Source organism: Rhinopithecus roxellana, chromosome 14, assembly GCF_007565055.1.
Source record: "Rhinopithecus roxellana isolate Shanxi Qingling chromosome 14, ASM756505v1, whole genome shotgun sequence".
NCBI lineage: Eukaryota > Metazoa > Chordata > Mammalia > Primates > Cercopithecidae > Rhinopithecus > Rhinopithecus roxellana.
The window spans coordinates 43,624,085-43,750,456 of record NC_044562.1 but is presented as its reverse complement, the minus strand read 5'-3'; the positions used below and the strand labels follow the sequence as shown (position 1 = coordinate 43,750,456).

The 126,372-nt window shown below is 40.1% G+C and overlaps 2 protein-coding genes across 7 annotated transcripts; one reads left to right on the top strand and one right to left on the bottom strand.

Annotated features, from left to right (window-relative positions):
- The first annotated feature begins 5,520 nt into the window (after positions 1-5,520).
- Positions 5,521-93,322, top strand: MFSD6 (major facilitator superfamily domain containing 6). 4 transcript variants are annotated; one of them, XM_010379752.2, is made up of 7 exons: positions 5,521-6,081; positions 34,075-35,665; positions 66,823-66,920; positions 79,544-79,705; positions 80,656-80,754; positions 88,378-88,658; positions 91,015-93,322. In XM_010379752.2, the coding sequence occupies exons 2-7, from the start codon at positions 34,128-34,130 to the stop codon at positions 91,216-91,218; spliced, it is 2,382 nt and encodes a 793-aa protein (XP_010378054.2). In that variant the 5' UTR covers positions 5,521-6,081; positions 34,075-34,127; the 3' UTR covers positions 91,219-93,322. The 4 variants fall into 4 exon arrangements, with proteins under 4 accessions (XP_010378054.2, XP_030772432.1, XP_030772431.1 ...); XM_030916572.1 differs by lacking the exon at positions 5,521-6,081 and adding an exon at positions 6,101-6,165; XM_030916571.1 differs by lacking the exon at positions 5,521-6,081 and adding an exon at positions 6,202-6,638.
- Positions 93,323-95,350: 2,028 nt separating this feature from the next.
- Positions 95,351-125,559, bottom strand: NEMP2 (nuclear envelope integral membrane protein 2). 3 transcript variants are annotated; one of them, XM_030916574.1, is made up of 10 exons: positions 125,135-125,268; positions 124,104-124,174; positions 115,848-115,963; positions 109,579-109,810; positions 109,362-109,434; positions 108,147-108,240; positions 106,922-107,036; positions 105,081-105,306; positions 101,348-101,524; positions 97,866-100,282 (listed from the first exon to the last, which is right to left on the bottom strand). In XM_030916574.1, exons 2-10 carry the CDS (start codon positions 124,171-124,173, stop codon positions 100,159-100,161), a joined length of 1,227 nt encoding a protein of 408 aa, XP_030772434.1. In that variant the 5' UTR covers position 124,174; positions 125,135-125,268; the 3' UTR covers positions 97,866-100,158. The 3 variants fall into 3 exon arrangements, with proteins under 3 accessions (XP_030772433.1, XP_030772434.1, XP_010378055.2); XM_030916573.1 differs by lacking the exons at positions 97,866-100,282; positions 124,104-124,174 and adding an exon at positions 95,351-96,330 and having other exon boundaries at positions 125,135-125,559; XM_010379753.2 differs by lacking the exon at positions 124,104-124,174 and having other exon boundaries at positions 125,135-125,559.
- Between the last annotated feature and the right edge of the window lie 813 nt (positions 125,560-126,372).

Here is a 126,372-nt window from a genome sequence, read left to right as displayed (position 1 = left end):
GCCAGCCTCATACTCAGTGGCAAAGCAATAGAGATATTTATAGTAAAGAAAGTAGTAAGAAAGGGAACAATTGTTGATCATCACCAATATTTACTATTATTTTATCAGTGTAGTAAGATTTTAAATATAGATATAAATATTGGAAAGGAGACTAACGTATCATTGTTTATAGTTTAATGTGATCACCCACCTGGAAAACTCAAGAGAATTAAGCAAAAAAGATACCAGAATAAAAGATTTAAATAAATTAGCCTTCTTTCCTTCTATTTACATAACTCATCTTTTTGGTCTAGTGAAAATCCCTCTTCCTTCATAAGCCAATGCTGAGGAGGAAGGGTGGGAGAGGGAGCTAAAAATAACTCACCTTATCACTATTGTCACCATTGGATTTATCCATTTATTATCATCCATCCATTCATTCAATTAATAATTTATAACTCTCCCTCCATGCCCCTTCCATGTCCTCCCCCAAGGTAATTAATGTCAAGAGCAGGGTGTTTATCCTTCCTTGCCTTTCTCTATGCTCTGCAAGCATATTCCAACAGTAAGGCGCTATGATACAGTTACAATGGTATATCAGGGCTGCTGGTTGCACCCAGTGTCTGTTCTCTTCTTTCACAGTCATAGAATTTTTATCTGTGTACACAGCTACTGAGTTAAAGACTATATTTCTCAGTTTTCCTTGCAGATAGATGTGGCCATATGAGCAAGTTCTGCTACAGGAATTTAAACGAGTAATATGTACAATTTCTGGTCATGTTCTTTTTCTTTTTTTCTTTTTTTTTTTTTTGAGAAGGAGTTTCACTCTTGTTGCCAAGGCTGGAGTGCAGTGGTGCGATCTCAGCTCGTTGCAACCTCCGCCTGCTGGGTTCAAGCGATTCTCCTGCCTCAGCCTCCCAAGTAGAGGGGATTACAGGCACCCGCCACCACGCTCAGCTAATTTTTTTTATTTTTAGTAGAGATGGGTTTTCACCATGTTGGCCAGGCTGGTCTTGATCTCCCGACCTCAGGTGATCCACCCGTCTTGGCCTCCCAAAGTGCTGGGATTACAGGCATGAGCCACTGCACCTGGCCCATGTTCTTAAAAGGAAGGAAAATGCCTTTCCCTTCCCCAATGGCTGGAATGTGCACATGACAGTAAGAGTTGGGGCAGCCATGTTGGGTTTTGATGACAGAGCAACAAGATCAAAAGAGCATAAATCTTGAGTCCCAACACCATGGGCTCACTTATTTACCTAAACTTTTTTATTTTATTGTATGATTTTTTAAGTTCCAGGGAACATGTGCAGGATGTGCAGGTATGTTACATATGTTTACCTAAACTTTTATATGAGGGAAAATTATACTTTTTAAAAAAATTTAAACCACTGTATATGAGCTGTTCCAATGGACTACTGTCTATGCTAAATAATACAAATATCGAACAACACAGAGTTTCCCCCTGTCCCCTTTTTTTTTTTTTTTTTTTTTTTTTTGAGTCAGAGTCTCACTCTGTCACCCAGGCTGGAGTGCAGTGGCGCGATCTCAGCTCACTGCAAGCTCCGCCTCCCGGGTTCATGCCATTCTCCTGCCTCAGCCTCCTGAGCAGCTGGGACCACAGGCGCCCGCCACCATGCCCGGCTACTTTTTTGTATTTTTAGTAGAGATGGGGTTTCACCGTGTTAGCTAAGATGTTCTCAATCTCCTGACCTCATGATCTGCCCACTTTGGCCTCCCAAAGTGCTGGGATTACAGGCGTGAGCCACCGCACCCAGCCTCCCCCTGTCTTTAAGGAGCTTACAATCTAGCATAGAAATTAAATAAATGATTACAATAGTATATGGTAGATGCCATGATAGATAAGGCACATGGTAAATGAAGCCACCGAGGGGCAATAAAGCCAGTCTGTGGAGGACATCATGCTTTATCTAGGATATGGACAAGAGAGAGAGTGCAAACCACTTACTCCTGCTTGAAACAACTCTTCTATAGTCTTCGGTGACAACATCCTCCTAAGTTGCCTCCTACTTCTGACTGATCTTTCCTGGTTTCCCCTCCTATACCAACTGGTAAATGTTGGCCCTTCTCTGGACTCTCTGAGTCTATTCTCTTCCTGAGTCATCCCCTTCAGTCTAATGACTGTAAATAGTACCTCAATACTGATGACTGCCAAATCCAGCCCTTTCTTCTGGGCTGTGGACTCAAGTTTAATTGCCTACTTTACAGCTCCACCTGCAAGGCTCACAGGCATCTCAAACTCACTGAGTCAAATGTGAACTCTTTCTTCCTTTTTCCCTTCCAACCTGCTTCTCCCACAGTCTCCTCCCTCTCAGTAAAGGTTTTCACAATCTTCCCCAGTTGCTCAAGCCAGAAACCTGTGAGTCATTCTTAGCACCTCCTTTCCCTTGTCTCCCACATGCAACATATCACCAAGTATGCTCATATACTTCCTCAAACTCTCAAATCCATCTGTTTCTCCCCATCCCTGCCACTACCACTGTGGTCTATGCCGTTGTTAACCTTTCTCCTTGCTACTGGTTACAGTTACTTTTTTTTTTTTCTCTTGAGACAGGGTCTCACTCTGTCACTCAGGTTAGAGTACAGTGGTGTAACCATGGCCCACTGCTAAGGTTGGGAGATTGACCCCTCGGGTTCTGTCAATCTTCCTACCTTAGCTTCCCTAGTAGCTGGGACTATAGGCATGCCACCACACCTGGCTAATTTTTGTACTTTTTGAGAGATGAGGTTTTTGCCACATTGCCCAGGTTAGTCTCAAACTCCTGGGCTCAAGTGATTTGCCCATCTTGGCCTCCTAAAGTGTTGGGATTACAGGCATGAGCCACTACGCCCAGCACCAAAAGAATCTTTACAAACACCTTACCATGTAATTTCTTTGCTGCCTCATAGGATTGTGCAACACCATGAGGCACCCTTCACATTGTATTGCACCTCCTAACTGTGCTACCAGCCAACCTTGCTCCTTTCCTAAAACATAGTGAGACTCCACCTGTACAAAAAAAATTAAAAATTGGGTGGGTGTGGTGGTATGCACCTGTAGTCCCAGCTATCTGGGAGGCTGAAGTGTGAGGATCCCTTGAGCCTAGGAGTTTGAGGTTACAGTAAGCTATGATCACACCACTGTACTCCAGCCTAAGTGACAAAGCAAGATCCTGTCAAAAAGAAAAGGAAAATAAAATATTACTTTGGTGGCAAAGTGGTAAGTTGATTGGATGAGAGAACATTTTGAGGCAGAGAGACCAGAGAAATGGTTGCCATAGGCAAAGGAGAGACAACAGAGATTAGGATAGCACAAGGATGGAGAGAAGAGGAAAGGTGCTAGATATTTGAAAAGGTGGAATCCAGAGTTTGGCATCTGACTGGGTGTCATAGACAGAGTCATGGCCCACTGTAGATGTCCATGTCTCAATCCCAGGAACCTGTGAATATGCTTCCTGGCAAAATGGACTTTGCTTTGGGATTAATATTCTTGAAAGGAGGAGATTATCCTGGATCATGAAGGTGAACCCAATGTAATGAGGGTCAGAATCAGAAAACGTAATGCGAGGATTGTGGCTGAGGTTAGAGTGGTGTGCTTTGAAGATGGAGGAAGGGTCCATGAGCCAAAGAATGTGAGCAGCCCCTAGAAGTGGAAAAAGGTCAAAGACATGGATTCTTCTCTACAGCCTACAGAAAGAATACAGCCCTGTAGTCACCTTGGTTTTAGTTCACTAAAACCCATTTTGGACTCTTGACCTCCAGAATTGTAAGATAATAATAAATGTGTGTTTTAATCCACAAAGTTTATGATAACTGGTTACAGCAGCAATAGGTAACTAATACAACCGGCATGGGTATAAGGGTGAAACGAGCATTGAAAAAAAGGGCCTTGTACAACTGGATGGATGGCTGTTTGGGACCCCAGAGTCTGGGAACCCAGAAGCAAGAGTAAGTGGGAGCCGGGCACAGTGGCTCACACCTGTAATCCCAGCACTTTGGGAGGCTGAAGCAGGTAGACCATTTGAGGTTAGGAGTTTGAGACAGCTTGGCCAACATAGTGCGACCCCATCTCTACTAAAAACACAAAAATTAGCCAGGCATGGTGGCACGTGCCTGTAATCCCAGCTACTCAGGAGGCTGAGGTAGGAGAATCACTTGAACCCGGGAGGCAGAGGTTGCAGTGAGCTGAGATGGTGCCACTGCAATCCAGCCTGGGCGACAGAGTGAGACTCCACCTCAAAAAAAAATAAAATAAAATAAAAAAGGCGAGTAGGAACATTGATGTGGTACTTAGTGAGGTTGGGGTACCTGTGACACATCCCACCGGACAACTGGCCTTACGGATCTGGCCCTCAGGAGAGAAGCTGACCCCAAGAGAGGGTTTTTGGAGCATCCTCAAATATTCTGAGATTGAAGGCAAGGAGTGAGAGCATTCGCAGAAAAAAAAAAAAAACAGAATCAGAAGAAAGGAAAGCCTGGAACAAAACCCACGAAAACTAAAACTCAAGTGGAGCAAAGGGTAGTCAGAGAGGAAGAGGAAAACCCAAGACTTGTGGGTCACAGAGTGCAGAGGATGGGAGAGTTTCAAGGAAGAAAAAATCCAACACTTGTGGGACACCAAAATAAGAGAAGGGAAGAGTTTCAAGGAGGGGACCTGTGTCTCATGTTCCTGACAGGAGAAAGAAATGCCTGGAGAAAGAAATGACTGGCACCATGTCAATCAATATCTATGTGAATATTGAAAGTGGATTTAGCATGAGGCTATTGCAGTTGAAGCTTCAGGGACCCTTCCTAAGCTCAGGGAGGGGCCCTAGAAACTTCCTATTTGTAATTGTTTTACTCTTCCTAAAGAGGGACTCAAAATTCGGAAACTTCAGGGCCTATCAAATTCTTATCAGTATGATTTCATGGTTAAGAGCTTAAAGCCTGGAGATAAAGGAAGCCTATTTTCCCTTTCGCTGTTTAGTAACTTTGGACGGGTCACATTAACTTTCAGCCTCGGCTTTCCTCAGTTGTAAACTGGGAATAACGTTTCCTATACTTATAGGGTTATAAGGCTCAGATAGTACCTACACAGTGCCCCACACATAATCGATGTTTAGAAGCGTTAGCTACCATCGTCATTCTTGTCGTTGCCACAACAAGACCATAAACTCCTTAAGAACACGATGTGGTATCCCCTAAAGCCCATCACAGGCACACAGACATACTTGCCAAGTGAATACTCCACTCTTCCTCCACTCTCTGCGTGTTTAACTAGAAATAAAATTTTAATCATATTCTTAGTGCGACACACACGGTTGGCTTTTCAGCAAGGTGCCAGTAGCACCTTCCTGAAAAAGGGCGCAGTCGTCTCAGTGTTACCCCTTCTTGGTGAGCCCCGAAACTCACAGATCGTTTGTCTTCCGCACCCCGCCGGCTCCTCCTTCCCGGGTCAACCAGGGACAGACGCGGAGATAACGCACTGACCACGTTAGCATTGTGTGTGCCACTTAAAAGGCGCTCAAGGAATAAGGGATGTTAGTACATTTTCCCCCACCTTTCCTGGCCGGTACTCATTGCCTGGGGGCTCAGCAGGAGCCGCGTGGGGGCAGGGGGGGTGGAGAGTGCGGAAGGGATGGAGCCTCGCCCAGTGCTTTCGCCTCCTCAGCGAGCTCCCCCGGCCCGGCTGGGTTCAGGAGTCCCTTGGGGCCGCCGGGGAGGGCTGGAGGCCGGGAGCGGGCGGTCGACGCATCCGCCGCCGCCGCAGGAGGCGGAGCGCTGCACCTGGCGGCGGGTCCTCGGCGCCCGGCCCTGAAACGGGTCCAGCCGGTAGTGAGCAGCGGCAACTGTGAGGCCCGGGCCGGGGAGGAGGAGGAGCCGCAGCGGGAGAGAAGGTCGCGCCGGCGGGAGCGCTGGGCCCTCCGCCTCCGTGGCCCCACCCGGTCGGCATCCCTCGCCGCGCCCCGCCCAGCCCGCCGCAGCCCCCAAGGAGCGCGTGAGCTGCCCGGGATGGTGCGCGCTGCCCCGACAGCCGCCTCCCCGGGGCCCCGAGCCACTGCCCCGCGCTCCGGGGACAGGGTTCCCCGCGCCCCGCGCAGCTGAGCGCTGCCGCCGCCGCAGCAGGTGAGTCGGGCCCGGAGTGCGGAGAAGGGGCTCGCAGACCCGCCCTGGCCTCCCCCGCCCCGGACGGGCCCAGCCGGAGGGCAGGTAGGCACCTCAGCCGCGCACACCTGCTGCCGGGAAAGGGGCTTCGTGGCCGGGGCTCGGAGCCGAGCGTGCGCCGCTGTCTCCGCTCCGGGCCTCGCTCACCCGCCGCTCCCTTCCTCCCTCCCCCGGCTTCCGTGTCGGGTGTCATCTTTGTGGGGTGCTGGGGGAGGCTGTCGCCTGCGCCCCCAGCGTGCCGGGTGCTGGCAGCACTTCCGCAAACGTAATTGGAGTCGGGAAAACAAAGGCGCTGCCCAGGGAGCCCTCGCCGGGCGCCCACAACTGCTGCCGCGGGTGGGGACGGGGGGCGGGGGGGCGCAGATGCCCGGGTCCTCCTCCACCCAGGCCGACCTGCGCCTTCGCGGTAAACATCCCTGGGAGAAAGGAGGAGGTGAGAACCTCCACACAGCCCCAGTGACGAGGACGTGGCCAGTTGTGTGGCAGGAGGAGGAAATTGACAACATCTGCCCTCCCAGGTGAATAAATACAGAAAACAAAACCTCTCCCCTGCCTGCCACCATCCTAGCAGACATCCCCCACTTCGTGCTTTACTTCCACTTGGTCTGACAGGTCTCTGGAGCCCTTTTGAGATACTACTGGGGGTTGCTAGTCTTTCTGAGTCATATTTATTGCCCATAGAGCAATTTTCTTACAAATTTAGGTAAAATGGCAGAAAATTACAAATGCAACTTTCCCCCTCATTAATCCCATCCCCACATGGACAGACAGGTGGGTTAATTACCCTTATGCATTCGCAACCACCGACGTTTCTCTTCATCCAGAAAGATTGAATAAGCACCTCACAGAACTACTGGAACATACAATACCTTGCTTATTAGTGTGCAAAAGACTTAAAGAGTTGAGGTTCTAATCTCAACTGGTATCTGAATAGCTGTGTGTCCTTGGGCATGTCACATCTTCCTGTTTTCTCACATGGAAAAGAAGGTGGTTGGATAGTACAGTGGCCAAAATTTCCCCTAATCCTTCTAGAAGTGCATGATTTTCTAGAAATCTAACCTCTTAAGTATAGATAAATGTGAAGGGTGGGTAGACATACAGTTGACTAAAATATGTAATAAAAGGAGATGTGTACTTGGTAGGTCCTTTCCCCAAGTCGTGGGCACTAGCCAGCTAAAAGTGTATGCATTTGTTTTAGCCTTGTTAAGTAAAAAAGGATAGGATCCTCCTCTTTGGGAAGCTTGGCTTTTGATACGTCAAGCTGCTAGCAGAGGTGGAGGATATTGTCAGTTATTTAGTGGTGGTCAGATGAGTTATATTTATCACAAGGTGTAAGTAAAATTTAGGATTGCTTAGGGGAAGGATGGGACATTGTTAATGAGCCCAGTGCAAGATGCTCTGGGGAAATAGGAGGAGAGAGCATCACTTCAATAATGCATTAAAGCTACTAAGTAGTTGTGTGTCCTTCATGTTTACGGCAGTTTATTTCTAAGGCACTTTCCATGTCTATACAAATATAAAAGCATGAAGGCAAATAAAACACAAAGACAAAAACCAGAGTTCACAGGTATTTTGTGGTGTTGAGAGTATGGGATCACCAATTCCATCATATATGGTGTCTGGATTATTAACAGTATTAAGGCATTTTTTGAGTACTTACTATGTTCAAGACACCATCTTAAACATTTAATATTTAAATCTCTGTAAGATAAGTATTTCCCCTAGTTCTGTGCATGACAAAAGGGAAGCTTAGAAGGGTTAAGCAACTTACACAAACCACATAATCAGTAAGAGGTAGAGTTAGATTTGACCACATGTTTCTGGCTCCAAAGCCCAGGAAATTTCCACATGGTGTCCCTCCCTAATCAGAACCCATTAAGTCTCCACCTATGCAGATGCCTTCCTTAGCTTCTTGCCCTTGAAAATTCACTTCATTTCAATGTACATGTATTACTTATGTTAGCATTTAGCCATGTAGGGTAATTTATATATTTATTATGTATGTATATGAATGTGTGTATGTTTACCGTTTTGTCCTCACCAGTTACAGATTGAAGGCAATATGAGGCTGACAGGTTTTTTTTTTTTTTTGTTTTACTTTCTTTGACAGTAAATCTTAATTTGGCAATCTCATTGTAGGGAAAGGAAGAAATGCAATAAATGTGTGTCTGCTAGCTATTTTGTACATTGGCTGAAAAATCAAGATGCTGTATATTAAATGAAAAAAATGGCCAGGCAACGTGGCTCATGCCTGTAATCCCAGCATTTTGGGAGGCCGAGGCAGGTAGATCACGAAGTCAGGAGTTCAAGACCAGCCTGGCCAAGATGGTGAAACCCCATCTCTACTAAAAATACAAAAATTAGCTGGGTATGGTGGTGGACACCTGGAATCCCAGCTACTCGGGAGGCTGAGGCAGAGAATTGCTTTAACCAGGGAGGCGGAGGTTGCAATGAGCCGAGATCACACCACTGCACTCCAGCCTGGGCGACAGAGTGAGACTCTATCTCAAAAAAAAAAAAAAAAGAAAGAAAGAAAGAAAAAACAAGCTTCAGAATAAATGTACATACATTTGTTTAAACCTGCATACAGGCACACATATACATTTTGCCCCCAAACTTTGACAGTAGCTTTTTTTTTTTTTTCAGACGGAGTCTCGCTCTGTCGCCAGGCTGGAGTGCAGTGGCTTGATCTCGGCCCACTGCAACCTCCTACTCCCGGGTTCAAACTATTCTCCTTCCTCAGCCTCCTGAGTAGCTGGGATTACAGGCGCATGCCACCATGCTCAGCTAATTTTTGTAGTTTTAGTAGAGATGGGGTTTCATCATGTTGACCAGGATGGTCTCCATCTTCTGACCTCGTGATCCTCCCGCCTAGGCTTCCCAAAGTGCTGGGATTACAGGCATGAGCCACTGCAGCCAGCTGACAGTGGCTATCTTAAGGAAGTGAGACAAGATGGAGAAAAGAGGATGTTTTTGCTTTTTACCTTATAAAGTTATGTTTGGGCTTAAAATTTTGTTTTTGGAACAAGCATGTGTTATTATATAAACTAAAAAGGAAGAAGACTAGAATTAATTGACTTTATAACAATTCAAAGTAAGATAAAATTGAATGTGCCTAAACTCTAATGTTAGGAAAGTGAAATGAGACTCCGGAGATGAAAGTGAAAGGTGGCATACTGAGAATTGGGGGGCAAAGGGTATAGAGTCTCAGGTGACTGACTTTTCCTTTTTCCAACAGTAACTGTAGCATATTCTACAACCTCTCAGTTTTTCTGCTCAATAAGAATGCTTTGGAGCATACACAATTTATCTGCTTGATTAGGGGTGATAAGAATTTCTTTCTTCCTGGTCTTGCTAGTGGTGGCTGTCTTTGGACGCATGATTGTTCTGTACGGAACAATCTGGTAGAAGGTAGGAGTTGGAGAAACCAATTTACCTGCTGTGTCATCTCATGAAATTATGGTATTCTGGATGAGTTTAAGTGTAATTATTTTTAGTAACAATTTAGGAGCAGCAAGTTATCAAGTTAATCTAATCTGATGCATATGTACTTGTTAAATACAGTCCCACAGTTCTATCAAATTCTGTATAAAATTAACTAAAACCACTGCTTAGAATCCTTAAAAATTAATAGATTTCCCTGCTCAGACTTAGAAATCCAGAGCCGTAATACATTCAGACTTTTCAGAATCAAGAAAACACATGCTTAAACTTGGTTAATTATCATTGTGGTAGTAGGTAATCTTAAGAAAGAGGGAATTGTAAAAGTATTTTACAGAAGAGATATTCTCACAATTTTAGGTATTATTCAGCATTTCATTTTAGGTTCTAATTATGTTTTAGGCAGAAGGAAATCTCAATCTTTTAATTTAGGAAACTTTGTTTAATAAGTTATCTTTAAAGGCAGAAATCAAGTGCAGAGTCCTACCCTAGTACAAAGCCAGTATGGGTAAAATTTGTTTCTCAAACTCAACTAACATGGCATTTCTCTGGGCACAGCATTTTTGATTCCTGGGAAAAGCAAACAAACATATCTGATGTGAATTCTGTGTGGGGCAATGAAAACACCTTAATGCCTCCACCAAGAACATTCCCTTTGAGTTTATAATTCCTCCATGTTTAATTATCCAACATTAGCTATCTGTTCCCATTTACTCTACTGGCATTTTGGGGGTGAGAGGGGCTTGTGTCAGCCTGATTTGTTTTCCTGAATTCTGAATGATACATTATCCAGTACTTAACTCCACTGCTGGATTCAGTAACATTTGCTTTGTAGCTGTTTTTGATTGCCTACATTTGGATGGTATTTATTTACAGTTTTTGCAAAATGGCATTGTCTCAAGTTGGCTGGGCAACTTTTGGAAACTACCAATCATTTGTTCAGACAAGTGATGTTTGATTTGTTGGTGCAGAGGCCAAAACAGAAAAGCCAAACAAATAATAAATAATTACAAACATGGAACACCTAAACCTTAAGTCTATATATTAATATGTGTCTGCTATAGATACTGGTTGCTACGTTACGGCTTTAAAAAGAGCACACCCTCCCGAACCCCCACCTCTACCTCAGCACCAACAAAAACTACATCCCAATGTTGTATGTGTTCAAAGTAGCCTCTGTCTGCCTTGATCCATTATGATGTAAATCTAGCTGAGCCACGTGTTGATGACTGTATTGAAGAGATGTGAGAGTTCTGTATTACCTTGTGACCTGGTGGTCTTGCTGCATTTTAGAATGGGAGAGGTGGGATAGAATGCGAGAGAATAGGGCAAAAATGGGAAGAAATTTAGCAGGTTTTTAAACCATGTTCAAGAGATGTGGAAAAAATTGAATTAAGGGGGGCAGAGACGGCTTTCTTTGACATTTGTTGTGGGGCATGTTTTAGAATGAGAGACCATTTCAGGAAACATTTGGCAAGTACAAAACAGGAAAGTCCAACTCTGAATGACTCTGAGGAAATGTTTGGAAGCGTTTTGATCTGAGACCAAGAGTGGGATGGGGGAAAGAGAAGGAAAGACAGGGACACTATGAATCAGCAGTGGGCAGAGGGAGCTCTGGTGTGTGGCTGTGAGGAGGATAAAAAGGAGGCACCGGTGCTGCCTGAACAAGCCCGATGTGTGGGTTAACCGTGCCAAAGGAAAGTGAGTGACGAGCCTGGACTGGTAGTTAGCAGTCTGTGTTGGTTATGTAGACAGACCTTCCTCCAGAGGCAGGTGCACTCCACTCTGCACGGGGCCTGCTCTCTCTGAGCTGCAATAAACCAATGTACTGTGAGCCCTGCTGTACTGTGGGGTGAAGAGGAGAGACGTGGCAGGTAGGGGCCAGGATTCCAGGACAAACTGAGCACTGGAGCAGTGGCAGGAGTGGGTCCCTATGAGTCATGCTGGGAATTCTTAACTGTTCAGGGCACTTTTAGGGACAAAGTTAAAGTAGAACATACTTGGCCTCAAGGTACACAAGGTTTCTGTCATGTGGAGCAAAGGAAGAAGCCACCACACCAAACACATAAAGCAGAATCATACAAAGTGACATGCATGCTGCCTGTGACTTTTAAGGAGTACTGTGTTCCTGGGGCCTATCTGGCGGGTGGGGTGGTAGGGGGAGGGAGAGCATCAGGATAAATAACAAATCATGTGGGGCTTAATACTTAGGTGATGGGTTGGTAGGTGCTGCAAACCACCATGGTACACGTTTGCCTATGTAACAAACCTGCATGTCCTGCACATGTATCTTGGAATATAAAATAAAGAAGTGCTATGTTCTTGATGAACATGCTCCAATTCAGCAAAGGCAAGCTTCTTTAGCTATCGTAGAGTGCCTTTCTTAATTCTATTTCAAAATCATGCCTGTGCAATTGTGTTTAACTAATGAACAAATATGCCCCAATTCACATTTATAAGGGAGTTTAAATAAAAGACTTTATTATCGTTCTTTTGAATGAGTAAACATGACACATGTTTCAATTTTATTTTCTGTGTAATGCGACTCCCTGTTAAAGGTGTATATATCTTTTCAGAGTGTCTCAAAATCCTTGTAACAGTCCCTTTCAATTGTGTATACTGAGAAGCACAAGGCATTAGATGAATGATCAGACCTCAATTTAATAACTCTATAATTTTTCAGGAACTCCGGGAACAAGGACATCCCAGTTGTTACTCAAATGTTTTATATTTAAAGTAATTCCTTTTTAAGTGTATATTTTTAAAGTGATAAATAATAATTTTTAAAAAAATCCAGCCAAGTAAAAGAAAAAAATTAAATAGGTCCTAATTTTACTACTTAGAGATAATCCCTGATAACATTTTGGTGTCATTTTCATCGAGTCTTTTTCTAAAATACATTTATTTGAACCACATAATTTACAAATATAAACTGTACTATATCTAGAGGTTTGTGTCCTGCTCTTTCATTTAACATGATGCATTTTCTCAAGTAGTTAAGTTCTATTTTCCCATCATATGGATATGAGATTTTTTTTTCTCTATAGCTTATTTACCTATTTTCACCATAACTTATTTAACTGTCCTTATTATCGATCACTTACTTTGTTTCAGTTGTGATTATTGTGAAAACTGTTGCAATAAAAATCTTTACATTTAAATCTTTGCTTTTCAGAAAGTTTATATTTTTACTCTCAGTAAATGGCAGAGCCTGTCAATTCTCATACTCACCAGCATTGAATATTTCCATTTAAAAAATTATTGATATGGTATGTATGTTCAAGTATCTATCTTTTTTATTTTTATTTTTTTACAGACAGGGTCTCTCTCTCAGTTACCCAGGCCAGAGTGCAGCGGTATGATCCTCGTTCACTGCAGCCTTGAACTCCTGGGCTCAAGTGATTCTCCTGCCTTGGCCTCCTGAGTAGCTAGAACCACAGGTGTGAACCATCATGCCTGACTCATTAAAAAAAAAATTTCTGATATGGGATCTTGCTTTGTTGCCCATGCTGGTCTTGAACTCCTGGCTTCAAGCGGTCCTGCCGCCACTGTCTCCCAAAGTGCTGGGATTACAGATGTGAGCCACTGTGCTCAGCCACTTTTTTCTTTTATGGGCTAAGTAATAAACCTTTTTCTGAAAGTAATTATATCATTAGAATTGATAGCTTATGGTAATTCTCAAGTTATCAGAACCCTAACAGCAAAATAAAACAATTTTAAATTACATATATGGGAATATACTAAGGATATAAATTATTCTTTTAGACTGTAGCACATTTAGGGGATGTAAGTAAAAATAACTGATGATAGTCCAGGGCTACAGGAAAATGTGTTATAAACCTTGAGATCTATATTCTGGTCTCAGTTGTAAACTCATAAAAGTTCTGAGAAAGAAGCACCCACACATTTCTGTTTAAACTGCCTTGTGTATAGATAGTGCTTTCTTTAACCTTCTTAACTTCCTGAGTGTCTAATAGTGTTGGAATAGCCAAGTGATAGCAACAATCTTGAATAAGCATTTATCAAGGATCCATTATAAATATGGTATTAATATAATGCATATACTAGAACTACAACCTAATGTTGTATTACTAATACCCAGAGTTGTGCTTTTGTTTCTCATTATAATTCTTATTTTTCCAGTCTTATTTTTCTGTGTTCCTAGGATTTTTAGATCTTGGACTTATACTCCTATACTAATTGTATTTGCCTGACTAAGTTCTTTTCTGAAAAGATTGTGTATTTGTGTATAAAAGAGGGATTCACATAAGTAGTTATAAAAACAAAACAAACCATTCAAATTGATTGTAATTTTTTCTTTTAAAAAAGTGTACATTCGGTCTAAATTGCTTCTAAAGTATGACAAACTATAATTTATTGAGGAAATCTTTCTGTAAAACCTTAAATAACTGCTTTCAATAACCGAGCTTTTAAAAATCCTTTGTTTTATGCTGTGAAAAGATAAGAAATCTGAGATTTCCCAAATTAGTTTCCTGGCAAAGAAACAAATCTTGTTTATTAAAATAGTAGATAATTTGATATGGAGACAGCTTTCAAATGGTTAAGTGTTAACTTGCTGTGGCCTGTGATGGTGCTGATCAAGTTCGGGACTTTCTCTTTCCTCTCTTCTGCTAATGTTTTACCTGTCCTATCACTTATAAGGAATCTGAAGACACCATTTTAATGTTACAGCGTTCCCAGGCTCCCACATGTCATAGCTGTGCTTTTATAGGGTATCCTATCTGAGAAAATGCATAATGATAGAAAGCTAATAAGAATTGCATTAATATTTATTACAGAAACAAATGTATGATGGTAGCACCAAAGTACATTTGAAAATCAGTTCAATGTATATATTTAAGTGTGACATATAGTTAGGGCTGTCAGAGACCCCTGGCAATAACTCCATGGTTCTCACATGTTGGAACCATTGCCCTGGAGGAAGCTAGTGGCTGGGGATCCCAGGCATGCTGCTGTGGCTCACTGCTCTAGCGGAGTGAGTAGGGTCCTGAAGTTTGGGGTGGGGGTGCCTTGGGGAGATGTGTTGCTGGCATCCCAGACTGAAAAGTAGGAAGAACTTCCCCTTAAAAAGTATGCACTCTGGGAGGTTGCAGTGTGCCAAGATCGTGCCATTGCACTCCAGCCTGGGTGATAAAGCGAGATTCTGTCTCCAAAACAAACAAACAAACAAACAAAAAAACAAAGTATGTACTCTGTGACCCTCAGCTTCTTAGCACTGTTAGTTCAGTTAACTTGGGTACTCTTGCTACTTGTAATATTATTTCAATGGGGAAAGGGTTTTAAGTTTCAGTAATTGAAATACGGTGAATATTGGAAACCTTGCCTTTTCATTAATTTGGTTACCCTGAACAAACAATTTTGTTGCCCCACCTGGCTACTGATACTTGTTTAGAAAGAGATGAATGTACATTACTGTCACAAAGCTTCTGTGACCCCCTTAAATCCCTACATTGTATTCCTTCTTAACAAATAAATGCAGAGTACCAGCAGCAAATTCAATTAATTTCACTTTGTATCTTGAACATCTATGGAATTTTTTTGTTGGAGAAACAAGATATAAATATCTTTTCTAAAAAAAAAAATTTTTTTTCACTCTGTAATGTGAACTGTTACTTGTTCCTCCCGCTGGGCTTGTTCTGAGACAGGAAGCTTATTTGAAAGGTAGAAGGAAATGAAGTTCTGGGGCCTGCTTCAAATTTATATTATAAATTATGCTATATTGGCACAATATTTAATCAGGAGTCTAAAACTAATAAATAGGAATCTGCTTCATGATGACTGATAAGGTCTGAAGAACCTAAATTATACATTTTTAATTGGCATTTAATTATTTTCTTCCACAAAGTGAAAGTGAAAATCTAGTTGGTCTTTATTACTAAAGCCACCTTTATGGTTATAAGCTATTTCCTCCGACCCTTAAGAGATCAAAATAATTTGTTCCTTTCTCACCCTGTTAGCAGGTTGAAAGTAAATGTTAGAGAGGATTTCAGGTCCTTTCTTTCAGATTTATGATATTACAAATATAAGTAAAATGTTTCTACAGAAGATTTTATTTTAAATGAATAGTTATTTCTTTCCTGGAGATAATGAATTATCATTCCAGTCCATAATACAATAGTGCATTCTCCAGTGAACCAGTGCCTCATAGCCCCCCGTCAGGCTGTAGACATGAAAACAGACATGAACATAAATTCATGAGCATAGATGGATAAAATGCTGGCCCAGTTCAAGAGTGGTGTCAAACAATTCTGGGAAAAGTGCTTTTGGCATAATTGCAAAGTAAGACCCAGAGTTTTAATGAAATAGCTGGAATAAGACTACAACTACCACCAACACCAAATGTTCATATGTTGCTTTTACGTTAACAGAATTGCTTTCTCATACTTTATTTCATTTAAGCTCTAGAACCCTTCTGGGAGTTAATTGACTTAAGTTTGTATGGAAAAGGAGGCTTAAAGAGGCACTGATTTATCAAAGCCGGGGGACGAAACTGGGACTTCTTTTGACTCTACTTCCTAAAATTAATTTTTGATCACGTTAAACTTTAATAAACATTTATATGTATATTGTCATCAGGTGCTTGTCATAAATAAACAGTATTGAGAGCTTACAGGGGTAAAGGGCAATACATTATGTACTAGATTCCTCCCTTGAGGGGTATACAGTCTTGTTGGGCAGATGAGATATCTGTAAAAAGATAGCAATAAAATTACCTATAAATCCTACAGTAGATGTGAGAACAATCTCTAGAAGTAGAGGAAGGAGTCAGGAAAATGTTTCAAGTGTATTCTATTTCCAGATGTTATGAAAGATCCCTTAGATATAGTGAATTCATAAAGTACTGTTTGTTCTGAAATGATGCCATCACAGGACTTCAGCACTGGATCATAAACGATAAGGTCAGTACACCAAAATGAAAGTTCAGATGTTGGGAAATCCTTAGCAAGGTTGCAGTAGCAAAACCCTGCCATCTATTCATCCGTTAGGATTGGCTCGAGGCTCCACCCCAGAGACCCTCTGTGTACCTCACCTGTGCTTGCTCCTGTTTGAACATTTAGCACAGGATGTTGTAATTGTGTGTGCCCCCATCTTCTCGCTTCTGGGTGTCATGACAGGGACTGTGAGCCTCCAGCATGTGTCCTACCTACTAGTGGGTGCTCGATCTATAGCTGTAGGGTTTTTTTGGTTGTTCAAATGCATGTCTTTTTTTCAGTATAATTCCATTGTATTTTGTGTTCTGTCATCCCTCAGCCTGGTATTCAAGGCCCTGTGCCGTCTGTTGCTGTCTGGGTGGCCTCATATGCCCTTTAGTCCTGAGATAAATCTTTTATGGATCCTCTGCTGCCTTTTCTTTCCTCTACCCTGGAATAGTTTTCCCACTCATCTTTGCCTAAGTGAATCCTGCCCATCTTTCAGGGTTCAGTTTAAGCCCCTCGTTTTCCTGACAACCCCTGTCTGAATTATGGCCACCCTACTTGAAACTCCAGAAGCATGCCTATTGTCCCTAATATCTTTTAGTTAATAAATTATATAGGACTATGTGGCTTTTCTTCCATTATTCTGACTTTTCATTTAACCCTTTAGTGGTGTGTGTGTGTGTGTGTGTGCGTGTGAGAGAGAGAGAGAGAGAGAGAGAGAGAGAGATGTGTTTTAGGTTTATCTTGTCAATGACAAACCAAGTCTTTGAGGCCTAAGACCTAATTTTTGGCATCCCTGTCTCATAGTTACACAGTGCATTGAGAGTCAGACCTGCTACGAGCAGCACTGCTACTCATTCCCTATGTGACTTTGGGCTGGTTATTTGCCTTCTCTCTGCCATAGTTTCCTCATCTGTAAAACTGGGAAAGTAGGCCGGGCGCGGTGGCTCAAGCCTGTAATCCCAGCACTTTGGGAGGCCGAGACGGGCGGATCACGAGCTCAGGAGATCGAGACCATCCTGGGTAACACAGTGAAACCCCGTCTCTACTAAAAATACAAAAACTAGCCGGGCGAGGTGGCGGGCGCCTGTAGTCCCAGCTACTCGGGAGGCTGAGGCGGGAGAATGGCGCAAACCCGGGAGGCGGAGCTTGCAGTGAGCTGAGATCGGGCCACTGCACTCCAGTCCGGGCGACAGAGCGAGACTCCGCCTCAAAAAAAAAAAAAAAAAAAAAACTGGGAAAGTAATTATTTCCACCCCAGAGAACTGTTATGAGGATGAAATGACGTAATACATGCCAGGGTCATCCAAGTGTTACTTAAGTGTTGTTGTAGTTGGTAATAATATGATAGTATAGCCCACTGAATCCCTTTTAAAGTGCAAATATGTTGTCAAGATGGGGCAACCAAGGTTGTGGATCAGCTTTCCTGTGATCTAGCACTCAGGTTTTACTAGGAGCCTGAGAAGGTCCACCAAGAATGACAAGAGTGGTTGGGCGCAGTGGCCCACACCTGTAATTCCAGCACTTTGGGAGGCTGAGGCAAATGGATCACTTGAGCCCAGGAGTTCAAGACCAGCCGGGGCGGTATAGTGAGACCCTGTCTCCACAAACAACTAAAAAGAATAGCCAAGTGTGGTGGTGTGTGCCAATAGTCGCAGCTACTTGGGAGGCTAAGGTGGGAGGATCACTTGAGTCCAGGAGGTTGAGGCTGTGGTGAGCTGTGATTGTGCCACTGCACTCCGGCCTGGGGGACAGAAGGAGACCCTGCCTAAAAACAACAACAACAAAAAAGAATGACAAGGGTGCCAGGCTTTAGTTTCTGGGAGGAGTTTCAATCCCAATGGAATGCTGCTAGTAGCAGCTCTGGGGAGCTCGTGGGCAGTGCTGAGTGCCTGGAGGGCTGAAGCTGGAAACCGGGCTGACAGGACTCAGACTAATTTTGTTTCTTTCATCATTTGGCTTTGCCATAAAGGAACCACGTCAAAATACTCTGAAAGGAAAAGGAAGATTCCAAAATAGTCATTCATCTTTGCACAGATCAGTGCCCTTGTAGCCTGTGTGACTGTTATAAAATTAACCTTATATATATTTTTCATGACATTGGCTAAATGTCTAGCAGATGCTAAAGCAATCCTGATGGAAAAATAAAGATCTATGGGAATTGACCTTGTACACTGTATCTCTGGAAGAAGCTCTATCCCGGAAGAAGCTGGGGGTTGAACTGAATGTTCAAGTGTGGTGTGTGAATATCTAGATTCTAACACTCTTTTACAGTGGTTTCCCTATGTCTATACTGGTCATAATTGCAGCAGTAGTTAGAGTCCAGCTCTGGGACTCACGTTTCCCAAAGGCATTGAGAATGTTGGCCAATAACAGTTGACAAGACAGAGCTAGCTGCAAGGGTTTGAGAAGTCAATTTCCCTGCTTTGCAGCTTCAGTCCTCATCACTAGGCAACACTGAGTTATGATGGCCATGGCACAAGGAAGAGTGTCCCTTCTGTGGTATCCAGGGATTGCTTGCTCTCCATCACTGATAATTATGTCACTGCTATGTTATAGCACACATTCTCATCTTGTTTGTAAACCTAACATTTGGCAATTATTCCAAATACTGTATTCGATCTCAGGGTTTCTTTCTTCAAAAGTTGAATCCGTTTTCATACTCAGATATTTGTGGATAACTTGATATATGTTTGAGTAGTTTTGATTTAAATACATAATGAAGAAAGCTATCAGTTTTAAAAAGAATGATTTCATTGCCTCTCATCAATAATTCAGAAGTACCTGCTATTTGAATGACTCAGTGTAGGTACTGGTACGATAGCTTTCCAGGTTTTAGAAGTCTGTGTTATATTTTCACAATAGTGGTATTGATTACTATCATTAGACTGTTCTAAGTGAGAAGACTTCTGCTTTCCTAAAAAGTAAACAAAGCCTTCCTTATCCGATTAGGATTAACTGCAAACCTGCAATAGAGAATATTTCCCAGAGAAGATCATAAAGTTAATTGTGTATATAATTAGAAATGTCTTCTTAACTCTGTGTTTTCAAGTTTTTTTTTTAAATGTTAAGACTCAGACATTAAAAACAAAATATTAACTGAATTGATTCATGTTCGTTGCTCACTGTCTTAGTTTGCTCAGGCTGCTATAACAAAATACCATATATAGACAGGGTTGCTTGAACCACAGTTTATTTCTCACAGTTCTGGAGACTGAGAAGTCCAACATCAAGGTGCAAGTAGACTCTGTTCCTGTTGAGGGCCCTCTTCCTGGCTACCAGATAGCGGCCGCCTTGCTATGTGGGTAGAGAGAGAGTTGCCTCCTCTTATAAGGGCATTAATCCCATCAGAAAGGTCCTATCTCATGACCTCTTCTCAACCTAATTACCTCCAAACGGGGCTACCTCCAAATACCATCATACTGGGGTTTAGGGCTTCAACTTATTAATTTTGGAGGGGCTGCAGACATTCAGCCCATATCAGCCTCTCAATAAACAAAATCTCCTTTCACTTTATAAACAGATTTTCTCATCCAGCATATAAATATTTTTACTACTCTTTGTACTTTTTCTGTCATTCCTTATGACAAATTAAATATAATCCACTTCAACCAAAGATGCCCTACATTGGGATATACTTGTTTTTGGTTTCTTTTTGTCCCTGATCCTGTGGTTACACTTTATTTATTATGCTTTATTTCATAACTGTGTTTATAATGTGATTTCTCCATGATTTGGTTCCTTTTCACCAAAATCTAAATATGACCTGAACATACTGAGTAAAAATAATAATGTCCTGAATTTAAACAGTTTTTGTTTGTCTTTTGAGATTTGAAATTCATATAAAAGTTACTGAGTATGACATTTATATATGAGATACTGAATGGCATTACAGAAACATTTCCATAACGACTTTGAATTTGTTGATACTGTGAGAACTACTTAACATCTGGACTTATGTAACCAGAGAAACCTTGTGTAACCTTATGATACTCAAAAATCATTTGCATAAGTTGGAGAGGAAAGAATATTTTGGGAGAGAGTCACTCATCAAGGTTTACATCAATATCTTAACGTAAGATATTTCCATTTTTGAATCAGCACATGGGCATCAGTTCTTCATCATCACTTGGACAATTCAGGAAATTATGCCTGTTAAAGAGGACTTTGTGTCCTTCTCTGATCTACCTGGTGAAGATTCAGCAGATGATTTATGTAGAATAATTAATTAAAGTCCACTCTAAGGCCCCTAATTAGAATTGATAGTCAGACATTCTGTACAACTCTGAAAAATACTTAGTCAGTGATAGAAGGGTGTTAGTAGTTGGCTTTAATGTCGTTTGTAAAGACAAAACTCACATGACTGCATATTTCTTTCTTAGTTTTCATTTTTGAAATGAGAGTTATAGGTGTATGAAGTTAAAAAAATGAACGTGTTTGCAAGGTTTGTTACAAACCAAAACAAAAAACAGACTTCTGTGCTCTTTTTATTTCTCCTCCCAGAAGCAACTACTTTTTCTGCAATTATTTTGATATTCACCTGTCTATTTATTTGAGACAGGTCTCGCCCTGTCACCCAGGCTGAGTGCAGTGGTATGATCATAGCTTACTGTGTCCTGGGCACCTCAGCCTCCCGGGTAGCTAGGACTGTAAGCATGCACCACCATACCCAACTAACTTAAAAAAAAATTTTTTTTTTAGAGATGGGATCTCGCTGTGTTGCCCAGACTGATTTTGAATTCCTGACCTCAATTGATCCTCTTGCCTTGGCCTCCCAAAGTAGTAGGATTATCACCTGTATGTCTTTAAATAAAATTCTTGTATCTGTATTTCTTGACTTTAATTTTATTTAAAGACACTAGATAATGTCTAGTGTCTTCCCACTCTGCAAGAAACCAAGTTAACTCTCTCTTCTGCTCCTGACTCTCTAATGAGAAAGTCCAACTTTCTCATTTCTCTGACTTCCCAATGTAGCTATAAGGCAATTTTGGTTAGTTCAGTATTCATGTTTGCATTTGTATGACTGTGTAATCATAACAGAGACATGCAGTAAACTGCATTTTTTTTCTTTTTCTGTGCAACTTTGTTTTCTTGTAGTGTTCTATTTAACTTTCTCTGTATTTATCAGTTATTCATCCCTGAATGTTTCACCAGCCATCTAAATTTCCTCTTAGGACTTTCAGGTGTATTGGTATTCTACCAGTGTCATTTTCCTGACGGTCTCTCCTGAAACCTTCAGTCCTGTTCCCACTAGACTGGTTGCCCTTGTGTCTGGTGCAAACCTGTCATCCTGGGATCTCCAGTTCTGTCATCCCTGTATTCCCGTTGCTTCTCTCCCATGTTATATCTCTTATTTCCTATATCCCATGTCTGTCTTTTGCTTGATTTATCCTTTTGTTCTGGTGGAACACAACCTGAGAAAGGGTTCGTAAGAGATAAATTTTGTGAGAAATTGAATATGTAAAATGTCTTTATTTCACCCATAAACTCAAGTAATAATTTGGCTACATATAGATTGTGATGTTGTTGAGATATCTGAAGCCATTCTCATTCCTGATCCTTATTATGTGAAATATTTTATTCTTTGAAAGTTTGTAAGGTAATTCGTTTGTCCCAGTGTTCTGAAATGTTGATGATGTGCTTTGTCTTGTGTCTATTTTTATCCATTGTGTTAGGTACTAGGTGGGTCATTTCACTCAGACAACTCTTATCTTTCAGTTTTGAGGCATTTTCTTGAAATTTTAAAGTTTTCTTCCCTTAATTTTTTTCTGTTCTTCCTTCTTGGAGTTATTATTTTCTAGATGTTTGACTTCCTGGGAGATGCTGTATCTGTCTTATTTTTTCTGTCCTATTTTCATCTTTTTTTTCTTCATATTAAGTTCTTTTGTTGTAGAATACTATATAGTTCATTGTGTTTTTACAAAGTGAACACAGTCATGAAATAAAGCCCTAGATAAGAAAATATGTTATCAGCACCCCAAAATTCCTTCTAGTCACTATCTCCCTTAAGGGTAACCCCTATCCTAACTTCTTTTAATTAAACTTTATTTTGAGATCGTTGTGGAGTCACATATAGTTGTTAGAAATTAACAGAGCAATGTCCTATGTATCCTGTACCCCCTGACTTTTCCCCAGTGATAACATCTTGCAAAACTATAGCACAATAGCACGGTTGACATTGAGGCAGTCAAGATACAGAACATTTCTCTCTGTCACCACCAAAGTCCCTCATGTTGCCTTTGTATAGCTACCTCTACTTCCCTGCTGTCCCCACTCTCTAGTGAATTCCTAGCAATCACCTGTCTGTCTCTATTTCAATGATTTTGTCATTTCAAGAATATTATATGACTAGAATCATACAGTATGTAATGTTTTGAGATAGGATTTTTTCATTCTTTATAATTATCTGGAAATTTATCCAGATTATTGCATGTATCAATCATTTGCTCCTTTTTATTGCTGCGTAATATCCCATAGTCAAGCTGTAGTACAAATTGTTTAATTAGTCCTTCCGTCCTTTGAAGGGCTTTTGGGTGTCTCCACTTTTTGGCTATTATGAAGAAAGCTGCTGTAAACATTTACGCATGGGATTCTGTGTGAAAATAAGTTTTCATTTATCTGGAATAGATTCCCAGAAGTGTAATTACTGGATTGTATTGTAATCATGTATTTAGTTTTATAAGAAACTGCTAAACTGCTTTCTAGAGGGGTGTACGATTTTACATCCCCACCCACAGTATATGAGTAATTTGGTAGTTGTGCCTCCATATCAGAATTCAGTGTTATCCCTATTTTTATTTTAACAGTTCTTATAGACGTGTGGTGATATAGCATAATGGTTTTAATTTACATTTGCCTAATCATTAATGATGTTGAACATCTTTTCATTTGTATCTATGCATCTATATATCCTGTCTGTCCTCTTCAGTGAAATGTCTCTTTATGTCTTTCGTCCATTTTCTAATTGGATTGTTTGTTGAGTTTGGAGAATTCTTTATATATTCTAGAAACTAATCCTTCACTGGATTTGTGGTTTCCAAGTATTTTCTCACAGTCTGTAGCTTGTGTTTTCATCCTCTTCGCAGGGGCTTTTGTAGAGCAAAAGTTTTAAATTTTAATGAAGTCTAACATTAGTTTTTCCTTTTATGGATCATGTTACTGGTGTTAAGTCTAGAAACTCTGCCTAGCACTAGAGGCTAAAGATTTTCTTATTCTTTTTTTTTCTAAACGTTTTATAGTTTCAAATTGTATAGTTAATGATCCATTTTGAGTTAATATTTGTATAAGGTATAAGACTTAGGTTGAGGTTCATTATTATTATTTTTTTTTTTTTTCAGACAGAGTTTCACTCTTATTGCCCAGGCTGTAGTACAATGGCTCTATCTCGGCTCACTGCAACCTCTGCCTCCGAAGTTCAAGTGATTCTCCTGCCTCAGCCTCCCAAGTAGCTGGGATTACAGGTGCCTGCCACCATGCCCAACTAATTTTGTATTTTTAGTAGAGACAGGGTTTCTCCATGTTGGTCAGGCTGGTCTTGAACTCCTGACCTCAGGTGATCCACCTGCCTTGGCCACCGAAGTGCTGGGATTACAGGCGTGAGCTGCCACGCCTGGCCGAGGTTCAATTTTTTGCCCATGGATGTCTCGTACCTCAGCACCATTTGTTGAAAGGTTACCTTTCCACCATTGAATTGTTTTTGCATCTTTGTTTAAAAATAGTTGGCATATTTGTGTGGATTTGTTCTGGGTTCTCTATTCTGTTACACTGATCTGTGTGTGTGTCCTTCTAATACCACACGGTCTTAATTAATGCATAGCTATATAATCTTTTTCAAAACTGCTTTAGCTATTCATTTCTTTCCTTTTCTATATAAATTTTAAAATCTTGTCTATATCTACAAAAATATATTGCTGAGATTTTGATAGGAGTTGTGTTAAACCTGTATATCAATTTGAGGAGAACTGAAATTCATAAACATGGATCCATTTATTTAGCTCTTTGATTTCTTTCATCAGCATTTTATGGTTTTCAGCATAAGGCCTTTTACACATTTTTAAAATTTATACCCAAGTGTTTCTTTTTTAAGCAGTTGTAAATGGTGTTATAATTTTAGTGTCCTTGTGTTCATTGCTAGCATATAGAAATACAATTAATTATTGTATGTTTATCTTGTATCCTGTGAACTTGCTGAACTCACTTATTAGTTCTAGAAGTTTATTTATAGGTTTCTTGGGATTTTCTACCTAGTCATGTTAACTGCAAATAGGGACAGTTTCTTTGTTTTTGATCTGTACGTCTTTTGTTTTCTTTTATTTCCTATTGCACTGGTGAGAACTTCCAGCATTGTATTGCATAAGAATGATGAGAACAGATAGTCTTTCCTTGTTCCCTATCTTAGAGAAAAAGCATTCAGTCTTTCACCATGGAGTGCAGTGTTACCCATGGGTTTCCGTAGGTGATCTTTATCAAACTGAGAACATTCCCCTCTGTTCTTATTTTTCTGAGATTTTTTATCTCAGAACCTATTTTCTGAGACTTTTTCTGTGGTATATGGCTGCAGTCGAAGTTATTATCTAAATGAGTATTTAATTTTATCAAATGTTTTTCTGCATTGATTGGTAAGCTCAAGTAATTTTTCTTCTTTAGCTTATTAACATGGTAGATTGAATTGACTGACTTTCAAATATTGTATCAGCCTTGTATTTCCGGAATCAACCACACTTGGTCATGATGTATAATTCTTTTTATATGTTGCTAAATTCTCTTTTCTAATATTTTCTTAAGGGTTCTTGTATTTAGATTTACCAGGGATATTAGTAGTTTTCCGTTTTTTGGACAGTCTTTTTTCTGGACATAGTATTTTGCATTAACAATTCTTTTAGCACTTAAAAAAAATTGTGCTACTTCCGGTATCTGTGGTTTCTCAGAAATCTGCTATCATTTCAATTGTTTTTCTCCCATCAGTACATTGTGTCTCTCTGCTTTCAATATTTTTTTCCTTGCCTTTAGTTTTCTGAAGTTTGACTATAATATATTTTGGTGTGGGTATTTTGTTTTAGGTTTATCCTGTTGGGATTGCTAAGTTTCTGGAATCTGTAGGTTTATGTCTTTTGCCAATTTGAGAAGTTTTCAGCCTTTACTTCTTTGACAACTTTTTCACCCCCTTTTTTCTCCTCACCTTCCAGAACTGTGATGACATGAACATTAGATCTTTAGTTACAGTCTCATAGGTCCTTAAGCCTCTTTCAGTTTATTTTCTCTCCGTTCAGATTGTGTAATGCTTATTGTTCTGTATCCCAATTCACTCCTTAATTCCTCTGTCACCTCCATTCTGCTATTAAGTGCATCCATTAAGATTTATTTTGGTTATTGTATTTTCCAGTGCTAAGTTTTCCATTTTTCCTTACATTTCTTTGCTGAGACTTTCTATTTTTTGATTTTGTTTCAAGCATGTTTATAATTGCCTATTTAAGCATTTTTAGGATGGCTTTTTAAAAATATTTCAAATTCAGGGGGTACAATGCATGTTTGTTACATGGGTATATTGTGTAGTGGTGGAGATTGGGCTTCTAGTGTACGCATCACCCAAATATTGAACATTGTACACAACAGGCATTTTTTCAGCCTTCATCCCCTTTCCATTCTCCCCATTTTTGGAGTCCCCAGTGTCTATTATTTCCAAATGATGGTTGTTTTTAAAATGGATATCGTTCCTGTCATCTCAGTGTTGGCATCCGTTGATTGTCTTTCTCCATTCAATTTTAAGATTTTCCTGGTTCTTGGTGTGATGTTTGATTTTTGATTGAAAGCAAGACATTTTGGGTATTATTTTATGAGACTGTGGATCTTATTTAGACCTTCTGCTTTAGCTGACTTTTTCTGAAACTGCTCTGGCAAGAGAGGGGAGGATGCTGCTTTATTACTGCCAGCTGGAGGTAGAAGTCCAAGTTCCTCACTTATCCTCTCTGGATACCTGAAGGTGAAAGACTTTTTATTACTGTGAAGTGGAGATGGACATTTCAGCTCCCCAGTAGGCCTCCTCACATGGCCTTCACTGACACCCATTGAGAGTGAGTGGTGGACCTCCTTATTGCTGGCCAGTAGTAAAAGTCCCATTTCTCTAACTCCTGACATTACCCCAGTGGAGAAAGGTAAGGGTGCCTTGTTATCAACAGGTGAGTTGGCAGTCCAGGCTCCCCACATAATCTCCGCTGATACTGTGGCCTCATTACTGCCTAGCAGGGATGAAAGTCCTTGCTCCTTTATCTTCTCTGATCCCACCTCAGTTGAGGGATTGGGGGTTTCCCATTAGAGCCTGGTGAGGGCAGAATTCTAGGCTCCCCGCTCAGCCTTTGATGGCATGGGCAGGAGTGGGAATAGGGTTATGGTTATTTTTTCTGTGGTATTTGGCTGCAGTAGAAGTTATTACCTAAAGTTTTCTGACTTTCTAGACTGCCCCTTTCCTGGTTCATTAGATAGAGAGAGCAGACACTTGTTGGGGCTTTTTGTTTGCACCCATCTGCACCCATCAGTATTTCTTGGTTCTTCGGCTCTACTCATACCTGTGTTTTTCCTTGGGTACCAAGGTCCATAGCTGGTCTGCCTTTTTTGTCTATCTTTCAGAGTCTTCTATGTTTACTTTAAATATTATTATCTATAGGTTTTAGTTGTACTTAGCAGAAGTGATAGAGAAAATTGTGTCTACTCCATCTTCTTGGAAGAGAAGTCTACGACTTTTTTTTTTTTTTTTTTTTTTTTGAGACAGAGTTTCGCTCTTGTCACCCAGGCTGGAGTGCAATGGTGCAATCTTAGCTCACTGCAACCTCCACCTCCTGGGTTCAAGCGATTCTCCTGTCTCAGCCTCCTGAGTAGCTGGGATTACAGGTGCTCGCTACCATGCCCAGCTAATTTTTGTATTTTTAGTAGAGATGGGGTTTCACCATGTTGATCAGACTGGTCTCGAACTCCTGACCTCAGATGATCCACCCACCTCAGCCTCCCAAAGTACTGGGATTACAGGTGTGAACCATGTCTACCACTTTTAATACCATAACTTAATTTTGCCTGCTTATTGTTTTTCCATAAGCAGAATCATGTGCTCAGTGATCTTTTGTTGCACAGTATCTTTGCATGGAAAATCTACAATTTATGTATCTGCTTATGTAACTGCTCCCAGTTTTGAGCCATTAAAATTATTCTGCAGTGAACATGTTTATAGATGTCTTTCGGTGAATATACATGTCTTTTGGTTGTCATAGGGTGTTACACTCAAGATTAGTAGCTATTCCCAGTTTTTAAAGTAGTGTATCAATTTACAGTCCCACCAGCAATCCACGAGAGTTCTAATTGCTCCACATCCTCATCAACTTTTGATATAACAGGTTGAGCATCCTTTATTTAAAATGCTTGGGACCAGGAGTATTTTGGATTTAGGATTTTTTCTAATTTTAGAATATTTGTTTCATACTTAAGTTCAGCCTTCTAAATCCAAAAATCCAAAATGCTACAATGTGCATTTCCTTTGAGTGTCGTGTTGGCACTCAGACATTTAGAGATGCTTATTTGTTTATTTATTTGTTGAGACAGAGTCACGCTCTTTCGCCCATGCTGGAGGGCAGTGGTACTATCTCAGCTCACTGCAACCTCTGCTTCCTGGGTTCAAGTGATTCTCCTGCCTCAGCCCCCCGAGTAGCTGGGATTACAGGCATCTGCCACCATGCCCAGCTAATTTTTTTGTATTTTTAATAGAGATGGGGTTTTGCCACGTTGGCCAGGCTGGTCTCGAACTCCTGGCCTCAAGTGATCTGCCTCCCTCGGCCTCTCAAAGTGCTGGGATTTCAGGTGTGAGCCACCATGCCCGGGCTCAATCTTTTTTATTTTAGCCATTTTTAGAGTATGTTACATTATTGTATTCTGGTTTTAATGCTTTCACTGGTGATTAATCAAGTTGATCATCTTTTTACATATTTATTGGCTATTTGTATAGGCTCCTTTTGTGAGGTAGGTGCCTGTTCAAGCTTTTCCCTTATTTTTCCTATTGGGTTGCCTGATATTTTCCTACTGATTTTTTTTTCTATTGATTTTAAATAATAAATTTTTGTGTATCTGGATACATTATTTTGTTATATATATATATCACCAAAATATCTTCTCCCACTCTTTGACTTGCCATTTCAATCTTTAATGGTGCTTATGAACAGAAATTCTTTTTTTTTTCTTTTTGTTTTTTGAGATGGAGTGTTGCTCTATTGCCCAAGCTGGCCCAGGCTGGTCCAGGCTAGAGTAGAGTGGCATAATCTCAGCTCACTGCAACCTCCGCCTCTGGGGTTCAAGTGATTCTCCTGCCTCAGCCTCCCAAGAAGCTGGGATTATAGGCACCTGCCACCATGCCCGGCTAATTTTTGTACTTTTTAGTAAAGACGGGGTTTCATCACGTTGGCCAGGCAGGTTTTGAACTCCTGATCTCAGGTAATCCTCCTAAAGTGCTGGGATTATAGGCATGAGCTACTGCGCCCAGCCAGAAATTCTTAATTTTAATGTAGTTCAATTATTTTTTCTTCCTTAATGTTTAATATACTCTGTGTCTTATTTAGTAAATATTTTCCTATTTATAAGTCTTTAAGATATTTTTCTATGTTTTCTTCTAAAAGCTATGTTATTTAATCTTTTACTTTTAAATCTACAATCTATCTGGAATTGATTTTTGCATATGATGTGAGATACATATATCTGTTTATTGTTGCTCTTGTTCTTCATTTTCCTAAGAAATTGCCTCAAATTTTTCTTTCATATCATCTCTTAATTTTGCATTTATGCTATAATACTTATAAATTCCAGAGCTTTTTATTCAAGCATTCCTTTTATCTGCCCATCCTTCTTCTTCTTTAAAAATATATATTGTTCTGGTATTGTTTCATAGTTGCATGATTTTCTCTTATTTCTGAAGATATTAAGAATATATTAAAAAGTATTTTCCTTTTTACTTGGCTTCTGATTTCTCTGGACTGATAGCATTTCTTGTTTTGGTTCTGTTTTTCATGTAACAGACTTTCCTCAAATGTCTTATAATCCTTGGTAATTACTCATATTTAGTGGAAGGTCTTGATAACTCTGAGCTCCTGTGTAGGGTCATTGGGTTGTGTTGTTTAGTTGGAGAAGCTTCAATATAAGCATCTAGAGGTCATTCCTCTTAGGCTAACTAGATTCTCTAGAGAAGAGCCTTCAACTTTCCTGCCTAGAGGATGGAAGTCTTGCCAGCCTCTGGGAACCTCCTGAGGAAAGTAGGATGGGGAAAGGGGCCAAGACTCAGAATCCAGGATGTGTATGTTCACTTGATGCCCTGCTTTCAGCATGGCACCGCTTACAACTCTGCTTGGTGCTCTGTAGCCAGAAAACCTCTGTGTTTCTTGTTTGTTTGTTTTTGTTTTTTGAGACAGAGTCTCGCTCTGTTACCCAGGCTGGAGAATGCAGTGGCATGATCCACGGCTCACTGCAACCTCCGGCTCCTGGGTTCAAGTGATTCTCTTGCCTCAGCCTCTCAAGTAGCTGGAATTACAGACGCCTGCCACCAGGCCTGGCTAATTTTTGTATTTTTAGTAGAGACAGGATTTTGCCAAGTTGACCAGGCTGGTCTCGAACTCCTGACCTCAAATGATCCACCCACCTTAACCTCCCAAAGTGCTCGAATTACAGGAGTGAGCCACTGCAACCGGCCAAAACCTCTGTGTTTTACTTTCCAGAGGAAAATAACCTGCATTTGTTTGGGGTTTAGACTTTCAGTCTGCTCTATTTGAGCACCTCCCAACCCCCGCCACCGCTCCCCACTCTCTCTCTCACTCACTCACTCACTCACTCACTCACTCACTCACTCACTCACTCACTTATTCACACATACACTCTTTCTCTTACTTGCAGGTAAATATAGCTAACTTATGAGTCTTTGAGGGATTCTGAGTAGTAAATTTCATTAGTTCTTGGCTTTCCCTATAATCAACCAAGGTTTTAGTTTTCTCACATCTACCAAGTCTTTTACCAATTGTTTACTTTCTGCTTTCCAGAATTTTATTTTATTGCTATTATGTGCCCTTTAATCTTTCTAGCTTGAATTATGACTTTTACAGTGTGTGTGTATGTTTGTGTGTGTGTGTGTGTGTTTATTGTCATTTTAGTGGGTTCAGGGAAGGATTCAAACTACATGTGTTTAATCTGTTCTCTTTACCCGGAAGTATCATATAATTTTATACATTTGAAACACAAGAAATGTTTCTTTCAATTTTGAGCTCATGAATTAAATTAATTTAGAAAATAGATTTGAGGGCAAATTATTTGTTCTTTTCAGATGATAAAATAGAATTGGAGCCACTGAGTTGGACAGATGAAGGCACTAATGATGAAGGAAAAATAGGTATAGAACATTAAAGAAAGTCATTTATAGCTAAGCAGCAAAAGATTGGATTTTGCTTTTCCTTCATGTTTTCTAGGAGGAAAAAAAAATGTTTTCCTTTCACTATTAAGAAAAACTTGATTTGGAAACTAGATAGAGGTGGTGGCCATATACATTGTGAATATAGTAAATGCCACTGAATTGTTCACTTTAAAAATGGTTAATTTTGTGTTATGTGAATTTCACTTCAGTTAAATTTTTTTTTTTTTTTTTTGAGTCGCCCAGGCTGGAGTGGAGTGGCACGATCTCGTTTCACTGCAAGCTCCACCTCCTGGGTTCACACCATTGTCCTGCCTCAGCCTCCCGAGTAGCTGGGACTACAGGTGGCCGCCACCACGCCTGGCTAATTTTTTGTATTTTTAGTTGAGACGGGGTTTCACCGTGTTAGCCTGGATGGTCTCGATCTCCTGAACTCATGGTCTGCCCATCTCGACCTCCCAAAGTGCTGGGATTACAGGCATGAGCCACCGCACCCGGCCTTCAGTTAAAAATTTTTTTAATCTAAAAAACCCACATGAACATTTTCAAAGCTTACAGCTACATTGACATCTGGCTTTTGGGGATAACAGATAAATTGACTCCTTACATAGGTCTCCTTAAGTTGTGTTTCCATTGCTTGTAGACATTGCTTGTAGAGATTAAAAAATGCTTACAAGCATAATTTTAGAAGATTTTTCAGAATGTTATTCATTTTGGGAAAAGAAAGAGCAAGATCTATTCCAAGGGGTGGCAAGTGAAATTGATATTTTTCTCTAGTAAAGAAAGTAAAAGGAGGCTGGCTGCAGTGGCTTACTCCTGTAATCCCAGCACTTTGGGAGGCTGAGCCAGGAGGATCACTTGAGCCCAGAAGTTGGAGAACAGCCTGGTCAACATGGCAAAAACCCCATCTCTACAAAAATTAGCCAGGCATGGTGGCATGCGTCTATAGTCCTAGCTACTAAGGAGGCTAAGGTGGGAGGATTGCTTGAGACCAGGAGGTTGAGGCTGCAGTGCCATAATTACACCACTGCACTCCAGCCTGGGTGACAGAGTAAGACCCTGTTTCTCAAAAAAAGAAAAAAGAAAGAAAAGAAGGTGAAAGGAATTAACACATATTTAATGTATATACCTCCTACCATCAGAATATGTTCCAACATAATTCTTGATGCACACAAGATCTTTTGACTCTTTAATCATTCAATCTTTAATAGAAGAAAGGGAAAATCTGATGGGATGGTGGCACACTTCCTATAAATTTATATAAATATATATTGCTAATGTCTTATATGAAAAACGTTTCTTTTTTTTTGAGACCGAGTCTCGCTCTGTCGCCAGGCTGGAGTGTAGTGGCCCAGTCTCTCCTCACTGCATCCTCTGCCTCCCGGGTTCAAGTGATTCTCCTGCCTCAGCCTCCCAAGTAGTTAGGACTACAGGCACGCCACCAGGCCCAGCTAATTTTTGTACCTTTTGTAGAAACGGGGTTTCACCATGTTGACCAGGATGGTCTCAATCTCCTGAACCCATGATCCACCCCCTTCAGCCTCCCAAAGTGCTGGGATTAGAGATGTAAGCCACTGTGCCCGGCCGAAGCACTGTTTCTCAAAAAGGTTTACTGGTGTCTTATCTAAAATATGTTATTTTTTCAGTTTAGTGTGTCTTAGAGCAGGGTTCCCCAACCCCCAGGCTATGGACTGCTAGCACTCCGTGGCCTGTTAGGAATTAGGCCGCACAGCAAGAGCGGGTCAGCACGCATTGTCACATGAGCTCTGCCTCCTGTCAGATCAACAGAGGCATTAGATTTGCACAGGAGCGTGAACGCTATTGTCAGCTGTGCATGTGAGGGATGTAGTTTGTGTGCTCCTTATCAGAACCTAAGAATCACCCTGATGATCTGAGGTGGAGCAGTTCATCCCAAAACCAACCCCCTCTCCCCATCTAAGGAAAAATTGTCTTCCATGAAACCAGTCCCTGGTGCCAAAATGGTTGGGGACTACCATCGTAGAGAGCATATGTCCTGAAGCCATAATATCAGGGTTCAGATCCTGGCACTGCCTCTTAATAGTTAAACCTGCCATGCCTCATTCTTCTCATCTGTAAAATGGACAAGATAATAGGGCTATTATGATTAATATGAATGTATACATTTAAAGATCTTCTAATGTTATCTGGTACAGAGTGCTCAATAAGTATTATCTGGTCTTTTTTCTTGCCATTTGTTTAAACTGCTGTCTATAAAGCACATCTGGAGAACTGTACATAATATATGCAATGTGAAGACTACTTTATTACCAGGATGTCTTTGTCATGGCTCCAGTGAGCCCTATAGTTGCAACAGTGCCATTGGCTTCCTCTTTCTCATTACATTTGTGGTTGTGGTTAAGTGCAACCTATTTTTCCTTAGAAACAGAATGTTTTTGCTACCTTTATTTTCTAAAGAATCCTAGACTTCATAATGCAGTGGATTTGTTTGAACAGTAAAATCAAGAAACTATAAACAGTGTTTATTTTCAACTCTCTGTATTTGGTTTAGACATAATCCCTATTATTTGTACATTTTCCCTTGGAATCAATGAAAAGACTGGGAATGAATCTGAACTGTAAACTTGCCATTGGAAGATGTAATTAGTCAGTCAGTGGCCACAAAGAGTATTCGACTTTTTTAAAAGCTATTTTTCCTTACCAGTAAGTATTGTGTGGCTGCAAGTGATAAATGATGCGAGTTCTCTCTTGGAATTACTATTTTAGTTTGTAACTGCTTAATTTCCTGCAAGATGAAGTTCTGTGTTTACATGTTATGATTTTCTTTTCTTTTTTTTTTTTTCGAGACAGAATCTCGATCTGTCACCCAGGCTGGAGTGCTGTGGTGCCATCTCTGCTCACTGCAAGCTCCACCTCCTGGGTTCATGCCATTCTCTTCCTCAGCCTCCTGAGTAGCTAGGACTACAGGCGCCCACCACCAGGCCCAGCTAATTTTTTGTATTTTTAGTAGAGATGGGGTTTCACTGTGTTAGCCAGGATAGTCTCAGTCTCTTGACCTTGTGATCTGCCCTCCTTGGCCTCCCAAAGTGCTGGGATTACAGACGGGAGCCACCGCGCCCGGTCTACATGTTATGATTTTCATTACTAAGCCATCTTTTAAATTTTACTTTACAGATCAACAGTACAAATTCAGAAGGTTGTAAACTTGCTGATGGTGGTGGTAAGCCATGGCAGATGATAAAGTTGCTATTTTAACGGATGATGAAGAGGAACAGAAGAGAAAGTATGTGCTTGCAGATCCCTTTAATGGTATTTCCAGGGAACCAGAACCACCTTCGAATGAAACACCTTCCTCCACAGAAACATCTGCTATTCCTGAGGAGGAAATAGACTGGATAGAGAAACATTGTGTTAAGATAAACAATGATCTTCTAATTTCCAAGGTCTTTTATTTTTTCTTTTACTCGGCCTATGGCTCTCTCTATCCCCTTTTGCCTGTGTATTACAAACAGTTGGGAATGTCTCCAAGCCAGAGTGGACTACTAGTAGGTATTCGCTACTTCATTGAATTCTGCAGTGCCCCCTTTTGGGGTGTAGTTGCAGATCGCTTTAAAAAAGGCAAAATTGTCCTCCTCTTTTCTCTTTTGTGTTGGGTTTTATTCAACTTGGGCATTGGATTTGTCAAACCTGCTACCTTGAGATGTGTACCAAAGATTCCCCCAACAGCTCATCCCACCAACGCAAGTCACCAGTTAACTATCCTGCCAACAAATTCTTCCTTTACCTCTTTCCTCACCATATCACCAAAAATGCGTGAGAAAAGAAACCTGCTTTTGAAAACAGGGCTCAATGTCTCAGACACTGTTACTTTGCCAACAACTCTAAACATGAACAGTGAACCCACTCTGCAGCCCCAGACAGATGAAATTACTAACCGTATGATGGACTTGACTTTGAACTCAAGCACAGCAACCCCTGTTGTCCCCACAGGAAGTGTAACCAAGGAGACAACCACTGTTATTGTTACCACCACCAAATCTTTACCTTCTGACCAAGTCATGCTTGTTTATGATCAGCAAGAAGTTGAAGCTATATTCTTGGTGATCTTGGTAGTTGTCATAATAGGAGAATTTTTCAGTGCCTCTTCTGTCACAATCGTAGACACAGTGACACTCCAGTATCTGGGAAAACACAGAGATCGCTATGGGTTGCAGCGCATGTGGGGCTCCCTGGGCTGGGGCCTGGCGATGCTGTCCGTGGGCATCGGGATCGACTACACCCACATCGAAGTGCTCATCGATGGAAAGGGGTGTAAGCCCCCCGAGTACAGGAATTACCAGATCGTCTTCATCGTCTTCGGCGTTCTCATGACCATGGCCTTGATCGTTGCCACTCAGTTCCGGTTCCGGTACAACCATTTCAAAAACAATGATTCTAAAGGGAAAGAGGTAGAGATTCCACAGGTGGAAAGGAACAACTCCACAGAGTCCTCTGAGGAGACACCAACCACCACAAGCCACTCGCAGGCCTTCAACTTTTGGGACTTAATCAAGCTGCTCTGCAGCGTGCAGTATGGCTCAGTGCTGTTTGTGGCTTGGTTCATGGGTTTTGGATACGGCTTCGTGTTCACCTTTCTCTACTGGCATTTGGAAGACCTGAATGGAACTACAACCCTCTTTGGGGTCTGTTCAGTCCTGAGTCATGTGTCTGAGCTGACAGCATATTTTTTTAGTCACAAGCTTATTGAATTGATCGGCCACATCAGGTAAGAATATGCTTACAATTGCTGCCCCTCAGCAATTGAACTTTATCTTTTTATAGTTTATAGTTCCTTCTACTACATCTTAAGGTATTATAATTTGTGTTGAGGATAGGGTTGGAGTGGAAATGGGGATTTCTGTTTCTCTTCCTCCTTAAAATAGAAACAAAGGAAAAGAAGTCATAAATCTGGTTGAATTATCACAAATAAACAAAGAATGGCTTCCTCTGCTCTCCCACCCCACAGAAAAGACCTATAGGCTAGCTAGCTATGTGCTAAGAGACTCTCACAGTACATGTTTTCAGGTATAGGAACACCAGCTTAGTGAACATATTATTCCACAGAGGGTCCACCCATCCTAGGCATTTATGAAGCAGAGCTTAAGTAGATAAAGTGGACTTTTTTAAAGCCTTTATTCTCAGGCTGATATAGATAGAGCCTGAATATATGGCATCTAAAGATGTCCATTATATCTAATAAGACTGTGATGTAACCCACCATAATCCCTAATTCCATGATACTACATGGATGAGGTTCTTAAGTATTTTTTTGGATTATTACATGACTCCCTGCATTTTTGTCTACCATGAAGATAGGATATTTGAAAATCTTTCTTCCACCTAAAATTTCTCATGTAATTCTTTTAGTTATATAAAAAAAAAATCTGTAGGCTGGGCACAGTGGCTCACACCTGTTAATCCCAGCACTTTGGAAGGCCGAGGCGGGTGGATCACTTGAAGTCAGGAGTTTGAGACCAGCCTGGCCAACATGGTGAAACCCCATCTCTACTAAAAATACAAAAGTTAGCCGGGCATGGTGGCACACACCCGTAGTCCCAGCTACTTGGGAGGCTGAGGCACAAGAATCACTTGAACCCAGGAGGCAGAGGTTGCAGTGAGTTGAGATCGCACTACTGCACACCAACCTGGGAAACAGAGTGAGACTCCATCTAAAAAAAGAAAATGCCCTATAAGTGCCTAGTGTTTCTTGTTGTGTATTATTTCTTCCCACCATTAATGTATATCTTGCTCTTTAGAGATTTTTCTGCTCTGTTGGCTCTAAATGTGGAGCTAGCTCCACTTAAGCGTTCTTGCCTTACAGAAAAGTACGACATGTCTGTTCCTAAGATGTGAAGTTGCTATAACTAAAAGAAAGCAACCAGATGTGTTTGTGTGTATTTAAATCTGCTATTTCTGTGGCTCAAGCCTGTAATCCCAGCACTTTGGGAGGCCGAGACGGGCGGATCACGAGGTCAGGAGATCGAGACCATCCTGGCTAACACGGTGAAACCCCGTCTCTACTAAAAAATACAAAAAAAAAACTAGCCGGGCGAGGTGGCGGGCACCTGTAGTCCCAGCTACTCGGGAGGCTGAGGCAGGAGAATGGCGTGAACCCGGGAGGCGGAGCTTGCCGTGAGCTGAGATCCGGCCACTGCACTCCAGCCTGGGCGACAGAGCGAGACTCCGTCTCAAAAAAAAAAAAAAAAAAAGAAAAGAAAAAGAAATTAAAGAGGAGAAATAGACAATGACAAGATTTGACAATCCTTTATTTCCCTTCTATTAACTGAAGAAAATACTTTATAATTTAAAGTTTCAACCTAGAATCAATCATTTCTTTAAGCAGTTGTGAGTATTTTTTCTTGTTGGTTTAGTTTTGCTTCGGGAGGTGGTGTTCTGTTCCTTCCCTTTCTTAGATCTTAGATCCCTTTGTTGTCACTAAACAAAGTCAGGCACTGTGTGGATGTTTCCTGGACCCACAGAACCCCCGAGGCACATTTTGTAAGACCATTCCGAGAAAGAGAGCCCACATAATATTAAGGACTCAGAATGTCCTTTAATTTTGTCCACACCATGTTTAGATGATCTGAGCTGTTTGAATTGACCGAGATGAATCAGATGCCTCCCTTCAACTTGGGCTTATGAGCAAATCTCACTGCAATTAATAATGTCTTTAAAATCACTGTTATTCATTCCCAGAAAGGTACCCAGTTAGGTCTTACCAACGAGTGGAGTTCTTAGACGTCATCATTTAATAAGTCAATAGCATGAGTTGAACACTGACTCAGTACAGAGTATATGTTCAGGTTCTATTTTCAAAGGAATCGTTAGGTTCTTTCCACATGCTAAGAAAAAGATGGTTCTCGTCTACCTTTGCCTTTTGTGTGAGACATATGCAGCATTTTCATGATAAAATCCTAGTGGGTTTACTACTCCTTTTGGTAAGCTTAGACTTGTGTATTTCTTGGGTAGTATTAGTTACTCATTATTTCAAAACCTACAGTTCACTTAACCTTAATTTTCTGGTTTTACGAACAAAAAGCATCTTCCTTTTCTTGTTTAATAATGTGATGGAAGAAGATGACTGTTGTGGTCATATTGCTCCCAAGAGTCTGCGGGAATTCCATCAGTATGTGGTCATTTACCTCTTTTGAATTTTAATCCTGTCCATTAAAATGTATTAATTATTTTAAGTGCTTTTAGAAGAGTCTAATAGCTAAAATGAGACTATGTCCACATACTCGGGTAGAATGGGTCTGTTCCTTTTGTGAGAATTTTGGGAGCTCAGTCAGGTGGTATTGGTTGTGATTTGGGGATTTACACTTTCCCCTGGAAGAATACCTTTCATTAAGTAGTTGGTGAAGAGAAATGATCTCTGAATTATGAGCCTTGATGTGTTGCTTGTAGGATCACAGAAGTAGATCTGCCCATGGCATTTTTGCATGCATGTATATTATTTCAGTACTTTGTGGTTGTCCTATTGGAAGTTTGTTTTTAGGAGTTGGCACTACCATATATTTGTGGATATTCACAAATTCTTCGTCTAGAGTAATAATAAGAAAGATTCATACCAGAAAATAGTTTTTTAAAAAATAGCATGTCCAGTTTTGAACTCAGTATTTTAACAATTTCATAGTGTACAACCAGTTTTTCAGGGACTGGCCTGTCAGTCTAAACACACACACATAGAGTATCGGATTTCTGATTTTGACCTTGGATTTTGTCCTTCTCTGGAAAGTGACTTTCTCAGGCAAATAGGATAATAATGCTAAATATTTCCACTTTTAAAGATAAATAAATTTCTTTTGATTCGAAATCATAAGACTTTGGAATTTACAGCAAGTATATTTTTAGGCTATAAATGATTAACAAGATGTAAGTGTATCTTAAGGTATCTTCATATTGCTTAACATTTTAGCAGCCATGGGTAGGATTGTAATCAAAATACATTGCAGTAAAACATTTGTAAATTTGTAAATCGTTACTTTCCAGTGTTAGGCCATCCCCCATGTTATTTGATTTAAATTTATTTACATTTTAAGGGACACCGAAAAATCTATTCAATCGATCTGTGACTTTGCCCTGGAATTTTTATACTCAAGGTCAGTTTTACTGTGCAAATATTGTCCAGAGGGGCGTTACATTACCTATTATTAGCCATCAATTACTACTCAATGTTAGCTAAATATACAAATGAACTAGCCAGTCAGTTTGGGAAAGAAGAAAATACCTGATGCAGCTAGTAGGAGGAGGAACACCAGGCTTTCCTGATGGGACATTGCAGGATGAACAGATAGCAAGATGCTGGGCTTCAGCACAGCCAAGGACACATGGGAGGTAGCACATGATAGTCTTGTCATTGGAGGAATAGCAGTAAGTATTATAAGAGGGAAGAAACTCTGCAGCTGGGTGTTCAGTGTGAGCTGGCCACTGAAGGGTTTAAGGAAGATCATGCCTACTTTTTTTTTTCTTTTTCCTCATCATCTTCCTTATTTCTACCCGCCTCTTTGTGCCATCTTTGCTGATCTTAGACCCACAGGCTCTCAGGTCCTCTCCTTGCCCCGTATGAACGGGTGCTGATTTCTGTCGGCTGTGTTTCCCAGGGTCTGTTCTCATGTCTTCTACCTGGGTTCGGCTAATGTATTGGTTCTCAACTCGCCAAGAGAGCTTTTAAAGCTCCTAATGCCCAGGCTGCACCCAGACCAATTACGTCAGTCTTCTAGAGGTGTACCCAGGCATTCAACGTTTTTATAGCTTCCTACTTGATTCTAGTGTGTGCAGCCAAGGTTGAGAACCACCAGGCTAATGAGAGGCATAGGTAAGGGGAGGATTACAGGAAAGGAGGCGGGGGAAAAAGCAGGGCGTTTTATTTCTCTTTCCAGCTCATGCAGCATGTTTGTGTAAGATTTGGAGATGATTCCCTCTAGTCCTCTCTCTGGCATCTTGTAGTTTACTTATGTGCATGTGCTGGTCAGTACTTAGCTGAAGACTCGAGGGGAAGCTACAGATCTCTACAGCTCTCTCTCTCTGTAGCTTTCTCCACTTGGGTACTCTGTCCTGCTTCCCAGACTCTCAGCCTTGTCTCCTCTGCTCTGGAGACCTCTGTGAGCTGCTGCATCTCACCTATGCTCCACCCACTGTGGGTGACCCTGAGCTCCAACAACATTCTCTCCTCTCTTTATTCTTCTGCCTGAGGCCATGGAGAGGCTGCCTGTGGTTCTCATCACAGTGGTCTGGCTTCCCAGCTCTTCTGTCACCTACCTAACCAAGTCCCTGAATTAAGTCAGATTGCTGCCTGCCTCTGATGAGATGCTGACTCATACACCACTCTTCACTGCTTACAAAGACTCTCGATGGCAATTGGTACTGTGAAGAAACAGAATAGAAATAGAATAACTCAATTATTGATTAAAAAGCAAAAAGATGGTGGACCTTAAATAACTTTTTCCCCGTTCTGATTCCTTAAGGGAGGATTAATTCTTCTTTAAAAATGGTTTTTACCACAATAACAATGTTTTAAAAGATGACTTAATTCTCATAGTAATTTTGGAATTATGAATTCTACATGCTCTAGAGGACCAAGTATTACTCTGTATTACTTAAAAATCAAAATCCTAGACATTTGTTCAATTTAGTTGAACAGTTATTTAGGCCCGAAGAACCCCAGATTAGTAAGATGTAGGGGCTGAATACTAAAGGGAAAGGTGTTGGAAAAAACAGGAGAGATTGAGGCCAGATGGATGCTGGGATCAGGAACCTGAGTTTCATCTGGAGGCAGTAGGGAGCCATAGCAAGGTTCAAAGCAGGGAGGACCATAGATTTTCATATGTCCCTCCCTGCTTTGAACCTTGCTATGGAGGGTAACTTTGAAGCTAGATGCCCACGGAAAAGGTTCTTAAAATAGTCCAAGGAAGAGATGGTACAGGCCTGAACTACAGCAGTAGCAAAAGAAATTGAGGGAAGGGATAGTATCTGGGAGGTAAAAATGGACAGATTTGGATGTGGAAGTGAGGTAGAGACCCCCACATTTCCATCTTGGTATGGTGATTCCAAAAATCTAATAGGAAATTCAGAAAGGAGATGTAGAATGGAGTGGGAGTATGATTGTTTGGTTTGAAGTTGAAACATCTAGATGGGGATGTATCATAAGCCTGAAGCTTACGGGATAAGGTAAGGACAGGGGATGCAGATTTGCAGCAGTGAAAATCATGAATGTGGATAAGATCAACAAGGAAATCTTGTGGTCTAAGAAGAGAAATTGGCTGAGGAAAATCAATTATAATTGTCTCTAAGATAGTATTTCAAGTTTCTGATTTATTGAAATGTTGGTCTGTGCTTTATTGCTTAAAGTAAGTATTCTTATGCTTGAGAATATTTTGTGTTATATGGACCAACATGGTGAGACCTTGTCTCTACAAAAAATAACATTAGCTGGGCATGGTGGCACATGCCTTTAGTCCCAGCTACTTGGGAGGCTGAGGTGGGAGGATCTTTTGAGCCCAAAAGGAAGTGAAGGCTGCAGTGAGCTGTGATCACACCACTGCACTCCAGCCTGGGTGACAGAGAAGGACCCTGTTTCAAAAAAGAAAAGGAGAAAAAAGGACTAGTCTAATTAAGTTAATCAGTACTAGAAAATGAAGTACTTTTATCCTTTCAATTGTGTAGGGTATGTGTAAAAAAAAAAATGTTGATTTGATGTCATCTGGCTAGTTAATGAAATAAAAGGTAATAACTTTTCTTAGCACTGGTGAAATGAGACCTGTTTGGCCTGTGTTTTCTCTGCCAGAGCAGTACACATAATTGACTGTGGCTTTGAGCCCAGTGTATGAGTATTCTTGGTCATGGCCAAGTTTTTCACAGAGGTAGGAAGATTCCATGTGGAAGCCTGCCAGCCGACTTACAGGCATTGTAGAATATAGTTTAGCCACAACATCAGTTCTACTGTAATATCAGTGTCAGATTTTAAAATGTGAAATAAATGAGTGCTCTGTAGCAGTGGAATGGGAGTTTACTCACAAGGTCTGAGGAAGGTAGATTGCAGATGTAAAGTGGCTGTGTGTTCTTTTTAGTGTAGGGGAGATTTTATGGTTCTATTGAAGTCATCATTCTCCACAACTCAATTTTGTGTTTTTTGTTTGTGTTTTTCATTTAGTATATAAAAACCATGGTAAAGCACAAAGGAAAACAAACATAAGGCCACACTGTAACTCCTGATATTGGATAATCATCCCAACATATCTACAGGGGTTAGAATTTACATCATCTTGTGTAACTTTATGGTTACAATTTTGAAAGTGAGTATTAGGGTGCTGAAACCATCCTCCATTCATTCAGAAGCAAGTGTTTCATAAAGATAATGTTTTGTGTCCTATTTTAAATTCTAATTATTTTATACAAAATCATAGTAAAAAGAAGTGATGTTAATCTTTTTCCTTGTTTTTGCACTATGTATCTTGGTAAATTAACTCTAGCATACTGGGTAACAGATTTAGAAATAGTATAGTCCAGTCCCCTTATTTTACAGCTCGCCTGAGGATACAAGCCTGAAGTCTTGCACCCTTCAGAGTAGGCCTTGGTGTTAAGTGAGGCCCTTTGAGTTGAACTGGTCTGGCTTCCATCCTGCTTGTGCTCCTTATTTAACTGGATGATCTTGGGCCTGCTGTGTGAGCTGAGTCTCAGTTTTATTCATCTGTAAATCTGGAGATACTTATCTCGTATTAGAGAGAATTACAGGAGAACTGATGCAAAGCACTTAGAATGGAGTCAGGCAGATAGCAAAGATGCAGGAAGCAGTCAGAGATGCTGTCATTGTTAACTATCAGTGGTAGGGGTATTTGGTGGCATTTGAGTGTTCCATTTAACTCATCAGAGTATTTAAGAAAATGTAGAATCTAGCTCCTTCACATGCTACAAGTAGGTCTTAAATATGTTCTGTCTCCTTTTCCAGAGTACCTCTCTTTTTAAAAAGCCCCAAATCACAAAAACAAAACAAAACACTATACCCTGTTTAAAGAGTACAATTTTTTTTTTCTGACTCTGCCAGCCTTTCTCAGCGAGCGCTCCTCAGAAACACAAAACATACAGAATGACTTGAGTGACCATTTCTTCAATTCTTCCAAGGATGGCATATAACTACTACCATTCGGATGCGTAAAAGAGAGAATAATTTATTTCATATGATGGGGGTTTTAGAACACAAGGTCTTATTCCTCTCCTGATACGTTGGTTTAAAATTTCATTTGCAGACTCAGTTGGATTTTTTAAAAAAAGTTAAATGCTTCTCTTTTCATTAGAATACTTACTTTGAAATCAGATTCATAATGTGGTAATATGGAAAGAGTAATGCTTCCTGTAATTGACTAATGGACAAAGACAAGGTCATTTTTTTCCCTTTATCTTTGAGCTCTAAGGATTACAGAGCTGAGATTTAAAAACAGTTTTGTTTTTTATCAGGATAGGTGATTTGCCAAAGGACATATAGACTGTATTAAACTCTGGTACGAGGGAAAAAAATACATTATCCTGCCGCCTCCTTGATCAATCAAATGGCATGAATTTTAATGTTTAAAACATGTCTTTGTGAATTAAGTTTAAAAAATCCTACCCAAACAACAGCACTCTCCAAAAGTGAATGATTTTTCCACCATCAAATGATCTTCAGGATCCTCCCCTGTCTTGTGATGAGGTTTAGTTTCCTAAGACCAAAATGAGATTAAGCCTTGTTGAACTCTATCTGAGTTTTAATAATCACAGAATTATTACAAACTCTGAAAGAGTTTGAGATTATACGAGTATACTATTTTAGCAACATAAAAGCCAGGTGGATGGATGCAAGGTGTATCCAAGGCTGCACAGTTTGGGAAGTTCCCCCAGATCTCTTGACTGCCTGCCAGAGTGTTCTGGCTGACGGAAAGGCATAAGCACTTTACTCTGCTAAATCCTATAGTTCCAACTGCTACAGCTCCCTAGCTTTTTGAAAAATAAACCCAACTGAAAAGTAGTTTAAACTGGGAGAGCTATGTATTGGCATTAAAATCTGCCTAATAACGCACTGGGATCTGAGTTGGAAAAAAATTATCTGGCAATGTCGTGAAGTTTTTAAAATTTGGGGGATCAGGGAGAGGGAGGAACTAGGAAGGCATATTCCATTTATAAAGAAGCTAATGAAACATGGACTATGAACTAGAAATTCCCTATCCAAGAGATAGGGAATCTACAGTAGCTAGACATTTATGGATATTCATTCTGGGTCTGCTCAACCCACAACTACATGCTGGTAGGAATACAAGAGATGAATACTCGGTTCTGGTCTCCTTGGCATTTATACCCTGGCTTTAAAGCTGAGCTTAAATGTCAACCACCTTCAGAGCCATCTAAGACTGTACTGATTCTATTTTAGAACAGACCCGATTTTAGGAGTGAGGGACATAGGGATTCTGAGGATCTCTCCCAGTGCACTGTTCTGAAAATATGGTAGGCCTGGGCCAGCTGCTGGGACAGGTCACAAGCCAGCACCACAGACATTTATCCAGAGAGTTCATGTTTAGCACAGTCCTAAATGTTTCAGAGGAAGCTAAACATATGCAGTCTCTGATTCATAGGCACAATAAAAAAATAACTTGAAAGGATGTCTTGACGCACAAAATATAAAAATATTAGCTCACTCAGGGTGTCTGAGATGGAATTATTTTAACACAGTATTAGAGAATGGATCTAATTAGAGCTTTTCTAGTCAGAGAACACAAAGTTAGTGATTTCAATTTTGTTTTGTTTTCTTTTGCTTTTAGCCAAAAGGACAGTTGGCAATGTTCTGTTAGACATGAGTGATTGGGCGAGACTGTGCGGATAGGTCCGTGCGAGTTCATCACCATTGGATTTCATTTTTCATTTTGTGCAAACTAGAGAGCTTTGGATTTGTTAAAATATGAGCATTTACGGATTATTCCTGTACTGCTAAGTCCTCTACTAATATATGGAGGACACATAGGCCCTATCTTATACATATAGTCTGTGTCATAGCACATATGATAAAATGACCTACCTAGTGATATAAAGAAGCCACATTAAAAAATAAATTGCTTATATACTTCTTGGTGCCATGTTTTAGGCATTATAAGCTACTATCTTTATAATAGCTGGCATATGAAAATTATAATTGCAGCTATTATTTATATGTGGGTAGATTTCTATTTTCCTATTCCTTTCACATTTTACCTCCAAAGACATTGATATGAGTTGAAAAAGCCCCTTAGAGTTATTTCAAATATAGGTTCTCATAATTACATTGTAAGCTATGAAGTCTCAAAAATTGAAGAATTTATGATCAGGAATTGAAAGGGAATCATTTGTTTTTTATCGTCCCTTGAACATCTTTGCGAAGAAATATCTTACAGCATTACTTATAATTGAGCTATTCATAGTTAAGAAGAAAAGGCCATTGTTGCAAGGTAGTATAAATGGATCCAGGGCTTTTAGTTACTGGCATCACATGGTTTTCTTTCTCTTCCACCTTCAGTGGCTGGGTTGATTGAGGCACTTGCTGAGTTAAAGAGAGCAGGACAAACATCATATGTAGCAGACTTTTTTGTGATTGCAGACCACCCTTAGACTGCCACCATCTAACAGGCTGAGGTGATGGTCAAGGTGTGTGGCAGACAAGAGTAAAGATGGTTCCTGCAAATTCCATTACCTACACAACCACTGTGGAGACCAATTTAGCAGTCTATGCTCAGCCTCAAGCTAGATATTCCCTGTGGCCTAAAAATTACATTTTTTAGGTAAATACCTCCCTAGAGAAACTCATATATATGCAGAAAGATGTGTACAAGGATGCTTACTAGCTTACTGTGGTTTTCTTACAGTGAAAAAAAGTCTAGCCATCAATTGAGGAATGGATACATTCAATATGGTATAGTCGTAAGGTGAAATGTTAATGCAGGGGTTAACAGAAATAGACTAGATCAATATGCCACCATGGAAAGCTCTCAAAACTACAATGTTGACTGGGGAAAAAAGCAGATTTCAAAATAATACACAGTTCGGCACAATTATACAAATGTTAACAATACATTTTAAAAGTTTAGCATATTTTCATGGATTATATATATATGTATATATATATATACACACATGTAAATTTGGAGAGGACTAATACCCTCTAAATTCACAGTAGCCCTAGCTTTCTGGACAGGACAAAAAGAGAAAGGGACTTGGATGGGGAACAAAGGGGACCTCTACATTATCTGTAATATTTTTTTCTTTAAGGAAATATGGCAAAATATTCATAATTTTCCATTCTTGGTGCTAGACAGTCTCTACTTTTTTTTTTGGTATTTTCTACTGGAAAATAGTTTGAAGTCCATGTCTCCTTACAGTGAATCAATATAATCATCCTCCTGTAGAAGAGCCAAATGTGTGTATGTGTATATACATACGCATGTGTGTGCATAGTTATAGCTGTATATGTTTTAAAGAAACATTTATCCAAATATGTCAGGTAAAGATTGAGATTTTCTGTCCCTAATATGCATATTGTCTGTCTATATTTTGCCCTAAATGGCATAAATGATTACAGGTCTACTTTGTATAATAACCATGGCTTCAAGTCTTATTTTCTTCTCTTTAAAATGAGATCAGGTGCAAATGCATAGTATGTTGTTAAGAATTAGCCAGGAGCAGTGGCTCATGCCTGTAATCCCAGCACTTTGGCAGGGTGAGGCAGGTGGATCACCTGAGGTCAGGAGTTTAAGACCTAGCCTGGTCAACATGGTGAAACCCCGTCTCTACTAAAAATACAAAAATTAGCTGGGCAGGGTGGTGGGTGCTTGGAGTCCCAGCTACTCGGGAGGCTGAGGCAGGAGAATCACTTCAACCCGGGAGATGGAGTTTGCAGTGAGGCAAGATGGCGGCACTGTACACCCGCCTGGGTGACAGAGCAAGACTTCGTCTCAAAAAGAAAAAAAAAAAAAAAGAGTATAAACTGTGCCCAATAACTCTGATTTGAATAGTCATTATAACATTTCTTTATAGAAAAAGAAATCAAGATACCGAAAAGCCAAGTGATGTCCCAAAGGTCATAAAGTTTATTACTGGCAGTAAGTGCATCTATGAGTGTTTGTACCAGCTGTTTAATTATCTTGAGTAATAGCGTGTCAGTTTACTGCCTTTTTATTGTGCAAGTCAAAAGTCTTAACTAATTTGGCTAATTATGTTTCTGCATACACATGGAAATATTTAGTAGACTGCAATTATATAATTTTGAAGGATACTTTGGAAGAGTGGATAAGAAAATACATTTTCTCAGAAGCTTAGTTCATAGCATACCTCTCCAAAGCCTTTCCAACTTGAAGAAGTAACAATTCCATTCTTATTTCTGAAATACTGAGCAATTCTTCCTTACCTTTTTTCTGCTGAAAACATCTTTAAATAGTAGTCTATAGACAAACAATAACTTGCTTTTTCTTTTTCTCTTTCTCCTTTTTTTTTTTTTTTTTTTTTTGAGACAGGAGTCTCAGTCTGTTTCCCAGACTGGAGTGCAGTGACGCAATCTCAGTTCACTGCAGCTTTGATCACTTGGGCTCAGATGATCCCCCCACCCCAGCCTCCCAAGTAGCTTGGACTACAGGCATGTGCCACCATGCCCAGCTAAGTTTTATATTTTTTGTAGAGATAAGGTTTTGCTGTGTTGGCCAGGCTGGTCTTAAACTCCTAAGCTCAAGTGATCTGCCTCAGTCTCGCAAAGTGCTGGGTTTATAGGCAATGAGCCATTGTGCCCAGCCACTGATTTTTTCTTTCCTTTAAAAAGTTAACATATAGATTGAAGCTCTGACATTATCGAAAAAAAGAATAAACTTTCAGTTACATTTGTCCAGGTGTACTATATCTTTGGACCATCTCCTGTCCATTGTGGTTGCTGAGTACAGTGAGGAATCCTCAGTGATGCCGTGTTGGCCAATGGTCCTTGGTTATAACCATTGACTAGGCATTTCATTCCATTAAGGAGAATGAGAAGAGAGCAAGTTGGTCTAGGCTTGACTGCAGTCATCGTCCTAAGCCCTGGTAGGATCGTTGAGTAGTGTAGTAGTTATCCTGTTTTCTTTTTTCCTTCTTTTTGCCAGTTTGTCTATAAAAAGTGTATGTGTGTGTATATGTACATGTGTGCATTTGAACTAGATTCAAATTCCACACTTAGTCCATGTCTAACTTTGGATAAGTCAGTAATTTTAGCTTTGTTAAGCCTCAAGTTCCACATTTGTAAAACGGAATAATAATTATACCTGACTTCATAGCATTGTCACTAAGATTAAATGAGATAATGCTAGCAAGCACATAGTAGGTCCTCAACTATGAACAGTAGGTAGTATTGTTACTAATTCACTCCTCCAACAAGTATTTATTAAGTACACACTGGGTGACAGGCACTGTGCTAGAATCGGGGGATATATGGAATCTATAATAAAGACAAAGGTCAGTCCTCGTGGGACTAACATTCTGCTGTGGTAGACAATGAACAGTAAGTAGATGATTTCACTTCTGATAATGATGGGTGTAAAACAGAGTGAAGGGTCCCAGAGTGACTGAGGAGAAGCAATTGTTTCAGCTTGGTTAGGCTGGGAGACTTTCCCTGAGGAGGTGGCATTTGAGCAGAGTCCTGAATGGAAGCCCCCAGTGAAGATCTTGGGGGCAGAGGAAACCACATATGTGAATGGTCAGGGAGAGGGTAATAAAAGGGCGCCAGTGTGCTGGACAAGGATCCTGGGAGGCTTGAGCATCACACTAAGAATTGGTATGTTTTTCTAAGGGAAGCTGAGTTTTAGCAGGAGGTGATATAACTGATTTCTGCTTTTATGTTTTTTGAAGACAACTGCTTGGGCAGGGGATTTCTTATTATTTATCTCACCCTACTTTACAAAGGTCCATTTTTCTTCATTCTCTGAGTGTTAGACAAATTATGAGCTGTGCTGTTTTCTTGAGTCATCAGCTGATGATTCGTGTACTCTCTTTGTTGATTTAGTGATTTCTACCAATCCAGATGAAAGTTTTTTGTTTTTTTATTAGCAACTTCAAAATATCAGAATAGCTAAATAATCTAGAAGGTAAGTAAAAACAAAAATAAATTAAAAAATCTCCAATTGCTTGAACTTGGGAGGCAGAGGTTGCAGTGAGCTGAGATTACACCACTGCACTCCAGCCTGGGCGATAGGTAAGACTCCATCTCAGAAACAACAACAGCAACAACAACAACAACAACAACAAACTCTAATCTTAAAAATTATAATTATGGGATAATATTATAAAAAATAGTAGTTATACTACCATTTAATTGCTTATTACATATAAAATACTTACAAAAGCATGGTGCTAAATGCTTTTCCTATAAACCTTTATTTAATCTTTTTAACAGTTTTATGAGTTAGGCATTGTTATGTCCATTTTAGAGATGAGAATTGTAGAGGGATTAAGTTTCCCATGACAACACAGCCAGTGAGTAATGAACATAGGATTTAAATCCCAAAGTCATATTCTCAGCTGCTACCTTATAGCTTCATAGGCACGGGGTTAGATTAGCAACTATTTTGTTCCTTTATGCAACCCAGTCTCACCTCTTAGTCTTCCTCATTTCTGCTTTGAATGACCAATGTCTGGTACCACTTTTTCAATGGTTTCAACCACCCTCCTGTGTCTCTTCCTGGTGAGATCGCCATCCCTTTAAAGTGCCCCCACTTCCCCAAATTATTCCTTTTACCCCCAGTGAAACTCTTATTTCTTCTGGGTTAGCTCCTCTTAGCAGTGTTAGGATGACAGTAATGTGATTAAACTAACTTGTACTGAATATAAGTGTCAAAAACTAATGTTTCTAATGATGACCATGTATCATTTAGGAAGAATTAATTTACAATTAAATATTGTGTTCATTCAATATTTCTTTAAAGAAGACCTTATTAAATGATTAGTGACTGTTCTAGGGATGCAGTGTTGAATATGATAGACATATCCCTCTCTCATGGAGCTCATGTTCTGTTGGAGGTGGAAGACGGTAAAACAGAAAAGAAAATGTCAGATGCTGCAGAAATGTTAGGTTAGGTGCCTATGGCATTGGGAGTGGAGATAAAATGGATAAAAGCAAGAGTTCTTCTGAGCAGGACCTTGCATAGCTGGAATGAGGGAGAGGAGTTATATTATGGATTAGGTACCAGATGAGTACTGGTGCCATTTACCAAGGAAAAGAACCCAGGAAGAGAGGTGTGGTTTCTCGGTAGGGGAAGAGGATCCTGGAGTTTGGAACTTGTGGAATTCCTATGAGATGGGGAAGATGCCCATTGGAAAGTTGCATTGGTAAGCCCAGATCTTAGAGAAAGGATGAAGTTGGAGATGTCTTTCAGGAAACATTGGCATGTAGAGTACAGCTCCATCCCATGATTTGATGTTTTCTGTAACTACCTTCTTCCTCCTCTCTATTCCCCTTTCGTATTTTCACCTGGTCAATCCATTTTGGGAACTCTTCTTCAAAGAAGGAACATGTCATTATCAGTGTTACTTCTGGAAGCAGTGCCATATAGCAGGGCTGTTGGGAAGAGACAAATTCAGTAATTCTAACGTGGGCATGAAAATTACATCCCAACGTCAGAACCTGAAGTGTTGGATGAAGATATCATTGATCTTCTTTTAATGTTACTCACTGAAAACTCAAGGACTTTTATCCTAGACCCTCCATTTTCCCTTTGGGCATTTCCGTGGGACTGGAGAAGCACAGAACGGAAGGGAATATGTTGCCCCAAATAGCCTAATGACTTAGGTGTCACTGTCTGTGCCTTGGGCTTATCTGGTAAGTGCAATGTAAACTGAGAAAGAAAACAAACCAAGACTTGACCAGCAAACAAATCAATTATTATCATACATGTCAGAGAGTGGCATTGTTTTATATTGCCTTACCTCAGAAATGCTACGGTACCTAGAATATATTTCACAGAGAAGATTCTTGTATCTTTTATAGGGAAAATGTTTGTGTTCAATTTCCTAATTAGACTAAATCAGTCCTTGTTTTAATTTCCAGATCACCAGTAAAATTATTGTAGGCCTCTCAATTTATAGTTTTAACTAACATTTTTATTGTTACGATAATCTTAGAAAACAGTTGTTTTATTACATCCATTTTACAGTGGCTTAATGAGAGCCTGATACCCTCCATTGATGGAAAGATCAAATTAACTCCTTGTGGTCCTGGGATAGAGTACCTGAGAGCCTGCAGCCACGGTTCATGGAGCCCCTGGGGCGGTTTCCAATTGTGTTAGAGAGTGCAGGTATTAAAGATAGAGATGAGAAGCATGTTTCTGTGGAATGAATGGTGTCCCGCACCTCCTTTGTATATTCAAGTCCTGACCCCCAATGTGATGCTGTTTAGAGATGGGGTCTTTGGGAGGTAATTAAGTTTAGAGGTCATGAGAATAGGGCCCTTATAATGGAGTTAGTGCCCTTATAAGAATACATACTAGAGAGTTTGCTTGTGTACGACTCTTTTTCTCTTTCTTTACCCTTCCCTCTTCCACTCTGCCACCCTCCCTCTGCCATATGAGGACACTGTGAGAAGGTGGTCATCTACAAGCCAGGAAGAGACCCCTCACCAGAACCAAGACATACTGGTATCCTATTCTCAGATTCCCAGCTCCAGAACTATAAGAAATAAATGTCTATTGCTTAACCAACCAGTTTATGGCATATTGTCATGGCAGCCCGAGCAAATTAATACATATGTCTAAATAGAGCAAGGAGAGCCTGAGGCAGGTATAGAGGGATGGGATCCCCAAAGATTCTAAGAGTCAGAAGATGCTAGAATAGGGACCTATGGCCTAACATAGTGGGATGATGGTAGGAGTGAGTCCAGCAATGGCAAACTTGTATTTTTCTGTATGTATATGCGTTCCTGGTAGCATGTGTGTTGGTTAAGCAGATCCACCATGCAAGCCTGGAAAGGAACAGATTTGCTGTTTGCCCAAAGTCCCTTCTGAGTGGTGGAGCTGGAGACTTTAGCCTAGGTTGTCTAGTTTATAACCTCATGCTCTTTTGTATATATTAGACACTAATATTGGTATCATCAAAATAGAGACTTGTATCATTGCTATTTTATTACTATTAAGTTATTATTAATTACTATGACTTTCATTACTATTATTACTATTAAGTTATTCATAACTCTATTAATTAAATTTTATTAGAAATCTAATATATTTCAAACACAGGTATAATATTACAACATCTTCGTGAAACAAGATTTTAAGGTTAAATGATCACTACATTTTGTGTGTATGAAAGAAAGCACCTTCTAAATTTCCCTGCAAGGTTTCTGATCCGGCTGAGGGAGGCTCTGCTGGCCATGGGAGGGGCATAGGATTTGACAGCAGAAGACCTGGTTGAGTCTTGCTTCTGCAGTTTGTTGATCTGCACGACCCTGGCAACTTGGTGAACCTTTCAGGGCCTTGGTTTCATCAGCTGTAAAAGAGGATTAATAACAATCCTTATCCTTCCTATTTCAGAAGGTTATTGGCAGAAATACATGAGATACAAAGTGGAAAAAATGCTTAAAAAATTGGAGAACATTATAGAATTGTTAGTGTGGAGGGTGGGCACAGTGCAGGGCATCGTGCAGAGGTCTGAGATTGCTGGAGCTGATGCCCTTTCTTCCTTAATGTCACAAAGGACAGGAGTGGTTGGAAAAAACTAGTATCAGTTACAGTTCCTCATTTAAAAACACAATAGAGCTCACTTTGGGAGGCCGAGGCGGGCAGATCACAAGGTCAGGAGATCAAGACCACGGTGAAACCCCGTCTCTACTAAAAATACAAAAAATTAGCCGGGCACAGTGGCGGGCGCCTGTAGTCCCAGCTACTCAGGAGGCTGAGGCAGGAGAATGGCATGAACCCGGGAGGCGGAGCTTGCAGTGAGCCGAGATTGCGCCACTGCACTCCAGCCTGGGCGACAGAGCGAGACTCTGTCTCAAAAAAAAAAACAGAATAGAGCAAAATTTCTAGCCATGAAAGTTCAAGTTGACAGGTTTGAGGTAGGAAGGGGTTTATTGTAATTGTATTTACTCTGCATTTTTTTTTTTTTTTTTGAGACTGAGTCTCACTCTGTCACCCAGGCTGGAGTGCAGTGGCACAATCTTGGCTCACTGCAACCTCCGCCTCCCGGATTCAAGCAGTTCTCCTGTGTCAGCCTCCCTTGTAGCTGGGATTACAGGCATACACCACCATGCCCAGCTAATTTTTATATTTTTAGTAGAGATGGGGTTTCACCATGTTGATCAGGCTAGTCTCGAACTCCTGACCTCAAGTGATCTACCCGCCTCAGCCTCCCGAAGTGCTAGGATAATAGGCGTGAGCCACCGTGCCCGGCCTACTCTACTTTTTTCCTTACTTGAAAAATCCATGACTTAAATTTCACTTCAGACAGAGAAGGTGTTTAGCATTGTGAGTGGGAACTACTTTGACTTCAGTCTGAGTGCTAGTGAATGTTCAGGAACGACAGAGAGGGAGATGACCCTAAAGCCAGTGATGCCTCTGGCCTGGCTCAGACTCTTCATAGTGGGATCTGTGGAGCTGCATCAGGAATTGAGGAATGGAAATGATCGGGGATCCTTTCAACCCACTGGTGGGATGAGCCCCGCTCCAGGAACTCCCTGGCTGCTCTAGGAACCTGCAGGGCTGATAGCACGGCCTAAGCCCAAGAGGGAGACTCTGGACAGCCCTGTCCCTGCCATTCTCTCTGTCCTGTTCACACCCCTCTCCTTTTGTAATCCTGTGTATGGTGCCCCACCCCCTCAAGGCAAGCATCCACTTCTGGTTATTTGGTTTCAAAGGCTGCCTGCTTGATGCAGCTCATGTCCAGCTGCAGGTAAGAGGTGGAAACCCTGGTTCACCCCTCGTCCTGCCTCAGCATCGATACCTGCAGTTTCTGTGGCTACCTCAGTGGAAATGATCTTTCAGCGCATTTCTTCTCACAACACAGAATTTTGCTTCTGGGTAAGCTTTTCTCCTGTGATCCAGGATATTGGACAGCTGTTGAGTGGCATTTGCTTTTCTACTTTCATCTTACCCCAGTCTTCCCAATGACTTGTCAAAGTTTAAAATGTCAGCTGTCTTCTGATGCCAACATAAACATTCATCCAGCTTCCTTAATCCAAGCGCACAACTGAATTCAGAAGTCTATCTACACTAACAGTGCCAGTCTGTTTCTTATGGTCCAATCCAGAGGAATTTCCTTAAGCCCTTGTCTAGGTTTGATTTCACGTAGGGAGCTTGGAGTATGGAAAATAGCACATTGCTATTACCTACTGAAAGAGCATGGTCTGGCAGGGGGATGGGGACCTTGACCTTCCACTGGCCAACTGACTTTGTGGCCCCAGTCCACCCCTCTGGCCCTCTCCTTCCTTGTCTCTGTGAAAAGAGCGAACTGGATGCTATGGGTCCTTTCAGTTCTGACTCTAATGATCTAACTTTCTTTGGCTGGTTTTAGTATGTGAAAAAAACCACCTAGCAGACCCCACTTCTTCCTGTTGGCCTCCTATCCCCAGGACTCAGACTTTGAGTGGTTTTTGCTGACAAGTCAAAAATGTGCACGAAGCCATTCAAATAGACCATCTAGCCAGTGATAGGGGATGTGATTTATGATAGCAGTTGCTGGGATCTACATAGAGAATTTTATTTCCTTAAAGCCAGCTGACCTGAGTGGAAGTTGGGACCGCAAATCTCAGACACTTCCGCATGTACTGGCTCAGGCAGAATTGGTAAAAGATGTGGCTGTTCTCGCTGAAATATTTGCATTTAATTTAATGGTAGCTTGCATATTTGCACAGTGTTTTGCAGGGTTTTTTTTTTTACATGCTTGTTTAATCTTTTCAAAACTCCATAGTATAACCAAAGCAGTTATGACCACTCCTGAGAAAGTCCACCTCAACTATGCATGTGCCCTGGATGCCACCACCTCGGCTAGCGTGCAGCATATACCCCACCATGCTGCCCATTTAAAAACCAGATTAATTAGCACTGTTTGTGAAAGCTTTTCATTTGACCTCAACCACTGGAAAAGCAAATAGTGATTCATGAAATAAAGTAAATGAGTAAATATGGTCAGATTAGGCTGTACAAAATGCAAAGAGTCCTCCTCTAAGGAGACAGCCTCACTGTGACTCTCCAGGCCCAGGGAAGCTGCCAGTGGTGTCACACACTCTATTACTGATCTAGGGAGGAAGTGGCTCTGTAAAAAAATACTAGCATACTAGCATCCTTTACTCAAGTTTGCTTGATGTTGGAGTTGTAAGTGACCTCAAAGGGCATTTTAATGGGCTGAATTGTGGCCCCTGAAGATCCATAACCCACACTACCTCAGAGTGCGACCATATTTAAAGTTAGGGTCTTTAAGGAGGTGTGAAATTAAAATCAGTCATTAGGGTCAGCCCTCATCCATTATGAGCAGTGTCCTTGTGAGAAGAGGAGATTGGGGCCACAAATAGGCATAAGCAAAGATAGGAGATGACATAGGGAGAGGATGACTTGTCTGCAAGCCAACGAGAGGGGCCCTGGAGAAACCAACACTGCCAACACCTTGATTTTGGACTTTTGGCTCCCAGAACTGTGAGAAAATAAATTTCTGTTGTTGAAGCCACCCAGTCTGTGGTATTTGTTACAGCAGCCTTAGCAAACTAATACAGTCCTGTAGGCCTAGCTTCACCCTAGTTTTAGATTCCCTTCCCCCAAGTGCTCGACAGATGGTTATTAGCCTTTGCTTGGCCGCTTCTAGAGATACAGAACTTGCTATCTCCAAAGGCAGTGGAGGTCACTTGAGACTCTTTCAGTGGAAGTGGCAAAAAACCTTACCCAGAGTAACTTAAGTAAAATGGGGACTGTATTGTCCAATTGAGAAGTCCAGCAAATGACTAGAGGTGTAGCTTTAACTGGGTCTCATATGACGCGATCAGAATGCATCTCTCCCTCTATTAGCTCCGTCTCCTTTTGGGCAGGCTTACTCATCATGCCTGTGCTGGAGGTCCCAGGCAGCTCTAGGATCAAGCCCAGCTGAGAACAGAGAATCAGGCTCTCCCCTAGTTTCTGCTTAGCAGAAGGTAAAACAACAACATCTATTGTACTGGCTACTTCTGCTTAGCAGAAGGTAAAACAACAACATCTGTTGTGCTGACTGCTCCCAAGTCTGACATAGAGAGTGGGTCCACTCCCTCTTCAGTAGAAAAGCCCTTCCCATCCTTGAGTCTCACCTGCGGTTTTGCTTCTCCAGCTCCCTAGGGGTTTCTCCCAGAACATCCTATCCAAGACTCTCCTTTTTCCTCCCTCCCTATTCTGGCTCCTTTCTCTTTTGTTTTCGTCTGTGATCTCTTAGGATGTAATGCCCTTAACTGTACCCATTCCTGCCATGTCTGGCCACAGTCAGGAACAGCAGGATTAGTATCTGCTTTTGATTTGGTCGTGACATTCCTTCAACCTGAGTTTTGATGAACTTGTTCAGCTTCCTCAAATTTAACTTAGGGTCAAATAACTTAAGTAAAATTCTTGAGGCCTTTTAAAAATTAACTGCTATGCACAATGTCAGTGATTCTTCTCAGGAAATTATAGTGTTTGTGTCATATGTATACCTAAGCCATATCCTAGGAAATTTTTAAACAAAATTGTGGGGGGGGAGGGGTGTACGTTCAGTCATTTAACTAAATAGAAAATATAACAACAAAACAGCATATTGTGTCTTCCAAGTTATTGGGTTCCATTAATCAAGGTTCTATTTTGCTTTAAACATCTCTACTTTTCTACCTGGGGGATACACACAACTTAAGAAACAAAAGAGATAAGCTAAAATAACAATGGAGAGATGTAAACGTGGTCACAACCCAGTGACCAGCACAGTGATCCTGCTGATGGTGACCACAGTTACATTCTTAGCTTATCAGTCATTTTAGAGAGTAAGAATCTGAACACAATAAAATGATTTCCGGCTAGTAGAGACTCAGACCCAAACTACTTTTACCTTTTCTTTTTCTAGCAGAAACAATAGAAGGAAGTATTAGTAGCTGCAGAAAACATAAACAGCTAAATATTATTTCTAATTCACTCTCTGACATACAGTGTGATTCTTATGCTCTGTTCTACAAGGTTGGGTCAGTGGCCAGCCATACCTGCTGGCTGATAAAAGCTTGGTGGCTCCCAGGATCTCCTTGGTGATCCCTTCAGCTATGCTGTGGGACTACCACTGACTCTGAGCTTTGTGGCTTGTATCCTAGCTCTTACTCTTCTGGTGAGATAGGCTTGTGGTGAGCAGAACCCTGTTATCTGCTCAGCACATGTGCTGAAGTTCCATTGCACAGTGCTTCAGGATGCTCCAAATAAACAAACTGTAATCAGCTACTCATGGAGCTATTTATTGCTTGTCCACATAAATGGAAATATGTATTTTCAACCATAGCCTATTAATGTTAGTCAAAAATGTTGCAGAATATAGACATCTATTTTTAAATATATTTATAGACCTCTTTTTAAAGTCCATTCATTCTTTCACATACCCATCACTTATTCCTATACCATAATCAGATATCTTAAACGTACACACACTCACGTATGCACACATGTATATGTGCATAGTGTATATCCCTAGCGCTTAGCACAGAGTATGTTCAATAAGTATTTGTTAATTGATACTCTATTTGAAGTATTCATATTTTCTCTCCAGTTTGAGACTATTTACCAAGTGCCTGGTATGTGTCAAACACTGGGAATAAAACTGAGCCAGCATAATGTGAAAGTCCTCACCCTGCATGGAGAATGCGGTCAGGTTGTAGGTGCACTGTTACAACCAAGATAAGTGTTGTGAGGAGAGGCACGTGATGCTGCAATCATGTATTAAAGGGGATGGACCAGGCATGAGATGGAGCTGGGTGAGAGCTGAAGAATGTCAAGACACAGAGACAGGTGGGGATGGTGGCCCAGTGAGTCCATTTGTCATCCCTGTGAGTGGGAGGACTGAGAGCCAGGCAGTGTTGTGCCAGACAAGGTGACAAGGAAAGATATTTTATAATAGAATCTTCTTTATGTCAGCAATTTTGATGCAGACGTTCCTACTGTGTTACATAGACTTTCTGATGATCCATGCAGCCCTTGAAACAAACAAACACTCTTGTTAAGCCTGACACAGAACACCATTTTCTTTGTCCAGAAAGAAAATGATTACGGCAACACTATTTCCTGTGCCTTTCTTAACTGTTTAGACAACTGTATGGTTTACTCACACCCAATCTCCCAAGAGTTTCAAAAGAAAGGAATAATTTAAATATGAACTTAGCTAGAATGTTGTATGGTTTTGAAGCCAAAGTAGAAACCCAGACAGTTATCCCTTCAGGTTGAGAACCGGGGGTCAAACATCACACATCATTTAATGTGTCTGTTTATACTGCATGAAACACAGTGACTTGATGTCTGTTCATTCTTTGAGAAAGTAGACATGCACTTGGAAAAACATTCAGTATTTAGTAAAATCTCTCCCCTATCCCTTGGGCAGTCCCCCAATTCCTCTCCTTAGAGACCATCCGTTATATGAGGTTCTAGTGTTGTATCCTTTTAGAGATACTCTGTTCATGTGTAAGTATGTAGCTGTATGTGTCACTTCCTTTTTCTGACATAAATATTACAATACTATACTTACTATTTTGCAGTGTTTTTTACCTTGCTTTAAGTGACAAACAGTTCTGGAGGCTGGGAAGTGCAAGATCAAAGTGTTGGCAGGTTCAGTGACTGGTAAAGGCCTTGTTCTCTGCCTCCCAGATAGCGCCTTGAAAGCTGTGTTCTCTCATGGCAGAAGGCAGAAGGGCAAAAGGGGGAAACAGCTCCCTTACCCCTCTTTTACCCACTCATGAGGGCTCCACTCTCATGACTCAATCACCTCCTTCATACTATCATCACATTGGTGAATAAGTTTCAACCTATGAATTTTGGAGGGGATACAGACATTTAAACTGTAGCATCTACAATCTGTGATTTCTACCAGTTTTAATTTTTTTTTTTAAGTGTGAAACATGAACCTTAAGATACTTTCAAAACAATCTGAGAGCAGAAGTCTTTTAATTTAAAAATTTAAAGGTTGCTTTTCCCATGCCTAATTTGACAGTAGTTTTTTTCCCCACCGTTTAAATCTTTATTATTATGTGATTATTAAAAAGTACATAACTAACTATACAAACTCAAAATCTACAGAAATATACTCCTTAGGCAATGAAGGGCCCTGTCACCACAGATTTCCAAGTTATCATTGTTCAGGATTTGCTGTCTGTCTCCTTCTTGGTTTGTTTTTGTATTAATATAATGTGAATATGGATATTAATTGATTCCATATTGAATACACATGCAGACATTTTATGGAGAAATGGGAACAGAATAACCATTGTTTTAAGAGATTTACCTCATGGTTCTCAACAGGGGCCATTTAAAAATGTGCGTAGGAGCTATTTTAGTGTTTCAGACACTGGCATTTAGCACCCAAGGGTCAGGGATTTTAAACATCCCACAGTGAATGGTAGATCCCACACAATAAAGAATTGCACCATCCAAAATGATAGTAGCTTGCTGAGAAATACTGTTTTCATAAGAATAATGCTTCCTTTTGCCCTCATATTTTATCAGTTTATATAAGATTATATTAAATGATGTTACAGATTCATGGAGTACCTGAGCAAGGCAGGCTCTTTTTGAGTACAAAGAGGAAGAAGACATAGCCGTTGCCTCCCAGGGACTCAGTCTTCAGTGTGCAACAGACTGTGATGAGTCTTCTAATGGAAACAAAGAGTGTAGCGGAGGAACAGGGGGGGATAGGAGGACTAATTATACCTGGAGACATCTTGGGAGGCTTCTTGGAAGGGATGATCCCTTTCAACAGTGGGACTCTCAAAATCAGGGGTACCAGTGCCCCGAGTCGTATCTTGGAAAAAGGGTTAGAGATGCTGTCAGCCCTGCTACTTCTAGGTAGGCGCTTGGTCTAAACATGAGCTGTGGCAGCTCCTGCCTATTGCTCAGGTCACTGATTCTGTGGCCATGTCTCCTCTCCTCTCCTCTCTGGCCACTCTTGCCACCATTCTAGCATTAGAGGAGTGTACCATGATGTAACTCAGGCCACCTTCTTGGGATGGGAATCCCAAGGAATGCCAGCTATGATTCTTTCAAACCAGCCAGTCCTGGAGTGGGACACAGGATACAGGAGATGCCATGGAGAGAACAAAAAATGGGGAGAGAGGATGACAAGAGATTCCAGACAGTTACAGCAAAGCCCCATTCTGCTAGTCAGGGACAGAGAAATCCTGGCAGGATATCCATAGTAACATTATATCATGGAAGATAGCTGGGAGGAGGGGGACAGTTATGAGAAAACACATTTTCTAGACTAAGATGTAATTCTTTCAAGGCCTAAACCTTATATTTTAATTATTTTCTAAAGAGTTTGGGTATATATTTTCTTACTCTCTTAAACTGACAATAGAGACCATCATCTTACTTAGGGCAACAGTGTGAATCAGTGATTATGTAGAAATAAGCTTCACTCCTGGGGAGGAGGGCACATCAAGTGCTTGTGCTGAGCACCGGAGTCTCCACTCTTAATCAGCAGCTGATGTCTGCCCACTCTGCCTACTCTAGGAAGACATCTATAACAATTCTGAAAAAAAAAATTTTTTTAGGGACAAGTTTATATAGGCCATAAAAGGATAATCTGGGACCAGGTGAATGGCTTATGCCTGTAATCCCAGCAACTTTGGGTGGCTGAGATAAGAGGACTGCTTGAGCCCAGGAGTTCATGACCAGCCTGGGCAACATAATGAGACTTTATGTCTACTAAAAATCAAGTTAGCTTGACGTGATGGTGCACAATTGTAGTCCCAGCTACTTAGGGGGCTGAGGTGGGATCACTTAGGCTCTGGTGGTCAAGGCTGTATTGAGCTGTGATGATGCTACTGTGCTCCAGCCTGGGCAACAGAGCAAGACCCTGTCTCAAATAAATAAATAAATAAAAATTAAAAATCTGAGAATGATGGAGCCCAACCTAAAGGTGCACCATATACTGTCTACCATACAGAAAACTTAATCCAGTTCATATATGAGGCAGTTCATATATATAGACTGTGCTCCAGGGATCTGGTGTCAACAACCAGCTCTTTTCATTAGGAAATCTAGTAAAAACTCCAGCCAGGTATAGCTGAGGAAATTGCCCAAGTGGTCTGTGACCTCTTTGAAACATTGCTTTTTGAATCTTGATTTGTTGCTGGTCTGTCTTCATCTCCCACCCTGGCCTCGAGCAACCTTGTATGCATTGGTGTGCATGCATCTTTGTGTGAGGGCTTGCAACACAAATTGTAGACAATTGTAAGTCTAACTGCAAATATCCAACTTCCAAGTGATAAAAAACAATCCTCATCCAGGGGCTTTCATTTGTATCCAGTGTATTATTATAATTATTTTGGGAAGTTGTGTTTCTCTGCCAGAGGTTTTGCAAAATGCTTGTTGCCATCAGTCATTAGATGAGTATAGGTTCTCTGGTGGTGCTGCTCTTTTGCCTCTCAGATCTGGGCATTGTAGGATAACTCCACTTAGGTCTTTCTTTGCTGCTCACACCCTGGGTTGTTTCTGGAATAATACCCAGACTGTATCTGGACTGGAAAAGTTCCCTTCTTTCTTCAGAAATCCTTAGACTACAATCCTTCTTGTGTCTTTCAGTCACCCTGTCTGGCCACAGATGCTTGATATTCTATGGTGAACCCTTGTTCGCTTTGTTTCCTCTGCCTGTGATGCTCTTTCTGCCCTCGTTGGCCAACCACTTCTAATTCAGGTGGCCTCAACCCCCAGGGTCAGCTAAGGGTCTCTCCTGTGTGGTCCCATTGCACTCTTTGAATATATCTTAGTGTATTATATTTAACTTATTTGTTTATGTGTTTGTCTCCCCCACTAGGCTGCAAGTCCCTTGAAGACAAGGTAGATTTCCTCTTCATTTTTATTCCCCTCACAGTATATGGTACATAGTGGCATCTTAATAAATGTTTATTGAGCAAAATTTATGTTCATTGTGGTTTTTAGTGGCTCTTGGTGGGAGTGGGGGAGGGTGAATTTAGCCATATTATAGTTGGTTAAATTTAGAAAAGTAGGGTCTCACAACTAACTACACTGTTAGGAATTACAGAATGACTCATCATTCATTGTATCTATATCTTAACATTCTTGAAAAAACTACCAGTTTTATTATAACCACAAATCAGCTTAAACTGCTAATACTGTGAATTGTGCTTATATAAGAAATTAGAATCTGTAAGAATTTTTTTCTCCTACTCTTGTATTTTGCTCGAATACAGGATAAAAATGACTGGCAGGTGATTTGGGTTTTCCACAGTGTAGTGTTTTCTGCTGCATCATTTGCTTCTTATCAATTGTGTTCCTCTTTATAGATAATTTCACTTTACCAACCACCTGTTCTAAAATTGCCTTTGTTTCTTGTCTATTTTTATTACTACTGACTTCCTATTCTGAAATAGGACAGTCATGTTGTTTTTGAGTTTTATCATTATAGGTGTTCAGTAGGTATCTGTATCTCGTCGAGAGACTTTTTTTTTTTTTTTTCAGTGTCTTGTATTTCCAGACATCAGTGCCCAGGAAAATTCTAGGACCCTGAACATGTGCTCATATTCAGCATAAAAAGGAATTTGATTGTCTAGAAAATGATCCAGTAAAATACACTTTAAATTCCTTTATATTAGCAAATCCCTAACTTTATGAGAGTGAATGTGTTCATTTGTTTGGGTTACCGTAACAAAGTACCACAGTCTGAGTGGCTTAAAAAACAGAAGTGGTGGCTCACGCCTGTAGTCCCAGTACTTTGGGAGGCCGAGGCAGGTGGATCACTTTAGGTCTGGAGTTCAAGACCAGCCTGGCCAACATAGTGAAAGCCTATCTCTACTAAAAATACAAAAATTGGCCGGACGTGGTAGCATGCACCTGTAATCCCAGCTGGTTGGGAGGCTAAGGCAAGAGAATCACTTGAATCTGGGAGGCGGAGGTTGTAGTGAGCCAAGATCATGCCATTGCAAAGCAAAACAAAACAAAACAAAACAAATAGAAGTTTATTTCTTCACAGTTCTGGAGGCAAAAAGTCCAAGACTGTCAGCAGGGTTGGTTACTTCTGAGGGCCTCTCTCTTTGGCTTAGGAGTTTTTACTTCTTCCCTTGTGCCTGTTTGTGTCCTAATCTCTTCTTGTAAAAACAACAGTTATATTGGATTAGGACCTATCCATATGACATCATTACCTCTTCTAAGGCCCTGTTTCCAAATACAGTCACATTTTGAGATACTGAGGGTTAGAACTTAGGACTTCAACGCATGAACTGGGGGAACACGTGGTTCAGTCATAACAGTGCGTACTATGGCAGTTTAAATACCCCATTCTGATACCAAAGTACTTTTCAGTAACTATTCAGAAAATATATGTGTACTTCTTTGCCTTTTCATAGATCCAAATGCTGTCTTTCTTTCTGCTCACAGTTTTATCCTTGCTGATTTCTTGAAGCCACTGGCTTCCCAAAATGGTTGATGAGTGAGGAATGTGAATGCTCCTGTCTTTTGGAATACTAGGATAAAAGTTTTGTCAGAAACCAAAGAGTATTTACTTGGATACTTTAAGATGATGATGATGATGATGATGATGAATCAATTTTTGAGTGCTTATATTGGGCGAATCATTGTGTCATCGTTTTCACAACAAACCTACAGAATACATGTTTTTATCCCCACTTGATATATGAGGAAACTGAGGCTCAAAGAGATGAAGTAACCTTGACCTGGATACTTCTTATTTTGTGTTTTATTTTTTAGGGTACCTGTTTGCTCCTAAAGGACTATCAATTGTGAAAGTAGAAATGTGGGAAAGAAGTGAAGGCTATAGGAAATTCATAGCCACTCAGCTTGTTGGTGGCAATCTGAGACCTAAGGGTCCCAGAAGTTGTGAAGCAGTCACTCTAGTAACTGAATTCCATCTGGGGAGAGGTTTGAAGGCAAAGCACAATCTATCTCCTAAACTGGATCAATTGACACTGGGTTATTTTAAGCCAGGAGTTTTGGACTATGGCCTGGATTGAATTACGGTTGTCATGGCAACCCTGATTCAGAGGTGGGCTCAAAAGATAGCTTCAGGATAGGCAATTTGTGAACACTAGGAAAGTGGATTACCAAAATTGTTGTATGATGGGATTATATGACAGTGTTACTGGGGACAGCTTGGAATGAGTTAGACCACTGGTTCTCCACCCTGGTTCAGTAAGAGAACAACCTGGGGAACTTTCAAAATGCCTTTGTTTCAACCATGGAGATCTTTATTGAGATAGGTGTGGGCCTTGGCATCGGTAGTTGTAAACAGTTACTAGAGTAAATCTGATGTCTAGGCAAGGTTAAGAATTAAGGAGCTGGCTCATGCCTGTAATTCCAGCATTTTGGGAGGCTGAGTGGGCGGACCACCTGAGGTCAGGAGTTTGAGACCAACCTGGCCAACATAGCGAAACCCCCATCTTTACTAAAAATACAGAAATTAGCCAGGCGTGGTGGCACATGCCTGTAATCCCAGCTATCAGGAGGCTGAAGCAGAACTGCTTGAACCTGGGAGTCAGAGGTTGCACTGAGCCAAGATCATGCCACTGCACCCTAGCCTCGGCAACAGAGCGAGACTCTGTCTCAAAAAAGGAAAAAGAATTAAGGAGTGAGGACAAGTCAATGGCAAGCTGTGGCCCACTGACAAAATCCGGCCTGCTGCCTGTTTTTATGTGGCCCGTGAACTAAGAATAACAGTTTCTACATTTTTAAATGGTTGAAAAAAATCACAAGAAGAATAAGATTTTGTGACACATGAAAATTATTTTATGAAATCTGCATTTCAGTGTTCATAATTCAGCTCTCGTTGGAACATGGCCATACTCATTCATTTACATATTGCCTGTGGCTGCTTTCATGCTACAGCAGCAGAGCTGAGGAGTTGTAACAGAGACCATGTAGCTTGTGAAGCCTAAACTGTTTTAATGTGTGGTCCTTTATAGAAAAATGTTTGCTGACCCCTGAGTTAGGCTAAAGAGAGGCCATCCACAGGACTGGCTTAGAATTTGTAAAGGGAGGCACAGGTTTGTGTAACTTGTGTGTTCATGTAGTATATTTTGCATTTTAATTTCTTGTGGCTTTTTTTCCCCCTAGCAGAGGGAAATTGATGAATCTAGAGCAAGTTTGTTCAATAAAATTTTCATTAAAGCAGATTGAAACATACTTTTCTCCTCAAAACACGCAAGTACAAAGAACATACTGTCCATAGAACAAGATGACCCAGACTTTTTGTAATACTTCACTGAGAATCTGCTAAATCTCTCTAATATCTATTGCCTATTTCATCCTCACCCCTTAACCTTTTCTTTTTTGTATTTTTTTCATCTTTCTTTTCCATATGTGAGATTAGTGATAGCTGGGTGTCTGAGAGCATTTCCCTTTGTTGATTCAGTGTTGGGAAAAAGGGAACAGTGTTCATAGGAATGATTTTTTTTTTTTTTTTTTTTTTTTTTTGAGACAGGGTCTTGCTCTGTTTCCCAGGCTGGAGTGCAGTGGTGCAGTGGTGGGATTATGGCTCAGGGCAGCCTAGACCTCCCAGGCTCAAGCGATCCTACCTAAGCCTCCCAAGTAGCTGGGACTATAGGTGTGCGCCACGAAGTCTGGCTAATTGTTTTTTTTTCTTGGTAGAGACGGGGCCTCACTATGTTGCCCAGGCTGGCCTTAAACTCTTGGATTCAAGTGATCCTCCTGCCTCAACCTCCCTGGGTGCTCAGATTACAGGCATGAGCCAACACAGTCAGTCAGGGATGATTTTAACATAAAAAGCAAGATTAGGAAAATAGCACTGATTGTCATGTTGGCTTATTTCTTTTAACCTTTTACTTTTCATCAAATTGGATTCAGAAAACAGAGAATTAAGGTTAGGAAAATTAACAGAAAATAGAAAACAAGGGAGAAAGATAAATCCCTACCATTAGGGTGTGTTTTTGTGCAGAGAAGTAGCCACTCTTTCCTTCCAAACCAGCCCATCCAGTTCAGAATGAGAGATTGAAACCTTGTGCTTGGGTGCAGCACTTTCGGCCTTTGCTTATTTTATTTCTACTTATACTTTTGGTAGTGGTAATGGTGGGGGTGGGAGAATGCAAGAGGTTGGTGTATATTTATTAGTTTTATAAACATACAATACCATGGATTTTTTAAAAGATGAACATGTATCCATTGAACTGATAGGAGAAACTATTTGATTTCCAAATAGTTGATAGTAGTGAATGAATGATCGTTTTCAATGACCTTGAGAGTCTCCCTGTGAAACTGCTTGGTGTCTTGGGTACTGTGAGCAAGGCCACATTCATGTTTACATATTCTCATTTTTATCCTTCCTTCCCCCATTATAGTGAAGTGGCTACAATCCCAGGCATATTTCTTCTACAGCCACCTGGAAGGAAGCCAGTAATGTCATTACAGATGGCAATGTGCCCAGACTATCTTAAAAAAGCATCATCTCTGCTACGAATTAAGTTTCAGGAAGAGTGACGTTCGCTTTTATATTAACAAACATTTTGAAAAGGCTGAGGGCAAATACGTTAGAAGCAATCTTCTTCCTAAATTCATGCTTAAATGTAATTGTCCTTCAGTTTTCCCACTCCTGAGTTTGGAGTCTGCTGGATGATGGGTGGTTTGGGGAAGGAAAAGGTAGGTAATATTTGCTCGTTTTGTATTCATATTAAATTTTATATTAGGGCCTCAGTTTATTTTCCTTTGCTTTTTTTTTTTTTTTTCCTCTTTTTAGGGTTCTGTACATTGGTCTGGCCTGCAATACGGCTCGCTATATTTATATTTCCTACCTGGAGAATGCCTGGACTGTTCTCCCCATGGAAGTTCTTCAAGGTAAGTTAACAGCTGGGATTGAAATTATTTCTCTACCTTCCCTGAGCTGTGGCTAAAAGCCTAGTGGCCTTCAGCATCTGATTCTATAAAGGAAGGGCAGGCCTACCGTTTCATGTGATTTTGAAGTGGTTGTTAAGGAAGAGATGACATCAGGAGGGATGGTTTCTCGGTTACCTGAGTGCTGCTCTATGTTGAGCCAAACAAAGCTGGACTTGACCCACACCCTTGTGATTAAACAACGGAAGAGGAACTCTAGAATAAACTCCTGTGCACAACTGTTAGACATGGACATCCAAGGGTGGTTTTAAAATATAAAAATATTTATCTTTTAAAGTTGTTGGTGTTTTTAGTTTTGTAGGTTAACTATACTTAGTGAAAAACGATTGTTGTCATAATTATTTTATCTCTTCAGTTATTTTTATCACATGTGGTGACTTATAACTAAAGCTTTATAGCCACACTGTTGTTTTCCCATGAACTTTAAAAAATCTCTGCTCAAATGCCCTGCCCTGAGTCCTTCTCTTTGCTTCAATGTACTGTTTCCCATCAAGACACAACTGAAAAATTTCTGGAAGGCTCTCGTCATGTAGCTGAAGAGTGCCAAAGAAATGGATTACTATTCAAAACTCATTGCCATGTTAGCTCATATAGTAATGACTACATCCTGAAAAGTCCTGATTGGCATCATGATTAAAATAAAGATTCAGGACAAGATCGCTGGAGTTGAGTGACAGCCCAGGCTACTAAATCATTAATTGCACTAAACAGTCTGTGATTATATACAATTTCATTAGCTTTATAGATTGCCATTATCATTTTCCCTTGCCCTAAGGAGACAAATATGGCACAATCAATGTAATTAATTTCTTATCATGATGAAAGATTGAGAATTTCAATCTTTTAAGGTGAAAGAGGCCAGGTGCGGTGGCTCAAGCCTGTAATCCCAGCACTTTGGGAGGCCGAGACGGGCGGATCACGAGGTCAGGAGATCGAGACCATCCTGGCTAACATGGTGAAACCCCGTCTCTACTAAAAAATACAAAAAACTAGCCGGGCGAGGTGGCGGGTGCCTGTAGTCCCAGCTACTCAGGAGGCTGAGGCAGGAGAATGGTGTAAACCCGGAGGCGGAGCTTGCAGTGAGCTGAGATCCGGCCACTGCACTCCAGCCCGGGCAACAGAGCGAGACTCAGTCTCAAAAAAAAAAAAAAAAAAAAAAAAGTGAAAGATTAATAATTATACATCTAAACAGAATGTACAAAATGCCAGCTTATTCATCAAATTCCATCATAGCAGTGAAAAAAGAACTTATCCTAATTGAAAGGAGATATAATTTATATTCACATTATAATTGTAAAACTCAAGTATATATATATATACTTGAAGATGCTTTTCTCAGATTTGATGCAATGGTGTAGCTAGTGAAAGGAGATTTTGTTTACAAATATATAGAAAATGGAAACTTGGTCTTATAATAAGAAATTATTGTTTCTAATAATTAGAACTCTGGATGGGTCTTGAGGGGAGGCACACATCTCAGCTTTGTGTCATTTAAGAATAACAATGCATTAAACAGGAACTGCAGGTAAGAATGATTCAATAACAAGGTAATATATGCAACACAGTTCTTAGGATTTCCCACCTCTGGTTCCTGTTCTATCCTGACCTGGCTTAATCGCTTTGTTTATTGGTATGCTATAGTGTGCGGACTCTATAAATAAAGATTTGTATACCTACAGAAAAGAAACGACTATATATTGTAATAATACATACATATAACTTTTTTATTCTTTTAGTATGAAATGACTTAGGTGAAAAAGGGCAGTTTCCGTAAGTGACTCAGGAACAGAGAACATCCATGAAATGGTTAAAGAACAACAGAATAATTTTATAAGAGGAAAAAACAAATGCTGTGTGAATTTAAAAATGCATTTTTCCTGTTAATCTATTAAAGATAAATTAAATGGTGACTAAGAGCCAGGCAGTATGCTGGGTGCTGGGAATGTAATAAAATGTATACATATATTAACTCAGGCCCCAAGGTCTCACCATCTGTTCTGGAAGCCAGATGCGTAAACACATAACTATACAGCATGTTAGATGGAATCATAGAAAAATGTGCTAGGTAACAGATAAGGAGCTTACCCTAAGGACAATAATTAACTTTGTGAAGCAGGGAGTGGGAGGATGAAGAATCATATAAGCCAGACTCTGAAGGGCAAATAGGAATCCACCAGGTGGCCTAAAGGGAGTAGGCATTCCAGCATGGGGGAAGAGCTGTGTGCGAAGACACAGAAGAGGACAGAATGGCCTCTTCAGGGAGCATAAGTGGTGTGCCAGGGCTAGGGCTTGAAGCATTTATCATCTCAAGCTGCCAACTGCAGGACATGTTTTTATAATACTTGTATGCACCTCAGGGGTATTATCCCAGGATTTAGGGAGCTGGTCATGCTATGAATCTAAACAGGAATTCTGCTTCCTAGGGCAGGCTACGATACATACTTCTGTGTTTCATTTTATTCTCCCCTATGCCAGTAGAAACCTAGTTGCTGATCTGAAGCCAGCGAAGAAGATCTGTAAATACAGCCTCCTAGTCCAGCAGAGGCCTGTGTGACCAGTTTCCACAGAGCTCTTTGTTTCTAATGCTGGAGGAGATGGTTTCATTCCCTGGCAGAAGTGAGTGCTGAGTATTTTGACTGTACAACAAAATCAAAATCACTTGCCTTTGTTTGACCCATGCCCACCCCATGGAAAACAGTAGATTATTCATGTGGAATAAATCCTGCATCACAGGAATACATTTCTGACTGAAGAGGTTTGTTTTGCTAGTTTGGATTCGCCTGCCTTTAACAAGGCTTGTCCAAATGGCTTTCAAGTCCCTGTGCTTAAAGGAGACTCTATTTAGGATGCAGTAAGGCAGGACATGATTACAACAAAAAACTGAATGATTTCATTATAGGACAAGCCCACTGTCACAATCTATAGCCCTTAATTCCTTGACTGGAAATGTTACCTGTTAATTGCCAAAGACCTAGTCTGGGGAAAGGGAAGGCTGGGGAATGGGATGTTGTCTGTCATCATTGGGCATCTTGACTCTGAAAAATCAGCACTTCTGTTTTTTGGTTCCCAGCCAGAACCATACAAGAGGGTCTTCCTTAAAAAAATAAAAATAAAAAATAATAATAATAATAAGCAAAGTCTGTCTCTTTATCCTACCACCCTTGCTTTATCCCCAAAACACCATGAGAATTAGTACTATCTAGTAGGTAGCTGAAAGGGAGGAGACAAAAGATGTGCCTCATTCTATAGCCCCTGCTACCCAGCCCTTCCTCTTTGGGGTTGCATGTAACTGCTGGTGGAGGATTCCTTGTTATCTTCAGTCTTGGAGTTTCTTGATTGTCCTCTCAGGCCATGTTGGTAATAATTAGCAGATGGGTTTATGAAGAAACAAATTTCCTCTTCCCCAGGCCTATAGGAAGGAGGCTATTCAGGCCTTTATTTGGGGATCAAGGTAAGGACAGCATCCAGCAGGATGCTGTTTGGAATTGTGAGGTTATTTTTTTCCCATGATCTTTCTCATGTTCAATAAATATTCTCTTGCAGCCATATCTTTTTAGCAATTCAGCTACCATTTGCAGCAAACATGTTATTCAGTAGGCAACTGGTAATACCGTATAAAGAAGCAGAAACCATATTTCCTCCCTATAAGAAATCTGCAGTGTATTTAAAAAAGAGACAGTGAGTCTAAGTGCTTAAAAGCATTGCTGGATGGTGGTGGTGGTGAATAGTTTATATTTATTTCTCAAGACCTCATTTTAAAAACCCATGGGAATTTTCTCCTTTTATTTTGTACAAAGAACAATTAAACATTCATGATTTTGATCAAGAATATAAATATTTGATTAAAATAAAGCCCAAACTTGTTATTCTCCTTCCTGTATGGGTATTGGTTGCAAATCCTTGCAAAACTCAGAGATGAGTGTTAGTGTTAGTTCTGAGCAAGAATCAGAATTGCCCTTGCTATTAAAATGTATCTGAGGAGAGTAAAGCTCTCCTAGGGGCTGCTGTAACTGAAGAGGTCCTTTTGAGTTACTTGAATTAATGACTCCAGCACTGAGGAGTGAAAACGAGGTCTGGGTCAGCTCTCTCTCTGTAGGATGCTCTATCGGTGGGAGCTGGGTTAAGATTTTGATGAAAGATGGTTTTCTAATGTCATCAGGGGGACTTGAGCTGACATTTATAAAGCGTTATTCTGTTTGTCTTATTTAGCATGCTTATTCAGCCAAGTAAGAACCATGCTTTCAGCATGGGCTGAAACCCTGTATCTACAAAATATTTAAAAATCAGCTGGGCATGGTGGTGTGCACCTGTGGTTCCGGCTACTGGGGAGGCTCAGGTGGAAGGATTGCCTGAGCCCAAAAGGTTGAAGCTGCAGTGACCTGTGATTGCAGCACTGCATTCCACCCTGGGCAACACAGTGAGACCCTGTCTCAAAACAACAACAAACAAAGTACATTTTCCTCCTTTTATGCTCTGGAAGAGCATGGGGGAAGAAATACCAGTTTTATTTTCTTACTTAGTTTAAACCCTTGAACATAAAGACCATGCTTATACTTTTTCAGTTCTCAAAGAGATGTACATACAGGAAGACACACTATTAATGCTTGTTGTTTAATTCATTTTTCAGCCCCCTGTGTCATGTACTACAGTTAGTAGTTTATAATTTTTAAATCTTTTGAATGATATAAGAAATTCTATCTCAAAAACTTATAAATATCTGAAGAAAATTTGAAAATTAAATTTAAAGCTGAACCTTCAGTATAATAGCTCTTTCCAGGATGACATCTTGCCATCCATAACACATCTGTAAAAACATCCATGTATTTTAATTAGTAGTTATACCCTCATCTCACTCTATAGGTTAGCTGAGGCAGATTACCAAAATATGCACTAATCCGGAAACCATAACGTGCTAAGGCTTGAATTAGACTATCTGGGTTTGAATTCTGGCTCCCCTACCTATAGGCTCTGTGTCTTTGGGCAAAATGCTTAATCTCTGAGCCACAGACTCTTGAGGTATAGGAGAGGTTGACATGAGTATTACATACACTAATCCATGCAAAGTATTTAGCACAGTACCTGACCCACAGTTAGCTTCTGATAAATGTTAGAAAGCACGCAATAACAAAAAAATTAAAATAAATTATATAGATCAGGATCAGAGAAAATATCATTTAGAAGATTCTATTCTAAGGAGTTAAACTGCAATTATGCATTAAATCCTAGCCATGAATTAAACTGAAGCCTATTGACCAAAGCGTAAGGGAAACATGACTAGTCAGTGCACACTGTTAATAAAGTTATCTTTGGGGAAGGTAAGTGAAATTTTTATTGGCTGATAGAAAAGCAGTTCTCTTGTGTGGCTTCAGGTGGGAAAACACTGGGCGTGTAGTATAATGTTGCCAAGTCTTAACATTAAACTCCCTCGGTTTTGGGTGGTAGTCTCCTAAAACCTGCTTAAAGGTATGCCAAAGGCATAATGCCAGCACGTAAAATTCACAAGGGACCCCAGAACATTGATGCACCAGTTATAGACTTTTTTTTTAAAGTAACTCATGTATTTTTTTACGTTTGCAAGCTAGAGCTTATAGAAGAGATCTATCTTATTTCCTCTGTCCACTTTTACTTATATATGGGATTTGGAAGTTTTCTCCAACCTTACCCAGGGTACCTTTTATCCATAAATGCTTTCTTTGTCATATCCCAGCATGCAGACCACTGCCTACCCTGTTTCAGTTCAATGTCCTTTTGTTCAGCTGCTGTTACATGTCAGCCCTCTGCTGGGTGCTGGATATGTCTGTTTTCAAGGAGCTTAGTCTGCTTCCCCTTTAGATAAATCCTGCCCCCTTTCACCTGCCAGACTATAAGCTCCTTGGTGGCTAGGGACATTATTTTGCATATTGTCAAATATTCAAAGCCTAGCAGGGTATCTGGCACATAATATAGACGCTCAGTAAATACTGTTGAATGCATAAAGGGGATTCTTACAGTCCTGTACATCGATAGGTGTGGGAATGTTGGCTTTTAACACAAATTGTTGCATGTCTTATATAAAGTCTCTTTCGTGCAGCACACAGAAGATCCATGCTGCTGCTGCTGCTGCTGCTGCTGCTGCTAAGTCCATTGCTCTTTGTAGGATCCTCTGCCATTTGTGGAAGGTCCATTGCTGATAGTAGCCCTAACTCTGACAGAGAGACTGGCTTGCTATTCACCATCTCTGTTTCCTTTTCTTTGTGGACATGCAGCTAGACTCTTATTTCCCAGCCTCCCTTGCAGTTAGGTATGACCATGTGGTTAATTCTGGCCAGTAGAATAAAAGCAGAAATGATAGGAGGAAAGGATAGCTCATGGGAAATTGTACGGGTCAGGTTTAGAAGTGTGTCACTCCCTCCTCTATCGGCTGGATATTGATACCTAGGGTAACCAGGCAGTGCAGATGGCAGATTCTCTGCAACCTGGATCCCTGAGTGACTGTGGAGCAGAGCTGCTACTACTCCTGTCTCCTGTTCATTGAACTTTGTGAGCAAGAAAAGAAAAACATTTAATGTGTGATACCACTAAGATTTCCAATATAGACTTTTTCTTTTATTGCCTGTCCAATGGAGGCCTTTCCTTAGGAAGAATAGTCTCTTACTGATTTTCACCAAGTTGATCTTTCAGAAGCTTTTTTTAAATCCCAGAACCAATTGCAATGTATACTTTGGTCTATTCGTGGAAAAGGTTTGTCACAGCTGATTCTGTGTGCCAATGCTAAAGGGATAGTTATGTTTTGTTCAGTAAGCTTAAGTCAGTGGCAGAAGCAAGAAAAAAAAAATCCTAGTTCCCTAGTACTGTGTCAGTTCTCACTCCTCCCAGCCACTATAATGTGATTTCCCCAAGCCAAGCAACATTTTACAAAGAGCAGCTGTCTCCTTAAGAAGAAAGGACTTTTTTTCCTGCTCATACGTGCCATTTATTTCAGTAGAGCATTCTTGTGGGCCAAGACTGAACAATTTTGAAACGCATGTTGTAGAATCAGATACCAGTGTTGAGTGTTATAAGGTAAAGAGTTATTTGGGACATTTAAAAAACAATAAATGACATGTCAGCTCTTCAGAAAGGGTGGAGAAGAGTTATTAAAAATATCATCTTTTAAACTGGTAGCTTGTGGGCCATGTTTGATATTAGCAACAAAATCTCTCAAAGTATTCAGTTACATTTACTATAGAATACTTCTAATAATTGTTCTGAGAACATAGAGTATAATATTTAAGCACCCAAGCTCTGAACTTAGACACCTTGGGTTCAAATCCTATTCAACAACTCTGTTGTCTGTGTGACTCTGGACAAGGCATCTAATATCTCTGTGTCTTGGTTTCCTTTATGGAAAATGAAGAAAAAATAGTACTGTGCCCATTGGAGGAATAGATTCAATAATCTGTGTAAAACAGCACAATTCCACGTAGAGTAAGCTGATGTGATAATATTAACGAAAACAGAGCCGGGCACAGTGGCTCACACCTGTAATCCCAGCACTTTGGGAGGCTAAGGCAGGCAGATCACGAGGTCAAAGATTCAAGACCATCCTGGCCAACATGGTGAAACCTTGTCTCTACTAAAGGTACAAAAATTAGCTGGGTGTGGCGGCACACACCTGTAGTCCCAGCTACGCAGGAGGCTGAGGCAGGAGAATCACTTGAACACAGGAGGCAGAGGATGCAGTGAGCCGAGATCATGCCATTGCACTCCAGCCTAGGCAACAAGAGTGAAACTCCGTCTCAAAAAAAAAAAAAATTAATGAAAACAATGAATGTTACTCATAATTATTTTTAATGATTCTAGGTTATTCAAATGTAATGTATCCCAAAGAAAAGTCTTGGCAGTAAGTAGGTAGTGTGGATATATCTCTTGATTTTCAGTGTGCCTCAAAGCCAATCCTGGGGGATCCCAGTAAAGGTAAGGAAGGACTGAGAAACTAAGTTTGTGTGGACTACTTGGTCTCTGAGAGTCATTCATTCTCAATCAATATATTTAAGCACCTGTTATGTGAGTTGGTATTGAATTGCCACTGAAGGCTCACTAGTTTTATGACAAGTAGCCATGGAAGGATTAACACATACTGCAAGGAGAGTCAGCTCCTGTGCCCTTGTTACTGTTGTCAGTCAAAATAGCTTTTATTTTGACTGATCTACCAACTCAGTTATCTCATACTTAAAAAGGTTTAAAAATTTGTAACTCTAGTGTAAACACACTTACCCATGTCACTGAGTAAATGTGCTTATTTCATCACCTAAAGAATAATCATTTACTGCTTTTTCACAGTTCTCTAATAACTAAGAAAGTAGAAGCATTTTTATTTTCCTAGTTTATAATATCTTTCATCTGCTCTACTTTACAGGAATGTCGTTTTTGGTAGCACAATTCCTAAGACTTCCTAAATCTTGTCTTACAAATATGGGAAATGTGGAGGGTTTTCAAGTTTCTAGGTTGCTTTTTTTTTTTTTTTTGGTTATTTTAAAACTAGAGAATCAGAACACAACTGTAGTAAAAACATTGGCAAGAGTTTCAGATTATTAAGATTAGTAGAAAGTTGCATGTTCCAGTTTATGAACAAGAACTGCAACTCCACAACTGTCTTTTGTATACACAGATGATGTTCTAATTCAGTCCCTTCTTATGGATTGCTAAGTTTTGCTAGTTTCCTCTCTAAGAAATGAAATGAATTTAATTGGTTCTTCCACTTATATGATATCTTAAAGTAAGTTATTTTAGGGAAATCAATTTTAATCCTATATCCTCCCTGGAAAATGTCAGAGCATACAAGCAGAGTGGCTTTCATTCTTCTGCTTTTAGTATCAGAAATTTTGTTTTTATGCTTTACTATTTTTTCCTTCAGTTAATGCCCTGAGTTAATTTAAAGAATGTAATTCCCAATTATCTCATCAGTCTCAAAAGCAATATAGAAACTAGAAGTCTAACTGTAGAAAATCTTTTACAACTACCACTTAATACTAGTCAGTAAATTCTAAGAATAGTTTAAAAGCATCCTGACTTAAGTCATCTCACTGGAAAATGATTTAATTATCTTAGAACACTCAAAGTTTTAGAAAATGATTAGAATTTCTGAGAGAGGGGAAAAAAGAGACAAACCCTATTGTTGGAAGAGTTTGTGTGTGCCCAAGCCTTCACACTTAAAAGAATAACTGCTAGAATTGTTTTTTTTTTTTATCTAGAATTATACTAAATATATTTTAATGTTTTCGTTGCTTGTAAATCCTGTAATTGATTGCTTAGACATACACATAACAATAGGTTTGGCATCAGCATTGAAGTTAACCTACTATCATTTGATGTGGTTTCAGGTCTTCAGTAATTCATCTTTAAGAAATGATTTCCAAATCTATGATGGATTTTGCTATTGAATCTAATTAATTTTGAATAAATTAATTTTATTTCTTGGAATATTTTTGAGTTTTTCCTCTAGTGTGGTTAATGAAAAAAAATCTGCATATCTGAAAAGAAATGGACTTAGAATCATCTTTAATAATAGAAATGACAATACTTAAAATTATTCCCATTGTGTACTATGGTGTAAATACTTGTAATTAAGACTATCCAGGCATTATTCAATTTTGAGAAAGCTGGCATTATCTAGGGTATTGCAATTGTTTTGCCGGATAAAGCAAACACATTATTTGACTTTTTAGGAAATTAATTGTGTATGCTACTGCTAATCATCTGGTCCATCTTAGTAGTTAAAAAAAAAACCTAGTTAAAATGATGACTGAAACATATATAAAACCTAAGAAAGTTATTTTAATGTTTCTCAGTCAACTGTGAGGCATACGATCTAATGTGCCCAGTAAAAACAGTGTTTATTCCATTATGGACTGACTTAAGTAGTATCATCCCTGATAATTTTTTTATTGTATGCCGGACATTGTGAATGGTACCTGGTTGGGTGTTGGCTATTTCTGTCTTCCTATAAATATTCTCGAGCTTTGTTCTGGGACACAGCTAAGTTACTTGGAAATAGTGTGATCCTTTTGGGTCTTGCTTTTAAGATTACGTAGATGAGACAAGAGCAGTGTTTAGTCTAGGGCTAATTATTTCATAATACTAACAAAAGACTTTGTTCAGAGTACTCTACCAATCCTAGGAATCATGAGTTGTTCCAGTTTGGCTGGTGGGAAGAAGTGTTCCCCGCCTTGTGTGGGTTCTGGGTATTGTTCTCTGAAATGGTTTTGGGTAGTTCTTTCCCTCACTCTGGATAGTATCTGCACATGTTTTGCTGATCAGTACTCTGCTGAATACATTAGGGGAGCCCTCTGTAGATCTCTGGAGTTTTCTCCCTATGATGCTGTCTCCTCTCTGGCATTCTGCCCTGGAACTCTAGCCACCTTGGCTCCCTAACCTCTTGGCTATAGTCTTCAACTTGGCAGTTCTCTTTTTTGCCCTGCAGATTTCAGACTCTCATCAGTCAGTAAACTAAAGCTTTTCATTTGCTTCCCATCTCTCAGGGACCACTGTCCTTGTTGCTGATGCCCCTTGGGAACCACTGCCTCATATATTTTGTCCAGTTTTTTAGTTACTTGAGGAAGGAGAATAAATTTAGTCCCTGTTATTCCATTCTGGTCAGAGGCAGACTACTGTCAGATCAAATTTTAAAAGAATTTTGATCTTTTAGTTTAATTTTCCAAAATATGAGTTAAGAGTCTCTGATGATATTATCTCCACATGAGACTATTTCTCAGGGAATACTCTAGATGGAACCAGATGATTTCTTAATCCCATCTAGCTATAAAACCTGTTGTGACAATATCTGGTTTTTACATTTAAAGCAGTGTCTTAATGAAGATTTTAATTCAGACAATGCAGTTACTGCATAATAATGACCATTTTTCCACCTGTTATCTCCATCTTCCTGTCATTCCAGTAACTGGTGAAGATATAAAACTGGTAATGGGACATGGTAAATTGTTTCTGCACTCATTTTTTTTTTTTTTTTTTTTCATTGAACTATATACTAAAAAGCATGGCTGGGTGCAGTGGCTCACTAATCCCAGCACTTTGAGAGGACTGAGGCAGGCAGATCATGAGGTCAAGAGACCGAGACAAAACTGGCCAACGTGATGAAACCCTGTCTCTACTAAAAATACAAAAATTAGCTGGGCATGATGGTGGGCGCTTGTAGTCCCAGCTACTCGGGAGGCTGAGGCAGGAGGATCACTTGAACCCAGGAAGCAGAGGTTGCAGTGAGCTGAGATTGCACCACTGCACTCCAGCCTGGTGACAGAGCAATACTCCGTCTCAAACAAAACAAAACAAAATATAAAAATTGTTATATCCTTTGAATCATTAATCCCACTTGTTTGGAATTATAGCCAATGTAAATAATCCAAGGTATATAAAAAGCAACGTTAATCATGATGCTAATTATAATGGGGAAAAGTAGAAATAATCCTAATGTCAAAGTAGGTGCCCTAGATGGGATGAATGCCCAGAATGTATGAAGAGCTCCTACAACTCAATAACAAAAACCAAACCAATTAAAAAGTGGACAAAGGACTTGAATAAACATTTCTTCAAAGAAGGTATAGATAGCCAATAAACACCTAAAAGGTGCTCAGCATCACTAGCTATTAGGGGAAAGCAAATCGACAACATGAGAAATTGCTTCACATTCATTATGATTGCTATTTTTTAAAAAAATATATATATATAAGTTCTGGCAAGGAGGTGGAGAAATTGGATCTCTCATACATTTCAGGTGGGAATGTAAAATGGTACAGCTACTGTGGAAAAAAGGTAGTTCCTCAAAGTGTTAAACATATAGTGACCATATTACCCAACAATTGCATTTCTAGTTACATACTCAAAAGAATTTTTTTTGAGACAGAATCTTGCTCTGTTGCCAGGCTGGAGGGCAGCGGCATGATCTCGACTCACTGCAACCTCTGCCTCCTGGGTTCAAGCAATTCCACTGCCTCAGCCTCCTGACTAGCTGGGACTACAGGTAGAGATGGGGTTTCATCATGTTGGCCAGGATGGTCTCGATCTCCTGACCTCATGATCCGCCCACCTCAGCATCCCAAAGTACTGGGATTAAAGGTGTGAGCCACTGAACCCAGCCACTCAAAAGAATTTAAATCAAGGACTCAGATACTTGCATACCAGGTTGATAGCAGCATTATTCACAGTAGCAGAAGGAAACAACCCAAATGTCTGTCCACAGATGAAAAGATGAACAAAATCAATGAGAGTCACATCCATGAGACAGAAAGTAGAATGGTGGTTGTCAGGGGATGGGACAGGGGGTGAGTGTAAGTTATGGTTTAATGGGCACTGAATTTTGGTTTGTAGTAGTCAAAAAGTTCTGGAGATGGATGATGATGACAGCTGTACTTGTGAGTGTACTCAGTGCCACTGAACCGTACATTTAAAAATGTGAAAATGGTAAATTTTTAATGTATATTTTACCACAACAAATCTTAAAAATAGGTGTCTAGTTAAATAATTCACATTTCAATACAGAGTAGCCTAAGAAATGTAACCAATCAATCCCTCCTGCTCTTCTTCCTCTCCAGGAGTGACACACGCAGCCATCTGGGCAGCATGCATTTCTTACCTCAGTGCAGCTGTTCCCCCTGAGCTGAGGACGTCTGCTCAGGGCATCCTGCAGGGCCTTCACTTGGGTTTGGGAAGAGGCTGTGGTGCCATGATTGGAGGCGTGTTAGTCAATTATTTTGGTAAGAATGGCTTTCTCCCGTTTTTTTCTTTTCTATAATTAAAACATAATTTTTTTCCAGCAATACCTCAATAAACAATCCAATATACTTAAGATTGCCCAAAGCTAAATTCCAGTATTCATAATCTCTTTCTAGATTTCATGGTAGTCATATTGAAAAGCAGCATGCTTACATTGTTAAGCTGATTTGAGCCAGCCTGTAACTGTGCACACTCCTCTGACAATCAGCTTAATGAGATGCTACAGACATCCCTCAAAGGAGCCAAACAAATGAATTAGCATGAGTGCTTTTAGTCTAAAATAAGGTACCTTAAACCTGCTGATAATAATCCTAAAGAAAATAAAAGTCATCATTGTTATTCCATTAGGAGATTTTGAACCAGAAGAATCTAACCATATGCTGGCTTTGGTAATGCTACTACATATATGGTAATAAAATCTGTCTGTCTTGTCATATCTTTCTTATTAGAAACATAGGAGCTGAAATAGGAATGAGATTATTCTGCTCCAGGAATCTTAACTGCTCAGTCATCTATTAATATATAAGGTGGGCCCCAGGAAATGTGTGCATTTATAGCATTATTTGAGCACTGCTGTTCCAACTACAGATTAATAGCGCTGTTAGTTGATAATTGGGTAAATGGCCTTTTCATATGAAGAGGAGAGCACCATTGAATTGTATGAGTCATGGTGAAAGGCACTGAGAAATAATCCTATATAAATGCAGTTTTATAATCGATCGATGGCAGATCCAGTATTAGCCCTGGGTCTCTTGACACGTACCCAGCCCTGTGTTTTTCCATTATGTGGAGCTAATAGCCAAACACTTTTCTCTGGTTTGTCCCAAGCTGTGCTTCCTTTGCTTTGATCTTTAGAAAATTGATGGTTTTAGATGAGCGCTATCTGCATTTCTTAGAATTACTCTATAGAGAGTGCTGTTTGTTTTTATAGGGGCTGCTGCAACCTTCCGAGGAATCGGCATGGCCTGCTTGGTGATCCTACTGCTCTTTGCCCTGATCCAGTGGCTGGCAGTGCCAGATGAGGAAGAAGGTAATTATTTCCATTCTTTCTTAATATTCCTAACAGTTCAGGCCATGGGAAGTCAACACATGCCCCCAGAGAAGCCTAGAAGTGGTACAGAATGTACAACAGGCCTACTTGGCTCGATTTTCTGAGTGGCGTATCGATGAATTCATGTGGACTTTTGTTAAAGAGATCCACCTACTACGTAGAAAAAATACTGTTTTAAGTAGCTTGGGGTTTTCTTGTTTTTTGTTTGTTTGTTTGTTTTCTTTTATAGTGCAAGGTCCTAGGGAAGTATTAGTTTTCAGTTTCTCTGGTATTCTAAAGGTATTTCAAATTTAAGTCAAGTACCTATAGGCTATACAGTCATTTTGCTACTAGGGATAGGGAGTGAATGGTAATATTCTCTATGCCTTACCTTCATTTGTTAAAAAAAAAAAAAAAGTTGAGACCTGAAATCTGAAGTTTTCTCTGAACCAGGGATGGCCTTTATTAAGATTGTTCTACAAAAAGGAGGTTATATCAAATATTAATGTGTAGATGAGAATGAGCTGACTGAACTTTTTATGAAAAAGGTCAACCAGGAGGATGAAAATATTCTTGCTCAGCTTTTTCGCCCCAGAACAGGGCTCATCTTCTTTGGGTGTCCTATCCTTTGGGAGCATTAGCCTCAGGCCCTGAAATGCTTCTGTGAAGAGAAAAACTTGCTTGTTACAGAAGCTTCAGAGACAGATTTTAATTTCAGTGAGTTACTCAGAAACACCAATACTTTTTTTTCTTGCTTTTGTTCTTTTATAATCCTAAATGGATTCTCTCTGTTACACAGCCTCAGTCCATGCCTCCTGTAAAAGACCAATAAAAATAGCTATCATGGCTCTCCCAAAGTTATAAGATGTAGTTAAAATTGTATTTTGAGAAAAATTTATGGACTTGAATATCTTCGCTATTAATCACAAAAAAATTAAAATCATTAATTAAACATTCAATGTAAGAAACATAAAAATAAGCAATCAAATTTTAACTCATCTTTGATTAGTGAGAATATGGTAGTGGGTTAATTTTTAAAACACTTGTGTTCTGGGAGAGTGTTATCAGGAAAATGGTGGATAGGAGGCAGGGCTAGGTTGCAGCTCCCACTCAGATGGAGAGAGTAGCATGTGGAGACTTGCATCATGCTTTTGCTCCAGAACTACTGCAGGAATATACCAGGAAAGCTGAGAGAATACACAGACCCTCTGAAGGAAGCGGATTGTTCCTGCAGGACCTGGGAGACAGGCCAAATACTGGGCTGGTATCCAGTTCAGAAGAGAAATGACAATCACTACAGCTTGACTGTCAGGAAGCCACATCCCTCAGAAAATGGGGAGAGTACTACATCAAAGGAACACCCTGTGGGAAAAAAGAATCTGAACAGCAGCCTTGAGTGCCAGCTCTTCCCTCTGCCATAGCCTATGGGAAGGAACCAGAAAAACAATTCTGGTAATAACGACAAAACAAGGTTCTTTAACCTGCCTCACCAAAATCACACTAGCTCACCAGCAGTGGATCCAAACCAAGAAGAAATCCCTGATTTCCCTGAAAAATAATTCAGAAGATCCATTATTAAGCTAATCAAGGAGGCATCAGAGAAAGGTGAAGTCCAATTTAAGGAAATTGAAAAAAATGATACAAGAAATGAGGGGAGAAATCTTCAGTGAGATAGCATAAATAAAAAACAATTACAACTTCAGGAAATAAAGGACACACTTAGAGAAATGCAAAATGTTCTGGAAAGTCTCAGCAATAGAATTGAAGAAGCAGAAGAAAGAACTTCAGAGCTCAAAGACAGGGTTTTTGAATTAACTCAATCCAACAAAGACAAAGAAAAATTTTAAAAAATGAACAAAGCCTCAAAGAAGTTTAGGATTATGTTAAATAAACCTAAGAATAATTGGAGTTACTGAAGAAGAAGAGAAATCTGAAAGTTTGGAAAACCCATTTGGGGGAATAATCAAGGAAAACTTGCTAGATACCTAGACATCCAAACACAAGAATCCCAAAGAACACCTCGGAAATTCAGCACAAAGAGATCATCACCTAGGCACATTGTCATTAGTTTATCTAAAGTCAAGAGGAAGGAAAGAATCTTAAGAGCTGTGAGGCAAAAGCACAAGATAACCTATAAAGGAAAACCTATCAGATTAACAGATTTCTCAGCAGAAACCCTACAAGCTAGAAGGGATTGGGGCCCTATGTTCAGCCTCTTTAAACAAAACAATTACCAGTCAAAAATTTTGTATCCAGTGAAACTAAGCTTCATAAATAAAGGAAAAATACAGTCTTTTTCAGACAAACAAATGCTGAGATAATTTGCCACTATCAAGCTAGCACTCTAAGAACTACCAAACCAGAACTACAAGCATTTGCCACCACCAAGCCAGCACTACAAGAGCTAAAAGGAGCTCTAAATCTTGAAACAAATCCTGGAAACACATCCAAACAGAACCTCTTTAAATCATAAATCTCACAGGATCTATAAAACAAAATACAATTAAAAAACAAAAAGGTATACAGGCAACTAATAGCACAATGATTGGAATAGTACCTCACATTTAAATACTAACATTGAATGTAAATGGCTTAAATGCTCCACTTAAAAGATACAGAATTGCAGAATGGATAAGAATTCACCAACCAAGTATCTGCTGCCTTCAAGAGACTCGCCTAACACATAAGGACTCATAAATTTAAGGTAAAGGGGTGGAAAAAGACATTCCATGCAAATGGACACCAAAAGCAAGCAGGAGTAGCTATTCTTGTATCAGACAAAGCAAACATTAAAGCAACAGCAGTTAAAAAAGACAAAGGGTGACATTATATAATGATAAAAGGCCTTGCCCAACAGGAGAATTTCACAATCCTCAATATATATACACCTAACACTGGAGCTCCCAAATTTATAAAACAATTACTACTAGATCTAAGTAATGAGATATACAGCAACACAATAATAGTGGGAGATGTCAGTACTCCACTGACAGCACTAGACAGGTCATCAAGACAAAGTCAAAAAAGAAACAATGGATTTAAACTATATCCTGGAACAAATGAACTTAACAGATATTTACAGAACATTCTACCCGGCCGGGCGCGGTGGCTCAAGCCTGTAATCCCAGCACTTTGGGAGGCTGAGACGGGCGGATCACGAGGTCAGGAGATCGAGACCATCCTGGCTAACACGGTGAAACCCCGTCTCTACTAAAAATACAAAAAAACTAGCCGGGCGAGGTGGCGGGCGCCTGTAGTCCCAGCTACTCCGGAGGCTGAGGCAGGAGAATGGTGTAAACCCGGGAGGCGGAGCTTGCAGTGAGCTGAGATCTGGCCACTGCACTCCAGCCTGGGAGACAGAGCCAGACTCCGTCTCAAAAAAAAAAAAAAAAAAGAACATTCTACCCAACAACTGCAGAATATACATTCTATTCATCAGTGCATGAAACTTTCTCCAAGATGTATGATAGGCCACAAAACAAGTCTCAACAAATTTAAGAAAATTGAAATTATATAAAGTATTATCTCAGACCACAGTGGAATAAAACTGGAAACCAACTCCAAAAGGAACCTTCAAAACCATGCAAATACATGGAAATTAAATAACCTCCTGAATGGTCATTGGGTCAACAACAAAATCAAGATGGAAATTTAAAATTCTTTGAACTGGCCGGGTGCGGTGGCTCACACCTGTAATCCCAGTACTTTGGGAGGCCGAGTCAGGTGGATCACGAGGTCAGGAGATTGAGATCATCCTGGCTAACACAATGAAACTCTGTCTCTACTAAAAATACAAAAAATTAGTCAGGTGTGGTGGCAGGTGCCTGTAATCCCAGCTACTCGAGAGGCTGAGGCAGGAGAATGGCATGAACCCGGGAGGCAGAGCTTGCAGTGAGCCGAGATCACGCCACTGCACTCCAGCCTGGGCAACAGAGCAAGGCTCCATCTCAAAAATAAAATAAAATAAAAATAAAAAATAAAATTTTTTGAACTGAACAATAATAGTGACACAACCTATCAAAACCTCTGGGATACAGCAAAGACAATGATAAGGGGGAAAGGTCATAGCCTTAAATGCCTACATCAAAAAGTATGAAAGAACACAAGTAGACAATCTAAGGTCACAGAGAAACAAGAACAAACCAAACCCAGCAGAAGAAAGGAAATAACCAAGATGAGACAAGAAGTAAACGAAATTGAAAGACAAAAATACAAAAAATAAATGAAAGAAAAAGCTGGTTGAAAAGATAAAATTGATATATCATTAAGATTAACCAAGAAAAGAAAAGAGAAAATCCAAATAAGCTCAATGAGAAACAACACAGGAAATATTACAACTGACACCATAGAAATACAAAAGATCATTCAAGGCTACTATTAACACCTTTACATGCATAAACTGGAAAACATAGAGGAGATAAGTTCCTTGAAAGATACAACCCTCCTAGCTTAAATCAGGAAGAATTAGAAACCCTGAACAGACAACTAAGTAGTGAGACTAAAACAGTAATAAAAAATTGCCAACAAAAAGTCCAGGACCAGATGGATCACAGCTGAATTCTATCAGGCATTCACAGAAGAATTGGTACCAATTCTGTTGACACTATTCCTCAAGATAGAGAAAGAGGGAATCCTCCCTAAAACCTTCCATGAAGCCAGTATTACCCTAATACCAAAACCAGGAAAGGACATAACAAAAAAAGAAAACTACAGACCAATATCCCTGATGAACATTGATGCAAAAATCCTTAACAAAATACTAGTTAATCGAATCCAACAGCATGTCAAAAAGATAATCCACCATGATCAAGTGGGTTTCATACCAGGGATGCAGGAATGGTTTAACATATGCAAGTCAATAAATGTCTTTCACCAGATAAACAGAATTAAAAACAAAAATCACAGTGATCATCTCAGTAGATGCAGAAAAAGCATTTGATGAAATCCAGCATCCCTTTATGATTAAAACCCTCAGCAAAATCAACATATAAGAAACATACCATAATGAAATAAAAGCCATTTGTGATAAACCCACAGCCAACATAATACTGAACAGGGAGAATTTGGAAGCATTCCCTCTGAAAATTGGAACAAGACAAGGATGCCCACTCCCACCACTTCTATTCAACATAGTACATAGTCCTAGCCAGAGCAATCAGACAAAAGAAGGAAATAAAGGGCATCCAAATCAGTAAAGAGGAGTCAAACTGTCGCTGTTTGCTGATGATAAGACTGTATACCTAGAAAACCCTGAAATCCTCCTAAAAGGCCTTAGAACTGATAAATGAATTCAGCAATATTTCAGGATACAAAATTAATGTACACAAATCAGTAGCTCTGCTATATACCAACAGTGACCAAGATGAGAATCAAATCAAGAACCCAACTCCTTTTATAATAGCTGTAAAAAATAAAGTATTTAGGAATATACCTAACCAAGGAGGTGAAAGACCTCTACAAGGAAAACTACAAAACACTGCTGAAAGAAATCATACATGACATAAACAAATGGAAATACATCCCATGTTCATGGATGGGTAGAATCAATATTGTGAAAATAACCATACTGCCAAAAGCAATCTACAAATTCAATGCAATTCCCATCAAAATACCATCATTCTTCTGAACGATGAAAAAAAAAATCCTAAAATTCATATGGAACCAAAAAATAGCCTGCATAGCCAAAGTGAGACTAAGCAAAAAGAACAAATTGGGAGGCATCACACTACCTGATTTCAAACTATACTATAAGGCCATAGTCACCAAAACAGCATGGTACTGGTATAAAAATAGGCCCATGGACCAATGAAACAGAATAGAGAACCCAGAAATAAAGCCAAATACTTACAGCCAATTGATATTTGACAAAGCAAACAAAAACATAAAGTGGGGAAAGGACACGCTAATCAACAAATGGTGCTGGGATAATTGGCAAGCAACATGTAGGAGAATGAAACTGGATTCTTATCTCTCACCTTATAAAAAAGTCAACTCAAGATGGATCAAGGACTTAAATGTAAGACCTGAAACTAAAAATTCTAGAAGATAACATCAGAAAAACCCTTCTAGATATTGGCTTAGGCAGAGATTTCATGACCAAGAACCCAAAAGCAAATGCAACAAAAACAAAGATAAATAGATAGGACTTAATTAAACTAAAGAGCTTTTGCACAGCAAAAGGAACAGTCAGCAGAGTAAATAGACAACCCACAGAGTGGGAGCAAATCTTCAGTCTATGCATCCAACAAAGGACTAATATCCAGAATCTACAAAGAACTCAAAAGTAATATCCAGAATCTACAAAGAACAAGGCAATGTTGGCAGAAATTAGCAAGAAAAAAAAAAACATCAAAAAGTGGACTAAGGACATGCATAAACAATTCTCAAGTGAAGATACACAAATGGCCAACAAACAAGAAAAAATGGTCAACATCAGTAGTGATTAGGGAAATACAAATCAAAACCACAATGTGATACCACCTTACTCCCACAAGAATGGCCATTATCAAATGATCAAAAAATAATCAATGTTGGTGTGGATGTGGTGAAAAGGAAACACTTCTACACTGCTGGCAGGAATGTAAACTGTACAAACACTATGGAAAACAGTATGGAGATTCCTTAAGAACTAAAAGTAGAACTACCATTTGATCCAGCAATCCCACTACTGGGTATTTACCCAGAGGAAAAGAAGTCATTATATGAAAAAGACACTTGCACGTGCATGTTTATAGCAGCACAATTCACAATTGCAAAAATGCAGAACCAACCCAAATGCCCAACAATCAATGAATGGGTAAAGAAACTGTAGTGTGTGTGTGTGTGTGTATACACATACGTACATATATATACACAAACATATATATATATATACACACACACACACATACATACACAATGGAATACTACTCAGCCATAAAAAGGAATGAACTAATGGCATTCACAGCAACCTGGATGGGATTGGTGACCATATTATAAGTCAAGTAACTCAGGAATAGAAAACCCAATATCATATATTCTCATTTATAAGTGGGAGCTAAGCTGTGAGGATGCAAAGGCATGAGAATGATACGATGGACTTTGGGGACACAGGGGAAAGGGTGGGAAGGGGGTGAGGGATACAAGACTACTAACTGGGTTCATTGTATACTGCTCGGGTGATGGCTGCACCAAAATCTCACAAATCACCATTAGAGAACTTATGTAACCAACTACCACCTGTTCCCCAAAAAACCTATGGGAATAAAAATTTTTTTAAAAAAATAACTATCATGTGGCTTTTCCTGTTTCGATGCCTGTCTTTTAATCATAATCCTGTAAATGGGCCTAAGGCAACACTCATTATAACCTATGTCCCACTGATGTTCTAAGTTAAATGAAAAATAGATTTCTTAAGTATATATGTTAATGTCTATTAAGCCCTATAAAGAGACCCAAAGATAATCATCACGTTCATTGATTCAGTACTTGCACCAAGTAATGAAGTCATTGGTAACCAGCAATTTATTAATATTACCAAGCACTCTGGAATGGGCATATGGGATTCTTGGTTTATTTATTTTTACCTTTGTTCAAACGTGTAGAAAATGCTGAAAAATAGTTTAAACATTATTTTCTCTCCAGACAAGGCAATGTTGGCAGAAAGAATTCCTGTTCCCTCCAGTCCTGTTCCTATAGCAACCATCGACTTGATACAGCAACAGACAGAAGATGTCATGCCACGCATTGAGCCCAGACTTCCACCCAAGAAAACTAAGCACCAGGAAGAACAGGAAGATGTGAATAAACCAGCCTGGGGAGTCAGCTCTTCTCCCTGGGTGACCTTTGTCTATGCACTCTACCAAATTAAAGAGATGATGCAACTCACAAGAGACAACCGTGCTTCTGAGATACAGCCTTTACAGGTACAGTTCCTTTGCTGGGCTAGCAGTATTACCTGTCACTCAAGATACCTTAACTGGGCTCAGTTGTTTTAATTACTCACTTTTCATTCAACAAGATTTATTGAAAGTCTGGTGGGGGAAATAAACATGCAAACAATTTCAGTACTCTGTGAACACTGAGTTAAAGAGGGTGTATACAAGGTCCCATAGAGAGAATATTCTGCCTTATGGAGTTCAGGAAAACTTCAGAGGATATGATTCTTTCACTTCTTGAAAGAAATAAAATAAATAAATCCATTCTTTCATTGTATATTTGTTTTAAATTTCAGTATTGACGGTTGCCAGCTGAAAGGAGAATACATGGTTCATGCCTTCAGGAACCGTATTTATTAATCTCTGTAATTCCAAAATTCTAGTGGGGGGCATTATATATTATTATAGGACCACAATAAATATTTATTGAATTAATTGAGCCACTGTATGGGTATGATAGGACACCTAACTCAGTGGAATTATGGTTGTGCAGGTGGCCTCACCTGAAAAATAAGTCTAAAAGTGATTTTTCTTGTCCCCAGAGGAGTGATCTTTCCTGAGTAGTTAAATCATGTTGATAGAAGTGTGGATAACTGTACAGGTGTATCCTGACTTTGGAAAATGAGTGTAACTTCTATAAATCATTTAGCCAAAGAAATGGACCCAGTTCCTCCATTTTATAATAATCACTCCCTTTTACTTGGTAAGTCATGTCAACTCTGTCTGGAGTAGCTTCAGAGGACACATAAAAAAATAAAGGGGAAAGATTTAAAAATAAGAGTAATTTGAGTAGTTCCCCTTTCAGAAAATTTGTTGAACTAATTAATCTTAACTTTGTAAGCTGACATAAAATCTTTGTGAAATTTTAACCAAATTTGGTTCTTTACTGATAGCCATATGCATTGCCAGTCCACGCATGATCCTTTTTGTTAATTTATCAAGATAATAAACTCATATAATTCCTCTGCTCAGTCAGGAACCAGACATTGTGGTGGGAGAAGCATATACAGGATTTTAATACCGTAAAGCAAGATGATAAAACAGGAGAAAGATGATTTTAATATCTGCTGCTTGAGTAGCAATATTTTCATTACTTTGTGTATTCATCCTCATTTTCATAGAAGCCACATTAAATTTTTAATGTGGCTTTTTTTTCTGGCATGTTAGGATTAATCAGTTTTTTTTCTGGGCTGGGCGTGGTGGTGGCTCACGCCTGTAATCCTAGCACTTTGGGAGGCCAAGGTGGGTGGATCACAAGGTCAGGAGATTGAGACCAGCCTGGCCAAGATGGTGAAACCCTGTCTCTACTAAAAATACAGGAATTAGCTGGGCATGGTGGCAGGTGCCTGTAATCCCAGCTACTCCAGAAGGCTGAGGCAGAGAATTGCTTGAACCCGGGAGGCGGAGGTTCCAGTGAGCCAAGATCACGCCACTGCACTTCAGCCTAGGTGACAGAGCGAGACTCCTTCTCAAATAATAATAAATAAATAAATAAATAAATAAATAAAAATTTCCTGGTATGTTAGGATTAATAAAAACTGGCAGGTATGCTGTAGTTATTCCTAGAAGTCATTATACTAAGTTTCTTTTTCTTACATTGTAGAACCACAGAAATGAACATTTCTGTTGGGTGCTCAGCTAAAAAGTGATAGGTACTAATTTGGGGGAGAATCTATTTAAATTTTTTTCTTATTTGTACAACCAATATGGCATTTATGGAAATTGCTGCTGGTGATGTTATACTCATGGTTATTTACAGTTGGTTACACAAGTGCTTGTTTACATTCATTTTTTTATGTGGATGTTCTGTCTTATCTAACTTTTGGTGCACATTTTGAAATACCAAATATACATCAGGACTCTTAATTACAGGACATTCTCTCCCAGCTCTGCCTCCAAGGATGAGGATGAGAACCCCTTACATACTTCTGTTAGACAAAGTGTCTTCTGGCTCTTGGATTCTGTGGTCTTAGCAAGCGGCCTGAGTTTCAGTTATTCCATAGTGCTTGCCCAGCGACTTGCCACATGGCTGGGGGGCTCAGCAAATATTTGCTGATGTAAACTGTTTACCAAGTACTAACAGACATTTTGGTAGTAATGTTCCTTTTTCCACAAGACGCGTCTGCTTATAGTGTTTGTGTTTTTCATGCGGCTCTGGCAGTTGCACATAGGAAAGGAGATGAAAGGTAAGACATTCTATCCTTATTACTCTGTTACTTGGTCCCTGAAATGGGCACTTCCAGATGATCTCCCCATGTTTCCTATCTTACTTAAAAGCATGTATAAAAAGTTGGATTTATTTGCTGTCACTGATCATGGGGCATCTCCTGTTTTCTACCTCCAGGGGACCAATGAGAACAGGGAAAATTCTCCTGCTGGTAGAGCCCAGCCTGTCCCATGTGAGACTCACTCTGACCCATGTAGAAACCTGCCATCCCCTGACCCAGCAGCATCTCAGACACAGACCAGCCCTGCTCACCCCAGTGTGGACCCGCGCACAGAGGAGAGTGAAGAGCAGCAGGCTCAGCTGGCCGCAGGAGGACACTGAGGGCATCCTGCTCATCTCACACCCTGCATGGAATCAGGCTCCTCAGCCAGGACACAGGGCGAGGCCCCCCAGCCAGGATACGCCTTCCCTGGAGGAGCACAGCACTGCATATGCTTCTAAATATCTAAACTCATTAACATGGAAACACACACACAGGAGCTACAGTACATATTGGCAGGAAAAGGTAAACTTTCGTAATCCCCTTGGAATTACAACAGGGAAATGGAGTTCAATGAGGACTTTCAGCTCTTTGTTTGGTTAGGTTAAGGATGATAGAATTTCTCTGCCAGTGCAGTAAGAGTTGAAACCAGCAGTTACACTAAGTAAGTGGAGGGAGTGAAAGTGTTTTGAGGTGAATGTGGATATAATTTCCCTCTTCTGATTATTTATTCTTATTATTTGGTTCTTAATACAAACTGGGAAGAGATAGAATTCATCTAGACTTTCTTTTTTCTTGAAGAGAACCATTTTAAAAATTACAAGATATATTTAAAAAGTAACCAGATAAAAGTTAGTAGCACATGTGCTTTTGTTAAAAATAAAGTTAAAAGTTAAAGTTAAAAAATGAAGTTAAAAGTTTCATCAGAAACTTTACATATCTTTAGCAAATATATTTTTATATGTGTATGGTATATAATGGAAATAATTCTTTGAGCAACAGAAGCTATTATTGACTACTGCAAGCTAAGCTGAGCTTAAAAATGCCTTTTGTTTTAAATGGGTTTTGAGAAAAAAAACAGAAACGAGGGATTATTTCAAGTCAACCAACCAACTCAGTATCCTGTGGCTTGATAGACAAGAGTTTACTACATATATTGATAATGTAAATAGCCTGTCTTGCTATTTACTATCTTATAGTGATTCAGGCTCTAATTAGCTGAGGGAATGAAACACACACAAAAATCACTGAATTCCTAAGAGTTCCAGCAAATAAGCAGTACTATTTACAAATCACAGTATAAGATTTAAGTGCCTGGGGGAGGGATACAATTTTTAGAAATTACATATTGGGTCAGTTTTGTTTTGTTTTTGGTGAGGAAGAGGTGGTAAATAGGAAACCATGAATGGGAAGGATGGCAATAAGTAGCAACTGTACTTTCCTTCCAATGACTAAAGAAAGAAAATCTCAGTATATTCCTTCTCATGAAGACACAGTCAGACACTGGACAATGTAACATATGCAACTGCAAACGTTACAGCTGCAGCCAGAACAATGGCTGCGTGGATCACATGTAAAGCTTGCCGCTCAAAATCAAGTAGAGGTTAACAGAAAACCTGGGGGGAGTGTGGAAAAGGGAACACTGCTTTAGCTGACTAAAGGTGAATTATATAATTTATAATAGCTGTGGATGAGCACAGGCGAGAGAGGAAAGAAAAGAACAGGTTAGAAATGAGCAACTCACCTTACCCTTTGACCTTGATTAGACAGGATCAATTGTAAAGTGAGGGCTTCTCCATGACACAGTAGTTCTGCCCAGTACTGCATTTGGGATAAGAAATTCTACACTTGGATGTCTAGCTTCACCACACAGCTTAAAAATAAAATAACTGAAATAGAATTCAGCAAATAGTTATTTTTTGCACTTGAACTGAAATGTACTGTACTGTAAATTATGACTCATTTTAAGTGACCTTTAAAATCAGATGTATTTATTATGCTTGTGTAATTATAGAAATAAAGAAATGGGTGACAGGCTGAACCTCACCTATGAATGTACAGTATGTGGATTTGTGAAACTGACTGTAGGAAGTCAAAAACTTATACTGTATCTTGTGTTTACAGTTCTGATTTATTCCTTTGAAAAGCCTGCTGTTTCGGAAATGCACAGCTGACATGTTGAAATATAAATAAATACCATTTTTAAATGTTTCTTAAATGATAAAGATGTGACCAAACAAAAGTCCTTTACTCTGTAATCAGTGAGACCAAATTCAACATGCCTTTGTTATGGAACATTGACTGTGACAGCAGAATCTATAATGCAGTCATTCCCAGCCTTGTGAGCTGACACCTTCATGGGTTTGTGGACTTTGTGACTTTTTCTTCCTGTCCCCAAAGTGCCATATGCTACCTTAAAAAATATTAAAGTGAATTCAAATTAAATTTTGATTTGAGATTTTGTAACCCCTCTTGAGATCCCTCAGCACACGCAGGGGTGTCACAGAGCCCAGGCTGGTAATCACTGCCTTACTTACTTACTTCCTACTCTTTCTCCTATGGTTGTAGAAACAGTAAATTACGCAAGTTCTGAGCTTGTGTGGATCCAAAGCGGTTAATTGCTAATTATTAAACTATTCCTCAAGTCTTAGGAATAGATTATAATACATACATTGCCCAGCAGGCAGTAAACCTCATGAAAAGCGTTAAGGAATTCACAGGAAGAGCAACGCTGCTTTACTGGCTTATTAATCCTGCCATGGGTCACATGGACAGTTGGCTAATAGCGTCCCTCTAATTGGCAATTCCTACCAGTACTGCTGAGGTACTGAGACCATTACTTAGGCAATATTCCTCTCCACTAATTTGGAGTTAAGCAGGGAATCTAGGAAAAGGGAACCACATCCATGGATATTGGGTGCTTGTAGTGTGCTGAGATTATCATTTTGCCCTGAACAAAAACTGGAGGTGTTCCTATCACTATCCCCATTTTAAATAAGAGAATTCTAAAGCTAACAGTTTGAGATCAAGGTCACAAAGCCAGGATTCAAACTCAAATCTTCCTAATGTCAAGCCCTAGTCCGCTAAGCACCTTGCCCCACCCCAGGAGGCAGGGAGGCCATTCCCTGCATCTGCTGTGGCAGAGGAAGCCATAAAGCAGCCCAGCCTGAACCATGACCATACATGCCTGATATGTGTATGTGTGTGGTTGTATTTCCATTTAGGATTTCTAGATATTCCTAGATTTCTAGAAATCCTTCAAATTCCTGATGCTTTGTGAAATGTAGGTACACCAGACCCTTTACACGCTGCAAGTGAGTTGGCTGGACTGATAACTCTGCACAGGAAACCCAGAGGTTGGTAGGGACTCTGGCCAGGGCCATGGGAATCAGGAAGGGAAAGCAGACACACCCACAGCTCTGTAACCAAGGTGACGGCATCGTAGAATAGCACTGTCCAGTAGGACTTACTGGGAAGATGGGAAGTTCTCAATTTACACTGTCCAGTATGGTAACCATAAGCCATATGTGGCTATTAAACAACTGACGTGGCTAATTTTCTGGGGAATTAGGTTTCTAATTTTAAATAGCCACACGTGGCTCAAGACTACCATATTGGACAGCATGGGTATAAAGAAAGAGATCACCTTTGGGAGATCTCTGGGCCTGTTTCCTCAGCTTCAGTGTGAGAGGTTAGAGCTTAAGATTATGTTAATTCTGTGAAAATGAGGGTATGCTTTGACAGTGACTATACGGAAGAAAGAGGTGATTTTCCATTTGGAAGTTCTTCAGTCCTTTGGAGCATGGAGACAAGACAAAGGCTACTTTTGAAGCCCCAAACCACTCCTGGGCTTGTTTAGCAAAGCCTTGAGAATATCTGGCTTAAGAATTCCAAACCATGGAGCAGCTGGGAGAGAGGCTGGTGCCTAGGTGAAGGGGGGAGTGGTTTGTCAGATCTCAGAAAGTAGTTTACATTATGCCAGGACAAACTGTGGCTTCTTATAAGGGAGTAACTGGAAACTTGCTGATGTCTAACATGGGGGGAAAGTGAGCCAGTCCAGCTAAGTGCCAGTCCAGCTGGGTACCTAACTCTCAACCAGCTGCCATCTGCTTCAGGCAGCTAATATAGGACCACTTGTCCCCCACTGTGGCTCCAGGAAAGTCCCAGTTTTCAGATGGCAACCCAAGGACCTTACAATGTTGGGGTTAGGAGTGTGCACCCTGGAGTCACACTGTTTGCATTTGAGTCCCAGCTCTGCCAGTGAGAACTTACACACACATATAACATCGCTGGGCCTCGGGACCCACCTCTGTAGAACGGAAGTGATTACAGTAGGTATGTTACAGGTTGATGTTTAAAATGAGTTATCTGAGACACAGTGTGTGTGCTCCATAAATACTGCCATTGTTGTGTAGCAAAGTGCTCGGGGCAGGAGGAGTGCTGTCTCATTTCCCCAATCAGGGTCTAGTTCTATTCTTTTATTGCCATTTAAATCTATAATCATATTCCATTCTCCCAATCTACAGTGCCATACTATACATATTTACCTATGTCTAGTAAGGTATACAATAAGGCATTCAATTCCCACATGCATTGTAAACATTAAGTGGTTGGGGATATGAGTTAGTTAAGAGATAAAATTAGACAAAACTTAAGTGGAGGAAGATGGAAAAAAATGACGACGATGACAATTCCATAAAGTGCAAAAGTCTGCTGAGAGAGGTTATAAATTCCATAATTTTCATTTTTCTTTTTCTTCTTAGAGGTGTCAACAAAAGAAAACAATTTTATAATCATTTAACAAATTATATACCCATACTCTCTCCAATTGTCAGCGCAGAATGCCATTCTTCTAAATTGTACACTTATATTTGAAAAAGGTCAGGATTTTTTTTTGTTTCTTGAAAAGATCAGTGGCATCTTAGAGAAATAACATGTAGACCAGTGCTACTCAAAGTGTGCTCAAGGACTGGTGCTGTCAAACTACTGCTGGTATGTGACAACATAGAAATTAGACGTTTCAAAATATGTATGGCAAGTTGTTGTCATGACATGATCATCGTGCTTATATTCTGTATGTCTTTTCTTTTAAAGATTATTTCATTTTTCTAATAATTTAGTGTATCTTACAAAAGTATTACTTGTGATGAACTGAGGGAAACGGGTCCATCACCCCAGATAATCTGAGAAGCACTGACAAGAGCCACAGACTACAGTGTCCATCGCTGCGGGGCACAAATGACTGGTATGTGTATAACATCAGCAGATGTAGTCACCTCTTGAATGCATTATCCATGGGGTCATTTCCTTAACTTTCTTAAAAACATGGTAATAAAGGAAGTAGAATATGAGCCCTGGAAGCAGACATATGGGGGCTTGAATTCTGATTTTACCACTTTAGCTATATGTGTCCTTCAGCAACTTTCTCCTATCTTCTCTGGGTCTTTCCTCATCTGTAAAATGAAAATACCAAAACATGTCACAGAGTGACCATGAGGTGCAAATTAAGAGGTATCGAAGGCGCCTGATGGATCTCTCAATCAATGTTGGTATTATTCTCCTTTTCTTTTCAATCAGTCTTTTTTGGAAAAAGGACCAAATCTAAAAAAATTATCCCTCAAATTATTTAAATAATAGAAGCTACCCACTAACTGCATCTTCCAAGATTTATCGTAGATAAATATAGTATTCATTTCAAATCTCGGGTGACTTATTAAGGTTTCACATTCAGGGATCATAACAAAAAAATAGTTACTTTTAAAAGATAATCCAACTCCTAGGCCAGAGAAAGACTAAAGATTTTAACATATCTGAGTAAAACTATGCCCATCAGAGGGGGTGGAATGTTGGTCAATAATGATTAGAAAAACAGCAGTCACAGAGAGGAAAAGTTGGCAGGACCTGCATAAAGGAAGGGGTGGTCTTTGTCAACAGAGCTGGTATCTCATCCCATTAACAAGGCTAGCCCCACTGGGGTGGGGGGTGGCATCTGCATTAAACTCTTTGGACTCATGACATTAACCATGTGAATTATATAACAAGCTCCCTTTGTTTTGTTTCAGTTTACCAGGTAGCCTCCTTATTATAATTTGACCCCTTGTAACTCTGTCTTCTGAGAGAGACTTTGCTGGTCATATCAATTCAAGTGTTTTTATCCTTATGCTAGTTATATTTTTGGTTCTGAATCACTACCTGTACCAACTATATGAATTGGCTAACAGGAGACAAGTCTTATGGTGCAATAACAAAAAGCAGGGTTCTGAGTCAATAAGGCTAACAGTTACACCCAAATAGTTCACTCTTCAATGTCATGCCACCCAGCAGGCTCTCTCAGAAGGCAGCTTGCTCCTGTTGTCACCTGAAAGTACCTCTCTGTCTTCCCGCAGGTGTCTTCAAACTTCCACGTCCATTATGTTGTCTATCTTGCTTTCATTTGGACAAGAAAATTTAATTTATAAAATTGTACATCTCTAACTCTGGGGAACAGTCACATACAGAATAATGTAAGAGAGCATTTGTTTAGTTGGCATCACTTCAGGATCTTAATTCCTCCACATATTTAGATATTTTTATGTAATCCGTCATCTATTCCAAACCCTCTTAAAATCGAAATATCTGAAATTTCCAGATCTTTTTTAAAAAGTCATAAATTGAAATATTGTCCTTCATGTCAGATGGACATTCCCCTATAATTCAGCCCTAAGTATTACTGGCAAACCATACAACTAATTCACAAAGCATTTTTTTGTGATATGTAAAATGTGTTTTAAAACTTTTTTAAAGTAACACTTGAATGATACAATTGTTTAAGCATAGCCACCTACACTATATCTCACCCACACATCTGGTGTCAAACAGTCCAACTTGCTAACAACAGTAAGCTTTTGTAGGCATGAAACATAAGCAATAACATAACAAAGGGATCTGTTAGGCTCTATAATTATACACCTATGGTGTGTGAAGCACAAAGTCAACTTCCAACCACCTGTGAAGGGCAGAGGCATCTTATTTAGTGGTCGTTTAAACTGTTCAAAGGACTTTAAAAAGGGAGGAGGAGAGGAGAGAGGAGGTGAGGGAGAAAGAGAAGAGAAGGGAGGAAAGAAAGGAGGGAAACATTTCTTACAAGTTATCTGTACATTGCTTGATGGGGATTAGAATTGTGATCAGTACTATAATATACTCCCAAATCAAATGAAAACAACATAAATACACTAAAAATATCACAAGTAATGCTTTTAATTGTTTAGCTTCTCACAGTAGTCACAAAGCAGAAACTGACAAACCTATGATTTCTTCTAAAAATAAACATGGAAAACAATATCCTGGAGGACTGCTGCTGTTCTTCTCTCTTTGGCTGTTCTTACTGTGATGGTTACACCTGGCTAGCTGCCCATGAAGAGCTGCTTCCTTCCCTCAGCAGTACCTCTTCCCCCTGGCCCAGTGGCTGTCCTGGCTGGGACATACCTGGCAGCCCCAGCAGATTGTTTATGTGTTATTTACTCATACGCATATGTTGTACCACACAAACTGTCTCTTAGGAGACAAACTTGGTGAGCACAGGCACTGATACATCTGATACATTTATATCACCAATAAATATAATTATAAAAAAACAGATTAAACCATAAGAAAAATGTTCAAACTTCTATTTACTCATAAAATAGTTACCATAAATCTGAATGGGAAATACATCCTTTGGTTCTTTAAAAATCCAAGTCTATATAATGGCAGATTAACTTTAGTGGATATTACAAAAAAACAAAGTTCCTAGTATGAAAAGATGTCTGGCAAAAACAGACCTGTAAATACTTCAAAGAGGAACTATCATTTGAAAATCAATCTAGAAAGTTCCAGATGGATAGTCATGCTCTTTTTTCATGATTTAGAAAAACTACTAAATTTGGCTCAGGAAAGCAGCAGTGCCAAAATTCTGTCTATCCTTCCCCCATAACCCTTGTCCTGATAAAAAGATTTTTATGATCCCATCACAGGAAAAAAAGCCTGATTTTGATTCTCAGAATCAACTAAGCAACATCTTAACCCTGAGATTGTCTTGCCATGTTCAAATCTTTTCTCAGATCTATGTTTTGGCCTTTCCTCAGGGTCAAAGCTCACAGCCCCTCATTTCACTCTGGAGTTTAATGTCATGACTCAAGAAAAAAATTGTTTTGTAAGAAACTGTTATAAACACATATAACTAAACAATTTTTTAAATGGATCAGTCAATTCAAAATGTCACAAGAGGTTAAATGCCTTCAATTTCAAAATACAAAAAAAAAAGTAATCATAGTATCTAATCCTTATGTATGTATATAAAAATCTTATGTATGTATAAAAAACTTTAAAATGTCTTAAGAAACACTTCCCTTTATCACAGTTAAATAGCAAGTTGGCCATTATTGAAAAATAAAAAGTAAAGCCACCAACATTGTGAGGCCCATGGCTTTGGAAGATGGCTCCTAAGCTTGCACCTGAAGATCTTATCTACCTGAGTCAAAGGATACACCAGGGCTGGATTTCTACCAGTGCTGCATCTCAGTGTGGTCTTGCACAAGTTATTTAACCTCTCCAGAGCTCAATTCCACCGCCATTAGCACTTTCCAAACATGTGTTCCAAGGAATATTAATCTCATGAAAAAAGAGTCCTGTGGTCAAATTAAGCAAGAAACTGCAGCACACACTTTCTCCTCTTTGGGAGATTGACAGTGCACATAAGCATTATGAATGACTCTGAGAGGTACTGAAATACATTAGTTTAACTTTATATCAATCTTAGCTGACCTCAGAATACCTTTACTGACCAATGCTCGGTAGTATCCTGTGAGCTGTACTTTGGAAAACACTGGTCCAGCATGTCTCAGGTCTCTTTTAGGACTTATACTGATGAAATATAGGAAGAGTATTGCAGAGTCTTCTGACACAGGTTCAGGGGATGAACAGCGGATTTAGGGCCCTGGTGTCGACAAAGCACCTGTTCATGCTTACTAGCCCCTTGAAGAACAACGCCATTCCCCTATTCCTAATGAAAGCCTTCATTCAAGGAAGGTGGTAGTGGCTGTCACAGAATCTTGGTATCCACCTACAGTACAGTAAATAGTAGAACTCACCAAGAATGCTAAGTTATCTTCAAAATGGGTTAGTTTTCCTTTCCAGAATGACTTTTTTCTCCACAGCAAATGTTTTTGCCACTGTTCACTAGAACAGTTCTGCCTAACTTTAATAGAATCCCTGCCCTTTGCCCACTTCCTTGTCCAGAATGAAGTCAACTTGAAGGTCGCATGTCAGGCAGTACTCGGGTTAAAGAGCTGCTCTTCCAAGAAGGCACCCCCAAGGCCATACTGCTCTTCATGCAGACTGATTTCTTCAGGTGACAAGTGGCTTCCTCCAAGAACAAAGTCTGCAAATCTAATAAGTTTTTTGTTTTAAATAAAGTTAATATTATCTCAGGAAGGTTTATTTGAAAGATAACATGTTCCCTTGCTATTTATCCCCTTTAATTAAATTTGACTTTGCATCAATAGAGGGTGGTATTTACCCAGTGGGTGTAAAAATGGGAATGGCTTATGTGATCCCTCTAAAGACAGCTATTCATGGAAAGGGCAGAGAAGCAGGGTGGATGTATAAGCACTACGTGAGTCAAATGTACCCACTCCTGTTTTCTAATTCTTTCTTGTCTCAATTTTTTATTAGTTTGAATTTATTATTATTCATTATTTTGTGTCAAATGCTTTCCCCCTTCCATCTTTAATTTGAGGGCACTGTTATTTGGATAAAGTTATGAGGAAAAGAAAGCAATAAGGAAAAATGTTGGGACAGATGTCTTTCTTAGTGAACTTTAAAAATGATTTTCCAGCTGGGCGTGGTGGCTCACGCCTGTATTCCCAGCACTCTGGGAGGCCAAGGCAGACGGATCACAAGGTCAGGAGTTAAGAGACCAGCCTGACCAACATGGTGAAACCCCATCTCTACTGAAAATACAAAAATTAGCCAGGCATGGTGGCGTGTGCCTTGTAATCCCAGCTACTCAGAAGGCTGAGGCAAGAGAATGGCATGAACCCGGGAGGCAGAGGTTGCAGTGAGCTGAGATAGCACCATTGCACTCCAGCCTGGGCGACAGAGCGAGACTCTGTCTAAAGAAAAAAACAAAACAAAACAAAAAAAAAGATGTTCCCCACCAATAGGATGAGAAGCAGGTCACACACCCTATTCCACCTTCCCTTCCCTATAAACATAAGGAAGTTATGTTTATAGCCTTCCCTATAAAACATCAGATAAATATTTATTCTGACATCAGCAGTTCTACTGTGCAAAGTCACAGTACTGAGAAAAGGGACCTCTGACAACTTCCACATCATCTGTTATCCAAGGAAGTAGTGTATTTCCACCCTGAAGTGCCTGTACCAAACCATCATATTATTTTTAAAATCATTCTCAACTAAACTATGGTCCGAGCAGCAGAGCAGGACTTACTTTCTAGGAGTGTGGAGTCTGGAGACCACCAGCCACGAGGGGAAGTCGGGTTTTCGGCAGGCCCGGCGCAGCTCCTCCAGAGCGCTGTTCGTTTCAGCATCAGCTTGCTCCCTATACTCGTCTTCTGTAAGATACTTCACCACCAGCTCTTTCGATGTAAACCACTGCTTTATTTTCCTAAAACGTGGCATGTGGTTGCAGGATTACTGCCTAATTCAATCCTTCAGATTTACAAAAATACATTTCTTAGATTGTAACAGTAATAATACTTCTTAACTTCCTCCATATCATATCTATATTTTTTTATTGCTGTTATCATTACTGAGGTATAGAGAACATGCAGTTTGGGCCTAACAGTACATTTCCCCATTTCCTGAACTATCATAAATAATGTCCTAAGGCATTTGAGAATTAATTTCTGATAGATGTTAATTGTATTTTTCTTCCTCGGTGGATTTCTAATCACACAGGCAATTAAAAGCCTGTTTTTTTTTTTTTAATGCTTGGCCTGTTTATTTTATTAGGCACTAATAGAAGCAAGCTTTTGAGATGTCCTTTTATGCAGACCCTCTAGAACACTGACCCTTTACTCTCCACACCAAGAACCTGGGAGGATTTGTGGGATATCACTTCCACCTAGTGGTGGTGATTCTGACTAATCCTAGAAAGAGCAAATATTGTACAAAATTTATAGTAATTCTTCCTTTATTACATGACAAGCAGATCATGATTAGAACTTTCTTTTTCCAACCAAGAAAATCCTAAATCTCATAAAATGTAGCGACCTAAAAATTTAGGAATCTAAGAATCTCATAAAAATAGTAACAATAATAAGGTTTTAAAAACTTTTATTTATTTATTTTATTTTATTTTATTGAGATAGCGAGTCTCGCTCTGTCACCCAGGCTGGAGTGCCATGGCGCAATCTTGGCTCACTGCAACCTCTGCCTCTGGGATTTGAGCAATTCTCCTGCCTCACCCTCCTGAGTAGCTGGGATTACAGACGCATGCCACCACACCTGGCTAATTTTTGTATTTTTTAGTAGAGACGGGGTTTCACCATGTTGGTTAGGCTGGTCTCAGACTCTTGACCTCATGATCCACCCACCTTGGCCTCCCAAAGTGCTGGGATTACAGGCCTGAGCCACCGTGCCCGGCCTAAAACATTTGTTTTATTTATAATGAGTTTTAAAAAATATTTTGGGGTGATTTTAAATTTAACCTGAGATTTCCAAATATAAATGAACATCAGAATTATTTGAATATTATATTTATATACATATATATATATATTTTTTTTTTTCTTGAGGGTTGGGATTGAATAAATCTATTATCTTTTAAAGATCTCACAGTTGATGAGCTAGATCAAGGAACCAGTGACATAATTTCCTTCTCCTTTTCTGAATACCTGTGCATGGTTTCCCTGGAGGAAAAACCCTGGATGCTGAGCCAGAAGACCTGGACACAGTCCTGGCTTTGAGGTTTATTCACTATACAAACTTGGGGAATTCCTTAACAGTTCAGAGCCTCACTTTGCTCATATGAAAAAAATAAAAATAAAAGCAATAATATCTACTTCATAGGTCACTGTACAGGTTAAATGAGATATTTTGTGTAGGGTGCTTAGCACTGTAAGTAGCCTATAGTAGGTGTTCAATAAGGATAATCAAAAGAGTAGTTACCATATACTATTAAAAGTAAACAGCTCTTTGCAACGAGAAAGTACTATACAAAATCAAGGTATTATTTCTCTGTTGTGTTATTTAACCTGTGAGTTCCTGTTTCATTCCCTAGTTCTTTATATAATTACTCACTAGCAAAATTTTAAGTTGAGGAAGTTATAGTACATTTTGACTATTATAGAACACAGCTAGTGCACAAAAGAACCATTGTGCAGAACACACTTTGCTCTTGGCAGGGAGTTAGAGGGTTAAAGAGAAGGAAGAAGGAACTTTATCCTGAGTTCCTCAGGCCACAAGCCTGGCATAGGGCCAGGGACCTGGAAGATGTTGGGGGGCCAGCCTCACTGACAGAAGACTGGTGTTCCCATTCACTGTCTGCCTCGGGCAGATGGGGCCAAGAGAGACCCAGTCAGCATCAACCCTCCGACCCTGTCCTGCTGCCTTTCAGCACCACCAGCATCTTCTGTGTGGGCTCCCTGTCCTGTCACTGGTGCAATTTTCACCCTGTGATATTGCCACACACACACAGTCACCAGTTCCATAAACTACCAGTCACCATAGTGTCCTTCCTCACAGCCAATTTTACCTCTTGAACATTTATTCACTCCCTCTTCTAGCCTTGGTCTCATGGTCCTACCCTAGGCCCTCATCATCTCCCACCTGGACCACTGTGATGTCTGATAACTGTTCTCCTGCCACAGGGACCTCCCTTTATATCCACCTGCTGTGCCAGAAGACAGATGGGCCACATCCCACGGGCCACTGAGTATTTATGGTCTCTGCTGTGATTTTTGTTTGTCCAATGTATTTTTATTTTTAATTATTTTTATTTTTAAATGCCAACATTTTAAAATGCTAAGATTTCACATTCTAATCGTAATTCCCACTTCCAGTTTTTCTAGAAAACCAGCAGATCTGGCAATACAGGACTCATATTCCCACACGAGAGCAATCAGCTCAAGCTGTTAACAGCCCCGTTTTCAATGAGGTTGCTTTGCAGAATTTCCCACACTCCTCCTGGTTATTGCTGCCTTACCCCTGCTCAGCATCACTCACCATAGTATCTGCCTGGGTCCTAAGCAACTGGTTTGATAACTGCTATACAGGCAACAGTCAGAGGACTAACTAAAATGTCTCACGGTTAAACCCCACTGTGTACAGGACTGGACTAGATTGCTTAGCGTGGCTGCCATGCATCTGGCCCATGCCCACCTTGTTTGCTGCACTGACAACACTGCCTGCCTCCTGGTGGTACCAAACTGGGCTTTCTCTCTATCAGGAAAGCCCTCCGTGTTTATTCATCTGGTTATTTTAATTCATTCTTTAAGATTCAGCATAGTAATATCTCCTCCAGGAAAGCTCTCCTGGCTTTCTCTATATACCCTTGGTCCCTGGGCAAGTCTCTATTTTAATACTTAAAAGAGGTAGAAATGTATGCTGATGTCTAGCAAGTATACCTCAAGGGCAAGAATCATCTCCATCTGTGCACCTGACGTGAAAACAGCTGCTGAGACTCAATGACTGAGGAGAAACATAACAAAGCTGTGACAATAGAGGTTACTTCATTTTTCTTTTTATACTTCAAAGGCCGTAAGCCTTAACTTAAAACCTAAGAGAAAAGAAAGTTCTAAATGCAAATAATACCTTTCAATCATTTATGATTCATTTCTGTTTCCTAATTCGTATCTCATAAGGACAGCTGATAGCACTAAAGTAGTCTTTGGCTCTAATTAAAGAAAATGTTGAATAAAAGAAGATATTTTAGGTAACCCAGAGTCCAGGTACTTCTGTCACTGACTCTAGTGAATTCTGAGTGAGCTCTAATTACCTGGTAATTGGTGGTACAGCTCTGAACGATTAATGAAGACTAGCCATGAAGATAGGATCAGACGCTTGGAGCTCTCTTCTCCCTCCACCCCCAATCTTGCTCAGAATGAAATCTCCAGATCAAATGTAATTATGAGATTAACATGATGTGTGCAAAAACTCTCCCAAATAATAAAACCAGAGCTCAAAATGTCAAATTTGCTGGGGGAAAAAATAATACATACCACCTCATATAACTGAATGCTCTCAGTGGGTAGTGCAGACTCCAGGAGGACATGAGGAGGATTATGGCTGCATAGGCAAACTGAGGCACGGCCACACCAGCATAGACCAGAACCAGGGAGAGGAGTCGTAGTGTCCACATCAGAAGACTTCTGCTCCTGTCATCTGCAAGGGGCCCATGCTTGTAACAAACAACAAAGCTGAAAAATCCAACTATCAAGACATAGCCTGGAAAAGTGGAAGAGGTAAAATAATATAAATTTGAATTTGAGACATTATGTGAAAAAGCTGGCAGAGCCTTGACTTAAAGGTAAAAACTATTAGGGAACCTTAATTTTTGTTTTGTTTTTTTTTTTCCCCCACAAAGTAAGGTTGAAAAATGCACATAGGGTGTTATTCCTTCCATATGAGATACTAGGCTGACTTTCGCAATAATTTGGGATGTACACTTATTATTATGATGATATATAAGACTTATATATAAGTCTGTATTTTAGTCCAGCACCTTTGCTGGATTAAAATGTTATCATGGTTACTTTGGCCAGGAAGAAGTCATAGTTGTATGTGACCATTGGCTACAAACCCTATTTTTTATTTTTACCTTCTAGTCATAAAAGGAACAGGTAATTTTACAGTGGAGAGAGTCATCCTCTGAATCCAATGTTCAGTCTCATCATTACGATGGTGAGACTATAAGCTATGCTGTGTCTCTTGGTATGATTCAAGGTGAAGTGCCCATCACGTCTTAGGTATTCTATCTTAAGTGTTTAATTTATATCTAACCAAGCCTTGAGGTCTAATTTCCAGTTTACAGAAAATACGCAGAAGAGAAGAACATGTTAAATTCTACCATAAAGGGGTCATCAGATAAATCTAGAAGGTGGACATTCTATAGGACAAGCTTGGTCTCTTTAGCATATCACTATGATGAAAAAAAAACTGCTATGGATTAAAAGCAATTTACAGGACAAAACAGATACTAAATGTGGATCTGGACCATATCCTAGTTTATATAAGTCATCAAGAATGGGAAATTTTATCATGGCCTGGGTAATAGATGATTTTATGTAATTATTTTTCAGATAATAATTAACAGATTATATAGGAAAAGGCTCTTGTTTTTTAGAGATGAATAGTGCAGTATTCAGGGAAGCATACCATGATATCTGTAATTTAAAAGAAGCACAAAAAGAAGAATGAGCTAAAAATACGCAGTTTTCAAGTAAAACAAAAAACTTAATTGCTTTTCTTTTGAGGGAAGTGAACTTATGTGAGAAATTTGGTGCTAAAGGTGAGGAGAAAATTCATTCTCTCATTGTCCATTATTTTCTCGTTAAAATAAACAATAAAAACATTTATTTTGTAACGAAAAACAAGGAAAATAAATGGTTTCTTAGCCTCTCTGTGTCTGAAAAGCCAAGTTTTCATTAGTCATTTATGTTTAGGATTTCTCACCTTTCCTACTGAATACTTGAGAGAAAGAAATAAACAGTCGCTTTTCAGAGAAGCTTTTATGTTATAAGTTAGATGTGGTTATTAGAGCTTAACCACAATTCAGAAGCATGTGCCTTCAAAAGGGACGAACACTTTTTTTTCCTCTTTTGATCATTACTATAGAAAACTAAGAAACATGTCATAGAGAAATCATCTAAAATGAGATCTAAATGAACTGAAATCACCAACAATGGGAATAAAATAAACAAAATATTATTTTTAGTAGTACCTTTCCTTAGTTCAAAATGAAAATTTAGATGTTGGAGAGAAACATCTATTAAAAGAAGGCCTCTAGTTGTACATCTCAGTTTCACCAATCACAGAGCGTATTGTTTTTCTATTTACCTACCTAATACATATATCCTCTTTTCATACCACAGCCACTTCAGATCTTCCATCAATTGGCACACAACATAAACTGAAGCAAACCAACAACCAACCATTAGAGCCCAAAAGGTGCTATACTGTGTGTGGAAGAAAATAAATGACACGTTTTTTCGTTCATTCACTCTCATAAAAATAAAAGCAAACAAATAAACCTTTTGTATTAGAAACTCCTACATCACACTGAATTGAAGTCAATTTAAGAAACTCCCTAGGGTCTTAAGGTGTGGTCCACAAGTCAGCAACACCGGCATCACATGGAGCTTGCTGAGTTGACAGAGTCCTAGGCCCCACCGCAGACTGCTGAATCAGAACCCGCATTTCAACAAGATTCCCATGTGGCTTGCATGTACACTGAAGTTGGAGAAGCACTGTTATAAAGAATAAATTTATCTCAAAATAATGCTGGTGTTGTAAACTTTAATCAGTGTAACTGCAACACCACCATCCTGAATTATTTATTTATCCCCAACTAAGTTCAGTGTGTTATTTTATTGAAGGTCTGGCTGGGCACGGTGGCTCACGCCTGTAATTGCAGCACTTTGGGAGGCCAAGGCAGGCAGATCGCCGGAGCTCAGCAGTTCAAGACCAGCCTGGGCAACATGGTGAAATCCTGTCTCTACAAAAAATACAAAAATTAGCTGGGCATGGTGGTGTGTGCCTGTAGTCCCAGCTACTTGGCAGGCTGAGGTGGGAGGCAGAGGCTGCAGTGAGCCAAGATCATGCCACTAAACTCCAGCCTGGGCAACAGAGCAAGACTGTCTCAAAAAATAAATAAATAAAAATAAAGGAAGATGGTGGATTGGGGAACTAATAATAATAAAGAAATTCCCAGATGTAGCAGTGCTGTTATTCAAGGACCCAATGGTTCAGCATCATGAGATTCCCAGCTCTATAAAGATAATAGAAATTTTCACTCAATATAGAAATAGCTTCCTATCACTCAAGAAAAACACATTACCTAGAAAGCAAAATGGTCTCAAAAAAAGTAGCACCAAAACTTAATACTACATATAGTAATAAATAAAATCAGGAACTCCAGAAAAAGATACATTTTAGAGCCAGTTTACATAATGAAGAAACATAGTTTAAATTAGAACCTATCATAATGTGAATTAATTTTGATTAATTTTTCATGTCTGTAAGATCATGATTTCCATTTTTTACTCATTTACACATAGTATGCCTACCTTCGGAATGAATCGTTTCACCAACAGCAAGACAAAGACTAATGTCATTAGAACACCTAGCACAGTTCCCGAGGAGTAATAGAAAGTAGGGCTTCTGTCAAGATAAGCAGATACAAGCCATTTAAATGCCAAACAGCACTTTGAGTATGAAAAGCATGTTTAACCTGGCAACGTCGGTCATAAATAATACTAAGAACAAAAAACTCAGATGGCAGCTCTCATTATATCCTATACTCTTAAAAAACAAAATGGGTACTTGAAATTTATGGTAAGTTGCTTGCCACTAACTCAAACCAGAATGTCTGAGTTATTTTTCATATTCAGGATCTGATCAGACAATAATTACTAAATACCTATGATGTAGCAGGCACTTATCCAGGTTTTAGAAAGGAGAAAAGGCACCAAGAAGTTAAAAAGTCTTCCCTAAGTCAGTATCTGTTCACTGGAGGATTAGGGATTACAACCCAGCTCCTCGGAGTCCAGGCTTTATTCTGCATGCTATGTATGCATCATCTGGCTTATAAAGTTCATGGATGACATTAAACACACTTGGTAACACTATAAGGAAAAGCTTCAAAATGAACAGTGTTAAGAACAGCTGATGAGTGTTGGGTACTAACCTAGAATCCACAAGCTAAGAATAAAATATTGAAAAAAGATTTCTTTCTCATGAGAGAATTCCAAGAAACAAAACATCAGCATAATATGTTTCTCAGATGAGAATATGTCAGTAACAAAAAAGAAAATGATAATACATTTCTCTAAGAGTCAGATATTTGCTATATTCAGCCTTCTGTATCAGGGCCATAAATCTAGGAGGCGGCTCTAATGTAATAGAGCAAGGTGTGTGGACCAGAAAACCCAGGGAACAAATCTCCAGCCCTGATAAGAGCTAATAGTGTGATGAAGGATGTTGCTTTTCTCATCTGTAAAATGAGAACAATAATACAGAGCTTGCATAGTTATTATCAGGATCTAATAAAATATGTTAATACATAAAATATGTGAAAGCACTTTGTAACATACACATATCACGCTATACAAATAACTGTTACTGTTTTCAAAGGCCTTTTCAACACCATCTTCAGACCTATTTGCAAAACCTAAAGTATGCACTACAAATGCACAATAATGTGAAAATACTTAGCATGTGGTCAAAAATGATCTAAACCCCTTTTCATTCACAAAATTAAAAATATAAAAAGGAATACTTACTGACTCAGGGTCTCTGCATAAAAGGAAAGAAAAACTCCTGCCACAAACACAAGGAAGAGTTTGAAATCCATGACTGGAGTAAAAAAGACACACAAACACATAACAAAAAGATTTTTTATCAATGTAATGTTGGTAAAAGAAAAAAAAGTCAATTTATTGAAAAGTTACTCCAGAAAAACTGAATCCAGAAAGTCAAGTGTAATAAAATTGGACTTACTGTTTCGATTCACATGTATCATATAGTTAAATATCTTCCTGACAGGCTCCACAGAAAAGCACACAGTCTCTCCATATGGATTGATGATTATGGTTATTTCATTAGATTCTTTTGGTATCCAAAAGTTATGAATCACACATTTGATAAAAGATAGAATGGTTTCTGGATATTGGCAATTATGTCTTTCTGTGATATATACAATTCTGAACAGGCCTGAACTGGTAATTTTCACCTGTAAAACAAGAACAAACAAATCCATAAACAGAATAACTTCTCTTTGTTGTTGTTTTGGAGATAGGGTCTCTCTCTGTTGCCCAGAATGGAGTGCAATGGCAGGATCTCCGCTTGCTGCAACCTGTACCTCTAGGGCGACCCTCAGCCTCCCAAGTAGCTGGGACCAGAGGCACATGCCACCTGCCCAGCTAATTTCTGTATTTTTCATAGAGATGGGTTTTCGCCATGTTGCCCAGGCTGTCTCGAACTCCTAGGCTCAAGCAATTTGCCTGCTTCAGCCTCCCAAAGTGCTGGGATTACAGGCGTGAGCCACTGCGTCCAGCCAAAACTTCTTATAAGCTTCTTAAAAACATGAGCAAAGGAGTAAAGAGAACTCAAGGTCAGCTGAGTAAAGAATACTCAAATGCTAAGGGTAGCGTTCTATGTTCTGATCCCAGAGGTAGAATCAACAGATTTGTATTTAGTCCAAACACACACTGAACCACAGACATTCTTGAAAGTGAATGCTTCTCCCCACAAGCTGTGGCTGATTTAAGTCCCTCTTCTAGCAAGTTATTGTGGCTAAGAGACATTAAAAAGGATGAGAAGAATGTACAGGCATACCCATTTTATTGTTTTACTACACTGTGCTTTGCAGATAGTGCATTTCTTACAAATGAAAGGTTTGTGGCAACTCTGTCGGGCAAGTCTACTGGCACCATTTTTTCAACAGCGTGTGCTCACTTCATGTCTTTGTGTCAGCATGTTTCAGCAATGAACTGTTTCTTAAATTAAGGTATGTAGGGTTTTTTTTAAAAGATATAATGCTATTGCACCCTTAACAGAATAACAGTATAGTGTAAACATAACTTTTATAGGTACTAGGAAACCAAAAAATTTGTGTGACTTGCTTTATGGGGTATTTGTTTTATTGCAGTGTTCTGGAACCAAACCCACAGTCACATTATCTCTGAAGTATGCCTGTGATCGGTGGCAAAATATGTGAGTAGGCATGGTTTGAAAATAGGGTTTATATCTATACCATTTTCTATTGTGATTAAGAAAAAGCACTTCCTTTCTCTGGATCAGCTGAGCACCTGCAATTCATGCTTCTCTCACCATGCCTACTGAAGGACAATATCCCAACCTCAGGTCCTATTCACATCATACAACAAAGCACTAGCTACAAGCCGATGGTGACAACCCAGTGGTCATTAAATGACAATTTTGCTGCTGCCTTTGTCCATTCTTCTCTCTATTCGTTTTCTTTTTCTAAGAGTAGGGCAACCTGAAAGGGGAGTAAGAGCACCAGCTCTGAATCTCAGTCATCAGGCAATATCACCCACTATCTACCTACCAACCCCCACATTTCTCTTTGACTTTGGCTCCTGGCTCCTGGCTCACTGTTGCTCTCTCTCCAATACTATTTCCTGTCATTCTTCTTAGGTATTACAGTGTATACAATATACACACCAATCCTTCCAGTATCCTGGCCTCTCAGTTCCTGGGATTCCTTTCCTCTTATGCTCTTGTCCTCCCTACCTCAGCTCATCACTCCATGGCCATACCCCGGACCTTGTTAGTACCAGACTGCAGCCCCTCCATACATCTTGTTTCATGCATCTCACTGTGTGACCACCATCTCCTGTCTTTCCAGTGTACCCATCTAGTGCCCCAACCCCACCAAGGATCTCAACATCCTTCTCTTCTTCTGCTCCTTACCCTCTTAATATCCTCAATCTCCTTTTAGCCAGCGAAACCCCATGATCAATTATTACACACCATTCCCTGGCACATACCCTTGACTCCTTTGCACCCCTCTTGCTTTGTCACGCTCACTTACAAAATCCAACTCTCCACCATTCTACTCCTGCATTTGCATCACCAATGTGCTGGAGAAATGCACACTGGTCTCACTTCAAATCCATGACTGTGAACTCAGAGAGGGACATGAAAGCTGCAGTCATTCATACCACATATTACTATTCATTCATTCTTCTACCCTCTGCAATAAAGGATTTCACAACTTCTTCCTCAATACTCAACAACTCCTCCCCACCCTCTTCTCAGCTGTTGATCCTTCCTACTTCACTGAAAATGGAAGAAATCAGAAGTGAATGTCCACCAGCTCCTATCTGCAAAGCCACCTACCTGTCAGCACCTGCAGGCACATGCTCCGCTTCCTACCTGTGGGGAGGAAATTTCCTCCAGAGGAAATTTGCAGACTCCATAAAGGCAAGTCCCGACTTGGGCATGGGATCCTATCCACGTTTGCCTACTCAAGGACATCCCAGCAGCACTTCTTCCCTCTCTACGAGATCATTTCTCTCAGCATACATACATTTAAAAAAGAAAAAACAGCCTTCTGTGGACTTCACTTTTCCCTCCAGCTACCACCCATTTCTTTGCTTCTTGCTGCAATAAAATTCCTTTAAAAAGCTGCCTGTGCCTGCAGTCTCTAGTTCCTCTACTTCCATTCTCACTTCAATCAGGATTTCCCAAAAGGCTGCCCTGACAAGGTCACTGGTGCTTCCATGTTGCTAACTGAAATGCCCAATTAATTCTCAGTCATCTTATTTGACCTGTCAACAGCACTTGGCACTGCTGGTTATTCCCTTCTCCTTGTTACACTTCTCCCCAGGGCTTCCAGGACATCTCCTTCTTCACTGTCGCTCCTTGTGTTTCTCCTCTGCTGGCTCCTTCCTTCTCCCTGAACTCTTAATATAAGACTGACCCAGGCTTAGCCACTGGTCCTCTTCTCTTCTCCATCGAAACTCACTCGGTTTCATGGCTTTGGGCACCATCTATATAAATATGCACCGCTACTTACTTTTGCAAAAAAAAAGACACAGGAAAGATATACCAGAAACTACTTAAACTGATTGTCTACAAGGGTTGGATAGGAATTAATAGAGGGAGGAGGGAAAGTGACACTTCTCTGAAAATACCTTTGTATAGAGTTTTAACTTTTAAGCCATATTAATGTTGTAGATACTCATAAATAATGATAATAATACAGACATAAAGATGGAAACAACAGACAACTGAGGACTTCAAAAGGTGGTTGGGAGGGAGAGGAGCAAGGGTTGAAAAATCTACTGATTGGGTACTATGGTCACTATTTGGGGGACGGGTTCAGTAGAGCCCAAACCCCAGCATTACACAATATATCCATGTGACAAACCTGCACATGTACCCCCAAATCTAAAAAATTAAAAATTAAAAAGGTTTTTTAAAAAATTTAAAACAAAATCTCATTTAAAATACCCACTATGGTCTTTTCTGAGAATAAAAAGGCAAACAAATCTTGTAAACCAAAAATAAAATTCTAACAACCCCGACCCTGCCAACCATCTGAATGAAACCCTCTTCTTGGCCAGGGCACTCCAAAGTTAACCTGAAAAATTGGTTCAGGCTATGCCAGGAAGCAGGGGTTGGACATGCCTCATTATGCCCTGCTCCCTTTTGGAATTCAGGAAAAACCAACCAGCATTTAATATCAATACAGACCTTAAGTCTGACAAGAAGCACTTATACTCTATTCTCTCTGAAGCCTGCTACCTGGAGGCTTCATCTCCATGATAAAACTTTGGTCTCCACAATTACTTATGATAATGCAGACATTCTTTTCTATTGATAATAACTCTTTCAACCAATTGCCAAACAGAAAATTTTAAAATCTACCTATAACCTGGAACACTGCATTCCTCTCTGCTTCCAGTTGTCTCACCTTTCTGGACCTAACTAATGTATACCTTAAATGTATTTGATTAATGTCTCATGTCTCCTTAAAATGTGTAAAACCAAGCTGTGCCTTGACCATCTTGGGCACATGTTCTCAGAATCTGAGGGATGTGTCACAGGCCACTGGTCACTCATATTTGGCTCAGAATAAATCTCTTCAAATGTTTTATAGAGTGACTTTTTGTCAACAAACTAAAAAAATAAAAATAAAAATGATAAAATTGACCAGGATGGGGGAAAACCCTGAAATTGAAACAAATAAAAACAAACTATATTTTGAATGAATAGTATAACCATACTGAAGGGGAGTGGACTGGGATGAATTAACCTAAAATACACAACCTCAGAAAAAGATTAAAAAAAAACGCTATAAATAAATACTGAACTCCTGTTATTAGGTTTGTGTTTTGCAATGGTATGACTTTGCAATTCTGAAACTACTTTTAGTGTATTCTGGGATTAGGCAAATAAATAAATATATTTGAGGAAATGGGAACCAAGTTCCTCATTATCAGAGAAGGGAATTACAAATACGAAAACTGGAAAACTAGCATGAACCCTGTGGTATTGGAGATCTCAGAACTCACAGTTTCTAATAGGTAGATATAGATGTTTGTGCAGGTGTATGGGTGTGTATGTGTGTGTACACACATGACGATATGCCAGTAGCAATGAAAACACCTAATGTTGACTGTTCCTTGGAAAAAATGTATGATTCCAGAGCTGAGTCTATGATATTATACAAGTCTAGAACATCTTGTTTGTTAGAAAGTAAAGTAGTGCTCAAAAATGCTAGGCACATGGCAGAAGGACACAGGAGCTAGTTGAAGGGGCTCTGACTGGCTAAATCTAGGACAATTTGAGTATCAAAATAAATAATGAGAGTAATGGATTGTAGTTTCCTGAAATAATTGGCAATGTATGAGACTACATGGATATAAATAAATGGGAGGAGGAAAATCTCTTCCTTACAGTAGAAGGTCAATGAATGTAAATGGAATAATGATGCCAGGTGCAGCGGCTTGCACCTATAATCCCAGCACTCTGGGAGGCTAAGGCAGGCAGATTGCTTGAGTCCAGCAGTTCAGTAGACTCATGGGCAACATGGCAAAACCCCGTCTCTACTAAAACTACAAGTAGTCCCAGCTACTTGAAAGGCTGAGGTGGGAGAATCACCTGAGCCCGGGAGGTTTAGGCTGCAGTGAACCAAGATCGCACCAATGCACTTCAGTTTGGGCAACTGGAGTGAGTCCCAGTCTCACAAAAAAAAAAAAAAAAAATAGAATGGATATAGAAAAATCAACATCTGATAAACATCATCATGATTATTGATTCAGTAAAGCATCATCAATGAATGATAAACTAAGGGAAGAAAGTTTGATGAGGAAGAGGTTATCTACACAGTCTCAAATTATCACCTCAAAATATTCATTAAAGGGAAGAAAATACTAATTTTAGTGGAAGAACCTGACAAACACTACCTTAACCATGTGATCAAAGTAGTGCATATTATCAGCAATGGTATCAATCGACATCAAATGCTTGCTGATACAATGTTCCAGCTATTCTCTCAGCCTTGAACACCCCTCCCCCCAGTATCTTCTTGGGTAACTCACTCTACTGAAATCTGTCTCAAAAGTAACCTTCTCAATGAGAACTACCCTGGCCAATTTGCTCCCACTTCTCATCCCACTGATATTACTCTACATTTTCTTTTTTCATAGTACTTACTAGTTTTACCATTTTAATCTCTATTACATTTATTGTTTACTATTCCCCACCCTAGATAATGTAAATATCCACAATGGCAGGGATCTATTTTGTTCATTGATGTATCCTAGGAGCCCAGAAATAGTTCCTGGCACTTAATAGGTGCTCAATAAATATTTGTTAAATGCTGAATGAAAGAAAGTACTAGGCAATTGAGAGCAACTGCTATCTTGGCCATATTTGGGATCAGTGGTTATTCCAGAATTTCTATTTGGAGGGGCTTTGGATAGCAATTTTGGAAAGTAGGAGGAACATGTTGTCTTTAGACTGCCTGAACAGCAGATATGCTGTATACATTTAGATAGTATATTCGTTGGGAGTGGCTTGGGAGTGGCTGAGGGAGAGTCTGAAGGAGTTAGTGTCCTCTTCTCACACTGCCCACCCATTGAACCACTGTGTGTGATCCTCAAGTCAGCTCTCATAGTAATACACAGACCTGTGTCATACCAAAAATACTTTCTATTCCTGAAATGGTACATTTCCTGTCCCTGGAACATGGTAATTCTCTGTCCCTAAGACATGATTTAAAAGTAGGCCCTTACCTGCATAGTTGACCATATGTATTTCCATTCCACTTGGGAATTTTGATTGTAGCAGTAACAGTCTGACTCAGACGTTCTAATTAAATCTTTTTCCTTCAAAGCTTTACACCTACGAACTGAGAGATGGAAAATGGAATACATTTTCTAACTGTTTAATTGCCAAGACTCTTCTTTTTTAAAAAAAGTTTTCAGGGAGGTAACAGTAGCAGTTTTAACATTCTATGACCAATAAATTCTTCTATATAATTATAGTCCTTCAGTCTTTCCAACCAAGGAGGAGACAGACAGAAAACACTCTAGCCCAAGTGTCAATATTTATGACGTTGGAGGGCAGTATAAGAGTGCAGAGAACAAGTACTTCTTCAATTCTGAAGCAGAAGACAGAATTATGGGCACCTTCCCAGAAAAGACAAAAATATGAGTAAAGGGCTGAAAGGCGAGGTAGAGGCAGTAAAACAAAAATTAGGAGGTGGGAGTGGGGGTGGGCAGGACCAGCAAGTGTGTACAGAATCATGAAGATAAGATAAATTATGGAATTAATTCAGTTTAGAGATATTGGATCTTTATATTGGTGAGGGAGCATGGATGGGAGGTATAGGGATACAAGAAGACATTTGAACACCTGTAGCTGGAGTGGTAAACCATGACTACTACTATACCATGTGGACTCCATCTTGAAAGCAGAGCACTGGAGGATTTTAGATAAGTATCAGTCTCAGCAAGAAACCATTGACACTCAAAAGGATTTAACTGAAAATAGTTCAGTAAAGATATGGACAGGCTTAAGGCACTAACAATAAGGTATTATGAAGTTCTCAGGCACCAACAACAGCAGGAAGCTTTCAGCAGCCCAAGTTCCAAAATGGCAAGAAGGATCCCATGTTACTAGCGTCATTGGAACTAGGAGGACAGTAGTCTAAAGGACTGCAGTCACTGCCAGGACTCCCGTGGAATGCAGGGTGAAGGTATGGGTACCTCAACCTGTCTCTCCTGCTGTCCCCTCAGTGCCCTGAATCAACCAAACCCAACAGAAAGATAGACAGCAAAGAAGCCCATATAATGCAGTCCACAGAGGCTAGCTTCAGGCACTAAGCGGAGAAAAGAAGGACTGAGAATAGACCTACAGCAACAAACAGGGAATACCAGCTCAATAAGGAAGTGACAGAAATGCATTTGTATTTTAGAAAGAACATTCTGTAGGTAGTGTGCAATATTAAAGAAGAAGACTGAAAACAGAAGAATCACTAAGGAGGCCACTGAAGCAATCTAAACAAGAAATGGACTAAGAGAGGTGGGAGAAATAACAGATTAGGAAATGAAATCGACAGGCTTTACAGATTCATTTTATCAAGGAAAACAAGACGATGATGTAAAAGTTTCTGGTAAGTGGAGAGATAGTGAGGCCCTTTACTCAGACAAGAAATACTAGAGAAAAAGCAAGTTTGTACAGGGAAGTGGGGGTGAGTTCACTTTTGGATATACTGAGTTTTCATTGGTGGGATTCTGTGAAGATGGACAGATCTTCACATCTCCAGCAAGGAGAAATTTGGCTGGAGACAGATGTAGATACCTAAATATATATGTATGTTATATATAATATATAATACAACTCAACATAACTGAGAGAAAGAGTGATATATATTAACCCTCTGTGTTACAGAGGGTTAATGTAAATGCCACAGGAAAACTAGAAAGTAATGATGTTCATTTTCTTCTGTGGTCACTGCTGTATTTGGATTTGAAATGAAGTAAAATGAAAGTCGTAAGTTCTTCTAGATTCAAGATAGAGTGTCACCTCCACATCTGTCCAACAGGAAACAGGAACAAGGAACACTTATGGGTACACACAGAAATGGGCTTTACGCCCAACCCCTGACTCCTTTAAGGAAAGTGTGATCAGTTGTTTCTCCTGAAAAACCTGAAATGAAGCTAGAACAACTTGCTACACCAAAGTTGGGGAAGAACTGAGTAACTAGTAACAACTAGTAAACAATCACATCCATGTAGGGAATAATACTGAATATGCTCAGACAAGTCCCTGGTCCTGGCCTGAAATATCCTTAGCATTAAGTTGGAGAAAAGTGAAGCCAGACTTCGGGAAAGGATCCTGGGAATGCTCGCCATCTCCCAAAACACAACTCCATAAAAGGGAGGGTTCTCCAGTGGCCACACAAAGCAGCAAAATTACACAAGGACCCAGTGTATTCAACTGTGACAGTCAAATCATTCATCTTTACTCTTCACATTATGATGAAATGCATATGTTTCTAAATATATCAAAAAATTTGCAGAGTTTGAGTCCAAGATGCAAATACAAGAATCCAGGTTAACCACAAGAATGAACCTCTAGAGCAAGGGTCCCCAACCCTGGGGCCAAGGACCAAGACCAGTCCATGGTCTGTTAGGAACAGGGCTGCAGGAGGTGAGTGGTGGGTGAGGTGAGTGATCATTGCCACCTGAGCTCCACCTCCTGTCAGATCAGCAGTGGCATGAGATTCTCACAGCAGCATGAACCCTACAGTGAACTGCACATGCTAGGGATCTAGGCTGCATGCTTGTTATGAGAATCTAATGCCTGATGATCTGAGGTGGACCAGTTTCATCCCCACACCACCCCCTACCCTATTCCTATCCCGTGGAAAAATTGTCTTCCATGAAACTGGTCCCTGTTGCTAAAAGGTTGAAGACCGCTGTTCTAGAGGCTCTCTGTTAAATACAGGATACTAAAAATGAAAAATGTGCTCCTGCATGCTGTTTCCATGCACAAGAGCCAAAAGGAGAATTCACAACCAAGGCTATGAGCACACAAAGCAACCAATGCTGAGGCACATTTTTTGATATATCTGAGATGCAAATGACTTCTGGCCAAGGGCAGCATAGGGGGAGGTGCAGTCCCAGGGATATCAAAGGGCTGGCAGCTACCTATAAAAAATATGAATGTCAAGGAATGTAGTATATAACCCGGAAGACCCTGAGCAACTGCAATGAGAAGACATGAGAACACATTAAATGCTCCCAGCTAGTGAGCAGTAGAGGTGGGGGGATCAGGTCTCTGGATTCACCTTACCATGTTCTGCCTTTGCACAGCCTCCCGGGGGGTCTCTGAGCACAGCTAGAGTTGAGAACTTTATACTGGGAGTCCTCAAATAAAAGGGATTCCTACCCATCATTGGAAAGGGAGTGCATTCCAGCAGGGCAGGTGAAGAGCATGAAGTCTCAGGGACACAGAAGCAGCAGCCCAAACTACGATAGGAATGTCTACTTCCAGACAGGTCTTTCTTTACCACCCATGTGCTCGATGCTAGAGGGGCTTTTCTTGTGGGTGCCTCCAAGGGCCCCTCACTGCAATTCTTCTCTTAGAGAGTGCTGCTACTCCAAGGGCTAAATCAGCTCCCACAGAACAGTTCACTTTTGTTAATGGTCTGAGGAAATAGCCTTTTGGTGGGGCCCGAGTTTTGTAATCAAATGCTCTCTTAAAATAAGGTTCTTTCCACTTGGTCCTAAGACTGTCTCCTAAATCATTCCAAATCTGAAGCTCTTAAGAGCAAGATGGTGCAATTTAAGTATATTGTATACTGCAGTTTCAACACAGGAGTAAATGCTTCTCTCTTACCCAAGCCACATTCCTCTTGCACTAGGATGATTGTAATAGCCTTCTATCTAGCTGGTCTCCCTACTTCCAGAATTGTCCCTCACCACCACATTTTCCTCTACAACCTACCCTTCAATTAGCAAATAGATCTTTTTAAAAACATGAATGGGGCCCGGGTACATTGATTGGCTCATGCCTGTAATCTCACTTGAACCTGGGAGGCAAGGCTGCAGTGAGCTGAAATCGCACCACTGCACTCCAGCCTGGGCGACAGAGTGAGACCCTGTCTCAAAAAAAAAAAAAAAAAGCAACAAAACCAAAAACAAACAAACAAAAACACGAATGGGAACACATCATTTACCTGCTTAAAACCCTCCAATGGCTTCCCTTTACACCATTAATAAAATCCCCCTTCCTTCCAGGGACCTGAGTGCCTCTATGACCTTCCCTCCTCCACTTTCCCTCCCAGCCCAGCTGCTCCAGCCACACCTGGCCCTTCTGTCCTCAAGATGCCAGCCAACCCCCATGTAAAGTTTCCCCAGTCTGCAACCTTCTTCTCCCAGATCTTGGCAGAGCTCATGCCTTCCAATCACTGATGTATTCTATCAAATGCTACCTTCTCATAAAGGCCTTCTTTGACTCCACTATCTAAACAAACACACCCCAACAACTTCCACCTGCTTTCTTCTTTCTTCATATTACATATGTATTTATTAGCTTATACTCTGTCTCTCCATGAAGTCAGGGACATTGCATGTTTATTACTGTAACCCCCAGAACTTAAATATTTGTCTTTTGTGTGTAGCCTGTGGTTCGAGAGGACTACTGGGTTATTTGGGCATATGTGGCCTGCCAATGGAAGTCCAGCCAATCTTTGTAAGAGCCTGGTCAGGGCTAGTCAGCACCATAAAAGGAGGTGCACTCTGGCCCTCCCTTGAAACCACCTGACGTAGTAGGATGCCCTTGCCAGCCTGTGCCATTGCCATCCCATCTACAGAACCCACAAAGCATGCGGGCCAGTCTGGAAGCCACAGGCTGAACTTCCCCCTTACCCTACCCCATGGTCAATACATCCATAGCTAGAGGGTTGAGTACTGTAACCCTTAACATCCTCTGGGCTGGGGACCACCTTCTTGCCCCTCACTGGATAGAGGAGGGCAGAAAGAATAGGTGGGATTAAGCTTCTTTTATTTGACTCATATATGATACATCAGTGTATTCTGTGTAAGGGATCTGCCAGTTAGAAGAAAAGAACTTGTTCTGCATTTCCCCTCAGTCTTCAACCAGATTAAAGACAGCATAGAAGGAAAGACGTTGTCCTGACTGTTCATACCTATAGACATGCTAGTAAAAGCATGTTGCAAACAGTGTTTTCCCTCGAATTCTCCAGAGTGGCCTCTGGCTTTTGAGGTGAAGCTGATGTGGAATTTACACAATCCATGAGATTTCGCAGACAAGGTGGCAGTGCTTCATCATGTCCTCTGGCTGCCCTTTTTTCTTATCACCTCTCTCCCGAGGTGAATGAGTCTCAACTCACATAGGGATTCCTAAATATGTAAGGGACCAGAAATTCAGCCATAAGAAGCCACAAGCCTAGCTTCAAGTCAGTTCATTAAGCCATGGGCTAATTGGACTAGGCAAAAGACAGTGATTGTCACAAGACTGTTATCACAGCTGGCCCATCGCCTTCCTAGAGAGAACAGATCTTCCAATCTTAGATTGATTATAAAGGCTTTATCTTTCTTAGGTCTCTCCGCCCTTTAGCAATCTTCTTCTAGAGCCATTTCAATTCTCAGTTTCAATCATGTCCAGCGGAAATAGGAAACAGAGTCAGTTTGACTGCTTATTTGAACTCTATCACTGAGTATGCCCTGACACTGAAGGCTATGAAGCCGCCTGCATGTCTGCGGGTTTCATTTATTCATGAGGCCCCAGTTATTGCTGGTTAAGTCTACTAGGATAGAACCTGCTGGTAGCAGATGTAGGCAAACTCAAATGTATCAAAACAACAACAGGCCGGGCGCTGTGACTCATGCCTGTAATCCCAGCACTTTGGGAGGCCAAGGCAGGTGGATCACTTGAGCCCAGGAATTTGAGATCAGCCTGGGCAACATGGTGAAACCCTGTCTTTACCAAAAATGCAAAAATTGGCCAGTCTCATAATCTAGTCTCAAAAATAAATAAATAAAAATTTAAAAATTAGAACAAAAACAACAATCCCCTTACAACGCAATCCAGGAAATGAAATAGAATTTCTAGGAATTTTTAAAAATCTAACAATAATCATTCATTTGGTCAAAAGGGAACAATACCTGCCTAGGGAAAGCTACTGCTTCTACTTGAGGCTGAGGTATTTAATATGTCCGTACCCTGGAAGGTGCTCCACAACCTAGGTAATCACTTCCTCAAGCCTGAATCAGATCAGGAGAAAGATCTGGAATTGTAGGCTATCCCAGGTTTGCCTCAACTCCGAAGGACTGAGGAGTATCTGTGGGATCAACCCTGAATGCCATCCTTACTATGGAAAGACAGGTTTCTAAGCCTGGAAGGGCATCATTTTCCTTAACTTCTTGCAATCCTCAGCAGGCTCCCTTGATCCTTTCAATTATACTGACTTCTAGAGAACAGTATATTTCTGGATAGTTGTGCCCAAATCACTAAGATGCTACAGGAGGCATTAATTATTTACATTACCAAAGGATTCAGAAAGTCAGGGTTCCCTTAACCAATGAGATAAGATTCCTTAGTTCACTTTAAATACCACTCAATTTATAAATATTCAATTAATCTAATTTTAGAATTACATATCTAATATAAAAAAGGGACAGTTACATATCACCTACTTTAATTAAAATTATCTTCTTTGTAGTACTTTTGTCATGTATTAGTTTTCCTAAATGTAAGTATATGTTTAAGTTAAAGAGTTGAGTCATATACACAGAAAAAAACAAAAAACAAAAAACACCTCAGTTAAAACATCAGAAAAGAGCAGGTAGTACTTAAACCTACTTACAGAATATGCTAAAAATAAAAAGAACAAACACCTTAAATCTTAGCAGAACCTAACTCCCAACATAAAAATATCTCACCAGTGTTCTCCTGAAAACTGACATGGCCCTCATATTGGGAAAAAAAAAATCTTCAGATGAAACTAGAACGGAATCATAATATAAACACTTACTACATTATATGACAAATTTCTCCATTTTCCCTATAACTGTTTTTCTTTGGGAGCAAGGAAGGGGAGGGAGAAGAGTAGGAAACACGAAAAGCAAAAAACGAACAAGTCTTAACTTGTGAGAAGTCAAATGGACTCAGGATTTTTCTATTTGTTTTTTGTAAATTCACATTGTCAAAGGAGTTAACATGAGGCATCAAAGTGATAAAGGTAACTATTCTCTTAACCTCATTTTTTTTTAACCTGAATATTCATCTTTTTATTTCTCCAAGAATGTGAGAATGAAACTGGAATTAGTACATACTAATGCACACTCAGGTCTTTAACTTCAAGCCGAAATCTTCACAGATGAATTTGAAAGCTGTGATTTCAAATGGACTGTTACCATGATTTAAGCCTGGAAAGCCACTGCCAGGGCCTGAACTTCATCTCAGGACAACACATGGTTTCTAGGGACCTTACTAACTGGCTGAAGCTCTTGAAGTTTCTCTTCCTCTCAGTGTCAACTGTCTCTGACTTTCCTCCAAATAGTTACAGAAAGCTGGTGTTGGTCTGAATGTTCCCCATTCCATTGAAGGGTGTGTTATTCAAGACAAAATTTTAGAACAGGAAGGTACCTTAAGTATCACCTAATCCAAGCCCCTCGCTTAAACGAAGTACCAGCTGTTTCCTCTCAGGGTCCTCATGAAACCATAGACTTTTAAAGAGCAGCAATGGTTCTTAAGCCTAGTCTAATCCAGGGCTGCCAACACAGTGTCATTGGCACATCACCAGATACTGGGCGCTTCACAGTCCGTATTGGAAAGCCTACTGGAATGGCAGGCATCCCTGTAAGGCTACAGAAGTTGCCATTCTTCTTAGCTGTGGACTAGTTTTATCAAGTCAGTGGGCATCCTGCCTGTCTCAGGCAGAACAGAAGCTCCAATAAGTATTTATGCGTGTCTTTGATTAACAAAGCAAAGCAGCAAGCTGTTACTATTACACTAAATGCGGTAACATAAAAACTTTAAAAACACCAGGTTTACTGAGGTGAGAAAAATACTGAAAACTCTTCAGTAAAAACATCTTCATTTTACTCAAAAGAAAACTACGGTTCATAAAGACTCTGTGCCTGGACCAAGGTTTTACCACAGGTTGTGGCTGAAGGTAATGAGCGGTCTAGAACCCAAGGTGCTAGGTGCTGGTCTAAGGCTACTTCTAATTTTCTCGCTGTTGCCATGCCCAGAAACCTTCCTGCTTAGACAGATTTGTGTTTTAATTTTTCACCGGCATAAAATTGTTGTATTTCTTACTACCAAGCCTTTGTTTTCTCATCTGTAAAATGGGTATAAAATGGTGCCTTCCCCCATAGGGCTTCTATGGGTATTAAATATGATAGATACTGCAGCTAAAGCACTTATAACACTGCCTAGCACATAATGAACACTCAAAAAAATTTCTGTTCAATGAAAACCGGAATCCAACAGTTCCCCAACATATAACTCACCGCAAGATTCCCTCAGTTGGGAGCTGTGGCAGAATCTGATGACCTCATTAACATCCAGTCTCTCATTCATCCTTAGATAAAAAACCGCGGTATAACAGGAGGGAGGGCCATGCCCAGCTAAAAGAATACACTTGGCAGCCTCCCTTGAAACCAGGGTAGCCAAAGCAAGGAAGAGAAGTTGGTAGAGAGTGCATCCAGGAAATCTTTTAAAAGATTTTATGAGGAAAAAAAAAAAAAAAAAAACAGAAATGTGAAGCTCATGGTAAGTTAGCGGCAGGTCTGGAGTTGGAACTCTGGGTTTCTGACTTCCCCAGGTGTCCCTCCCAGATCCTTCCCCAGTGTGCCAGCATCTTGAGCCCACTCCGTGGCGAGCCCCTAACGCTAGCAGCCGCTACCAGTTCTTGCTTCCTGTGCGCCAGGCATTGTGCACAACACCACCACAAGAACCTTGTGAGGTCTCATTACCTGCGGCTCATGTGGGACCCGTTATGTTTACTCGCTCAAGGTCACAACAGCCAGTCAGTGGCAGGAGAATTTTCGCTACGATTCTGAAGCTGAAGCTGTTACCTTCTCTAGTCTTGAGATCAAAGGAATGCGAGATAGCGAAATAACAAGGATTTCAACACGCATTGATGTACTGTACAAAAGGCCTTGTGCTGAAAGTCTGGGGACTACGGTCAGCTGTGCCAGTGACAAGCTGTGTCACCTTGAGCAAATCAAAAGCTGAGTTTAGGTTGCTTCTGTAAAACGAGGGAATTGGGCGACTGGATCGCACGGTTGCTTCTAGTCCTAAAATTACAAAATGTCCAATTGCCAAGAGAGAGACCAAAGAAGCCCAAGAAGACAGGAAGGGCGGACGGGGCCTGCCCGGGAGACCCCAAAGCGAGAAAAGGTAGCGCCCACCCGGATCGGCCTCGCAGTGCCACCCAGGCCAAAGGGCGCGCCCTCGGGGCAGCCGCGAAGCCTGGGAGCGAGCACGCACGCGCGCGCCGCCGCCGCCGCCGCCGCCGCCGCCGCCGGGTCCAGGTTACCTGACAATGCCGCCGCCGCCGCCTCCCCGCGAAGGGGCAGTGTGGCCAGGGGCGGCAGCCAGAGCAGCAGCCACCACCGCCCCTGGCACGGCCCCATTTCGTTAGGGGTCAGCTCCGTGCGACCCCGAGCCCTAAGGGACCGGCTCCGCCGCGAGGAGCGGAAGTGGCGCGGGGCCTCAGAAGGCGGAGGGGGCGGTGAGGCCCGAACGCGGGAAAGGCGGAGACCCCGCCTCCCCGGGGCGGAGGAGAGTTGGGTCCGTTGCTCCAGCCTCCGCCCGCGGCCTCGGGGCACGCTGGCGCAGGCCGGAAGAGCTTTCGGTGGCGCGACCCCGGTGGCATGCTCCCGTCCTCGGCCTCCGGGCCTCCAACGCTCGCGGGGCGTCCAGGGCCTCATCTTCCCTTGGGGACCACCCGGCAGCGTCCCGGCGCTGGCTAACCCGGAGTGTTTCTTAAAACTTGGCTGATCTGTGTGAGCTGCGGGATTTGGAGGCTGAAGTGTCCGAGCACCTGTGAGTGACAGCCCGTGAATGGAAAGGTCCTTCGGCAAACGCCCTTTTTGGGAATAAAATACATAAAAGCCAGTTTCTTTATTTTACCTTTCTGTTTTCCTTTTTACTTTCATTTGGTAACAAGCAATAACAAATTGGAAACTTGACCGCTTAAATAACACTGACTTGTATGTCTAATCTCGGGCACCACATTTCAGAGTACAGAGGGGCTTGTAAAATGTTCCTTCACCAATATGACAATCAAGCTTCTCTTAAAATTATCTTATGTTAAAAAAATAGTTTTTTAATGTAATATATTTTTAAATTAACGTATAACTCGAATGGTCTTAATACTGATAATTAGGAGATATATTAATATATATTTTTAAAGAACATTCCCTCCACAGGTCCTGGAACCCATTAATTTGACTCAATATTCCATACTTAACTAGGACAGTCTTCTCTAATTCTGGTCTTTTGGTGAAATATCTTAGAGAACACAAAGTAACAGAAATTATCCTTTTAAAAATAGATAAGCCTAATTTTTCCTAAAAGTCTGAGTAGAATGTACTAGGCTTTTCTTGCCCTCAAAGGAAGATTTAAACAACTGCCCTTAAGCGCTTGGCACCATGTGTACACCATGTATAACTTTTAAAAAGTTAAGAAATTTCCTTGTAAGGGACTTTTCAGTGGGATGATTTTTAAAAATAAACCATCATTACTTGAATGAAGCCTGTCTTCAGAGAAACA

Bases quoted from the DNA above. Each gene is read 5' to 3' on its own strand.
- NEMP2 (XM_010379753.2), bottom strand. From the start codon at position 125,528: ATGAGGCCCTGGACGCCCCGCGAGCGTTGGAGGCCCGGAGGCCGAGGA. The intron at 105,307-106,921 runs GTAGGTAAATAG...CCACTTTTCCAG, and splicing joins AAAGAGGATATATGTATTAG to GCTATGTCTTGATAGTTGGA. The intron at 100,283-101,347 runs GTAAGTCCTGCT...AAAACTTATTAG, and splicing joins AGACTCCACACTCCTAGAAA to ATTTGCAGACTTTGTTCTTG.
- MFSD6 (XM_010379752.2), top strand. From the start codon at position 34,128: ATGGCAGATGATAAAGTTGCTATTTTAACGGATGATGAAGAGGAACAG. The intron at 66,921-79,543 runs GTAAGTTAACAG...CTTCCTCTCCAG, and splicing joins CCCCATGGAAGTTCTTCAAG to GAGTGACACACGCAGCCATC. The intron at 80,755-88,377 runs GTAATTATTTCC...TTTTCTCTCCAG, and splicing joins AGTGCCAGATGAGGAAGAAG to ACAAGGCAATGTTGGCAGAA.